At 42.7% G+C, this 144,179-nt stretch overlaps 6 protein-coding genes and 1 pseudogene across 9 annotated transcripts; all 7 read right to left on the bottom strand.

The window, feature by feature from the left end:
- Positions 1-1,416: 1,416 nt before the first annotated feature.
- On the bottom strand, positions 1,417-11,949 carry LOC115140245 (bone morphogenetic protein 10-like; annotated as a pseudogene).
- Positions 11,950-16,933: 4,984 nt separating this feature from the next.
- LOC115140244 (rho GTPase-activating protein 25-like) lies at positions 16,934-33,755 on the bottom strand. 2 transcript variants are annotated; one of them, XM_029678485.2, is made up of 12 exons: positions 33,306-33,754; positions 27,157-27,256; positions 26,303-26,505; positions 25,998-26,085; positions 25,667-25,780; positions 24,985-25,192; positions 24,282-24,414; positions 23,641-23,714; positions 23,279-23,400; positions 19,421-19,578; positions 18,588-19,162; positions 16,934-18,305 (listed from the first exon to the last, which is right to left on the bottom strand). In XM_029678485.2, exons 3-12 carry the CDS (start codon positions 26,486-26,488, stop codon positions 18,107-18,109), a joined length of 1,857 nt encoding a protein of 618 aa, XP_029534345.2. In that variant the 5' UTR covers positions 26,489-26,505; positions 27,157-27,256; positions 33,306-33,754; the 3' UTR covers positions 16,934-18,106. The 2 variants fall into 2 exon arrangements, with proteins under 2 accessions (XP_029534345.2, XP_029534344.2); XM_029678484.2 differs by lacking the exon at positions 27,157-27,256 and having other exon boundaries at positions 33,306-33,755.
- An 89-nt stretch (positions 33,756-33,844) lies between these two features.
- Positions 33,845-70,383, bottom strand: LOC115140243 (phosphatidate cytidylyltransferase 2-like). 2 transcript variants are annotated; one of them, XM_029678483.2, is made up of 13 exons: positions 70,038-70,372; positions 64,820-64,956; positions 64,266-64,362; positions 63,567-63,664; positions 62,995-63,134; positions 60,213-60,271; positions 59,215-59,297; positions 56,971-57,058; positions 56,769-56,837; positions 56,516-56,668; positions 40,040-40,159; positions 39,754-39,857; positions 33,845-39,363 (listed from the first exon to the last, which is right to left on the bottom strand). In XM_029678483.2, exons 1-13 carry the CDS (start codon positions 70,098-70,100, stop codon positions 39,240-39,242), a joined length of 1,335 nt encoding a protein of 444 aa, XP_029534343.1. In that variant the 5' UTR covers positions 70,101-70,372; the 3' UTR covers positions 33,845-39,239. The 2 variants fall into 2 exon arrangements, with proteins under 2 accessions (XP_029534343.1, XP_064882829.1); XM_065026757.1 differs by lacking the exons at positions 33,845-39,363; positions 39,754-39,857; positions 40,040-40,159 and adding an exon at positions 50,243-50,788 and having other exon boundaries at positions 70,038-70,383.
- Positions 70,384-77,300: 6,917 nt separating this feature from the next.
- neff1 (neuronal intermediate filament family member 1) lies at positions 77,301-84,087 on the bottom strand. Its single transcript, XM_029678482.2, has 4 exons — positions 83,245-84,087; positions 80,782-81,105; positions 80,405-80,529; positions 77,301-79,985 (listed from the first exon to the last, which is right to left on the bottom strand). The coding sequence occupies exons 1-4, from the start codon at positions 83,986-83,988 to the stop codon at positions 79,601-79,603; spliced, it is 1,578 nt and encodes a 525-aa protein (XP_029534342.1). The 5' UTR covers positions 83,989-84,087; the 3' UTR covers positions 77,301-79,600.
- Positions 84,088-90,456: 6,369 nt separating this feature from the next.
- On the bottom strand, positions 90,457-111,278 carry mxd1 (MAX dimerization protein 1). Its single transcript, XM_029678480.2, has 6 exons — positions 107,393-111,278; positions 106,547-106,646; positions 100,116-100,145; positions 95,962-96,076; positions 94,249-94,408; positions 90,457-93,988 (listed from the first exon to the last, which is right to left on the bottom strand). The coding sequence occupies exons 1-6, from the start codon at positions 107,457-107,459 to the stop codon at positions 93,789-93,791; spliced, it is 672 nt and encodes a 223-aa protein (XP_029534340.1). The 5' UTR covers positions 107,460-111,278; the 3' UTR covers positions 90,457-93,788.
- Positions 111,279-111,379: 101 nt separating this feature from the next.
- On the bottom strand, positions 111,380-117,178 carry snrnp27 (small nuclear ribonucleoprotein 27 (U4/U6.U5)). The gene is made up of 6 exons (XM_029678479.2): positions 117,018-117,178; positions 114,109-114,232; positions 113,563-113,678; positions 112,720-112,799; positions 112,192-112,256; positions 111,380-111,736 (listed from the first exon to the last, which is right to left on the bottom strand). Exons 1-6 carry the CDS (start codon positions 117,052-117,054, stop codon positions 111,682-111,684), a joined length of 477 nt encoding a protein of 158 aa, XP_029534339.1. The 5' UTR covers positions 117,055-117,178; the 3' UTR covers positions 111,380-111,681.
- Positions 117,179-117,628: 450 nt separating this feature from the next.
- add2 (adducin 2 (beta)) lies at positions 117,629-142,744 on the bottom strand. Of its 2 annotated transcripts, XM_029678475.2 has the most exons (15): positions 142,366-142,743; positions 133,611-133,822; positions 131,089-131,236; positions 130,694-130,845; positions 130,204-130,284; positions 129,148-129,297; positions 128,495-128,638; positions 126,818-126,916; positions 126,223-126,399; positions 125,636-125,881; positions 123,372-123,485; positions 123,143-123,229; positions 120,364-120,490; positions 119,523-119,606; positions 117,629-118,784 (listed from the first exon to the last, which is right to left on the bottom strand). In XM_029678475.2, exons 2-15 carry the CDS (start codon positions 133,773-133,775, stop codon positions 118,519-118,521), a joined length of 2,040 nt encoding a protein of 679 aa, XP_029534335.1. In that variant the 5' UTR covers positions 133,776-133,822; positions 142,366-142,743; the 3' UTR covers positions 117,629-118,518. The 2 variants fall into 2 exon arrangements, with proteins under 2 accessions (XP_029534335.1, XP_029534338.1); XM_029678478.2 differs by lacking the exon at positions 119,523-119,606 and having other exon boundaries at positions 142,366-142,744.
- Positions 142,745-144,179: the final 1,435 nt, after the last annotated feature.

Here is a 144,179-nt window from a genome sequence, read left to right as displayed (position 1 = left end):
ACTGACAGAGTAGACATACAATTACAGACTGAAGTTTAGGTCTATATGATGTCTTGTTGTCCAGCTGCAGTGCAGGATGAGGGGGATCGGGGTAAGGAGCTGGGTTGCTATTGAGATATGGGCCTGAGGGATCCAGAGGGAGGGATGGGATGGGAGCTGTCCCACATCAGAGAAAAGGCAGGGCAGGATGACAAATCAAAACACATTTTCTAGCTTAGACAAACTAGTTTATTACTTAAACATAACAATTGCACAATTATGCCTAAGTGTGTTTCACATCCAGAAAAAAACTTGTTTTCATAAATCTGGCACATGAACCCTTACACAAAGAGTAAGAATCTATTTTTTATGATAGTCAATTGATAGGTCATACACTGCATGTTTTGAGAATCGTGTCATTCTGTAGCACGAGCAGTAGCCATAGAAACCATATTCATGAGATATTGTCAGCACAACCATTAAAGACTACCTATTTCAACATGCTTCCTAGACTTGGGCATTAGTTGACAGTGGCCAGACTCCTCTTTTCAGTGGTTTCTGTAAATATTAAATTAGTGAGCTCCTACACCGAGGCTTGCATGCTAGCATGTTGACATCCAGTCGTCCAGTAATTGGTTTGGGTCCTTGCCCTCTTGTCTGCAGCCATATATAGACGGCCTCTGCTTTCATCTAACACGAGACAACAGAGGTCACTGATCTCATAGTTTCCTATTTTCTTCTTGCCAAAATATCGCAATGCACTTGTCATTAGTATGGTGATTTTAAAGAGCTGTGTCTGCGGTTGTGAATAACTCAGACATGTAGTTCTATGGTGTAGGACCCTTCAAGAAAAGTGTGTCGATGTTACTTAACTTTTCATATTTTGCAGTTAATGAGCTTTTTATGCACGTATTTGATAGGTGGAGGCATGTTTTGTCAAGTGTTATGTGTATTGTTGAACTAATCCTTTCATTAATATTACATTTTGTGTAAGGGCTCTGTTCTATGGAAGCCCATTTCCACAAACAAAGAAGAAAATCTGACTACGAGTTATGAGATAATAAGTCAGAAAATATGAGATGGTGAGTTATTATTATGAGATAGCAAGTCATAAATGTGTTGTGTGTGTCTATGTGTGTGTGTGTGCTTGTGCGTATGTGTGTGTTTGCATGTCTATGTGAGAGAGCGAGCGAGAGTTTGTGTTGATATTGTTCCATTTTAATGCATTGGAGAGTTTTGTTGATGTGAGTTGGTGCCTGTTTGATGACGTCTGGTTGACATCTGATTTCATTCATTCAATTCAATCCATTAAAGGGGCAATCTGTGATTGGTACATCCATTTTTTGACTTTTCTATAAATTATTAATATATAGTTGTTGATTCTTGAAGAATGTAACTTAGAAAAGCCTCATGAGCAACAGTCTTACCCCATCACAACTCCATTGTTTGTAGACAATGTAATTATAAACAAACACTGCATAGCTTCAAAACACAGTTAAAACTATCTTTACACAACATTTTGGAGCACATTATTTTTTATTTACATCCACTATGTGTGTTGGTACATGAAAATGATATTACATGATAATAACATGCCTTGACACCGCTGCTGCTGTTGATACAAGTCCATCAGGAAGAGCATTGGAAGCAGAGGAACCATGTTAATAGTTAATTATCTCTCCGTTTTTTGAAGCGTACAAAAAAGCTTTGAAGGACAGGTTTTCCATCCAGAGCAGCTGTCTGCATCTGCAGTTTGTCATAGCGAGCGACAGGCAGACCATCCATTGTGTTCATTAGCTGGGCTTCCAGTCAGTTTCCCATGGTTCTGTGTTAGTGTGACATGTGTAAACTATGGTCTGTGAGCTGATACTGTGGTATGCAACTGTCCCAACCTCAGAGTTCTGCTTCCTAGTCCTGAAAGACCCCTTTCTAAAGTGTTGCATTATGTTCATAGTTGTCAGGCCAAGGGAGAAATGGATTATGATTCCTGATGAAGATGTTATGATCATTTATATTCAATAGTATTTTTTAAACTATTCATTGTATGAAAATATAATTATTTATGCACGCTAAGACTGCAGTTTTGCTGCTTCAGTATTTTACAATAGGATTCACAAAGCAACCAGAACAACAGGTAACAAAATATCTATAAATTAAGGCTGTTTTCTACAATATGGTCAGAGTATGTGCTGTATGTTCACCCTCTGTATGCATATCCATGTTATACAATTTTACATAAATAAATTCATCAATAAATAGGCTTTCACATTATCAAGCAGCAGAGAACTGTATTACATTTGTATTAGAAGAACACAGAACAACAAGAGAGGACCCCACACAAGGACTCCTTAAAACTCACAGAGGAGGGGAGGAGACACGAGGTGCCACCCCCCTCCTCTCATTCTCAGCCTGTTCATGATAACAGGCCAAATGCAGGTAAATCTTTTCCTTAGACGTGAAGGATGGCAGGGCCGGGGGGAGAGGGATGGGGGTAGTAGAGGTGAAGGGACAGAGAGGGTTTTCAGGGTGGTGATGGTGGGGGCACATGGGGGTACATGTAGGACAGTGAGTTATGCTACACTCTTAGAAAAAAATATGCTATCTAGAACCTAGAAGGGTTCTTCAGCTGTCCCAATAGGAGGACCCTTTAAATAACCTATTTGGTTCCAGATAGAATCCTTTCGGGTTCCATGTAAAAACCCTTTCCACAGAAGGTTCTACATGGAACCCAAAAGGGTTCTACTTGGAACCAAAAAGAGTTCTACCTGAACCAAAAGGGTACTCCTATGGGGACAGCCGAGGAACCCTTTCGGAACCCTTTTTCTAAGAGTATAAGTAGAGTCTGTTTCTATTAACGTTAGTAGAACAAAAATAGGACAGCACTCTGGTGAATAAACTTAAATTAAAATGTTTACTGCATCACAAATGTTTGTTGTCGTGACACTGATTGCCATTGCCTCCTATGCACGATGAAGAAAGGCTCATACCCGAAAAGTTTGTGTAGCAATAAAAATATGTTCATTTAAGTTTATTCATTGGAGTGCTGTCCTATTGTTTTGTACATACAGTACAATGGCTCAACACCCGGTCTAAGTTTATACAAGTGGAGTCAAGCATGCTGTTTATCTTTTCATGTTTCTATTAGTAACCATGGAATGTTGACAGACCCCCCCCCCCAGTTGTGAGTGGCGGAGCACGTTTCTCAATGCCAACACCTCCTTTTCGGTGCAGAGTAGTGGGAGAGAATGGCTCACATGTCATGTTACTAACTCTCTGAGGACAATGTGGGAAGGTGGGTGAGATAACCCAGTCCACCCTAACCTCTGACCTCAGCCCAAGTGCCAGGGGGAGGTGGTGGGGGTGAGGATGAGGGCAGGCCCCTAGCAGAAGTCCAGTCAGGTTTTTGCTTCCTCTTGGGAAGCCTGTTGCTGTTACTGTTAGAGAGACAGGTAAATGACGTGTGGATTAGTTTTAGCGTCTAGGGGGAGAACAGAGATAAGTGTCAGAGGAGGAGAGCTGACGCTCCCTCCCACATTTTCTTGAAATTCAAAATATAAATTTACAATGTACAAAGTGTAGGATTTTAGATGAATCATAGTTGCAGATACAACATAGTCCAGTTCTCCTTTGTCAAGGCTCAACTAAACTATTCTCTTCCTTTTTGTTTCTCTTCTCAACTGTTCTCAATGGTGATACCAGATTCAATTCAGGGTCTGTGTATTCTAATGCCACCATTTTGTTCTTAGTTTTTGCTTTGTTCCATCCAAACCCTGTCATTTCTCTTCACCACTGTCTCTCTCCATGTCCATATGACTAGCAGGGTGTGTAGACTAGCTATCTGCAGCCACACTCTGCCACTACCATGCCCTCGAACTTATACTTGTACGTGACCACTCCTGTGTCATCCAGGTAAAGCAGGGAGATCGGATCCAGCTTGGTGGGCACACAGCAGGCTCGCACCACCCTCTGCGGGATCTTCATGCTCACCAGTGTCTGGACGATGGCGTGCTTGGTGGGCGTCACGTGCTCGGTCAGTGGATATGTGCAGATGCCGGCGCTAGGATCCAGCTGTCCCAGCCGATGTCGTCAAACTCCACATAGAGGGACTGTTTCATGCACTGGTTGCCCTTGGCGTTGCGGCGGATCCTAGAGGCTGTGTCATAGATTAGGTGAGAGGGCATCTTCCTGGCCCTCAACCTGGCTCAGCTCCCCCCATAGCCCATTCAGCCCCAGCTCCAAGTCACCCTGAAGCACTGCCTCCGAAGTCTTGTGTCCAATCATCTCGTTCAGCTCCTGCTTGTCGTCACGGTGATCACCGCTCTGGTCATTGGAGAAGACGATCATCAGGGGTTTGTGTTTGTCCTGTGGGCTGGTGTCTATTTCCATGTCTTCCCTAAATGTCCTCCTCCCCTCTTCCTCTCCTTCTCCCTCGCCCTCTGCCAGTGCCTGCCCTCCATTCCCCTCAGAGGCCAGGCTTGCTATGTGCACCTCCAGCCTGTGGGTTGTGCCGTACTCTGACTTGCACCAGCGTTGGACAGCATCGGTCAGGTCAAAGGCCTCCCAGCCGTTATCAGTACCATAGACCTGCCGTGATGCCAGCTCCACTAACTGCTCCCGTCCTCCACCTCCTCCTCCTTTCTCAGTGTCCTCCCCTGTTCTGTTGTCCTCCCCTGTTCTGTTGTCCTCCCCTGTTCTGTTGTCCTCCTCTGTTCTGTTGTCCTCCCCTGTTCTGTTGTCCTCCCCTGTTCTGTTGTCCTCCCCTGTTCTGTTGTCCTCCCCTGTTCTGTTGTCCTCCCCTGTCCTCCCCTGTTCTGTTGTCCTCCCCTGTTCTGTTGTCCTCCCCTGTTCTGTTGTCCTCCCCTGTTGTGTTGTCCTCCCCTGTTCTGTTGTCCTCCCCTGTTCTGTTGTCCTCCCCTGTTGTTGTCCTCCCCTGTTCTGTTGTCCTCCCCTGTTCTGTTGTCCTCCCCTGTTCTGTTGTCCTCCCCTGTTCCTCCCCTGTTCTGTCCCCTGTCCCTCCCTGTTCTGTTCCTCCCCTGTTGTCCTCCCCTGTTCTGTTGTCCTCCCCTGTTCTGTTGTCCTCCCCTGTTCTGTTGTCCTCCCCTGTTCTGTTGTCCTCCCCCTGTTCTGTTGTCCTCCCCTGTTGTCCTCCCCTGTTCTGTTGTCCTCCCCTGTTCTGTTGTCCTCCCTGTTCTGTTGTCCTCCCCTGTTCTGTTGTCCTCCCCTGTTCTGTTGTCCTCCCCTGTTCTGTTGTCCTCCCCTGTCCTGTTGTCCTCCCTGTTCTGTTCTGTCCTCCCCTGTTCTGTTGTCCTCCCCTGTTCTGTTGTCCTCCCCTGTTCTGTTGTCCTCCCCTGTTGTGTTGTCCTCCCCTGTTCTGTTGTCCTCCCCTGTTCCGTTGTCCTCCTCTGTTCTGTTGTCCTCCCCTGTTCTGTTGTCCTCCCCTGTTCTGTTGTCCTCCCCTGTTCTGTTGTCCTCCCCTGTTCTGTTGTCCTCCCCTGTTCTGTTCCGTTCTGTCCTCCCCTGTTCTGTTGTCCTCCCCTGTTCCGTTGTCCTCCCCTGTTCCGTTGTCCTCCCCTGTTCTGTTGTCCTCCCCTGTTCCGTTGTCCTCCCCTGTTCCGTTGTCCTCCCCTGTTCCGTTGTCCTCCCCTGTTCCGTTGTCCTCCCCTGTTCTGTTGTCCTCCCCTGTTCTGTCGTCCTCCCCTGTTCCGTTGTCCTCCCCTGTTCCGTTGTCCTCCCCTGTTCCGTTGTCCTCCCCTGTTCCATTCTGCTGCTCCAGCTCATAGATGGTCACCTTACGGTTGACCCCGGCGTAGAGGTTGCGGTCGGTCTGAACCAGGGTGTAGAGACGCAGCTCTGCGGCGGTGATGCGCTCATGTTGGGGGAAGGGTACGTTGAAGAGCAGAGGGTGTCGTCTCACCCCTCCACTACCCAGACTGCAGGGAGGTGAGTCTGCAGGAGAGGAATACACAGAGACAAAGGCTGTTCATCAGTAGTTCTCCTTGTTGACGCTTTGAATAGACCACCATTGTACTACACTTCATGCTGTACTGTAACTGTAACATCCCATTCAACATTGAACTAGATCAAGTTGAATGAATATGTACAGTTGAAGTCGGAAGTTTGCATACACCTAGGTTACACTTGTTTTTCAACCACTCCACAAATGTCTTGTTAACAAACTATAGTTTTGGCAAGTCGGTTAGGACATCTACTTTGTGCATGACACAAGTAATTTTCCCAACAATTGTTTACAGACAGATTATTTCACTTATAATTCACTGTATCACAATTCCAGTGGGTCAGAAGTTTACATACACTAAGTTGACTGTGCCTTTAAACAGCTTGGAAAATTCCAGAAAATTATGTCATGGCTTTAAATCAAATCAAATCAAATGTATTTGTCACATACACATGGTTAACAGATGTTAATGCGAATGTAGCGAAATGCTTGTGCTTCTAGGTCCGACAATGCAGTAATAACCAATGAGTAATCTAACCTAACAATTCCAAAACTACTACCTTATACACACAAGTGTAAAGGGATAAAGAATATGTACATAAAGATATATGAATGAGTGATGGTACAGAACGGCATAGGCAAGATGCAGTAGATGGTATCGAGTACAGTATATACATATGAGATGAGTAATGTAGGGTATGTAAACAAAGTGGCATAGTTTAAAGTGGCCTGTGATACATGTATTACATAAAGATGCAGTAGATGATATAGAGTACAGTATATACATATGAGATGAGTAATGTAGGGTATGTAAACATTATATTAAGTAGCATTGTTTAAAGTGGCTAGTGATATATTTGACATCAATTTCCATCCATTCCCATTATTAAAGTGGCTGGAGTTGAGTCAGTGTGTTGGCAGCAGCCACTCAATGTTAGTGGTGGCTGTTTAGAAGTCTGATGGCCTTGAGATAGAAGCTGTTTTTCAGTCTCTCGGTCCCTGCTTTGATGCACCTGTACTGACCTCGCCTTCTGGATGATAGCGGGGTGAACAGGCAGTGGCTCGGGTGGTTGATGTCCTTGATGATCTTTATGGCCTTCCTGTGACATCGGGTGGTGTAGGTGTCCTGGAGGGCAGGAAGTTTGCCCCCGGTGATGCGTTATGCAGACCTCACTACCCTCTGGAGAGCCTTACAGTTGTGGGCGGAGCAGTTGCCGTACCAGGCGGTGATACAGCCCGACAGGATGCTCTCGATTGTGCATCTGTAGAAGTTTGTGAGTGCTTTTGGTGACATGCCAAACTTCTTCAGCGTCCTGAGGTTGAAGAGGCGCTGCTGCGCCTTCTTCACGACGCTGTCTGTGTGGGTGGACCAATTCAGTTTGTCCGTGATGTGTATGCCGGGGAACTTAAGACTTTACTACCCTCTCCACTACTTTCCCATCGATGTGGATAGGGGGGTGCTCCCTCTGCTGTTTCCTAAAGTCCAGAATCATCTCCTTTGTTTTGTTGACATTGAGTGTGAGGTTATTTTCCTGACACCACACTCCGAGGGCCATCACGTCCTCCCTGTAGGCCGTCTCGTCGTTGTTGGTAATCAAGCCTACCACTGTAGTGTCGTCCGCAAACTTGATGATTGAGTTGGAGGCCTGCATGGCCATGCAGTCTTGGGTGAACAGGGAGTACAGGAGAGGGCTCAGAACGCACCCTTGTGGGGCCCCAGTGTTGAGGATCAGCGGGGTGGAGATGTTGTTACCTACCCTCACCACCTGGGGTCGGCCTGTCAGGAAGTCCAGTACCCAGTTGCACAGGGCGGGGTCGAGACCCAGGGTCTCGAGCTTGATGACGAGTTTGGAGGGTACTATGGTGTTAAATGCTGAGCTGTAGTCGATGAACAGCATTCTCACATAGGTATTCCTCTTGTCCAGCTGGGTTAGGGCAGTGTGCAGTGTGGTTGAGATTGCGTCGTCTGTGGACCTATTTGGGCGGTAAGCAAATTGGAGGTGGGTCTAGGGTGTCAGGTAGGGTGGAGGTGATATGGTCCTTGACTAGTCTCTCAAAGCACTTCATGATGACGGAAGTGAGTGCTACGGGGCGGGGCGGTAGTCGTTTAGCTCAGTTACCTTAGCTTTCTTCGGAACAGGGACAATGGTGGCCCTCTTGAAGCATGTGGGAACAGCAGACTGGGATAAGGATTGATTGAATATGTCCGTAAACACACCAGCCAGCTGGTCTGCGCATGCTCTGAGGATGCGGCTGGGGATGCCGTCTGGGCCTGCAGCCTTGCGAGGGTTAACACGTTTAAATGTTTTACTCACGTCGGCTGCAGTGAAGGAGAGTCCACAGGTTTTGGTTGCGGGCCATGTCAGTGGCACTATATTGTCCTCAAAGCGGGCAAAAAAGTTATTTAGTCTGCCTGGGAGCAAGACATCCTAGTCCGTGACGGGGCTGGTTTTCTTTTTGTAACCCGTGATTGACTGTAGACCCTGCCACATACCTCTTGTGTCTGAGCTGTTGAATTGTGACTCTACTTTGTCTCTATACTGACGCTTAGCTTGTTTGATTGCCTTGTGGAGGGAATAGCTACACTGTTTGTATTCGGTTTCCGGTCACCTTGCCCTGGTTAAAAGCAGTGGTTTGTGCTTTCAGTTTCACGCGAATGCTGCCATCAATCCACGGTTTCTGGTTTGGGAATGTTTTAATCGTTGCTATGGGAACGACATCCTCAATGCACTTTCTAATGAACTCGCTTACCGAATCAGCGTATTCGTCAATGTTGTTGTTGGAAGCAATGCGGAACATATCCCAGTCCACGTGATGGAAGCAGTCTTGGAGCGTCGAATTAGATTGGTCGGACCAGCGTTGAACAGACCTGAGCGCGGGAGCTTCTTGTTTTAGTTTCTGTCTGTAGGCAGGGAGCAACAAAATGGAGTCGTGGTCAGCATTTTCGAAAGGAGGGCGGGGGGGCATTATATGCGTCGTGGAAGTTAGAATAGCAATGATCCAAGGTTTTACCAGCCCTGGTTGCGCAATCGATATGCTGATACAATTTAGGGAGTCTTGTTTTCAGATTAGCCTTGTTAAAATCCCCAGCTACAATAAATGCAGCCTCAGGATATGTGGTTTCCAGGTTGCAAAGAGTCAAATAAAGTTTGTTCAGGGCCATCGATGTGTCTGCTTGGGGGGGAATATGATTATGTGATTATAATCAAAGAGAATTCCCTTCGTAGATAATGCGGTCGACATTTGATTGTGAGGAATTCTAAGTCAGGTGAACAGGACTTGAGTTCTTGTATGTTGTTGTGATCACACCACGTCTCGTTAATCATCGTCTCGTTAATCGTAAGGCATACGCCCCCACCCCTCATCTTGTTTCTGTCGGCGCGATGCGTGAAGAAACCAGCTGGCTTTACCGATTCCGTTAGCGTCTCTCATGTGAGCCATGTTTCCGTGAAGCAAAGAACGTTACAGTCTCTGATGTCTCTCTGGAATGCTACCCTTGCTCGGGTTTCATCAACCTTGTTGTCAAGAGACAGGACATTGGCGAGTAGTATGCTAGGGAGTGGTGCCCGATGTGCCCGTCTCCGTAGCCTGACCAGAAGACTGCTTAGTTTGCCTCTTTTACGACTTTGTTGTTTTGGGTCGCAGGCTGGGATCCATTCCGTGGTCCTGGGTGGCCAAAGTCATATTCCTGGTCATACTGATGGTGAGTTGACGTTGCTCTTACATTCATTAGTTCTTCCCGACTGTATGTAATGAAACCTAAGATTACCTGGGGTACCAATGTAAGAAATAACATGTAAAAAAAAAAAAAAATACTGCATAGTTTCCTAGGAACGCGAAGCGAGGCGGCCATCTCTGTCGGCGCCGGAAGTCTTTAGGAGCTTCTGATAGGCTAATTGACATAATTTGAGTCAATTGGAGGTGTACCTGTGGATGTTTTTCAAGGCCTACCTTCAAACTCAGTGCCTCTTTGCTTGACATCATGGGAAAATCAAAAGAATTCAGCCAAGACCTCAGAAAGAAAATTGTGGACCTCCACAAGTCTGGTTCATCCTTGGGAGCAATTTCCAAATGCATGAAGGTACCACGTTCATCTGTGCAAACAATAGTACGCAAGTATAAACACCATGGGACCACGCAGCCGTCATACAGCTCAGGAAGGAGATGCATTCTGTCTCCTAGATATGAACGTACTTTGGTGCGAAAGTGCGAATCAATCCACCAGAACAACAGCAAAGGACCTTGTGAAGATGCTGGAGGAAACAGGTACAAAAGTATCTATATCCACAGTAAAACGAGTCCTATATCGACATAACCTGAAAGGCCGCTCAGCAAGGAAGAAGCCACTGCTCCAAAACCATCATAAACAAAGCCAGACTATGGTTTGCAACTGCACATGGGGACAAAGATCGCATGTTTTGGAGAAATGTCCTCTGGTCTGATGAATCAAAAATAAAACTGTTTGGCCATGATGACTGTCGTTATGTTTGGAGGAAAAAGGGGGAGGCTTGCAAGCCGAAGAACACCATCCCAACCGTGAAGCACAGGGGTGGCAGCATCGTGTTGTGGGGGTGCTTTGCTGCAAGAGGGACTGGTGAACTTCACAAAATAGATGGCATCATGATGCAGTAAAATTATGTGGATATATTGAAGCAACATCTCAAGACATCAGGAAGTTAAAGCTTGGTCGCAAATGGGTCTTGCAAATGAACAATGACCCCAAGCATACTTCCAAAGTTGTGGCAAAATGGCTTAAGGACAACAAGGTCAAGGTATTGGAGTCGCCATCACAAAGCCCTGACCTCAATCCTATAGAAAATTGGTGGGCAGAACTGAAAAAGCGTGTGGGAGCAAGGAGGCCTACAAACCTGACTCAGTTACACCAGCTCTGTCAGGAGGAATGGGCCAAAATGCACCCAAATTATTGTTGGAAGCTTGTGGAAGGCTACCCGAAACGTTTGACCCAAGTTAAACAATTTACAGGCAATACTACCAAATACTAATTGAGTGTATGTAAACTTCTGACCCACTGGGAATGTGATGAAATAAATAAAAGCTGAAATCATCATTCTCTCTACTATTATTCTGAGATTTCACATTCTTAAAATAAAGTGGTTATCCCTAAAACAGCGAATTTTTACTAAGATTAAATGTCAGGAATTGTGAAAAACAGAGTTTAAATGTATTTGGCTAAGGTGTATGTGAACTTCTGACTTCAACTGTAATTGTATTTTTTTAAATAAATTATGAGAAATTCACCTTAACATTTTTGGGATATTCTCAACCAAATAATTAAAAAACACTCAAATATTTAAGGTGCTACAGTATTTGTAAAAATAAATCAAATGTATTACAAATCTTATTGAAAATGTTTATCCTTCATTGTTTTTACTCTATGCATGCATGTGTTGACCTAATACAGGTTAATTTGGATACGTAATACATTTTTGATGAACAGTTGTGATAATAATACTTTCATTATAAAGGGATAAAGGGCTTACAGCACAATAATTATTTTTTACTTCAAATGAAAGAGAAGAACACCATCTAGCATAATTTGAACAGTACAGGATATGGATACCCAATACAGTACAGCGGTCCTCTACCTTCATTCTTGAAGCTGCGGATGATGTTGGCGGTGGGCATGGCGGTGCGGTCATTGGCGAAGCGGTTGTACAACTCCATCATGTACTCAGGAGGCTCCACACGGGCACTGCCAGGCGGCTGGGCAGGAGGGCCCAGGCTAGACAGGTTGAAGGTCCGGAGAAACTGGCCTCTCAGATTCACCAGCAGGCTCTGCATGTCCACATCATTGTCCTGCTCCAACAGAGATGGGTCTATGACTCCCCTGTGGCTGTCCCTCAGCCCAGGAGCAGGGTGATGCCTCTCTGGGGCAAGGGAGATGGGGCTGCCTTGCCCAGACAGGGGCCACATCAGGAGCAGCAAGAAGAGCAGGGGGAAGAGGATCCGGTGATAAAGGTAGCTTCCAACCTGGGGAGCCCAGTTTCCGCCATGGAGAGGAGTGGTACTGTTGTTGTGTCCACAGGGACGATCCAAGGTTGTTTGCAATTGAACAGAATTAGATCTATCACACGTGTTAATCCAATGGTCCACATTCAGCTTGATGAAGGGTGAGAAACAGCAACCGTGTTTTTCTCTTGCTGATCCGGGTGGTTGTCGGTTTTCTGGTGACTTAAAATGTGCTGTTGAACCTTGGAGCTGATCCGTGTGGAGGTCTGTGTTCTGTCGCGCTCTCTGTGTGTTCCTCTCTCTGTGTGTTTCTCTCTCTGTGTGTGGCTTGGAACCCAGATAAACTGCTTTTATTCTAGATCTCACACCCTTTATCCTCATGCACACCTTTTGATGTTGTTTACCAAAGAGGCATCTCTTTAGTTTTTTTCTCCCAGTATATCCCTCTGTTCTCTCTCCCCCCTCTCTCTCTCTCTCTCTCTCGCTCGCTCTCTCTATCCCTTTCTCTTTATCCCTCTCTCTCTCTCTCTCTCTCTCTCTCTCTCTCTCTCTCTCCTCTCGCTTTCTTTCTGTCCCTTATCTATGATATGGTAAGCATTTTGTGTGTGTTATCTCACTACTTCCTTAATGACGATTTTGTAAACATTAGCCCCTTCCTTGTGAAAGCAATATTTTTTGGGGTCAGCAGGGATGATATTGTTTATGTGTTTATTTGTTTTGTAAATTGTGGATCTGCAGACACAGGACTTTGCTCCATTGACCAGTTCTTGTTTACAAATCCGTAAAGGGTTTGTTGATGTTTATGAATGCGACAGGATATGTCGCAACCTTCCCAATTGAATGTAATTTGAATGAGGTGTGAGATGTAATGGGTACGGATAACAGATTTGTTGGACATCAGTAAATCTGCATAAAACAAACAGATTAAGATCAGTTGATGAGAACAGCACAACACATAATCCTGTATTTCATTTTCATTTTATGACAGAAGTTGTATTATTTCATAAATCAGTTGTAATACTTAAAAATGGAATCCTAAAAAACATTTATTTTATTTTGAGAAAAAAGTAAAATGAGAGAGGAATATGTTGAGTTTATTAACAAAATGCTATATCCACCAATTTTTCACATTTATGTTTTTCATCAGAAATTATTGCTAATTGGTACCTTCATGTGTGTAAAATATTACTGGTCTCAGATTTTTTATTAATAGATTTCAGATGTATTTGAAGTTCTTTTTGTTTTTGTTTTGCGAAACGATATGTATCCTCTGTTTAGCTATAATGGAATGTTCATATCCTGTATATTTGACGGTGATATGTGATTGTCTCACCTAGATATCTTAAGTCACTGTAAATCGCTCTGATAAGAGCATCTGCTAAATGACTAAAATGTAAATGTTTTACATACAGAGCTCATATTACTGTATGAATTATAACTAAAAAAAAATATTGATGTTACAAATGTATCATTTTGTGACTTATTTCTCTGAGTGAGGCAGATATGCACTGAGTGTACAAAACATTAAGAACACCTGCTCTTTCCATGACATACAGTGCATTTGGAAAGTATTCAGACCCCTTGACTTTTTCCACATTTTGCTACATTACAGCTTTATTCCAAAATTGATTCAATGATTTTTTCCCCTGATCAATACCCCATGATGACGAAGCAAAAAATGGTTTTTGAAAATGTATTAAAAATAAAAAACAGAAATACCTTATTTACATAAGTATTCACACCCTTTGTTATGAGACTCGAAATTGAGCTCAGGTGCATCCGTTTTCCATTGATCATCCTTGAAATTATTCTACACCTTGATTTGAATCCACTTGTGGCAAATTCAATTAATGGTACATTATTTGGAAAGGCACACCTGTCTGTATAAGGTCCCACAGCGGACAGTGCATGTCAGAGCAAAAACCAAGTCATGAAGTCGAAGGAGTTGTCTGTAGAGCTCAGAGACAGGATAATGTCGAGGCACAGATCTGAGGAAGGGTACCAAAAAAGGGCTGCAGGATTGAAGGTCCCCAAGAACACAGTGGCCTCCATCATTCTTAAATGGAAGAAGTTAGGAACCACCAAGACTCTTCCGAGAGCTGGCCACCCGGCCAAACTGAGCAATCGGGGGAGAAGGGCCTTGGTCAGAGAGATGACCAAGAACCAGATGGTCACACAGACAGAGCTCTAGAGTTCCTCTGTGGAGATGGGAGAACCTTCCAGAAGGACAACCGTCTCTGCAGCACTCCACCAATCAGGCCTTTATGGTAGAGTGGCCAGACGGAAGTCACTCCTCAAGTTGTAGAAACATCTCAAGGATGATCAATGGAAACAAGATGCACCTGATCTCAATTTCGAGTCTCATAGCAAAGGGGCTGAATACTTATGTAGATAAGGTATTTCTGTTTTTTCTTTGTCATTATGGGGTATTATGTGTAGATTGGTGAGGGAAAAAAGTATTTAATCCATTTTAGAACAAGGCTGTAACGTAACAAAATGTGGAAAAATTCAAGGGGTCTGAATACTCCCCGAAGGCACTGTAGTCTGACCAGGTGAATCTGGGTGAAAGATATGATCCCTTATTGATGTCACCTTTTAAATCCACTTCATTCAGTGTAGATGAAGGGGAGGAGACAGGTTAAAGAAGGATTTTTAAGCCTTGAGACAATTGAGACATGGATTGTGTAGGTGTGCCGTTCAGAGGGTGAATGGGCAAGACAAAAGATTTAAGTTCCTTTGAGGAGGTATGGTAGTACGTGCCAGCTGCACTTGTTTAAGTGTGTCAAGAACTGCAACGCTGCTGGGGTTTTCACGCTCAATAGTTTCTCATGTGTATCAAGAATGGTCCACCACCCAAAGGACATCAAGCCAACTTGAAACAACTGTGGGAAGCATTGGAGTCAACATGGCCCAGCATCCCTGTGGAATGCTTTCAACACTTTGTAGAGTCCATGCCCTGACGAATTGAGGCTGTTATGAGGGCAAAACGGGGTGCAAATCAATATTAGGAAAGAGTTACTAATGAGTGTATAGCATTTTGCAAAGAAACATGATTATTTGTCTATGTGAAATGAAACCATCAAGTGATAGATTTTATACAAATAAGTCCGTAATTGAACAACCCCATGCCATGATCAGATAGTGAAAAAACACACAGATCTATTTCATAATTCCTTTAACCAATAACAGCTAATTTACCAACATTTCAGAAAATTGACATATAGCGTTGTTGTTTCCCCGTCTGTTGTGGAAACAGAGTAGACTACACAACAAAACACAACTTTCCCGTAATCCACTCATTACCTAATTGAGTTTGGAAGTTTGCAACACTTAATGTAAGTACACTTCCTCTTTTAGTAGGCTAACATGTTGCAGAAGTCACAGCAGTTTTGGAAATGGGTTATCTCTGTCTGGATGTCTGATTAAGAGGCCTCACTGCCTATTAAATGCACAGCAGGCAGGACTTACAATTACTTCCAATGTGCCCTGTGCTGTTCCCTCACACGTCCCTCAGTTCAGTGGTTCTGAGGTCCTGAGTTTAGCTTTAGTCCAGATTCCACAGCCCAGAGTGGAGTGCAGGAGAGAGAGGGCTTTGCATGGGCAGACTGGTCTCCAAGCATTCCACTGTGATTGGGGAGACAGCATGGAGTCAAAGGTCAAACTAGAACTGCAACCTGGATGACTCAAGTTAGAACACTTCCCCACTGACCAGTGACCCGATGAGTAATCTACACTGAGTGCCCACTGTCTCTACCTCTCAATCAATCAATCAATCAATCAATGAAATGTATTTATAAAGCCCTTTTTACCTTCTCTCTCCGTCGATGACTGATTCCAAACACTGTGATTCCAAACACTCAATACCTCATCACAACACTTCGTCTTCTCAGATTTGCCTAAAAGCTAGACTGTGAGATTAATTTATGCCACCATTAGCTGCAGATCCTAAATTTAGACGTATCATTTAACTACACTTTCAAAATCTGTATGGATGCTACTGCTTGGTTCAACCACAATTCAGGGGTCCTCATTCCTGAGCTTCTGACTATGACCTGCAAAGATACACTCTTGATAGTGAGGAGGGGAGAACATGGGAAGGAACAGGCTCTTCCATCCCCTGTTACTCATCCTCCAGGGTGACAGTTGACAGTGTGCTTATCTCCCCTGCAGTCCATTTCTGCAGTCCCTTCTCCCTTCCTTCCCCTGTTACTCATCCTCCAGGGTGACAGTTGACAGTGTGCTTATCTCCCCTGCAGTCCATTTCTGCAGTCCCTTCTCCCTTCCTTCCCCTGTTACTCATCCTCCAGGGTGACAGTTGACAGTGTGCTTATCTCCCCTGCAGTCCATTTCTGCAGTCCCTTCTCCCTTCCTTCCCCTGTTACTCATCCTCCAGGGTGACAGTTGACAGTGTGCTTATCTCCCCTGCAGACCATTTATGCAGTCCCTTCTCCCTTCCTTCTCCTGTTACTCATCCTCCAGGGTGACAGTTGACAGTGTGCGTATCTCCCCTGCAGTCCATTTATGCAGTCCCTTCTCCCTTCCTTCTCCTGTTACTCATCCTCCAGGGTGACAGTTGACAGTGTGCTTATCTCCCCTGCAGTCCATTTATGCAGTCCCTTCTCCCTTCCTTCTCCTGTCATTGCTGAAGAATGCTTGATAACACCCCTGCCCCATTCTCTCTCTTTCGCTCTATCAGGGCACGAACAAACGTGCTCCCACACACACAAATGAACAAACAAATGTGCACACACACATATGCACACACTTCCCAGCAGCCATTTCTCCCCTGGCCTTACACACATGTTATCTACACTGACACACTATCTTTCCTCTGACCCCGTCAGTGTGAGTGACGACATTCACTTTGCCCCTCATTCATCCTTTCTATCTCTCTCTCTCTAGCACTCACTCTATGAAACATGATTATTATAGTAACACTTATTGTATTGCCAATCCCTCTTAAAAGGTTATAGTTCAACCCTGTAAGTCACAATAATGACAAACGGTGCAGATTATTGATCAGCCAAGTTGACTTATTCTGTTCCTCCTTTATTAATGTCTGGTCAAACAAAATATGAACAGGATTCAAACCTTAACAATTGAGCCTACATGCACAGCGTTCACCGTGAATATGACCTCCGCGAATGTAGGTAAAATTCATTTATTTAAAAACTGCAAAGTTGGCTTCCAGCGCGCTGTGCTGGGAATTGAATCCTGGCCGAAATACTTATACAGACCATTATAGTCCAATTGTCCTAGACATTCTCTTAACCTGGACATTATGCGCAACCTGCTATTTCATGTACATGCTCTAATCATCTGAGAATATAAATGTAACGGAGCCAGCATGGTCAACAACTATCAGCACTGTATAGGCTACTGCACATCACATCCATAATACATAATCAGCTACACCGAGCAAAGGCCATTCATATACAGTCACAGTATTCCTTATTTTGTGTTTATAAAATGTGAAGTGTAGTCAACACAATGGCTGGTTTGACTAAAGAGTTTACCCATGGGTTTTCTCAACAAACCAACTTACAACCTACAGATATAGGATCTTAATTTGATCACCCTGTTCTTGCAGGACAGTTCATGCACAGCAGGAAATGCAAACGTATAGTGTATTCAAGGTTTAAAAAGGCTTCTAAAGTTTGTAACGTGTACTTGAAAATGTCAGACTTAACTTGCCCTAACAAAAAATGTATCACCCCCTACAAAAATGTCCATTAATTGTAATCCACACAATAATTCACATTTCCTGTTAATGCAGGATTATTTTCCCACTGCAGGAATATTGTCAAATTAAGATCCTGCATCTGTAGCAACATGTTCCAGGTCCCAGCCAGAGTTACAGCTCTGGCCAAGACATTGACTCTCTACCTCTCGTAGAACAGCAGGTGGCCTATAGTCAGCATGAGGCTGTGATGTCCACTGTGATGGGCTTTCTTCTCTATGTTGGAGATCTCTATATTGAGGGATCTCTATGTTATGTTACAGTCTAGAGATATCTATGTTAAATATCTATATACTTTATTGTGGGATCTCTTTGATAACTTAAGGCTATAGGCAGTTCTATGTTCTAGGTAGGCTTCATGGTTCCCTGGTGGGGAGCTATTTGATCTAGGTTGGACCTGTGGTTTTAGGTTGGCCCCTTCATGGTTCTAGGTTGGCCCCTTCGTGCTTCTAAGTTGGCCCTCATGGTTCTAAGTTGGCCCTTGTGGTTCTCTGCTGAATCTCTTGGTCCAGCTCCTGGTTACGTCTCTGGGCCTCGTCTCGGCTGTGTTCCGCGTTCCTCAGCCGGATCTCCAGAGCGGACACACAGCGTTTCTCTGCGTCCAGGGCTGACTGCAGTTCTGCTACTGTGGCACTCAGCTCTTTGTTCCTCTGCTGCAGGCTGCATGAGAGGGGAGAGATATTATTTATGAATGCAGAGTATGTATTGGTCAGTGTGTGTGTGTGTGTGTGTGTGTGTGTGTGTGTGTGCGTGCGTGCGTGCGTGCGTGCGTGCGTGCGTGTGCGTGCATTTATGTAATAATCTTACTAGTGTTTACATTTTGTCCTTTCCAATAAGATAGTGTCTGCGTCTCAAATAGCACCCAATTCCCTACAGTACATCATGTAAGGCATAGGGTGCCATTTAGGATGCAGACAGTATTCTTACCCCCATTATACAGACCTAGTACTGAGGTGCTCTGAGTTTCCCTGGCTGTCCTCTTGCTGGTCAGCCTTGCTGTCTGGTTGGAGGGCTGAAGATGGAACCACAGCTGTACTGGCCTCTGTCTTCTTCTCAGGGGTCGTGGACAGAGACTTTTGCTGGGGGTCATTGCTGGGTTTGGAAGAGATGGCTGTGATGTCATCATAGGTGACTGTGATGTCACTTCCTCTCCTGGCTGTCCCTCTGTCCTCCCAGTCCTTTTGGGCGCCTCCGAACAGAGACGTCTTCTGCAGGTCCAGGATCTTAAAGATGTCCTCTGAGAGAGTCTTCTCTCCATTCTCCTCGCTGCTCTCCTGGATGCGGCTCCAGCGGTTCATGGCCTCCAGCTTGCGGGCCCTCCCGCTCCCAGGGACAGGGCAGTTCAATGTAGGCATGGTCTGGGTGCGTTTGCGGGGGCTTCCAGACAAGGGGTCCAAGTCTGAGGATGAGAAAGGGTAGTGGGGCTGCTGGGGGATGGAGATGGTAACTGGCTCGGCCCCCAGGGTGTCTGTGTCTTCCTCCTCCTCCTCTGGAGACTCTGACTGAAAGCCCTCACACTGCAGGGACATAGAGGATGTGGAATATAGTATAGACCACAAAACTAGAATGAGAGAATATATTTATATTGTTTAGCTTTATGCAATGCTTACTGGTATAATGTATCATACTATATTACTCACATTACCACATTCACAGTATGAAACAATAGGAGAGCTTCTTTAAGGTTATATCCTAAATTGTGCCCTATTCCCTTTATAGTGCACTACTTTCGATTAGGTCCATATGGGCTATGTTTGAAAATGTTATGTTGTTACCTCAGCAGACTCCCAGCCCACAAAGCTGCGTGGAGCACTGTTCTTCTTGCTCTCACTCTTCTTGCTGGGGGGTGAAGGAGCCACGTCTTTAGACGGAGGAAACAGAGCCTCATGCTGTCTGATCATCACTGTCATCAACTTCTGGATCTGAGGAGTCCCTGGAGGAGACAGACAAGTATACAGTCTGTTAACACACAAACACTTCTGAAAGGTAAATCCAAATCAAATCTAATTTTATTTGTCACATACACATGGTTAGCAGATGTTAATGCGAGTGTAGCGAAATGCTTGTGCTTCTAGTTCCGACAATGCAGTAATAACCAACAAGTAATCTAACTAACAATTGCAAAACTACTGTCTTATACACAGTGTAAGGGGATAAAGAATATGTACATAAAGATATATGAATGAGTGATGGTACAGAGCAGCATAGGCAAGATACAGTAGATGGTATCGAGTACAGTATATACATATGAGATGAGTATGTAAACAAAGTGGCATAGTTAAAGTGGCTAGTGATACATGTATTACATAAGGATGCAGTAGATGATATAGAGTACAGTATATACGTATACATATGAGATGAATAATGTAGGGTATGTAACATTATATTAGTTAGCATTGTTTAAAGTGGCTAGTGATATATTTTACATCATTTCCCATCAATTCCCATTATTAAAGTGGCTGGAGTTGAGTCAGTGTCAGTGTGTTGGCAGCAGCCACTCAATGTTAGTGGTGGCTGTTTAACAGTCTGATGGCCTTGAGATAGAAGCTGTTTTTCAGTCTCTCGGTCCCAGCTTTGATGCACCTGTACTGACCTCGCCTTCTGGATGATAGCGGGGTGAACAGGCAGTGGCTCGGGTGGTTGTTGTCCTTGATGATCTTTATGGCCTTCCTGTAACATCGGGTGGTGTAGGTGTCCTGGAGGGCAGGTAGTTTGCCCCCGGTGATGCGTTGTGCAGACCTCACTACCCTCTGGAGAGCCTTACGGTTGTGGGCGGAGCAGTTGCCGTACCAGGCGGTGATACAGCCCGCCAGGATGCTCTTGATTGTGCATCTGTAGAAGTTTGTGAGTGCTTTTGGTGACAAGCCGAATTTCTTCAGCCTCCTGAGGTTGAAGAGGCGCTGCTGCGCCTTCTTCACGATGCTGTCTGTGTGAGTGGACCAATTCAGTTTGTCTGTGATGTGTATGCCGAGGAACTTAAAACTTACTACCCTCTCCACTACTGTTCCATCGATGTGGATAGGGGTGTTCCCTCTGCTGTTTCCTGAAGTCCACAATCATCTCCTTAGTTTTGTTGACGTTGAGTGTGAGGTTATTTTCCTGACACCACACTCCGAGGGCCCTCACCTCCTCCCTGTAGGCCGTCTCGTCGTTGTTGGTAATCAAGCCTACCACTGTTGTGTCGTCCGCAAACTTGATGATTGAGTTGGAGGCGTGCGTGGCCACGCAGTCGTGGGTGAACAGGGAGTACAGGAGAGGGCTCAGAACGCACCCTTGTGGGGCCCCAGTGTTGAGGATCAGCGGGGTGGAGATGTTGTTGCCTACCCTCACCACCTGGGGCGGCCCGTCAGGAAGTCCAGTACCCAGTTGTACAGGGCGGGTCGAGACCCAGGGTCTCGAGCTTGATGACGAGCTTGGAGGGCACTATGGTGTTAAATGCCGAGCTGTAGTTGATGAACAGCATTCTCACATAGGTATTCCTCTTGTCCAGATGGGTTAGGGCAGTGTGCAGTGTGGTTGAGATTGCATCGTCTGTGGACCTATTTGGGCGGTAAGCAAATTGGAGTGGGTCTAGGGTGTCAGGTAGGGTGGAGGTGATATGGTCCTTGACTAGTCTCTCAAAGCACTTCATGATGACGGAAGTGAGTGCTACGGGGCGGTAGTCGTTTAGCTCAGTTACCTTAGCTTTCTTGGGAACAGGAACAATGGTGGCCCTCTTGAAGCATGTGGGAACAGCAGACTGGTATAGGGATTGATTGTCCGTAAACACACTGGCCAGCTGGTCTGCGCATGCTCTGAGGGCGCGGCTGGGGATGCCGTCTGGGCCTGCAGCCTTGCGAGGGTTAACACGTTTAAATGTCTTACTCACCTCGGCTGCAGTGAAGGAGAGTCCGCATGTTTTCAATTGCAGGCCGTGTGTATGGTCAAAAAACTGCAGTGGTATTGTCCTCAAAGCGGGCAAAAAGTTATTTAGTCTGCCTGGGAGCAAGACATCCTGGTCCGTGACTGGGCTGGTTTTCTTCTTGTAGTCCGTAATTGACTGTAGACCCTGCCACATACCTCTTGTGTCTGAGCCGTTGAATTGAGATTCTACTTTGTCTCTATACTGACGCTTAGCTTGTTTGATAGCCTTGCGGAGGGAAAAGCTGCACTGTTTGTATTCGGTCATGTTTCCAGTCACCTTGCCCTGATTAAAAGCAGTGGTTCGCGCTTTCAGTTTCACGCGAATGCTGCCATCAATCCACGGTTTCTGGTTAGGGAATGTTTTAATCGTTGCTATGGGAACGACATCTTCAACGCACGTTCTAATGAACTCGCACACCGAATCAGCGTATTCGTCAATGTTGTTATCTGACGCAATACGAAACATGTCCCAGTCCACGTGATGGAAGCAGTCTTGGAGTGTGGAATCAGCTTGGTCGGACCAGCGTTGGACAGACCTCAGCGTGGGAGCTTCTTGTTTTAGTTTCTGTCTGTAGGCAGGGATCAACAAAATGGAGTCGTGGTCAGCTTTTCCGAAAGGAGGGCGGGGCAGGGCCTTATATGCGTCGCGGAAGTTAGAGTAACAATGATCCAAGGTTTTTCCACCCCTGGTTGCGCAATCGATATGCTGATAAAATTGAGGGAGTCTTGTTTTCAGATTAGCCTTGTTAAAATCCCCAGCTACAATGAATGCAGCCTCCGGATAAATGGATTCCAGTTTGCAAAGAGTCAAATAAAGTTCGTTCAGAGCCATCGATGTGTCTGCTTGGGGGGGAATATATACGGCTGTGATTATAATCGAAGAGAATTCTCTTGGTAGATAATGCGGTCGACATTTGATTGTGAGGAATTCTAAATCAGGTGAACAGAAGGATTTGAGTTCCTGTATGTTTCTTTGATCACACCATGTCTCGTTAGCCATATTCCATACGCCCCCGCCCCTCTTCTTACCAGAAAGATGTTTGTTTCTGTCGGCGCGATGCGTGGAGAAACCCGCTGGCTGCACCGCCTCCGATAGCGTCTCTCCAGTGAGCCATGTTTCCGTGAAGCAAAGAACGTTACAGTCTCTGATGTCCCTCTGGAATGCTACCCTTGCTACCCTTGCTCGGATTTCATCAACCTTGTTGTCAAGAGACTGGACATTGGCGAGAAGAATGCTAGGGAGTGGTGCACGGGAGTGGTGCACGATGTGCCCGTCTCCGTAGTCTGACCAGAAGACCGCCTCGTTTCCCTCTTTTACTGAGTCGTTTTTTGGGTCGCCGCATGGGATCCATTCCGTTGTCCTGGTTGAAAGGCAGAACACAGGATCCGCGTCGCGAAAATCATATTCTTGGTCGTACTGATGGTGAGTTGACGCTGATCTTATATTCAGTAGTAAACATATAGTGAGGATAAAGAAACCATTTGTTGATATAAAATCAAATCAGGTTGTATTTGACACATGAGCCGAATACAACAGGTGTAAACCTTAGCGTGAAATGCTTACTTACAAGCCCTTAATCAAACAGTGCATCATGATTTGTATTTATTGTAGGTCAGTAAGGTCAGTTGGTCATGGCATCAAGCCGCAGCAGTATGTGATAAATAAAAGTAGAATAGAATACTACCCTGTTACAGTATGCACTAAGAGGATGCTGACAGTCTGGTCTCACCCGTCATCATAGTGATGGGGTCCTCGATCTGGGGCTTGAGCAGATTGATCCCAATGACCGTGGCCAGGTTTTCAACACTCATCTTGTTCACCTTGGAGTTTTGCTGCACCTCAAATAAGAACCTGCAAAGAGAGGTTATGCAGCAAAGTCAGTCACACCAAAAATATGTACTAATCAAACAACAAATGCTGTATGAGCAAGCTATAGATTAAATATTACAGTGTAGTTATCAAATTGCTTTTCAAATGTTTTGCAAGGAGCTTCAAACTACAGGTTCTTGAATTGAAGTTCAATCAATTACCCCCTGATCCCCCTTATCCCCCTGATCCCCCTGATCTTTGGTTGTGTGACTGTAAGCTCACCTGCACATGTAGCTGAGGAGGTTATAGTTGGGTCTAGGAAGGAGGGTGATCTGCTTCTCCAGTCTTTCACGACCCTGAGCAAAGAGAGAGTTAGTAAGGCAAAACATTGATTCAGTTGGCCTACATAGGCTGTGTTTAAACAGGCAGCCCAATTCTGATATATTCTTCACAAATTGGTCTTTTGACCAATCAGATGAGCTCTGAAAAAGATGTGACCTGAAAAGATATGGTGTGATTGGTCAAAATACCAATTATTGGAAAAAAAGATATGAATTGGGCTGTCTGTCTAAACGCAGCCATATAGTAATTGTGGCACAGTTGACAGAAATAGAGCTAAATTACAAATTTTACCGAAAAACTTTTTTTTAATGAATATTTGGCTAAGGTCTTCGTTGAAAGGAAATCAAAACACTCTGATTCAGTACATACTCATTTTAGAACACTTGACAGAAATAGAGCTAAATGACAAATTGTAGCCAAGAGAAAATGTTTATTTATAAGAATAATGGCTAAAGAATTAGTTTGTATTTATTCCTTTACAAGTTGATAGAAACGGTCCTAAATCACAAATTGTAGTGCAAAGGGTTTATTTATGACAACATTTGCCTAAGGTCTTCATTTAAGTAAATATGAGTTCCTACTGCAGCACCGTTGGGGTCCAGCATGGGGCTGCAGTCTAGGAAGTCTTGGTACTGTGTCCAAGGAACCACTGGCTCAGGCAGATCCCTTAGGTACAACTTCAACAACGATGCTACTGTGTGGACATCTGTGTCACTGCAGGGCACAAATCAGTCAAACAGTGCATCCTGTACACAGGCTATACAAGCGCAGCCACACACACTACCGCACATACACATGCACACACACACACACACACACACACACACACACACACACACACACACACACACACACACACACACACACACACACACACACACACACACACACACACAAACATACAGTCGTGCTGAGTGTATTGCTATTTTGTGTTGAATCCAGCTACAAAACAGTTTGTCCCCGTTTTCATTCATTTTGTCAATAGAGAGTTAAGCGTGAGCAGAAGGTTCTTATAAGACTGTTCACTGTGATGTTGACTAACGTTGCACTCCTCTTCTCTGTCAAGTTGGACAGGATGTGGTGTAAGCCACAGAGCACCGAGAGCAGAAGAAGTGTATCAGGCTTCTCTGCACTATCATGCTGACTGCATCTCTCTCATGTGTCTATGCAACCTTTAGAGACAGTACCCCATCTGCAATGATAATTGGTTCATTTGAGTTTGTATAAAAAGGGTGTAATAGTTATCTGTTTGTATGTTGGGGCCCTAGCTCTGAGCCATCTCACCTTGGGAAGGAAGGTCTCTCTCCGGCGTTGAAAGCGTCCCTGAACTGTTTGACGGTGTTGTCTTGTCCCGGTAGTCTAAAGATGCCCTCCTCACTCAGTCCATGTTCTCTGATGAATTCAGCACACTTCTGCACCAGGACGGGCACCATGTGGGAGCCAAACCGCTGCTCATAGGTCACAGTATCACCCAGGCTCTTGCCAAATATCGCTGATGGGGTAAGAGAGCAGTTAGAGTAAGTCACACATTTTTTGTGCTTGAAATACTATCAACTTTTATGATGCTGATAAAGATAGCACCTCTATCTAACTGCCTATTCGCATTCTCTCAATCTGGAGAATCAAAAACACAGTTTCTCAAGTTGTGGGTCGAGGCTCGAGACCCACTGGTCTGGTGGGTAGCGGTGGCAGGCTCCTCATGCTTTGCGACCACGTAGGCTTACTGACCCGTGGCTAGAAACATTTGTATGGTTTATGTCATGGGCCCGAAGGCAACTCCAAAAAAGAGTTCTCGAACCAAAAGTCAAGGAAATAAGTTCAGATGTTACACTAGAGCCCTGCATTTTTCCTGATCATGTGATCCAACCAGGAAAAATATATCCTAGCTATACGTTGTTTTTCCTGGTCAAGTACCTTGATCAGGGAAATCTCATGTCTCTAAATATGTTCAGCAAGCTATCTGTACCTCCACTAGAGGGTGCTCCAACCACCCTGCGCAGCGTGCGGACCCACTCATCCATCTCACTGTGGGAGTTGGCCATGAGAATGTAGGGGCACCGCTCCCGATCACCACTGCTGCCTGGAATTCACAGAGATACAGAGAGGGAATGACCCTCCAACACACTGGGATACATCATACATAGATGGGTCTTTAGAGAGAGAGAGAGTGAGAGATGGTGAGACAGAGGGACAGAGAGAGGGTGAAAGAGAGATAGAGAGATCAAGGGGAAAAGGGAAAGAGAGAGAGAGAGAGAGAGAGACAGAGCGAAAGAGACCAGAGACAGTCTTCTGCTTACGCGGCATGATCTCAAACAGGAATTTCCCTGGGTCTTCTTGGTTCAGTGGGAGCTCATTTACTTTGCTGAACCTCAGTTGGATCACTCCCTAGGGACAGAGGGGCAGACAGGCACTGACATCTTAGTAAATAACACATATATGCTACAGGAAACACAGGAAATTACTTCAATAAAGATGGAAACATGCTAACTGAATATTGACAGCAGTAGTGTTGTTTGGATGCTTAAAGGTCCCTGAGTTTTTCCTAACGATATGACCTGTTCAGGAAACGCCATTAATGGATAGCTAGTGCCCCCTCTCTCACCTGGACACTCCCCTCCTTTTCGTCTTTATGGTAGGTCAGTGTGCTCCCTCTCAGGACAAAGTAACGCAGCTGCCAGTTCTTCACGATGGACCTCTGTTTCCTCAGCCAGCCGGCCTTCAGTGGCCTCTCCATGGAGGTGGTGGTGGAGCCGGGCGAGCCTGACCCAGGGCTGCCCTCTCCAGGCATCACACTCTTAGACCGCGCTGCAGCAGAGTGGGAACAAACACACATTCTTAAGAGACTCTTTACTAAACACAGGCAGGATGTCAACAAGGCTCTCAACATCCGTCAAGTCAGGTCTTCCTCTTTTATTGATTTGAATATGCATCAATCTGACATTTGCAGTAGATAGAAGTCAGTGTGTGTGGTTGTGTGCAGGGCTGCAGGCTGACAAGTGTATTTTTGTCCTCCTTGTGTGTGGTGGCCTGGCAGGATACAGCTGCCTCAATCTGACCTGCTATTGTAAATTATAGCTGTGATTGTTCAGTGGATGGAAAGTAGCAAACAACAAATACCCTGGGCCTTCAACAGTAAAGTGTACTAGAGGAAAGAGCAAATCAGGAACAATAATACAGTATGGTCTCAACTTAGCCTGGTCTCATAGACTAGACTCATTTTGTATGATATGTTATGTTTGGTATGGTTACATAGCACAGATGGTTACTGAAGGAGGGTGGTTGGTCAGGGTGGATGGGTAGGCGTATAACCTGAACATCTGGCAAACCAAAAGTTGCTAACGTTAGCCTGCTAGCTTTTGCAAATTCGTAACATATATTATATATAAAATAATATGAATTGTAATTCATAACACATCATACGAAATGGGTGATGAACATCCACAAATGAATACATACCATATGAAACAAGGTTGAGTCATTTGTCCATGTTTGGGTTTCTTTACCCTTTACTAAAAGGCCATCCATTGCTCAGCAACATCCTGAGTGTCTTAGTCGTCTGTGTTTGATATCAGAGGAGAACATGAGAGAGAGAAAAATAATCGTATGAAGAAAGGATGGAAATGGAGGTAAAGTTGCAGGCTACGTGTCACACCAATAACGTTTGCCTGCCAGAGTGCTTTGCGAACCGAGTGCAAACTGATTTTATATTTAAAATCCCACGACAAAATGTCAGCAAACTGCTGAAAGATCAGCAGATGAACTGGAGATCCACATTCAGTGGGATGTGTGACTCAAAGTCAGTGGGGAATCTTGAGGAACTTCTTTTAAAATGTTTATTTTTATTTTTATGTATGCTCTTTTGATTTCATTGCTTCCGTTTGTGTTGGAAAGCTAAGAGTTAATACTGAAGAGAAAAGAATATCTAATCAGGAATTTTCTTTGGTGGCCTCTGGGGAGAAAAATCTCGCTAGTTCAGTCAGCCACTGGCTAGGCTTTCAGAAGCTGGAGAGAAGGACTCTGCCATTCAATTGTATTAGACAGTGGAATGAACCAATCACATTTAGACTGGGAAAGGGTGGTGTCGTTTAAAATAAAAAAGGCCTTCTGGAAGGCCTAGACATGTCACTATTGACTGGGAGCCAATAGTGAGCAGTAGCCTAGTTTTCCCATGCTTTTGTTTGACAATGGGGTGGCTGTAGCAGGTGTTATCGAGGAGGATGTCTTGGCTAATATGTTGGCATTGCCCTTATCAAGGCTAACTTTCTATGAGAAGTTAAATGTTGTGCAGAGGGTGTGGCCAACACCAGCACTGCCCTGATTGGTACAATGTGGAAAGAGCTTTGAAAGGCATTTTCAAGCTAACAATTATGAGCGCTATCCATGGATGACCCGGTGTGAGTAAACCAGGAAACTGTTCTGCTGGGATTGTCTACTCTTCAGAACCTACAAAACGTCAACCTGGGCCAGTACTGGTTTCAAAGACCTACCCAATTTTACGAAGTCAACTCTGCACCACCAAGACTCAACTTCACACCTGCAAGCTACGGTGAGTTCAAAAACATTTGGGGGCACAAGTGTAGACATTCAGCTTAACAAACAGCTGCGTAGAGACTCTTTCTCACAACGATGAAGTCAGGCCGAACAGGGAGATTCTGGCCAAAGTAGGCTACGTGGCACAGGATGGAGAGAGAAAGCGACGGACGGAGTGACACAGACGGTGGCACCATAGGTTTCCGGAGAGATTAGACTGATTGCAATCGAGAGCTACTGCATCATCACTGGATTGGAGAAACACTTCGAAGGCCCCTACCTAGAAGTCAGACCCTTTGGTCAAAAGGCTCTGGATGAACCTTGGCTCTCACACAGGGATGTATGAGACACAACACCCTCTGGAACGATGGACACAGACCTTTGAGGAACTTGTCAACTAGACAGAGGACCTCCTAGACCCAATAGACCCATTGAACCAGAAATAAATGTTCAAATTCTCCATCAAGCCCAGCTGTTTTACGTCAAGTTGAATAATGTTAAATGAGTGAGACTTGATTGAACTGTGCAGCACTCACAGGATTATGAAGTTCCAAATGATCTCAATGACGTTCTGAAGAAAAAGTGAATGTTGAACCCTAGTTAAATAAAGGTAAAATATTTTTTTTTAAACCCTAGATACCAAGGATGCATCCCAAATGGCACCCTATTCCCTATGGGGCACTACTTTTCACCAGAGCCCTATGGGCCCTGGTCAAAAGTAACACACTGAATAGGGTAACAACTTTAGCAGTTCAAATGACAGAACACACTTGCCCCAGTCAGCTGTGTAACTGTACATTTCAATTATGTGTATATATTTCGTATGCCTAGCTATGGAATGCCATTGACTTTCATAGTGTACTGGTGTAAGGAAAAATACAGTAGTGATGTAGAGAAGTACAACAGGCCTTCTCACATGGTTTCTCTCTTTCTCTCTCACACACATACACACACACACTAGTAGTGTGCAGGTCAGCTGTTTGTTCACCCACACCCGCCCGCAATTGCTGATAACCCATCTGCAAACGCCCCACTATATGTGATAAAGTGAAAATCTGAGGCCCACACCTGATCCTAACCCGCTAACATAGAAACTGTTCTGTAGGTCACAGTCAGAGACGGCAGAAACATTTCTGGACAGGGGGTCCAGATTCTTTGTTGTTGCCTGATTTAGATGTGTTTCTGCTTATCATTTCCAACATTTTGTTAGGCTATTTGTTAGTCAACTTGTCTATAATTAGATACATGCAGCTTCTCTTCTGTCATACAGTATGTTTCCCTATTAGCCTGAATAAACACTTGCTCACCAGAATAACGTCATAAATCGGTAGAATAAATTATTCAATATACTAGTTGACATCGGTAACAAAGGTCTTTAGGGAGAAAATGCTAAAAAATCTGAAAATAATTTCTGTGCAAGATTTCCAAATGACATCAGTTTGACCAGTTGTAAGGAAATAGAAAGCTGTGAAAATTGTGAAAAAGCTGTCTCATTTGTGTACCGCCTCATAATCATCACATACAGACTCTTTTACCATTTCACCAAATAGTTCCCAAATATTACTTTTATGGCCTCTGTGGATCGATATGAACTTTTTCTGCCCGTTGGAATGTAGTCTATTTGACGTGTGTACAGCTTAGGCTTATAGTTTATAGCTATGCCAGATAGCCTAAAATAATGAAAGAAAAACCTCAATGTAGTCTATAGATATAAATTGCACAAGAATGATACATTTATGGATTTTTAAGTTGTAGTTTTCTCTTTATTCAACCCGCCACCCACCCACCCTTCATCACACAATATTTCATGACCCTAAACCTGCCCACCCCGTAGATATAACCGTGGGGATGGCAGGTTATGAGTCAACCCACGCATCACTAACATATACACACACTAATGAATATATGAAATAAAATAAAATATCTATGTCCATATTGTCCATTAATTTATATTGAATAGACCATATGGATAAAGAGAAAATAGCCTAATTAATGAAAAAGGGATCTAATCAACAATGACATAATAGACCATTAACTCTGCAGCTCTTCCAACTATTGACTTTTTTCACAACTGCCACCACAAAGACATATGACATAGTAAAATAAATAAACGGGTGTCAAAATATAAAGGATATTTCATGCTGAAACCCAACGGAAATACCAAAGGTATTCACTAAGTTGATGGGTTATATTTAGGATCATGTTTTACAGCTTTGTCATTCATTAAAAAAATATTTAAATCATTTTATTTTGTTAATTTACAAATTTGACATGTTATGACAATTCCATAAAATCCTATATTGGTAAACTTCCAAAGTTACTGGTAATATACCCTTCCTTTGCAAGCCTACTCACAGCTACTGTTCTGGCATTTCATCAGCTTCCTGCTGAAAGCACCACAGAGCACAGAGGAAATCAAAAACGCCTTACTGCCACTGGAGTAGCAGAAACCCCCACAGCTCTGACGAAATTAGCTCTCTCTGCCTTATGGAAAAATGTGTAGAATTGCATGAGATTAGCTATAAAACTACACATTCCTCTCTGCCCCATGGCAAAATGTGTAACAGCAACATTTTCTTTCAGCCTCATGGAAAAATGTGTACAATAGCATGTGAATAGCTATAAAACTGCTAAATGTTTCTCTTTGGCCCATGGCAAAATATGTAGAATTGCAGGAAATGATCTGCTAATAATGTAATAACTTTATCATTTATAATGTAATACATTGCCAATAATGTAATAAATATGCGGAATGCATAACGCCTCACACAGAAAGCGCCGCAGGTCCTAATTCAGGCACTTGTCATCTCCCGTCTGGCCTACTTCAACTTGCTGTTGGCTGGGCTTATCCAGAATGCTACAGCCCGCCTAGTGTTCAACCTTCCCAAGTTCTCTCATGTCACCCCGCTCCTCCACACACTCCACTGGCTTCCAGTTGAAGCTCCCATCCTCTACAAGACCATGGTGCTTATCTACGGAACAGCAAGAGGAACTGCCCCTCCTTACCTTCAGGCTATGCTCAATCCCTACACCCCAACCTGAGCACTCTGTTCTTCCTCTGGTCTCTTGGGCCTCCCACCCCAGCACCAGCTCAGCTCAGTTCAAGCTCTTCTCTGTCCTGGCACCCCAATGGTGTAACCAGCTTCCCCCTAAAGCTAGGACAGCAGAGTCCTTGCCCATCCTCCGAAAACATCTGAAACCCTACCTCTTCAAAAGTTTCTTAAATAATCCCACAGCACCCCCAATCGCACCCCCCACCCCACACACAGTTGTGAATTTAAAAAATAAATAATATTACATTACAAAGTGGATAAAACAAAACAAGTTAATCAACAGTGTAATAATTTAAACCACTAATAACCATTCATTAATGGGATGCATATTAAGTGTTACACACTTGAACACTTTTAATTTGCATCCATTGCCACAACAGACTTGCAAAGGGTGTTACTATTGCACTTCCATTCAAACATCCAGTGTCATTAGAGAGAAAATACAACAATCATCCATTTGAAGACACACCTTGCAGTCATGTGTAGCCAAATTCTAATGATCACAAAAATATTCAAGAGTTTCAATCCTCCTTATCTCCGGGTTGACCAGGCTACTTTGACTTACAGAGTGGAGATCGAACCAGACTCATGTCAGACAGACAGACAGGCAGGCAGACTCACCGATTCACTCACTCACAGACTGATTGACTGATTCACTCACTCACTCACTCACTCACTCACTCACTCACCCACACTTAACCCATAGATGTGGTAAACAGGTCAATCGAACTCGACCAAAACAATGGATTTGCCAAGGAAACGCATGGGGGAAAGGTCCGTGGGGGATATATCCAGTCTCCTCATTGCCTCCCAGCCAAATTGGCCAACATTTAGGCTGTTTATATGTGTATTTCACACTATGTTGAGGTAAAAATCAGTGTCTAATGCTTATATGGATGTCAACACCAGCACATGTTTATGTCATCGTTACCAATCAATTGCATTGACCACCACCGATTTCTGTATGCTAGCTATGCTAACCAGCTTATACAAACAGGGGTTAGCATTAGGCAGTCACTGCTTCTAAACCTGAAAAGGGACAAGTTCTACATGTTATAAAGTGAAAACAGCCAAATATATCCAAATCAGACTTAAGTAACCACATTGTGGGCCTGTTACGATGCATAAATCATGACGGATTTGACGGATATCTATTTTGTTAAATCCGATTTGTTGAGTACATGAAGCATTTTAATTAATACAAAGTTGCCTTCATGGCTCCATTTTGACATATGTTCTATAGATATGACAACATGTTGGGATTATCTGTAGTATCTAAGTGTGTTGGAATTCAAATGAGAAAAAGATGAGTATGGCCCCTCCAACATTAGTCCACTGGTTTAATGAACTGTCCAGTTATAGTCCCTTATTAATATCAAATAAGGATTCAGGAATGTGGTATGGTGTGTAGTCAATTACTGAAGCATGACACTTGATATGCATTAAAAAAAGACAGTGAATTTAGTTACTGTATTTTTTTTATAGGATACTGTTTTAACCCACTTCATAATATCATAATTTACTCAATAAATGATTGCCAATTTATTACATTATGCTTATTATATGATGCTGAGGTGCACCCAGTATAGCATACTAAAACTGTAAATACAAGTATCCAAGTATTTTCACTGACTCATGTTGATGACAACTACAATATTCCACTGATAGTTATAGCATGAATTAATTAGCATGGTTATGTACTGTACTTCTGTATTCACATGGACTCATGCACTGTTATAGGTGCACCGCCCCACCTGTAATCAGGTGTACGATCCTGCTGGAAGCCAAGGCCGTGGACCACAAACACTGCTAAACACACTAATTATAACCAAGTCTGAGAATAACATTGCCACAGTCAACCTCATGTTACACCCACAGGTCCAGTCTCTTTACCTAGAGGCCTGTTACACACACATTTGTACACTAGTGTACAATGCAACTGATCATAGAACAAACCTACTTACACAAATGCAATGACACCTAAGAATAGCTTTATGTTCAGTTTAACAACCAGTAACTTACCTATTTTGGCGGTTTCAGCTTTGAGGGTGCTGAAGTCCCAGTTCCGAGGTAGCTTGAGAGACATTCTCCCTCCTTCATAGGAAAGGTCAGTGTCTCACTTCACAACACAAATGCACACACGTACTCACATACACACAGCACACACACATCCATTAAGGGTTTTGTTGTAAATCTCCTGTCTGCCAGTCACACTAAAACTGTTCTGTATCTGACTTCCTACTTCCTGTATAGATATTCATCTTTTTTTTTTTCAAAACGTTAAAACATATTGTTGCTTGTCCCTTTCTACTTCTCTGTAGATACATGTTCTGCTATTCTAATGGTCCACTGTATGTTCTCCTATCTCCATGTAGGTAATAGCATTAGGTGCTCCATGATGGAAGGTTTCAAATGACCTAAAATTCAAAAGTGTCACTAAACCATTGGTCTCCTTGCCTTCTCTCTCAGGGGAAGTGGGTTCGTTTCATGGTTGCAGTCTCTTCAAACTGTGGCAATGATGCTTACAGGCAACATACAGCCAATGAGTTCACAGACACACATTTACCTTCTTCCTTTTATTGTCATCAAACATATGAACAAGATATTTACTGAAAGACCAAGCACATTTTCTGACATTATCAAAAATGTTTCCTAAAACAAATACAATTTAACACAAATCATTGCACAATATACAATAATAAACAGAAATCATAAAATATCAATATATATCAGAGCAAAAGCAAACCAGCCAGAGTAGACCCAGAGGAGAAGCGTATGCTTGAACAGCCAAACATAGCAGATATCCATACATTCCATAATGTCCTGGATAACTTGATAAGATTCCTAACGTATTAAAATAGAGCTGTGTAATAGGACATTTCACAGGGGTAGCCTATTCTGCAGAAAATATGTCTGCTCAATATTATGATTAACCTATTGGTGAGGGAAATTCTCATTTCTGTAAGAGCAAATTGCTAAGGAGGAATAATGATCCCCATTTCCCCCATAAGAAGTTTCAAGTTAACCTTCGGAGATGGAATGTTATCGAACAGCAGTGACGCAGAAGGTATAATCTTGCTGCTTTTACATGTAAGTGCAATACTGGCAGAGGCTCAATTTAATAGACCAAGGAGGATAACACAAAAATGATCTATTTGAAACTTTAGCACACTCAAGTGGCAGCTATCCATAATACTGACATGGAACTGGCACAATACTGTTATTACCGCCAATGAAGTCCAAGGAAAATGTACCACCATTCTCACTGGTTGGTTTCCAATATTCCACTTGTTGGCTTCTGACAACTTCTATCAATGCCTCTATCATCTACACAGCATGATACATTACAATAGGTTCCCTCTCTTGAATGCAGCACAAAGTTACCACAGATAGTTTCCATAGACCGACATCAGCCAATATCTTCAGAACTAGCTAATGCACCTGATACCACAGCAATAAGAGATAAAATAGTGACAAACACATTAAATATGTCCTATATTGCCTGAATATTTCTCTGAACTTTAGCTAAGTAAATCTGTGAGTTATGTCATGTAAAAACTGAAGGATATATAGATAATATAATTTCCAAAACAGCAAGATTAGTATGATATAATAATATAAGATTGAAAATCAAAGGTACGTTTAATACCAGTAGAGTATACAAGTCAACATAGTAATACAAATAAGCAAGGTAAGTTAAAGACTGACAGGATCTCAAATAATTATCACAAAAAAATATATAGGAAAAATGTGCTTATGGAAGTAGGCATTTCAAAGAGTAGAGCTGCATGGTTTTTGGACTGTATAGAGGTTTCACTCTATTATGTGGCCTTCCATATTAGGGTCATGTCTAGACAAGATACAGCTTTTGTCCCAAATGGTTTTTGTTGTTGTTGCTAATCGTAACCCTACACTTTTCCTAACCTTAACCTGCTAAATGATTTATCCTAATCTGCTGGGTAAATTCTTCTAACCTGCTACGAGGTCAATTTGGACAAAAGCTGTATTCCATCTTGACAAAACCCCATCTTAGTGGAGCTACATGACATGGATGGTGAGGATGTGAAGCACAGAGAGATGATGATAGTGGAGGTGCAGACAGTGCAGATCACCCAATCCCAAACATACCTCTATGGCTTTTTAGTGAACAGATTTCATATGAACTCTCCTCACTGTAAGTATTAGACCCTGCATGGACATTTCATATCCTACATATTGCTTTGTCTTTTACTGTTACAGAATAGAATCACAGAATATATGTGTTAGCGATGATACTTAATCCTACATTAAAAATGTTATTGGCAGAAACTGAGGTATCTTTTCATTATTGGGGTGGCAGGTAGCCTAGTGGTTAGAGCGTTGGACTTGTAACCAAAAGGTTGCAAGATCAAATCCCTGAGCTGACAAGTTAAAAATATGTCGTTCTGCCCCTGGACAAGGCAGTTAACCCACTGTTCCTAGGCTGTCATTGAAAATAAGAATTTGTTCTTAACTGACTTGCCTGGCAAAATACAAATCTGTGTAGCTAATTATTGTTCAAGATCCAGTTGCATGAACCTTTGATTTCAAGCATTTCACTACACCTGCAAAAACATCTGCTAAATATGTGTATGCAAACAATAACATTTGATTTGGATTGATTAAGTAAGACATAGGCTACTCCAACAATCTAATTTCAATAATGTACCACGTTGAACATTTATCCGTCTATGAATGGCAGTGGATTCTTTACATACACAATTTGATCCCAATCTGGAGTTACAGTAGACGTATGGCATCAATGGATGATTGAGGTGATCGATTGTAAAGTAAATCAGTATTGGGTCGTACTATATGTGATTAGGCAGAGTGAAAGAGGTAACAGTTTGTAAAATATTTCAGATTTGGGCCCTATGTGATCAGGCAGAGTGCTGAGATCATCTGTATGTGGGTCAGTCACAGTTTACCACAGGCCCATCTCTTTAATTAAACACATCAATCCCTCAAATTTCCCTAAGTCATATACAGATGACCCTCTGGAGCCACATTCATAAAGCACCTAAGAGTAGGAGTGCTGATCCAGGATCAGCTCCTCCCTGTCCATATAATGTATATCCACTATGCTCTTAAAGGCTAAACTGATCCTAGATCACTTATACTCTGAGGCCCTGGTTTCCCCAATGTCATATCCTTACACTCAGATTGGTCTATAGATTGGTCCCTGTAAATGAACATGACAAAACTGAGATCAACCAAGGACAAGAGTTTAACCGTTTATGTTGGATGTGACCACAAATTGAAAGTCACTTGGTGGTGATCTCACAATGGCAACAAGAGGAAAAACATCAACAGCATTAAAAGTAGCTTAACAAAATCTGTGAGATTGTCAGTGATTTTGGTATTGTGTATTACTACTGGCTTATTATGAGCCGTCCTCCCCTCAGCAGCCTCCCGTTACTGATTGTTCGCAACCCACAGGGATGTGTAACGACGGCAACTATCTGTGAGCGTGGCTGCATCCTAAATGGCACCCTATTCCCTTTATAGTGCACTACTTTTGACCAGGGCACATAGTGCTCTAGTCTCAAGTAATACACTACACTGAGTATACCAAACATTAGGAACACCTTCCTAATATTGAGTCGTATCCTTCACTACAGTCCCATAGCTTTGGACACTGAACAGACAGCATGATCCCTTCACCCCACCATCCTGGTGTTTTCTATGCAACACTCGAACAGTTGAACAAATCTGCCTCTTAGGAGCCGTTTACAAACATATATTATACCAGCAGGGCAGGTAACAAAATAGATAACGCCTGGTGGCCATTTGTAACTATCTATTCATCCATTACAATAGCTGATGTAAACAACATGGATGGTGTCCCATCTCACATTCCTATGAGAACCTCAACAGTGGCAGTCAGAGCCAGAAATAAAGAGGGCATATAGTGTATAGCATTTATAGAGATCTATATATAAACACTGTACCAGTCAAAGTTTGGACACACCTACTCATTCCAGGGTTTTTCTTAATTTTTTGGGATGAGTTGGACCACAGTGTGAAGGAAAAGCAGCCAACAAGTGCTCAGCATGTGGGAACTCCTTCAAGACTTTTGGAAAAGCATTCCTCATGAAGCTGGTTGAGAGAATGCCAAGAGTGTGCAAAGCTGTCAAGGCAAACGGTGGCTACTTTGAAGAATTTGCTTAACAATTTTGGGTTACTACATGTTTCCATATGTGTTATTTCATAGTTTTGATGTCCTCACTATTATTCTACAATCTAGAAAATAGGAAAATTAAGGAAAAATCCTTGAATGAGTAAGTGTGTCCAAACTTTTGACTGGTACTGTATATAAAACTCTGGTGGCTGTCATCCAGCGTGAACTGAAAGGACCCTTCACACATCGTCATCTCTGATAACGGAACTTGATTGGAAAATAAATAACCACAGCTGAAACCCTGATGTCCAACTCCCACACCAAAAGGAGATCACAATAGTTTTACATTAAGTTTAACATTAAGGCAGACCATTATGTAGTAGAATATTACATGGCAATGAAATATATTGTCAAATACATTCCTATACTATTCCTTTTGTCATTTTACATGTTCAAACATGTATTCTATTGCTCCTAGGGAATGTTTTACCCTTAACCTCCATTTTGTAGCAATAATGATAGTCAATAATCCTGTCAAATCCAGTGGTGTTTTGCTCCCAATTTAGACAGTCCACTTCCTAGAACGGTGTGGCTGGGTGTGAATGAAGCTACAGGTGAAGCATGTGTCTACAACGGCACTCTGTTCCCTACATCAGGGTTCCCCAACTGGAGGCTCGCTAGCTGAATTTGTCCCATGGGCAAAACATTTTTTGGGGGGGCATATGACTTAAAACACCAGCAAATCAGTGATTTTAATTTTGGAAATATATGTGATCTTATACAAATGTAAGCAAGGTTTTAAATGATTATGTTTTAGTCAAATATGATATCTGCTTGGGCTTCTTGCGGTCAAATGGCAGTCTACAGATGATTTGTAATTATCTTCCGGTCCCCTGACCAGCCGCGCCTGAATCTTATTGATGATGCCTGGGTACATAGGGCTCTGGTCAGAAGTAGTGCACGATGTAGGAAATAGGGTACCATTTGGGACGCACTCCATGGTAACAGAGACAGAAACACACCGATATGCAGCATGACGTGCCAATAGCAGAGTGAACCTCTACCGGGTAAAATTCACATTGACTATACAAAACAGGGATACAATGGAAGATTTCAATGTAAAAACTCAACCACACATATTATGTAATAGGTGGGGCGGCAGGGTAGTCTAGTGGTTAGAGCATTGGACTAGTAACCAAAAGGTTGCAAGATCAAATCCCCGAGCTGACAAGGTAAAAATCTGTCATTCTGCCCCTGAACAAGGCAGTTAACCCACTGTTCCTAGGCCATCATTGAAAATAAGAATTTGTTCTTAACTGACTTGCCTCGTTAAATAAAAGGTAAAATAAAAAATTATAAATACAAACAATTATTACGATGAATGAAGCAAATAAAATTGTGGCAGATGAAGAGGACGATACAGTGTGACTATTTTGAGCAGTGCATTAAAACACAAATAAAATATATGTACCATAAAATATTCACACACATGTATACCTGACCTCATTGTGGTACACAGATCAAGTGGCATCACTGTGTTGTAGATACTATAGCTGACAAATTTACTCACAAATACAACCTGAAACACTGACAAAGGAAAACAGTTTAGGACACACTTTCTTTCATACTATATACACTCCCTCCCTCTGTCACACAGAAAATTGAATAACCCAAAGAATTGAGTTACTTTCTCAGATGTGTTCTTGCTCATACGAGCACCACACTTCTTCTTCCACACCTCCAGGGCTTTCTGGTGCCAGGCGCTGCCCTCCTCTCTGTGTGCCCAGTAGGGTGACCTTGGGCTGGCCGTGGGAGCCCTAGGCTACATCCTCCAGCAGACCCCTCTCTATCAAGTGGCTCTTTAAGGAGTTGAAGATGTTGAGCTGCTGGTCCAAGCGCAGGGCTAAAAGCTGCTGAACCACCTTGGCAGGGTTAGGGCCCCTGGAGAGAGATTACACAATGGATTACAGATATACATACAGGGTGACATTTTGACAGCACAAATACGCCGTTAGTCAATTTGCTTGAGGCTGTACCTCATGTCTTCATGCAATAGGTAGAACATTGCTGCCGTTTGAGCCCATGGGACAGAGAAGATTACTAACTGAGTCGCTCTGGATAAGATTGTCTGCTAAATGACTAGAATAACATTAAAAAAGTTAAATGAATCACATACTGTAAAAGCCTTCTCAAGAATCACTTCCTCTTTAGCAATGCATTATTTTCATCAATCAACACACTGTCAGCCAAAAGCAGTTAAGACTGGCTCCTCTCTCTCTATGCACCACTGGCTACTCTCTTTATAAACAACGGGGTGTTCTAGAACGTTACCTGATGAAGCTGGCGATGTAGACATTGACGAACGTGGCCATGAGGTACTGGCAGTCGAAGCGGTCCATGATGCCACCGTGACCGGGGATGGTGTTGGCAAAGTCCTGGAACAACAACAACAATAGAAATCTTGTGTTTCTCTCCATGGGCTGATATTTCTGTTCCACGGGACTGCCGTGCAGCTTTGAGGGAACATTGATCAGGAGCACTGCCAACTGAGAGGCCTCTCAATTCTAGTGAGTCCACCAGGTCCAGTGACAACAGAGTCTCTTCTCCTCATACCCACCTTGATCTTAAAGGCCCTCTTGAAGCCGCTGGCAAAGAAGCCTCCGAAGGGTCCCATGAGGGAGGCAAAGGCAGAGAGGGAGATGCTGTGAATCTGGAATGGGTAGAGGCGCACTGTGGGCTGGAGAGAGAGAGGACAAGAGGGAGAGAGAGAAGGGGAAGAGGGAGAGAGAGACGATGACTACAGTCTCACATACGGTCATACAGTTTCTTAACAAAGAGGAGAAACAATGACAAAAGGATTTAGGATATCAAAGCAGACTTCCAGACATAGACCAGCCAGGTCAGAAACAGAGACCAGCCAGCCAGCGGTCAGAAACAGACCAGCCAGCCAGATATCAGAAACAGAGACCAGCCAGCCAGCCAGAGATCAGAAACAGAGACCAGCCAGCCAGCCAGAGATCAGAAACAGGGAAAGATGAACGGAGCAAAGTACAGAGTGATCCTTGATGAAAAGTGCTCAGGACCTCAGACTGGGGCGAAGGTTCATCTTCCAACAGGACAACGACCCTAAGCACACAGCCATGACAACTCAGGAGTGACTTCGGGACAAATCTCGGAATGTCCTTGAGTGGCCAAGCCAGAGCCCGGACTTGAACCCGATCGTGCTGAGGAGTATTTCCGTCTGTAATAAAGCCATTTTGTGGGGGAAAACTCCTGTTGATTGGCTGGGCCTGGCTCCCCAGTGGGTGCACCCCTGCCCAGTCATGTGAAATCCATCAATTGGGCCTAATTAATATATTTCAATTGACTGATTTCCTTATATAAACCGTAACTCAGTCAAATCTTAAATTTTAGCATGTTGTGTTTTTATATTTTTGTGTGAGTGACACCCCATATCACTATGGAAACAAAACAAAACACTTGACTTTTGATATGAAAAGCTGCTGAAATGGTTTAAAAAAAAACTGATTTTTTTGGATTGTCTGCGTTTTGAAAATGCTGATTTCTGAAAGCTAATGCGACCCATGTAATAACATAATAAAAATGTCATTTTGACTGCACTGGACCTTTAAAGCATCCTGTAAGAGTCTGCTGACTTCCACAGGCTTCAAGCTTCCTTTTAAGAGGCATTTTCTCAGCTATCTGCAATACAGGTATGATTGAAGAATGAAGCAGGTGTTAAACATGGGCTTTGCTACACAGAAAGCAGCAGATGACTACTCCCGTGTCAACACTGATTAAATCAGTAGACCTAGAACAATATCTTTGAAAATACCATAAGTATCATTAGCTTTTAAAACAATTCGATTTGTTTTCTTTGATCCTATTTCAGACCAGAGTGAGGCTCTCTCCACTAGCCTATCTATTGTTCCTGCACTGAGGAGGATTCACCATCTTCATCAAATGTTTTCAGAATGTATCTGCAGTACAGTATGCAAATTAGGAAGGCAAATGAACAGCAATCTTATCGATGCGATTTGGTAGGTACTGACAAGTCACTCACTGTAACGCCACTGTCTGGCGAGTCCTGATGGACTTCATATCAAAAATATTAAAACGAGATCTTTAGTTTACTTGTCCCAATGCGATTCATGGACGAATAACTAAGCTGTATGATTAATGAATGGCAAAGGAACACAGGAGATTTACTTTTTTCAGTCAGTTCAACACCTTTTATAAACAAGCTTGCCATTCGTCAATCAAAGCACAGTAAATAGCCATTGCGCCACCACTCTGTGGCTGCATATGAAACACACCAGAGTCCAACGTTAACTATTTTTCCTCACTGGCCCGGTCGGGTCTACTGGGCCGAAAATCATTTCTACTGGCCCGGACATGAGTAGTTCTTAAATGCATTGGAGTCAGGCAGGGCCTAAAGGTTGGCATGCTTTCTCTGTATATTCAGCTATTTGTATTTGAGCAATATGATTGGCCGTTCATCCAAGCACCCCCATGCTCCAGCGAGTCACAACTTCTCGAGCAGTACATGAGTTGATGCCTTCGCATGTGACGACCCTCCCACTCTGTCTGCCGAATTCGTTCTCTTTGCTCTCGTTTTCCTTAATAGGATGTCGGTGGGCGGAGCTGGGGAGGTCATCAGTGAAATTGGACACCCGAGCCCGGGTGTGCCCCAGGATAAATTCACCTTTCCCCCATTCAAGGAGAAGACTCTCTCCATGCAGACACACTGTTGGATTTTGGTTGTGGCAGTTTTGTTTGTTTGCTTTGGCACCTTTCAACACCCCTCCTAATCACATCTACGCACGCAACCACTCACACTACTGACTACATATACCATTGTTAATTGTATATATTACTTCCGTTAATAAATATATTTTTGTTATTCCTTGATCTCCATGTTGTATCCCATGTAGTTACGGGCTTCAAGCCGGTACGTGACAAGTGGGGGCTCGTCCTGGACCATAAGGTTGGTTCCTAGAGATTTTGGTAGATATTATTTTGTTTCATTATGATGGGTTAATGCTTATTGGAATGCGCTTTAGTTGGTATTCACGGCATATTCTTAAAAGTGTTTTGTATAGTGCCTTAGATACGTATCAGTGATTTTGGTTGTTTGGTGATGTCATCAATGTTTTGCCTGTATTCCAGTAGGACTGATACTAGTGTCGTTAGGCTAACTGGTATGAGTATTGTTTTGGAGAAAATGTGGAATTATTGTTTGATAACCTCTGTAGGTAGGTGCTTTGTTTGCATCAGTTACAGCTTTTTTTGAGTTGTAATGAACAGCTGTTGAAGATTGTTGATCATTACCAGGATGAAATGAATGAACGTCCCAAAAATTCTGTTAGGTTGATATTGGAGGCCAATCTGATGGAGAGTGGTATACTAGAAGTTACCACTGGGGCAACCTCTGCCGAGGACTCGCCACCTCACCAGACGTCTCCCCGTTTTGCTACAATGGCCGTTCCGTCTGTTAGCCCTAGTAGTCTTTATTTTGAACAACAGAATGAACTGCTTCTGTTACAACTAGAGCATGATCGTTTTAAACTGGAGCATGTTATCATTTATCAGCTGATTAATGAGCCAACCAGGGTCTGTCCTTCTACCCAAACCATCATTGACCTTGTGTTGGTGTTGGATAGATCAAGGATATCAAACAGTAGGGTTGTGAACTATGGGCTCAGTCTGATCTTTGCAGTGTGAAAATCATCATTCCATTATTTTCTGTAGTAGGAAGGTTCAGAAAACAGTTTGTCATAAATTAATAAAAATTAGGGCTATGAATAATTATAGTGCATATATTTTTGTTAATTGTTTGAGCAAATTGGACTAGTCTGCTGTATTGAAATGCAATGAGGTGGAGAATGCCTGGGGCCATTTTAAATCATTGTTTTTACATGCTAGATAAGCAGGCTCCAGTAAAAAAAAAGGTTACAATTGAGGAAAGAACTGAACCATGGATAAATGATAACATTTTAAAGGCAATTAAGCGTAGAAATGAACACTTTCTGGAGTTTAGAAATTCCAGGGCAGAAGATATACTTATAGACTATAAGAAATTAAGTCAACAGGATGATACAGAAGGCCAAGAAAGAATATTCTATGACAAAATAGTTGAAAATAGGAACAATCCGAGTAAATTATGGAAGTGTCTGAAGCTGTTAGGTTATAGTAACAGATTAAAGACCAAAGCTCTCAATCTTAGCTTGGACGTTGGAGGAAAGGTTACATCAGACAAGACCATGGTTGCAGACAGTCTGAATAGCTATTTTACAACTATAGCTAATACATCAGTTAGCAAGTTACCTAGTCAAATCAGGTTGTTATGGGGAGAGTCATGTACAGCAGTTTTACTCACAGCAGGGGATTCAAGTAGATGATTTTTCATTTGAAAAGGTGTCTGAGTCAACTGTGCTAGAGGCAGAAAGAACTTGACCATTCCAAAGCAACTGGCCTTGACAACATTCCTGACAGATTTCTAAAGGATGCCCCTGTGTAACTCACATTGTGAATCTATTGAACTAGGGTATCCAGTGAACTAAAACTTGCAAGGGTCATTCCTTTATACAAAAAAGGAAATAATGTCTCAATCCTGTGTGCTTTATCGAAGGTCATGGAAAAGATTATGTTCAATCAGATTGACAGTTATATTTCCTTGCATAACCTATTCTATGAGCTCCAATCTGGATTCAGGAAATCCCATTCCACTGACACCTGCCTACTATATCTGACTGACCACATAAGGAATGAAGTAGACGGGGGAACATTTTGCGGTATGGTTATGTTAGATCTCCAAAAGGCGTTCGATACAGTGGATCATGAGATTCTGTTAATCAAACTAAGAGCCATGGGCTTTAACAATTTAACAGTAAAATGGGTCAAAACTGCGTGGTACCCCAAGGGAGTGTGCTGGGTCCACTTTTATTTCTATTGTATATAAATGATCTGAAATCTGCCTGTACATGTGACCTTTTCCTATATGCAGATGATTCTGCACTGTTGGTTTCCAATAAAGACAAACATATGGTTGAGAAAGCCCTCAGTGCTGAACTTCTGAATGTCAGTAAATGGATATATGACAATAAGCTGTCCCTTCACCTTGGAAAACAGAGTCCATATTGTTTGGGTCCAAAGTGAAACTGAGGAAATCCCCAGATTTTAAGGTGGTAGTAGGTGACATAGTAGTCGCAGCAAAATACTCTGTTAAGTATCTTGAATGTGTGCTAGATAACCATCTGACAGGGGAGAGCATGGCACACAATGCTATTGACAAAGTTAACCATAGAATTAGGTTCCTGGCTAGACCTCCAAATATCTGGATAAGAATGCAATGGGGACATTGTTCAGTGCCACTTTGACTATGCATGCTCTTCCTGGTACAATAGTGCCCCCAAGATATAAAAAAAAATTAAATTGCAGACATCTCAGAACAAATTAGTCAGGATTATTCTTAAACTTCCACCTCTTACGCATCTTGACTCTTCCCACTTTGAAAGCCTTAGATGGCTTAAAGTGGAGGAGAGAGTTTTACTCTGTCATGTGCATAAGATTGTCCACAGTAAGACTGTCTCTGAAGCTGCGGTTTTGACTCACGAAAGTGTCTTTGCAGAGCCCCGTATTCGGAGTGAGTGGGGGCGTTCGGAGAGATTTGGGCCTCGCCGGGCAGAGTTTCATTCAACTAGGGTTGAGCCTGTCTCCCGTGGTAAAGCGGACATCGGTCAAGAGTGTCATTACTGTCAGAGTTCAGGTCATTGGAAAAACTAAATGTCCTGTTCTCAGGGCTAAGGGTAAATTCAGTACTCACACTTACATTAAACCTAAAGCCTACGGCATTAGCAGCGCCTGTCCCATATCAGTTCACTCCTGTCCCTCGGTCTCATGCCCAGGGGCATGTGAAAGTCCATATTGACCCAGATTATTTACCTTTCATTACGGAGGGTTTTGTGTCAATGTTAGGAAGTAACAACCTATTGCCAGTGAAGATCCTGAGAGACAGGTGCCTCTGAGTCGTTTGTGTTAGAGTCGGTGTTACCCTTCTCTGCTGAGACTGATTTTGGGGAATAGTGTTTTAATTAGGGGAATAGGTTTGAATACTCTGTCAGTTCCATTGCATAAACTGATGTTGGATTCTGAACTGGTGAAAGGTGAGGTTGTTGTAGGGGTGCGTCCTTCGTTTCCTATTGAGGATATCGAAGTTATCCTTGGGAATAACTTGGCTGGTGAGCGTGTATTGGCTGTCGTGTCCATTTCTAGCGGTTTACGCTAAGCCATCATTTGTAGGGATACCCGACGAGAGCGCGCAGAGTTTCCCCAGAGGTGTTCTCTGCGTGTACGGTGACGCATTCCATGAGCCGTGGCGACCTGTTCACTGCGCCGGCTAACGATGATGGCCCAAAGAAATCTACTTTTCCCTGTTATCCCGTTATCTGTGCCCCGCTCCGATCTATTCAAGGAGCAATGGGCTGACCCCACATTAGAAGACTTGCATGACCAAATTGTGCCCGTGGAACAGTTGGGAGATGTTGCGCATGGCTATTTTCTCCAGGATGATGTCCTGTTGAGAAAGTCAGTGTCTCATGGTAGTTGTTTTGCGGGGAAGGCTATTAGTCAGGTTTTTGTGCCAGATAAGCATTGTGAGTTGGTGCTGAAAACTTTCCACAACGATGTTGCTGGACATCTGGGCGAGAGGTCGACCGATTATGATTTTTCAACGCCGATACCAATACCGATTATTGGAGGACCAAAAAAAAAAAAACCCGATACCGATTAATCGGCCGATTTTTTACCTTTATTTGTAATAATGACAATTACAATACTAAATGAACACTTATTTTAACTTAATATAATACATCGATAAAATCAATTTAGCCTCAAATAAATAATGAAACATGTTTAATTTGGTTTAAATAATGCAAGTGTTGGAGAAGAAAGTAAAAGTGCAATATGTGCCATGCAAGAAAGCGAACGTTTAAGTTCCTTGCTCAGAACATGAGAACATATGAAAGCTGGTTGTTCCTTTTAACATGAGTCTTCAATATTCCCAGGTAAGAAGATTTAGGTTGTAGTTATTATAGGAATTATAGGACTATTTCTCTCTATACGATTTGTATTTCATATACCTTTGACTATTGGATGTTCTTATAGGCACTTTAGTATTGCCAGTGTAACAGTATAGCTTCCGTCCCTCTCCTCGCTCCTACCTGGGCTCGAACCAGGAACACATCGACAACAGCCACCCCCAGAGCAGCGTTACCCATGCAGAACAAGGGGAACAACAATCACTCAGAGCGAGTGATGTTTGAAACACTATTAGCGCGCACCCCGCTAACTAGCTAGCCATTTCACATCGGTTACACCAGCCTAATGGGAGTTGATAGGCTTGAAGTCATAAACAGCGCAATGCTTGAAGCACAGCTAAGAGCTGCTGGCAAAACGCAAGAAAGTGCTGTTTGAATGAATGCTTACAAGCCTGCTGATGCCTACCATCGCTCAGTCAGACTGCTCTATCAAATCATAGACTTAATTATAACATAATAACACACAGAAATACGAGCCTTCGGTCATTAATATGGTCGAATCCAGAAACTATCATCGCGAAAACAAAACGTTTATTCTTTCAGTGAAATATGGAACCGTTCCGTATTTTATCTAACGGGTGGCATCCATAAGTCTAAATATTGCTGTTACATTGCACAACCTTCAATGTTGTGTCATAATTACGTAAAATTCTGGCAAATTAGTTCGCAACGAGCCAGGCGGCCCAAACTGTTGCATATACCCTGAATCTGCGTGCAATGAACGTAAGAGAAGTGACACAATTCTCCTGGTTAATATTGCCTGTTAACCTGGATTTCTTTTAGCTAAATATGCAGGTTTAAAAATATATACTTCTGTGTATTGATTTTAAGAAAGGCATGGATGTTTATGGTTAGGTACACGTTGGAGCAACGGCAGTCCTTTTTCGCCAATGTGCACCGCATTGATTATATGCAAAGCAGGACACACTAGATAAACTAGTAATATCATCAACCATGTGTAGTTAACTAGTGATTATGATTGATTGATTGTTTTTTATAAGATAAGTTTAATGCTAGCTAGCACCTTATCTTGGCTTCTTACTGCATTCGCGTAACAGGCAGGCTCCTCGTAAGGCAGGTGGTTAGAGCGTTGGACTAGTTAACTGTAAGGTTGCAAGATTGAATCCCTGAGCTGACAAGGTAAAAAAAATCTGTCGTTCTGCCCCTGCACAAGGCAGTTGTTGAACAAGGCACTGTACCTAGGCCGTCATTGAAAATAAGAATGTGTTCTTAACGGACTTGCCTAGTTAAATAAAGGTGTAAAATAAATAAATAATAAATCAAATTTAAAAAAATATATATATATATATTTTTTAAATCGGCCAAATCGGCATCAAAAAATACCGATTTCCGATTGTTATGAAAACTTGAAATCGGCCCTAATTAAATCGGCCATTCCGATTAATCGGTCGACCTCTAATCTGGGCATGAGGTAAACCTACAATCGCATAATTAGAAATTTATTTTGGCCTAGGTTAAAGAGGGATGTTTCTGAGTTCATCAAAACCTGACACACCTGTCAATTAACTGATAAACCTAATCAAGCTATTAAGCCGGTACCACTGTTTCCTACTCCCGTACTCAGCCAACCTTTTGAGTATCTGATTATTGACTGTGTTGGTCCTCTGCCTCGCTCTAAGAGGCACGGTTCACTGTGATATCAGACCACTAGGTTTCCTGCTGCCTATCCTCTCAGGTCTATCACGACTAAGTCTGTGCTAAAAGCTTTCACACCGTGTCTCATTGTTTGGAATCCCTAAGGTCATTCAGAGTGACCAAGGGTCTAATCTCACCTTCTTGACGGCCACGTGTCCTAACCAGAGGATAATGAGATGGTGTTTATTTTTTACAAGCATTCCATCTCGATGTGCGGCACATCAGGGGGACAGATAATGTCGTTGCTGATGTGCTCTCTCGTGTGCCCTGTTCCTGAATGTCCATTTGACTGACCACTGTTTATTTTGTGTTTGGTATTGTCCTGCTCTGTCGCTCCTGTCTGTTCTCGTTTTCTTCCTTCCTCTTAAAGGTTGCTGAGGTCTGGGGAGGACGAGGTTGGCTGGGGCAGTGGGGTAACAGTGGGTTGGCTGGGGCAGTGGGATAACAGTGGGTTGTGTGGGGGGGCAGTGGGTTGGCTGGGGCAGTGGGGTAACAGTGGGTTGTGGGGTGAGGTGGGTTGGCTGGGGCAGTGGGGTAACAGTGGGTTGTGGGGTGAGGTGGGTTGGGTTGGCTGGGGCAGTTGGATAACAGTGGGTTGTGGGGGGGGCAGTGGGTTGGCTGGGGCAGTGGGGTAACAGTGGGTTGTGGGGTGAGGTGGGTTGGCTGGGGCAGTGGGGTAACAGTGGGTTGTGGGGGGGGGTCAGTGGGTTGGCTGGGGCAGTGGGGTAACCAGGGCAGGATTTAGTTGTTTATGTATGATTGGTGTGGTGTTCCAGTGTCCTTGTTGGTCCCCGGTTTTATGGGGGGGACCTGTCTGCCGAATTCTCTCTATTTGCTATTGTTTTCCTTACTAGGATGTCGGTGGGCGGAGTTGGAAGGGTCGTCAGCGAAATGGGACACATGGGCCTGGGTGTGTCCCGGGATAAATTCACCTTTCCCCATTCATGGAGGAGACACTCTCCATGCAGACACACTGTTGGATTTTGGTTGTGGCATTTTTGTGGCCGTTTCATTTGTTTGCTTTAGCACCTTTCAACACCCCTCATTATCACATCTATGCATGCAACCACTTACACTACATACACCATTGTTAATTGTATATAGATTACTTCAGTTAATAAATATATTTTTGATATTCCTTGATCTCTACGTTGTCTCCCTTTTTGTTACGGGCTCACAGAACAAACAAGCTGTTCAGAGCAAAAAGAAGAGCCCATCAATTTACTCAGCGAGTTTATTTGTTTAAAGAAAGTGATTTACGAAAGTAAACCTTCAATAAGGAACATATTAGGCAATACGCTGTTGTTGTTGGCTTAAGGACATTAAAGTCAAGGTTTTTGAGTGGCCATCACAACGCCCTGACCTCAATCCTATAGAGAATCTGTGGGCAGAACTGAAAAAGCATGTGCTAGCAAGGAGGCCTACAAACCTGACTGTTACATCAGCTCTGTCAGGAGGAATGGGCCAAAATTCACCCAACTTACAGTGGGAAGCTTGTGGAAGGCTACCTGAAACGTTTGACCCAAGTTAAACAATTTAAAGGCAATCTCACTACCAAATACTAATTGAGTGTATGTAAACTTCTGACCCACTGGGAATGTGATGAAAGAAATAAAAGGTGAAATAAATCATTCCCTCTACTATTATTCTGACATGTCACATTCTTAAAATAAAGTGGTGATCCTAACTGACCTAAGACAGGGAATTTTTACTAGGATTAAATGGTCAGGAATTGTGAAAAACAGAGTTTAAATATATTTGGCTATGGTGTATGTAAACTGTGTATATATATACACACACACACTGCTCAAAAAAATAAAGGGAACACTAAAATAACACATCCTAGATCTGAATGAATGAAATATTCTTATTAAATACTTTTTTCTTTACATAGTTGAATGTGCTGACAACAAAATCACACAAAAATGATCAATGGAAATCAAATTTATCAACCCATGGAGGTCTGGATTTGGAGTCACACTCAAAATTAAAGTGGAAAACCACACTACAGGCTGATCCAACGTTGATGTAATGTCCTTAAAACAAGTCAAAATGAGGCTCAGTAGTGTGTGTGGCCTCCACGTGCCTGTATTTATTTATTTATTTTATTTCACCTTTATTTAACCAGGTAGGCAAGTTGAGAACAAGTTCTCATTTACAATTGCGACCTGGCCAAGATAAAGCAAAGCAGTTCGACAGATACAACGACACAGAGTTACACATGGAGTAAAACAAACATACAGTCAATAATACAGTATAAACAAGTCTATATACAATGTGAGCAAATGAGGTGAGAAGGGAGGTAAAGGCAAAAAGGCCATGGTGGCAAAGTAAATACAATATAGCAAGTAAAACACTGGAATGGTAGTTTTGCAATGGAAGAATGTGCAAAGTAGAAATAAAAATAATGGGTGCAAAGGAGCAAAATAAATAAATTAATTAAATACAGTTGGGAAAGAGGTAGTTGTTTGGGCTAAATTATAGGTGGGCTATGTACAGGTGCAGTAATCTGTGAGCTGCTCTGACAGTTGGTGCTTAAAGCTAGTGAGGGAGATAAGTGTTTCCAGTTTCAGAGATTTTTGTAGTTTGTTCCAGTCATTGGCAGCAGAGAACTGGAAGGAGAGAAAGAAAGAAGAAAGAAAGAATTGGTTTTGGGGGTGACTAGAGAGATATACCTGCTGGAGCGTGTGCTACAGGTGGGAGATGCTATGGTGACCAGCGAGCTGAGATAAGGGGGGACTTTACCTAGCAGGGTCTTGTAGATGACATGGAGCCAGTGGGTTTGTCGACGAGTATGAAGCGAGGGCCAGCCAACGAGAGCGTACAGGTCGCAATGGTGGGTAGTATATGGGGCTTTGGTGACAAAACGGATTGCACTGTGATAGACTGCATCCAATTTGTTGAGTAGGGTATTGGAGGCTATTTTGTAAATGACATCGCCAAAGTCGAGGATTGGTAGGATGGTCAGTTTTACAAGGGTATGTTTGGCAGCATGAGTGAAGGATGCTTTGTTGCGAAATAGGAAGCCAATTCTAGATTTAACTTTGGATTGGAGATGTTTGATATGGGTCTGGAAGGAGAGTTTACAGTCTAACCAGACACCTAAGTATTTGTAGTTGTCCACGTATTCTAAGTCAGAGCCGTCCAGAGTAGTGATGTTGGACAGGCGGGAAGGTGCAGGTAGCGATCGGTTGAAAAGCATGCATTTAGTTTTACTTGTATTTAAGAGCAATTGGAGGCCACGGAAGGAGAGTTGTATGGCATTGAAGCTTGCCTGGAGGGTTGTTAACAGTGTCCAAAGAAGGGCCAGAAGTATATAGAATGGTGTCGTCTGCGTAGAGGTGGATCAGAGACTCACCAGCAGCAAGAGCGACCTCATTGATGTATACAGAGAAGAGAGTCGGTCCAAGAATTGAACCCTGTGGCACCCCCATAGAGACTGCCAGAGGTCCGGACAGCAGACCCTCCGATTTGACACACTGAACTCTATCAGAGAAGTAGTTGGTGAACCAGGCGAGGCAATCATTTGAGAAACCAAGGCTGTCGAGTCTGCCGATGAGAATGTGGTGATTGACAGAGTCGAAAGCCTTGGCCATATCAATGAATACGGCTGCACAGTAATGTTTCTTATCGATGGCGGTTAAGATATCGTTTAGGACCTTGAGCGTGGTTGAGGTGCAGCCATGACCAGCTCTGAAACCAGATTGCATAGCAGAGAAGGTATGGTGAGATTCTAAATGGTCGGTAATCTGTTTGTTGACTTGGCTTTCGAAGACCTTAGAAAGGCATGGTAGGATAGATATAGGTCTGTAGCAGTTTGGGTCAAGAGTGTCCCCCCCTTTGAAGAGGGGGATGACCGCAGCTGCTTTCCAATCTTTAGGAATCTCAGACGACACGAAAGAGAGGTTGAACAGGCTAGTAATAGGGGTGGCAACAATTTCGGCAGATAATTTTAGAAAGAAAAGGTCCAGATTGTCTAGCCCGGCTGATTTGTAGGGGTCCAGATTTTGCAGCTCTTTCAGAACATCAGCTGAACGGATTTGGGAGAAGGAGAAATGGGGAAGGCTTGGGCGAGTTGCTGTTGGGGGTGCAGTGCCGTTGACCGGGGTAGGAGTAGCCAGGTGGAAAGCATGGCCAGCCGTAGAAAAATGCTAATCGAAATTCTCAATTATGGTGGATTTATCAGTGGTGACAGTGTTTCCTATCTTCAGTGCAGTGGGCAGCTGGGAGGAGGTGTTCTTATTCTCCATGGACTTTACAGTGTCCCAGAACTTTTTTGAGTTAGTGTTGCAGGAAGCAAATTTCTGCTTGAAAAAGCTAGCCTTGGCTTTTCTAACTGCCTGTGTATAATGGTTTCAGCTGCATATCACTGGGGCTTTTCGATGCTAATGCAGAACGCCATAGGATGTTTTTGTGTTGGTTAAGGGCAGTCAGGTCTGGGGAGAACCAAGGGCTATATCTGTTCCTGGTTCTAAATTTCTTGAATGGGGCATGTTTATTTAAGATGGTTAGGAAGGCATTTAAAAAAATATCCAGGCATCCTCTACTGACGGGATGAGATCAATATCCTTCCAGGATACCCCGGCCAGGTCGATTAGAAAGGCCTGCTCGCTGAAGTGTTTCAGGGAGCGTTTTACAGTGATGAGTGGAGGTCGTTTGACCGCTGACCCATTACAGATGCAGGCAATGAGGCAGTGATCGCTGAGATCTTGGTTGAAGACAGCAGAGGTGTATTTAGAGGGGAAGCTGGTTAGGATGATATCTATGAGGGTGCCCGTGTTTAAGGCTTTGGGGAGATACCTGGTAGGTCCATTGATAATTTGTGTGAGATTGAGGGCATCAAGTTTAGATTGTAGGATGGCTGGGGTGTTAAGCATGTTCCAGTTTAGGTCGCCTAGCAGCACGAGCTCTGAAGATAGATGGGGGCAATCAGTTCACATATGGTGTCCAGAGCACAGCTGGGGGCAGAGGGTGGTCTATAGCAGGCGGCAACGGTGAGAGACTTGTTTTTAGAGAGGTGGATTTTTAAAAGTAGAAGTTCAAATTGTTTGGGTACAGACCTGGATAGTAGGACAGAACTCTGCAGGCTATCTTTGCAGTAGATTGCAACACCGCCCCCTTTGGCAGTTATATTTTGTCTGAAAATGTTGTAGTTTGGAATTCAAATTTCAGAATTTTTGGTGGTCTTCCTAAGCCAGGATTCAGACACAGCTAGAACATCCGGGTTGGCAGAGTGTGCTAAAGCAGTGAATAGAACAAATTTAGGGAGGAGGCTTCTAATGTTAACATGCATGAAACCAAGGCTATTACGGTTACAGAAGTCGTCAAAAGAGAGCGCCTGGGGAATAGGAGTGGAGCTAGGCACTGCAGGGCCTGGATTCACCTCTACATCGCCAGAGGAAGGAGTAGAATAAGGGTGCGGCTAAAAGCAATAAGAATTGGTCGTCTAGAACGTCTGGAACAGAGAGTAAAAGGAGGTTTCTGGGGGCGATAAAATAGCATCAAGGTATAATGTACAGACAAAGGTATGGTAGGATGTGAATACAGTGGAGGTAAACCTAGGTATTGAGTGATGATGAGAGAGAGATATTGTCTCTAGAAACATCATTGAAACCAGGAGATGTCATTGCATGTGTGGGTGGTGGAACTAATAGGTTGGATAAGGTATAGTGAGCAGGACTAGAGGCTCTACAGTGAAATAAGCCAATAAACACTAACCAGAACAGCAATGGACAAGACATATTGACATTAAGGAGAGGCATGCTTAGTCGAGTGATCAAAAGGGTCCAGTGAGTGGAGAGGTTGGTTGGGGGTCACGGCGATTTAGACAGCTAGCAAGGCCATCGGTAGCTTCTGGCTAGCTTCTGGCTAGCTTCTTGTAGGATTACAGATTTGAGGTAAATAATACTTTTTTATAAATCTAAATTGGTGAGGCGGGTTGCAGGAGAGTGTTTTGAAGATGAGTTGATGGAAAATAAAAATAAAATGTATGTGAAAAAAGTTGTAAATATATATATATATATATATACGGGACACGACAAGACGAGGACAAAAGACGTCTGAACTGCTATGCCATCTTGGTTAAATGACCTCCCTACAACGCCTGGGCATGCTCCTGATGAGGTGGCGGATGGTCTCCTGAGGGATCTCCTCCCAGACCTGGACTAAAGCATCCGCCAACTCCTGGACAGTCTGTGGTGCAACGTGGCATTGGTGGATGGAGCGAGACATGATGTCTCAGATGTGCTCAATTGGATTCAGGTCTGGGGAACGGGCGGGCCAGTCGATTGTATCAATGCCTTCCTCTTGCAGGAACTGCTGACACACTCCAGCCACATGAGGTCTAGCATTGTCTTGCATTAGGAGGAACCCAGGGCCAACCGCACCTGCATATGGTCTCACAAGGGGTCTGAGGATCTCATCTCGGTACCTAATGGCAGTCAGGCTACCTCTGGCGAGCACATGGAGGGCTGTGCGGCCCCCCAAAGGCAAATGAAAAATTTCATGCACGGTGTTGGGCTGTAAGCACAACCCCCACCTGTGGACGTCGGATCCTCATACCACCCTCATGGAGTCTGTTTCTGACCGTTTGAGCAGACACATGCACATTTGTGGCCTGCTGGAGGTCCTTTTGCAGGGCTCTGGCAGTGCTCCTCCTGCTCCTCCTTGCACAAAGGCGGAGGTAGCGGTCCTGCTGCTGGGTTGTTGCCCTCCTACGGCCTCCTCCACGTCTCCTGATGTACTGGCCTGTCTCCTGGTAGTGCCTCCATGCTCTGGACACTACGCTGACAGACACAGCAAACCTTCTTGCCACAGCTCGCATTGATGTTCCATCCTGGATGAGCTGCACTACCTGAGCCACTTGTGTGGGTTGTAGACTCAGTCTCATGCTACCACTAGAGTGAAAGCACCGCCAGCATTCAAAAGTGACCAAAACATCAGCCAGGAAGCATAGGAACTGAGAAATGGTCTGTGGTCCCCACCCCTTTATTGGGGGTGTCTTGCTAATTGCCTATAATTTCCACCTGTTGTCTATTCCATTTGCACAACAGCATGTGAAATGTATTGTCAATCAGTGTTGCTTCCTAAGAGGACAGTTTGATTCCACAGAAGTGTGATTGACTTGGAGTTACATTGTGTTGTTTAAGTGTTCCCTTTATTTTTTTGAGCATTTTTACCCCCTTTCCCCCAATTTCGTGATATCCAATTATGATCTTGTCTCATCTCTGCAACTCCCCAACGGGCACGGGAGAGGCGAAGGTCTTATCATGCGTCTTCCAAAACATGACCCGCCAAACCGCGCCTCTTAACCCAGAAGCCAGCCGCATCAATGTATCAGAGGAAACCCCGTTCAACTGACGACCGCAGTCAGCCTGCAGGCCACAAGGAGTCGCTAGATCACGATGAGCCAAGTAAAGGCCCCCGGTCAAACCCTCCCCTAACCCGGACAATGCAGGGCCAATTGTGCGACGCCCTATTGGACTCCCGGTCACGGCCGGATGTGACACAACCAGTGTCTGTAGTGACACCTCAAGCACTGCGATGCTGCGCCACTTTGGTAGGCCCGGCAGACTTTTTTTCTAACTAGAGAATTGAACATTTGCGTAGTTAATTTAAGTGGAAAATTACCGACAGCCGGCGCTAGTGGAAAATACTGTCAAAGACCAGAAACAGAGCCCCGCCAGCCAGCCAGCCAGAGATCAGAAACAGAGCCCCGCCAGCCAGCCAGCCAGCCAGAGATCAGAAACAGAGCCCAGCCAGAGATCAGAGACCCGCCAGCAATAAGAAACAGACCCGCCAGCTAGTCAGAAAGACAGATCAGAAACCTGCCAGCGATCAATCAGAGTACTGCCAGCGATCAATCAGAAACAGACCCGCCAGCTAGTCAGAAAGACAGATCAGAAACCTGCCAGCGATCAATCAGAGTACTGCCAGCGATCAATCAGAAACAGACCAGCCAGCTAGTCAGAAAGACAGATCAGAAACCTGCCAGCGATCAATCAGAGTACTGCCAGCGATCAATCAGAAACAGACCCGCCAGCTAGTCAGAAAGACAGATCAGAAACCTGCCAGCGATCAATCAGAGTACTGCCAGCGATCAATCAGAAACAGACCCGCCAGCTAGTCAGAAAGACAGTTCAGAAACCTGCCAGCGATCAATCAGAGTACTGCCAGCGATCAATCAGAAACAGATCCGCCAGCTAGTCAGAAAGACAGATCAGAAACAGACCCGCCAGCCAGCCAGATCAGAAACAGACCCGCCAGCCCGCCAGAAAGACAGATCAGAAACAGAGACCAGCCAGCCACACAATCAAACAGAGGGGACAGATCCGACTCACCCATCCAGTGAGGGACTCGAGGGTGGCCGGCAGGGCATAGTCCTGTAGCTGGAACAGATCAGAGGGCACACAGTCCACCTCAAAACTGTTATGGTCGCTGTTGAACTCCACTGGACACACAAAGAAGCTGTAGCCTGCCATCACATAGGACAACTGGAGAGAGAGAGAGAGGGACAGAAGCAGAGAATAAAATAATAGGACTTGTGGGGAATTTGAAAGGAAACTTTTGCAGTTAGCTATGGTCGTGTCTTACCAGGATCCCAAACACAACAGTAGAAAAGAATCCGCCGATGAAGCCTTCCCAGGTCTTCTTAGGAGACAGCTGTAGAGTACACAATCAGGACGTTGACACAGTACAGGGTGTTACCAATGGTATCCTTTGTACCAAATATCAAATGAACGATCCAAACTTCAGAAAATGCTACATACAGTAGTGGTGTAACAGTCTTGCTAACCTTAATGAGTGGAGTACGTCCAAAGAAGAAGCCAAACATGTAGGCCATGATGTCATTGCAGATCACACAGGAGATGGGCACGATGAACCTAGACGAGAAGGAGAGAGGTACTGGTATCAACACCTGGGGTGTATTCAGTGGGGTGTATAAAGCATTACATTTACATTTAAGTCATTTAGCAGACGCTCTTATCCAGAGCGACTTACAAATTGGTGCATTCACCTTATGACATCCAGTGGAACAGTAGTGCATCTAAATATTTTAAGGGGGGGGGGTTAGAGGGATTACTTTATCCTATCCTAGGTATTCCTTAAAGAGGTGGGGTTTCAGGTGTCTCCGGCATTAGCATGAGAAGAACTTACCAGTCCAAAACGATGTCCTCTCCGTTCAAAAAAATATTCCTCCATTTGGGAATCGCTAAATGAATCGTCCTCAATCAATTTCTTCTAAAACTGTGTGTACATCTGTATATCTAGACTTAGATTTACCTGACTTAGTCGCCATACTGATTGATATACAAACAGCTGAAAATGCGCTTTAACAAAACAACGCTGTGCGTGACATGCGTGGCTCCTTTGGGTATGAATCGTCAATGGCGAATGACCCTCTTTACGCCGGAGTTTACTACATGGGTTGGTCTTCCAACACATAAACATTACATATTGCCGTTTACCTCAGCTCATAGGCTATCTACCCAGCTAGATTTCAAGACGATCAGTGGTCATTGGGTTAAAATACAGTCAATCAACGAAACAGCAGGCAAATCATTGGTGCACAATGATGTCATTACTTGTCAAATCGGTTTCTTTCAGTCAATACGTCCTGCGAAATGACCCATCAGGTTTGCTTGTGTTACAAACAAACCAGTTGATTGCAATGAAACCAAACATGACTGGAAAAGTCACGTTTTGTGTGTGTATTTACCTCGAATGTGTCGTCGAAAATGGAACGAGACGGAATTCACGACACAAGCGGATCACAAAATGTTGTGTTAGGCTATAAAAATGGATTTTATCAAACAAAAGACCATTCATTGTGTAACATGGGCATTGGGATTGCAAACAGAGGAAGATCGTCAAAGGTAAACAATTTATTTTATTGCAGTTTGTGATTATGTTACGCCTGTCCTGGTTGAAATAGTTTTTTTTTTAATGGGGCTCTATCCTCAGATAATCGCATTGTATTCTTTCGCAGTAAATCCTTTTTTAAATCTGACAATGCAGTTGGATTAGCAAGATTCTAGGCTTTCGATACATGTGAGACACTTGTATTTTCATTCATGTTTAATATGACTATTTATGTAGCGATCACCGTATGTTGTCCAATTTCATCCCGCTCTACCTACCGGGTTCGGTGCGCAGAGGTTAAACAGATAGATTTTTTATGTTTTTTTTTTAAATTATGCAATTAGATTTCCGTGGGGCTGTGGAAATTGACTCAAGAGGGCGTAAAATGTCAAATACACAGCATTTCAAACAGTCAGCAATAATATAATGAATTCAGAGTTCGTGAAATTATACCGAGGCTGAATATAAACCTTCCACAACCTGCTTTCTTTGCTATTCACACGAATCTGGCTTTCAAGTCGGCCTATAAAAATGCCCTTTTTGCTACAAATTTAACCAGAACCATGCATAATACACATTCACTATTGACAAACCTCTTATAGCATTATTGAAAATGAACACAGGCCTCTTAAACAATCTCTCAAGCACCACGTGCTAGTGAGTAGCCAGCTATGTTTTTATATTTGAAGTTTAGCCAACTTGGATCTGCTAGCTAACATGGTAGAACAGACATATGTATTTACTCTGAAGAGACAGAGCAGGTCTCTTCAACATAGTACATTTCTACCTGAACGTTCTGAAATGTTGTTGACTCCTGAATAAGCTTCAGATGTAGACCACCCTAATGCACTTGTCATTTGCATCACATGGTTGTAGGACAAGTCGTAATTACATCAGAAAGACTTTTCAACCTGCAATAAGTCCTCCCATTGTACAGCATGGAGACACTGGGCTAAGTGAAGACACTCCCATGCACTAACTTGACAGAATACATCCACTGGGTGTATCCCAAATTACACCTTATTCCCTATATAGTATACTACGTTGACCATGGTCCACAGGGCACTAAAAGTAGTGCACTATATAGGGAATAGAGTGCCATTTAGGTCACACCCAATGTCTGACTGAATTTGCCCTCTTATTGAATTTGAGTGAGTGACAGAGAGACATTTCTTACCAGATCATTCCCTCAAACAGGTTGTGGATGATGAGGTGGGACTGGGTCACTACGATCAGCAGAGTTACATGAGTCCAGCCAAACTGACAGGAAGGAAGGAAATTCATTTTCAGAAAGCTTAATTGTCCCAACATTTTTAATAAGTGATAAAGGAACATAGCTACCCCAAAGTGGCCAGAACACTGCAATATATTGAAGTAATAAGACCCGAGGAGGTTTGGTATATGGCCAATATACCACAACTAAGGACTGTTCTCAGGCACAACGCAACGCGGAGTGCCTGGATACAGCCCTTAGAGATGGAATATTGGACATATACCACAAACTCTCGAGGTGCCTTATTGCTATTATAAACTGGTTACCAACGTAAATAGAACAGTAATTTCTTGCCATACCCGTGGTATAGTCTGATATAAAATGGCTTTTAGCATTCAGGGCTCGACCCAACCCAGTTTATAATTACTCATAGCACACTTTGTTTGTAATTTAGCATTAATGCTGTAAATGGCATTTTGCACAGAACAATCCTTACTGATAACAGGGCAATGATGACCAAGTTCTCTTTGCAACAACACAAACATATCCTTGAGGAGTGCTGAGACCTCAGCCCAGTCAGTGTGACATTTTGTCCACAACACTGAGTAGATGAGTTTTACTGCAGTATGCGGTGCTCTCAGTGATATGTTACTGCAGTGTGTGTTTCCTAGCAGCGCTCAGCAATGTCACTGGCCTACATGGTCAATCCAGAGCCCAAAACAGAGCCACAGACGGTCAGTGTCGGTGTCTGTGTTTGACAAAGGCTGCAGCAGCAGATCGGAATAGGGGCCTCATCTATATCCTGGAAAGGACCCAGATCACTGCTGGTGGGATTCCATGTTTCTGGGCCAGGCCCCTTCAATAATGAAGTAGCAGCCCAGAGGGTTCATAATACAGTACATACACACACTATGCTACCCAACACATGCATGCATGCATGCACGCACCACACACACACACACCATATAGAACTGCAGACGATAGTGTTTCTTCACCAGGCTCAGCACGAACATGCAGAAACCTGCACAACACAGAACAGAGGAAACAAGTCAACAAAGAGTAAATCAATTTAAATTCAATCTCTTTTTCACAGCACCCCATATGATTTGAATGAAACCTTCCATACATATCTTCCCATTGTATAAGTGGTCAGAAAGTGACATTTTGGACCTGATTGCCAAAACACTACAGAGTTAAAAGGTGCTGAAAGTTGACCCATTTTGCATACCCCACCATACCAAGACACATCCATGTCTTCTGGAAAAGATAAACGGTTGAGATTGATATAATTTAAAATCTTACAAACAGGGTTGTCAAACTATTTTCTAATTTCTGGGGAAAAAATATTTTAACAAAAAGTATATAATTTAATGTTGATTATCTAATATTTATAATTTTCACATTTTGTAGCTTAGACCTTATTTGACATAATCTAAGGTTTTAGTGTTGTGCCCACCATCAGTTGAGACAACATGCTCTTGAATACAGGGGTGGGTGTCATGTTTTGGCTGATAAAATTTCAAATGTATTCCCATTTTAACTTTCAAACGATACCACAAAGATGGGTTGAGGTCCACACATCAGATAAATGTTAACTTGGATGGAAATATCGGTTGTTTTCAATAATACAGTCAATCCTATTAAAATCATAGAAATATAAATAATAGAATAGACATGACCATTTAAGTTGACATTCGACGTTGGGTGGACCGGCGGTCATCTTTGTGGTAGTAATTAAAAGTTCAAATTTCAATGGTGTACCAGCTAAATTGCAGTGGTCGACAGGTCAAGGTCCATTCTAAGAATTATATTTATATAATTGAAATGACACCCACCCTGTATTCAAGAGCATGTTGTGTCTCAACCGATGGCAGGGAAAATATAAAAACCTCAGATGATGCAAAATAGGGTCTATGCTATAACATACTGTATGAGAATATGAAAACAATCTGAGGTCATACGTTTTTAAATAATTTACCCTACATTTTTTAAATTACAATTATTAAAAATATATATTTTCTTTCAAGAAATAATCAAATAGTTTGATATCATTTTTAAGCTTAGTGTTGTCAAACGCAACCATTTATCTTTTCCAGTGATGAAGACATAGATGTCTCATTGAATGGTATGCAAAATGGGTGAACTTTGAGCACCGTCTATCTCCTGAATGTTTTGGCATTCAGGTCCAAACGGTCACTTTCTGACCACTTATTCCATGGGCAAACATGAATGAAAGGTTTAGTTTAAATCAAAAGGGATGCTGTTTAAAAGTGATTGAATTCAAATGGATTCACACCAAAGCATTTTTGGGTCAGACAGGTTTTAGAAGCTATTATTGTCATTCTTTGTTTTAAAACTGAGGACCAGCAACTGCATCATTGTAGTCATCCAAGCCATGTTCAATCAAACTCAATCACAATCTCTAGTGACATAAATTATGATTTGGTTTTGGGTTCAGAGGTTAAAAGCCTGCTAAAGTCAGTAACAGATAAAAACACAATCACATGAATGCGCTGCATGTAAGTCTTGATTTCTTACACTTCCAATAATTATATCAATCCCCAAGGCTGTATCAAAGCAGAGTAAGAAGACGCCCTTGTGAGTAAGATGCTTTTATCGGATCTAACAAATTAGATAAAGCAGTCAGGTCAATAATTCAGTTAGGACAATTTGGACACCAGAATATTTCTACATCCATCCAATCCACATCAATTTGTTACACATGCTTCATCAGAGCACAACAATGCTAGCCTGGTACCAGATCAGTTTGTGCCGTCTTGCCAACTTCTATGGTCATTGTAGTCACTGTATTATACTTCTGCTAAACTGTTTATCCTATTCTACTGAGTCATTTACTTTATGTTCGTAAACTTACCTTTCATTATTTCCTATTGTTGTTGCATTGTCAAGAAGGAACCTGCAAGTGAGCATTTTGTTGGACAGTGTATACCATATGTGCATCCCGCATATATGACGAAGAAAACTTTAAACTTGGCCTGATGAACAGATCTGGAACCAGGCTAGAACAAAGCACACAGTGTTCTGATTTATCTTTATATAACTACTTATAGATTCTGTGAAACTCCGCTCCTTCTACATTATCTGTCATTGGAGACACGACCCCATTACCTTAAAAGAGATGGCCCTATTACCTTAAAAGAGATGGCCCTATTACCTTAAAAGCCTTTCCCTGCCAACACTTCTCCAGTAAACAACCCAGCCCTGTTTTGAAATGTACCCTAAGGGAGGTATGAACGAAGGAGGGATAGATGGGTATTAACTTTCCTCTTTACCTTGAGCCACAAAGTCGAGGTATGATCATACAGTCACACAGAAACAGCAGACGTTTAGCGAGTGCTACCTTCACCACATCCTGCTGCCATGAACTGCCACTGCTGCACTGGTTGACTGAAAGAGGGAGGGTGTGGCACAGTGGGGTTTCCTTCTGAAGCTTTTATAATTTAAAAAAACTTGTACCAAACCCTTTGTCAGGTAAAAACTGATTAAAAATGAAGAAGCTCCAACTAAAACACTAAACGTTCAAAAGAGGACTCCCCTCCCTCCCTCCCTCACTCACTCTCCCTGGCTCTGTCTCACTCTCAATACTCTAAAATTGCTTCTTTATCACCAATAGGAAAAAGCACTAGATCGGTTTCCATCTGTCCTTGCCAGGTCAGTGATCATGAAGGAAAAGACATGAAAAAAGGAAGTTAGTCAGAACTTTTGAGACAGCCTGCATCTCACCTGTGAGGTACAGAGCGAAGGAGATGAGGCGGTGGTATTTGCTGAGGATGCGCAGCGGCTCCTCCCTCTGCACCAGATTAAAGAAGTAGTCTGTCACCGTCTCTCCGTAGAAGAAGTAGTTTACACAGAGCAGGAAGTACCTGACAGCGGGAGGAGAGGAGGGGAGGGAGAGGAGGAAGATGAAGGGAGGAAGAGGGGAGCAAGGGGTGAGGTCAGAACTGTTATAACAGACTGAACATTCACTAGGCAACCTTTTCTGGAAAACCTGGAGCAATGGTGAACTTTTGGAGATGCAATGTTCAAGTTATGAAGAAATGTACAAGTTATGATGTTTTATAATAACGAAATAGTTTTTACACCAGAGCTAACATACTACAAATAGCATCACCACTACATGTAACATGATATAGTTTCTCTCTGCTAACTGGGTAAACATCACCATACCAACAAACCTCAGGAAGTCTGCAATGAAATAAAACATGCAACTCATTATCTCGGGTCAACAAACAGTTAGTTGCAGTATAACATTAAACACAGACATAAAATTGTGTGTGTGCGCACGCGCATCTCACCAACTCAACGTTCTGAACCAGGGCAGGTGGTAGGAGTGGTACACACTGTAACCGATGTGGATGATCTCCTGGAAGCATTTGATCTGCACACACAGCACCTGTAAAGAAAGATGTTCCATTATTACTTTGAACAGGTCTGTAATAAATGACTGAGGTTTGCCATTGACTGTCTGGGTTTTGGTATCAACTACATGGTATTCCCCTACCACACTTCACATTTGATATCACCCTGACAACAGTATCTGGATGATTCCTTGTTGCTCATCTCCATCTCATTTAATCAGACATTTTGGTTCAATGTTCTTGTGTTGTGACTCTATAAAGAGTTTGTGTGTTCTCTGTTCACTTCCTGCAGCAAGCTTTCTCCCTCCCAGCAGGTAGTAAAGCAGAGAAAAGTCTGTTATTTCCACTGAGTTACACTCTGAGCCTAAATCCATTAAGGACACAGACAGACAGCCGGCCCCAATTCAATCCCTTACCCTCTCTTTCGTCCTAACCTTTTGTTTCTGCAGATCTGTAAGGTATGTACGCAATATGGTGGAAGCTCCATCACTGGACTGCGTATACCTATCCTGAGACTGCAGATCTGGCAAAAGAGGAGTTCGGACCAAGGGGGACGGGTAGGGAGCGATTTGGGATCGGCTAACAAACTGACTGACAGACAGAAGGCTTATGGAAAGGAGGATGAGGATCACTCACAATCAGCATGAGCACCATGGGGCCCAGATAGATGATGATGAAGAAGAAGGAGATCATGGCCAGAGTCAGGATCCCTCGCACCCACCAGTTCTTCCATCTGAGAACACACACACAGTTAATCCCCATATACAGTGTGTAATGAAAAGGTGAACAATAAGCATCCATATCAGTTGTCTCTGTGCCCAGTTGTCTGTGTGCTGGGCAATACATTCCTGAAGAATGTCAATATAGGCCTACACAGATCAATAGTTATATTGAGCATAGCAGATGGTATTTCATTAGCATTCAATAATCCCCATGTCTGAATAACAGGATGTTGTTAGGATGGAGGACCAAACCAAAGATAGTAAATAAAAAAATCTAGATGTTGGTTGTGTCCCAAATGGCACTCTATTCCCTATAGGCCTAGTGGCACTACTTTTGACCAGAGACTTATGGGACGCAGATATTACGTTTTGTAAATGGGTGATATTTCCCTTGTTCCAAACCGGAGGTTGTGATTACCATAGGAAAATAGTCAATGAAAAAATAATATATATGTTGGAAGTGTTTACCGTGAGGACAGTCCAGATAGGGCTTTATTGAGAACCTCAGGGGTGTCATCAGCAGGGACAGGCACCTCCGGGAGCCCTGTATCAGGCTTGGTCTCGCTTTCAGACACCCCCTCTGCTTTCCCCTCATTCTCAGATCCCTACAGAGAGAGAAAGAGAGAGCGGGGAGAGAGAGAGAGGGGGGAGATAGAGAGACAGACACAGGTATAGATAGAGTTAGTCATACAATGTAAACAAACACAGCTAGCCTCCTATGAGGAATGCTCCCCCACTTCCTTTCCGGGTCTATTTTATGTCAGTGAACAACATTTTGAGAGCAAGCTTGTAGTGCTTTTCCGCTTTGGCGTTAGGATAGTCTGTCTGATAAATATACGGCTGATGGTGACAGAGTAATCAACATATTTCATGGTGTCTGCCCCCTTGATACTGTCTGAAAGCGGATGACCCTCTGCTTTCCAAGGTAACAAAATGTGTCATTAGACATTGCAGACTGCTGTGATGTCATCGTGGTCTCTCCCCCCTAGCGCTACCAAAATTGCACTGTTGTGTCACCTAACCTCCTATTAACACAACAGATAGCTGTTAGCCTACACTCTGCCTGTCTTGGTTGTCAACACACACACTGTGTACACACATATAGCAGTAGGCCTAGCTATCAAGCTGATGGAACCCCCAGGCTTGCTGGTTCCCATTTCCTATCAGGCAGGATGCCCTGGATAAAAATAGCCCCTCCTTCCACACTCCTGTTACTGAAGAGACCCCTTTCATGTTCCGTGGGAGGCAAGGAGCAGCACTACACTACCCACACCTCGTTTGGTTTTTGTCTCTGGTCACATTATCAGAATCAAGAGATTCATTCAACCATGTTAAATAAGTAATGTAGGCCTATGCAATTTCCTTCTACCTTATCACCTACGCTACCACAATAATAGACATGCACATGCAGTCATACATACTATACACAACAAACCAGGGTCAGTGCTATCCTTGGGATGTCCCTAACCTTACCCCATTGAAATGTAAAAGGTTAGGGTAGGGGTTAACATCCAACAAACATGACCAACAAACATGCCATTTCCTCTGGGTATAAATAGGCTGGATCTATTTTCCAGTGTCCTTAGGCTGTGACAATTTGACTGATATAACCATTCTTCAAACTTTCTGAGAGCAAACCGAGTCAACTTTGGCTCAAATGATTTCAACTCAAAAACATTTTGTAGGCACAAGACAGAGACACTAAGTTATCCATGGAGAATTGATGATGCACCTGCAGGCAGGGTCCTTCTACAGTGATGTCTGACAGAATCAAACCACAGAGCGCCACGGCCCTATACCACCAGCACAACACAGCTGCATGATGAAACCTGCCTAACCGAACGTAGCAGGAGTAGACAGACGCCAGAGCGGAGTCGTCAACCAGAAACATCCGCTTTCTGCCAACGTCGCTAAGGGGGGCACCAGGCTGGCAATCACTGATCAAAAACCAAGACGCAAGGCCTACATTCTGAGGCGGGAATGCAAGTCAAAGTGGACTTGGAGGGGGGAACACAGCATGTCTTTTAATAAGGACCCTGAAACAAGTAAAGCCCCACAGTGGAGCCTGTGTGATGGATGAGGAGAGAAAATGCAACACAACAAAGCAGCTGGACACTTTTAATTAGAGCTCATAAAATACTTTAAAATGTAGGGCTGCACAGACCGGTTTGTGTTTTTACTTTACCTTTTATAGTGGTATTTAAATGTTTGGTTTGTTAAATGTGATACGTCGTGTGTAACGTCAATTTTTATAGTTTACTCCGCTAAGTGAGTCATCTCTCTTCGCGCTCCCTCTCCATGCTGCTTTCCACACAGACCTATCCCCGAACCTGGCACTCAAAGACAGCATTTATTGTTGCCCGCCACGAGACACTTGCGTTCAGTCTTCATGGTTAACGCTGCACATGAAACAATGTTGACGACTACGATGCGGTTTTCACTTTGCTTCTGTAACAGTATTGCTTCCGTCCCTCTCCTCGCCCCTACCTGGGCTCGGACCCTCTGCACACACCAATTGACACCCTCGAAGCATTGTTACCTATCGCTCCACAAATGTCGCGGCCCATGCAGAGCAATATAAATAACTACTTCAAGATCTCAGAGCCAGTGATGTCACCGGTTGAAACACTATTCGCGCGCACCCCATTAACTAGCTAGCCATTTGACACGGGTTACACTTCTGAATATAAATACACTAGTGTTCTATAATTACACTATTAGTTTGTTTATTTTCTCAGCAAGTTCTGGCTAAGTTGTGTTAACCGCTAACGCCAAATCGCTAGTTAGCTGGCTCCACTGGAACAAAAGGAGCGACCCACAGGAGCAACCAGGGTCAAGCGCTCTGCTCAAGGGCATGTCGACAGATCTCCCACCAAGTCAAATCAGGGTCCCCGACCAGCGACCTATCGGCCCAAGCTCCCAGCCATCCACGATCAGCCACAGTTCCCTGAGAACTACCGCCCCCTCAATTTAAAAAAATAAAATATTATTATTTTTAAAACTCCCTCCTAACTCTTCTCAAACATCTCATTCCAAAATCATGGGCATTAATATGGAGTTGGTTCTACCTTTGCTGCTATAACAGCCTCCACTCTTCTGGGAAGGCTTTCCACTAGATGTTGGAACATTGCTGCAGGGACTTACTTCCATTCAGCCACAAGAGCATTAGTGAGGTTGGGCGATTAGGCCTGGCTCGCAGTCGGCATTCCAATTCATCCCAAAGGTGTTCGATGGGGTTGAGGTCAGGGCTCTCTGTGCAGGCCAGTAAAGTTCTTCCACACCGATAGACAAAGCATTTCTGTATGAACCTCGCTTTGTGCACGGAGACATTGTCATGCTGAAAAAGGAAAGGGCCTTCCCCAAAATGTTGCCACAAAGTTGGAAGCACAGGATCGTCTTAAGACATCATTGTATGCTGTAGGACTAAGATTCCCCTTCACTGGAACTAAGGGGCCTAGCCCGAATCATGAAAAACACCCCAGACCATTATTCCTCATCCACCAAACTTTACAATTGGCACTATGCAGTCGGGCAAGTAGCGTTCTCCTGGCATCCACCAAACCCAGATTTGTCCGTCGGACTGCCAGATAGTCAGGCGTGATTAATCGATCCTGAGAACGTGTTTCCACTGCTCCAGATTCCAATGACAGCAAGCTTTACACCACTCCAACCAAAGCTTGGCATTGTGCATGGTGATATTAGGCTTGTGTGCAACTACTAGGCCATGGAAACCCATTCCATTAAGCTCCTGACGAACAGTTCTTGAGTGGACGTTGCTTTCAGCTGCAGTTTGTAAATCGGTAGTGAGTGTTGCAACCGAGGACAGACTATTTTTACGTGCTACAGCACTTAGCAGTCCCATTCTGTGAGCTTGTGTGGCCTACCACTTCGAGGCTGAGCCGTTGTTGCTCCTAGACGTTTCCACTTCACAATAACAGCACTTACAGTTGACAGGGGCAGGGCAGAAATTTGACAAACTGACATGTTGGAAAGGTGGCATCCTATGACGGCGCCACATTGAAAGTCACTGAGCTCTTCAGTAAGGCCATTCTACTGCCAATGTTTGTCTATGGAGATTGCATAACTGTGTGTTTGATTTTATTCACCTGTCAGCAACAGGTGTGGCGGAAATAGCTGAATCCACAAATTTGAACGGATGGCTACATTATATATATAAATAGATAGATGTGTACCCTCTCCCTTGTTATTGCTAGCTTCAACTGATTCAAACCCATCCTGTGCCCAGTCAAACCCATTCTTCTCCCTTAACCAATTACCTGACTCCTTCTGAAAATATTCAACTTTTCCAAGACAAACTCTATTTTTAGCCTCCTTAAAGAGACATGCTTAGCTCTGTAGTCCCTCCCCTCCATTTCAAACACCACTGCCATCCCGCATGAATATGTTAGCTACATGAAGTAGCTAAGTGAAAACATTTAATGTAGCCAAAGATTATAGGGTCCCCTATGAAACACTGACCAAGACTTTGGTTCCTACCCTGTCACAATAACTCCTCCCTGGAATTTTAATTTGTTGTCATATCAAACAGCACTGTTTTCAAAGTGCCCACTATTATCTTCTAACTATAGAATTAGAATAATCATACGTTTTTCAATGATTCCAACAGTTTAAACTAAATCGCAATTCAAATCGTAGTTAATATTTAATATTTGGTTAAAAACAAGGCCAATATGTTTTGCCAATATCGTGCAACCCTACGTGGCAGTGTGGAAATTATCTCAAAAGAGTGCAGGAAATGCAGAAATTTATCAAAATGCAGAAAATTATTTTGGTTTGAAGTTTAATTGAACATTATAAAACAATCAGGATGGAGAGAGACCTGTTAAAATAACTTAGAATGTATGTGTTGCCACCCACTACTCAAAGCAAATATATCACTTTTATTATCCAAAACATAAAATACCATAATTTGAAAAATACTGTGACATATTTTGACCATATTGCCCATCCCTAATTTAAATGTAAAGTAACTCGGTTTTTTATTCGAAACAGCCCACAGCTGGCATCATACATACTAACTATAAATTTAGGCAGTGATGGTGATCTGTCTGTATTTGTATGTGGGTTGTCCTTCTTGCAGAGTTGATTGGCCATGGCCATTTCAATTCATCCTACCTCATGAGTTGAAATCCAACTCATACGTTTGAAAACTAGCCAGAGTTTATGACTAATACATGATTAAGTTAATTGAATAGAAACATCTAATTAAAAAGTGTGTTGCCCTGGCCACACAGTAAATGCACAACGCCAATTTTCAGTTCAGTTGACTGGGGAGTAGGCAGAGAGGAATAGCTATACTTCTTGTTACTTTCAATGACAAGCTAGAGACAAACGTTAGATATAGATAGCTAGTTAACCACCAATGGTATCTTGTAAATGTGTGCCATTCATGCCAGAGCTAATGTTAGCAGCAAGTCAGTATACAATTTGTTAGCGTGCTAGCTATGTTTTGCTAGCAAGCAAACTAGCGCAAATTAAATTGTAAACGTTCGACGTGGCTAGCTAACTATCCTGTCTTGTACGCTATTACAGCTAAATAATACTTATTATCCTAGTCACAATCATAATTTGTGGCATGATGTCCCATCTAGTGGGCCTTGGCTAGCTAACGGGTTTGTTCCAAATGGCAGTCCATAACCACTCCGTAGTACCGTAAGCTAGCTACCTTGTCTTCGGATTGTTGATATAGGTCGTTTTCAGTCGTTCCGCGGTGCCGTAGCTCTGTCATTTCTGCAACTCGTGTCCCAGCTACTACAGAGGGTGAGTGTATGTGACACAGGGTTGTTACAGTTTACCAGCTAGCTTGCTAAACAACAAAATACGATTGTTTCGTTCGACATAAATTATTCTTGTTAACCCCAGATGATTCACGTCCCTCTCACTGGGTTTCCACTAGATATTACACCCACAAAGTCTAAATGATTATGTCTATATCGTAAAAATGTATGAAAACAAAAATGTGCAGTTTGGTCTTAGTCCAAGGTTAGGTTTAGGCATACTGTTAGCAGTGTGTTTAGGTTTAAAATACAAATTTAAGAAGAGCAATTGAGCACCCGATTACTCATCCTGCTGCCCACAGACATGGAATCACTGGTCACTTTAATGTTTACATACTGCTTTACTCATTTCATATGTATATACTGTATTCTACCATATTTGAGAAAATGCCTCTCCTACATTATTTGACTTTTATATTTGTGACTTGTTGGATAATACTGCACTGTTGGAGCTAGGAACATAAGCATTTAGCATTTCGCTATACCCGCAATAAAGTCCGCTAAATATGTGTATTTGGCCAATACAATTTGATTTGATTTTGAGAAATGGGCGGGGGTTATGACTTTGTGGCTGTTGTAACTAGTGACGACCCTCGGTGTTGAATCGCGACGTTATTTATGGTCTGAATTGCATTCTGTATCTCAACGTTTTGTAACGTTGGCTTACAATGGGTACCAAACACTCTTGAAAATCAATTTTCTCTAGTCTAGACATATCAAAAGTTAATGCGTTCCATAGTGGTAACTACTGGTTGTGTTTTTTTGGGTTGTGGATTTCATTATATATATCTCTCTCTCTCTATATATATATATATATATATATATATATATATATATATTATATTAGTACCAGTCAAAAGTTTGGACACCTACTCATTCAAGGGTTTTTCTTTATTTTACTATTTTCTACATTGTTCTATGAAATAACACATGGAATAATGTAGTAACCAAAAAGGTGTTAAATCAAAATATAACCACCCTTTGCCTTTGACAGCTTTCAACACGCTTCGCATTCTCTCAACCAGCTTCATGAGGCAGTCACCTGGAATGCATTTCAATTAACAGGTGTGCCTTGTTCAAAGTTCATTTGTGGAATTTCTTTCCTTCTTAATTTGTTTGTGCCAATCAGTTGTGTTGTGACAAGGTTGGGGTGGTATACAAAAGATAGCCCTATTTGGTCAAATACCAAGTCCCTATTATTGCAAGAACAGCTCAAATAAGCAAAGAGAAATGACAGTCCATCATTACTTTAAGATATGAAGGTCAGTCAATATTGAACATTTCAATAATTTTCTTCTTCAAGTGCAGTCACAAAAAACATCAGGCGCTATGATTACAACTGGCTCTCATGAGGACTGCCACAGGAAAGGAAGACCCAGAGTTACCTCTGCTGCAGAGGAGAAGTTCATTAGAGTTACCAGCCCAAATAAATACATCACAGAGTTCAAGTAACAGACATCTCAACATCAAATGTTCAGAGGAGACTGCGTGAATCAGGCCTTCGTGTTCAGTTTTCTGCACAGAAATCACTACTAAGACACCAATAAGAAGAAGAGACTTGCTTGGGCCAAGGAACACAGGCAATGGACATCTGATGAGTCCAAGTCCAAATTTGAGTTGGTGAACAGTATGTGTTGTTCCCACCGTGAAGCATGGAGGAGGAGTGATGGTGCTGGGGTGCTTTGCTGATGACACGGTCAGTGTCTGTACACCTATGTAGATATTCCCCAAAAATCTGCCATTTCCAGCTACAATAGTCATTAACAATGTCGGATGTTATTAATGGACAAAAAGTCTTCAGAAACACCATTTCTATGTAGAAATATTCAGTATGTGTTGTTCCCACCAAAAAGGAGTCTGCCATTTGTACCAGTAGATATTCAAAAGTGCATTAACAATGTCTACACTGTATTTCTGATCAATTTGATGTTATTAATGGACAAAAAGTGCTTTTCCTTCAGAAACCAGGACATTTCTAATGCGTCTCCTTCCTGAGCGGTATGATGGCTGCGTGGTTCCATGGTGTTTATACTTGCGTACTATTGTTTGTACAGATGAACATGGTACCTTCAGGCATTTGGAAATTGCTCCCAAGGATGAACCAGACTTGTGGAGGTCTACAATTTCCTTTCTGTGGTATTGGCTGATTTCTTTTCATTTTCCCATGATGTCAAGCAAAGAGGCACTGAGTTTGAAGGTAGGCCTTGAAATACATCCATAGGTACACATTCAGTTGACTCAAATCATGTCAATTAGCCTATCAGAAGCTTCTAAAGCCATGACATCATTTTATGGATTTTTCCAAGCTGTTTAAAGGCACAGTCAACTTAGTGAATGTAAACTTCTGACCCACTAGAATTGTGATACAGTGAACTATAAGTGAAATCATCTGTCTGTAAACAATTGTTGGAAAAATGACTTATGTCATGCACAAAGTAGATATCCTAACCAACTTGCCAAAACTATAGTTTGTCAATAAGACATTTGTGGAGTGGTTGAAAAACGAGTTTTAATGACTCCAACCTACGTAAGTGTAATAAAACTTCAGACTTAAACTGTAGGTAGATTAACAAAACAAATAAATTGATGATGGTGAGAAGCCAGCTTCAGAGAGTTCCTTCACGACGGATTGTGCCCTCTCATGGCGGAGACTGGTGCGCTAGATGATCGATGCCAGACGATGCAGTTGGCTTGCTGATATCTCACCCTTATGGTACTTGAAGTGGGCTAAAACGAATGTGAAGTTGAAATGTTTTTGATTTGCAATTGACAGTTTTGACCCCAAGTGGCAGCAAAGGCTGACAAATGTATTGAATGAGGACTGTTTGAGATGCTTTGTGCAGCATGCATGCGTGTGTGTGTAGCAGTGTGCGTGCATTTGTGTGTGTGCCTCTCTCTCCCCAGCAGCACAGAGATGTGGTTCATCCCAGTGGCGTGACAGGGGTATGGAGAAGTGTAACTACTTAATGACCTTCTGCAGAGTCGGAGTGAAGGGAAGGCAGCATTGCAGACAAAACACAAAAGCCAAGTTGTTATGCTTCTCAGGGCGTTTCCCCTCTTTTCTCCTCTGAATATTACATTTTTCATAAGAGAGTACTAAAGGGTCATCAATAGTGGTTTAAAAAATTGTAAGGTAGGCTACGAATGAACTACAATTTCTAATTAAACACCAGTGCTTATGTTAAATAGGCCTACTGTGAAGTGGTTTTTAAAATTCTTTATCAGTTCTTTAAATTACTTCCTTTGATTCTTGCATAATTCCATTGAGAGCCCTCTCACCACAGTAGCCCATGCTGGAGCACAGCACATAGATTTATGACCCATCAAAACCCCTGTAGTGCTGGAAGAGATAAATCAATCAATGGAAATTAATGCATGCAGCACTTCCGTCAATCACTCCCTCGAGGTGATCTATAAGCTGCATATCCATTCTCTGTCTACTTTACGATCATTGTGATTCCACATTCCCTGACCGTATCACATCCACAGCGTATTGAGGGTGCTGCACATACTGTATCTTGTTATTGGGTGAATGTATCTAAGACATATATTAGGGAGAGAGTTGTAAAGATCCATACATTTCTCGGTTCATTAACTGTTGAATAACCTTTGTCCTAAAAATGATAACTGTTTGTTTGCTGTATTATTATTTTTTAAACACAAAGCAATCTAATAACCAATTTCACATAGTTACATTTTATCCTTGTACTGCAGTGTTGTGTCTGTGATCTGTGGTGTGGCGGTACTTCACCAGGTTCCTGCACCCGACTTTGCACAGTCCTGCTATATTGCATATGCATGAGGCAGGGTGCCCCCCTGCCCCGCTCAGTGGTGTGGTATCTTGCTGTACTGTATATCAGAGTGGCAGAATTTGGCTGGGGCTCCTCGGGGCTCTGGGACATCTGCAATGCAGAAGTCTATTTATAGCGGTGGAGAAAGGATGCCAGAGAAATAGAGAGAGAGAGAGGGAGGTGAGAGAGAGAGGGAGGTGAAAGAGAGAGAGAGAGAGAGGGAGGTGAAAGAGAGAGAGAGAGAGAGGTGAAAGAGAGAGAGAGAGAGAGAGAGAGAGAGAGAGCGAGGTGAAAGAGAGAGCGAGAGAGAGCGAGGTGAAAGAGAGAGAGCGAGAGAGGGAGGGAGGTGAAAGAGAGCGAGAGAGAGAGGTGAAAGAGAGAGAGAGGGAGGTGAAAGAGAGAGAGAGAAACAGACAGAGAGTGAGAGAAAGGCTGAGAAGAGGGTGTGAAAGGGGAGCTGCTGAATGGTGGATGAGTGAAAACTCTTCTTGTACAGAAAAAGCAGGCTGAGACAGATTTAGAGAAAGGGGAGAGATAGTGAGTATCAATGACACAAAGAATAATTGAGTAATTGTACCCTCAATTTGACAATTTCCTTTTTTTCTTAATCAGCAATATGTTGCTATTGACAACTGAATAAATCCCTTGGACCCTTTGAGAAGCCAAAACACAGCACTGATCATTGGATAAAACTGCCGTGAGGCCCAGACTGAAAGACTGATAACTTGGTAACTTTGCCTAGATTACAATCAGCTTCCTCTGCCACATGTGCTAATGAATTACGTAATACTTATCCTTATCACAAAGGAATCTTTTCTCTGATTATCAAGATGTCTGGGTAAACTCATTATCTTAATATAATGTATACATACATAACAGTAATAGTAGGCTATGTTATATAATTAGGTTCCTGACCCTTTCCCAAAGTCTCAGTTGACCGTACTGGAGATAAAGGGATAAGCAGTGGCAAGGTCATTTCTAGTGGAAATGTCATTATTTGGCCATCAACATGGATAGGAGGTGGTTGCTGATTACTGAGGCCAAGATTTCCGACCTTATCGCAGCAGGTCTCGGGAGTGCACTGAGAAAAAGATGCAGTTCAATTATGTCTGCATCTCCAGAACAACAAATCTGCCGAAGTCATATCTCCCCACATCGTGCGGAACCGCAATGCCGCCAAACAAATCAAGGACGGCTCCACCACGGCACAGCCACACACCGCAGAAAGGGATTGATCACATTCCTCTCTTTTCAATAAATCTGTCTAAGTACTATGCTCTGTCTTGCTGTGTTTGTGTGTGTGTGTCTTCTTCCATTGCAATCCTCCTGCAGAGTGATACATCCCTGGACCTTTCTCATTCACCCCACCTGGCCCTGCCAACCCATAACTCTCCATGGCACACAGATGACAGTGAATCAGCCATAATGTGCCTTGGCTTGTATACCGACACAAAGGTTGAGATTCACATGGCCACACATGCACTGTATACACACACACAGAGAAGTTTTGAAGTAAATTAGACCTTGGTATCATATGAACCACCGGGTGGGGTGAATGAGAAAGGTCCAGGGATGTATCACTCTGCAGGAGGATTGCAATGGAAGAAGACACACACACACAAACACAGCAAGACAGAGCATAGTACTTAGACAGATTTATTGAAAAGAGAGGAATGTGATCAATCCCTTTCTGCGGTGTGTGGCTGTGCCGTGGTGGAGCCGTCCTTGATTTGTTTGGCGGCATTGCGGTTCCGCACGATGTGGGGAGATATGACGTCGGCAGATTTGTTGTTCTGGAGAAGCAGACTTAATTGAACAGCATCTTTCCTCTTGCAGGTTTTGTCTTGTTTTCTGTGTTTCATTGATTTGTCCTTCGTGCTGATGATGACCTTTTGTCAATGCACTGATACCTTTTTGTCCACACAGTATTACTGAGTGGCTGTGCAGATAGTAAAGATCCCCACTCTAAGATAAGGTGCTTGCTTCTGACAGCAGTGCTGGTGGCCACTGTGCTACTGTCATCCATCTTACCTTCTCCTTCTCTCATCCTTTACCTTTGAAGCAGGCAGGAGAGAGAGGGAGCTGATATGGGGAGATATAGCCTGCAATCCAAATGCCACCCTATTCCATGTGGGCCCTGGTCAAAATTAGTGTACTAAATAGGGAATAGGGTGTAATTTGGCACGCAACCCTCCAACTCATCTAGAGGCCTAACTGACTTCATACATCACTTTCAGTCTGGTGGAGCAGTTCGTAAAACTTTCCTCCAACTAACTACACAAAAGTAAAGCATAATGTCTACTTCACATGATCATAATCTCTCAGTGAGTGATGGGACATAACTTTGATGTGTTATTATGTGGTATAGTCATTGCCGGTTGGCTAACCCAAATTGTTATGTCATATCAAATATATGATAATTTATGGTTTATTATAGGTTTGCCTATTCCTCTCAGGTCAGTGAGTTATTGAAGAATGGCATTAGTTGGTAATGGCATGACTGACAATAATATCTGCTATGTCATGCTAATGGATCAACATAGTCTGATGGGCAGACAGTTTGAATAAAGTCCATTTATTGATGTGTTCCCTTCGTGGACTATTATTCATCTCTTTGACCATGTCCATTAGTGTAGTAATGATTTGATATCACAGTTTGTTTTTCTATTTCAATCTAGACACCTTAGTTGCTACATCCATTCTTTTTACTTTAAATGAATGATTCTTGAAGAATATAACTTATAAATGCCTCATGAGCTTATTAGTTTCACTGTCATACCCACCAGACCCCAAAATATAAACTTGTTTTATTCCAAAGTTTGTAATCAAAGTAAATGTAAACACACACTATATAACCACAAAACATGGTTAAAACTATAATGTTGATATCATTTACATTTACATTTAAGTGTTCCATATCATGACGGTCAGTCCTTGTATCCATAGCTCTGTATATGAATTTGAAAGGGATTATATTTCTCTAGGCCCATCCCTCAGCATTTTTACTAAAACTGAGGCGGGTGATCACTTTGTTAGTGTTCCAATTAAGTATTCTATCTTTAACATTTGTATTGTGTACTGTATGCATTTTCAATACAAAATGCTTCAAATATTATAGCATTGTTTTTTGGTTTGTCCTTCTCGCTCTAAACCTGCGCCCAGTCATAAAATGTAGCTTATGTCGAATGGTTTTGATGATATTATTGAAGACACTGCCGATGTTTGTAAGTGTTTGGTTAATAAATGGCTTTATTTGGCTTTGGGAGGAATACCACTGCATGAGATAGCAGCACATACAGTCACAGTAGTATAGCAGAATGAACGCTCAACGCTCCTGAACCACCTCGGAAACATGGGAAATGCAAGTGAAAACTATTTTTATTGTTTTGATCATGGTTAAGGCAATTTCTTTTTTTTTTTACAGTCAACAAGCGAAATCTATCCCATGCCCAGTTTTAATGCTCCAAGAATCAGGCCATGCAGTCAATGCTTGTTGATTGATTCATTTCTCAAAGAAAGGAAAAAAAGAGTGAAATCTGGAACAGTTAAGGAAGGCCTTCCACAGTGTGCGGCAGTCTCAAAAAAGAACATTTAACATTCTGTCAAGCTATACATTTGTCCACGGTAAGTGTACACAAATGTTGGAGAGGACAGGTCATTTTACTGCTGTATAGGATTCTAAAGTACATTGGCCGAATTCTTACAAAAAAATCCCTGTGCTCTCCATCCATTTGTATTTTTCCATTTATTATTCTTTCCCTGAACACACTTCCTGCAACACTATTCATTTAATTGCTGTACACCATACATGTCTCTGTCTTTAACATTTACACCTATTCTTTAAGCCTTACATATCAACCCACACAGTCACTGTACCCTGACCCACAGATAGTCCTGATATGGATAGCTTGGCACCAGTCATATCAGAGCTAACTTACAATATGCTATTATGGTCCCTCTCCTGCAGCTTGGGATGTCTGCCTGGGGTATGCATACTGTTGCTGTCCATCTCAGACTGCAGTGGTGGTGGTGGTAGGGGGTATATTGTGATAATAGCCCTTATCTGTGGCTCTGCATCATGTGACCAATCATGACTCCAGTGGCGTCTTGACCGGCTGCCAACTGGTCCTGCAGTCAGAGTGGAGGGCTGTCTGTCACTCACTGTCACCCCCAGCTGTCCTGTTAGAGCAGCCACAGGCCTCTTCACTGTCTGGAACAGAGCACACTGCTAAAAGGACCCACGGGCTGTGTCTCAAATGGCATCCTATTCCCTATGTAATGCATTACTTTTGGCCAGCGCCGTATAGGCCATGATCAAAAGTAGTGCACAATATAGGGAATAAGGTGCCATTTGGGATGCAAACAACACACACTCCCCCAGTAAACAAACAAGACTCTGTGGGAAAGGAAGGGCCTAGGAAATACATTTACCTCAGGTTTGGAGTGAGTTATCTTACTTGGAGGGCAGGGCAGGGCATATCCATTCAGTGACAAATGAATCAATCAAGAGGGGGTATTTCTACATCAAATATAAGGGTATAATGTGATAAATAGTAGCATTTTAAAACTCAACATTTTTCATTCCTGAAAGGTGCCCTTCTGAAAACAGAAGAATCACTGCACAATGCACTTATCGCCTACCTTTGAAAATAGAAACCTCCCAAATAAAAGTTATGATGTTGTCATTTCGCAGAGCTCTGACCGTCGCAGTGACAGAGAGGGGGGGAAGGTGAATGGTGAAATGTTTAGTTTTCTGGCGATGAAAAGAAAGTGGGTCAATGGACTGAACATTCTATATATTTCACATGTGAATGAAAAAAAGAGGAGTGAGGAGCATTCAGTGTGCCAGTTTGTGTCTGCAGCTCAAAATACATTATTGCACCTACGGGAATTATCAGGATTTCTGTGTCCCCAATATTATACACTAACATTCATGAAAAGGTTTGCAAAGCATTTTCTACAATGAATTTCTCTAGACATTTGCAACTTTTCTTTGTCGAAATCAAAAGCACCTTTAAAAGTTGGACTGGTAAAAGTTGATCAAGTTTTATGCTCCAGACCTCTGTGCATATAGTAGTCTGTGTGTTACTACCAGGATCCTATTAATACTTTCAAGATTACCACGGCTCTTCACCACATTTCATATCATTAATGGCACATAAAGACAGGACGTTACAGGGCAATATTATTCCTGACCTCTTAATATGACATCATACTTGCTTTAAGGCATTCTCTTACTGACTGACTGACTGGCTTACTACCATAATGTTGAGCACCTTCTCTCTGCTCTCTGTTCTGTGATAACCATCATCTATGGTGTAAAACTGTGTCATAGGATCCCGAGCACCCTATTCAGGAAATCTAGCTACAGGTTTATATTCTGTCAGGGTAATACACCAACAGTATGTTCCTCTCTGTGATGTGTCTTTCTGTTTTCCACCACACAGCTGATTGTTGAGACCCAGAGAAACAGAGGAGAAGGTACGTGTGTGTGTGAGGCATCTGGCGTGGGTACGGTAAGTGTGTCTGTGTGTTTGTGTGTTTGTGTGTGTGTCCTTGTGAAACAGAGATGAGGTGACGGCGAAGGGATAAGATCCATATGAGTGAATGAGTGGACTGTAGTAGTGCGAAAGGCATTGATGATCGATGACACAAGCAGTTTAGCTCTTGGTGCTCTTGCTGGGAGCACTTCCCTTCTCTCCCTTCTTCTCATCCTTCTCATCCTTGCCATTTTTCTCATCTGTCTTCTTCTGATCTTCCTCCTCCTCTTCCTCCTCTTCCTCCTCATCACCGTTTCCATTCTCCTCTGCATTCTCATCTCCCTCCTCTCCTTCCTCTCCTTCTTCCTCATTCTCCTCTTCCTCCTTCTCTTCCTCATCCTCCTCCTCCTCTGGTTCCTCAGGCTTGGCTCCCCTCATCCTGTAGGGGGCAGAGGAACCCAGGGCGTAGGAGCGGCCGGACGAATAGGAGAAGCCAGAGTAGCCTGACTGCAGGATATTTCCGCCCACTGTACTCAGACGGCACTCTTCACCTTCCAGCAGCTTCCTGAAGAGGGGATGGAGATGGAGACATAGAGAGGTTGAGGAAGAGAGAGGCAGTTTACACGTGTCAAATTCCACTGGTGTGCTGAATAAGTATTCACATTTTTTTAAAGGGGGAAAAGATGTTCATAAATCTTTCCAAGACACACTGTGGTGCATCAACATTGTGATGACTGCTGAGCTGACTGAACTACTGACTAAATCAGAGAAAGAGGGAGTCAGCTTACAAATGTACCAAACGCCGACCATTCATAATTGTCAAAGCAGTCATGTGAATGTTGTCAGTCACTCTGCTGACTTGGAATTCAAATGTGAAAAAGGTGTTTAGTATACAGGAAAGGCACTGTGGTTTGGATCAATGATATGCTGCTGATTTAACATTATCAGACATAACTCTTAGACTCAGATCAAGTGATGACTGACCTGTAAGCAGCGATCTCAATGTCCAGGGCCATTTTGACGTTCAACAGGTCCTGGTACTCACGCAAATGACGGGACATCTCACCCTTGGTGCTGCGGAGGGCAGACTCAAGCTGCTGGATGGTCTCCTGCAGGCAGATTAACATCTGGATGTATTACTAATGATAAAGACCTCACTATTCTACCTCACAATGTGCATGACCTAATACCTTTTTACATGTGTTGTGCTACAGTCTAATTACAATCCCATCACACATACCATCTGTGATATGCAACTGTTACTTAGGAGGACATGATTCTATAGAATCCACAGGGTAAAGCCTGTACTGTAGCAATTACTGTGGTATACAAAAATATTCACCCTGTCCTACTCCACGTACCTGCATCTCTCCCATCTCGTTGCTGTGGCGGTCTTCCATCTCAGCCATCTGCCTCTCCAGGGCCTCATTGTGGCCCCTGAGGGCCTCGATCTCCAGGGTACGGGCCTGCACCTGCCTGCGGTACTCATTTAGCTCCTCCCTGCTATGCTTAACTTGATCCTGGTTGCGGGCGGCCGCCTCATTCACACTGGCAAACTTGGAGCGGTACCACTCCTCCGCCTGGTTCTGGTTCTTGGCTGACAGGACCTCGTACTGGGCACGGATGTCCTTCAGGGCCACGGCCAGGTCGGGTTTACCCTCCCTCATATCCATCTCCACTGACACCTGGGACCAGGTAGGGACAGAGGGGTAAGTTAATTAAAGGGTTGGGAATGATTACCAGGTGTTAGCACGGGGGAAAATAATGCTTCACTGGCTGAATAGATACATCTCTAAGTTGCAGTGGAGATTTGAATATGAGAATGTTTGCTTTATTATTCGTTATTATATTAGTATTTTCGCAAAAATCCAAATGAAAATGTGAAATATCATAGTAAATCAAAACCAAAATAGTTGCAACATCCAGTTTTTCTAAAAATAACCAAAATATAGGTAAAGTTTTGATAATCACTATTGAAAATGTGAAATCTTTGTCAAACAACATAGACCATTATGTGCTTGCAGTAAACACCTGGGAGCTGTGAGCCTTGTGCTAATGTAGCTTTTACAGTCACGTTTACCCTTACCTTCCTACCTATCTACCTGTTCATATTACCTCACCTACCTTGTACCACTGCACATTGACTTGGTATCAGTACTCTCCTTGTATATAGCCTTGTTACTGTTCTTTTATTGTGTCACTATTTCCTTTTTTATTTTATTTTTTACTTGCTAAACTTTTCTTCCTTTTTAACTCTGCATTGCTGGGAAATGGCTCATAAGGAAGCATTTCACAGTAAAATCTACACCTGTTGTATTCAGCACATGTGACAAATAAAATTTGATTTGAATTGATTATCTATCCAGTGAAGTAGAATGGCGAGGGCTGATGTATCGAGCACTGAGTCAGGGCTCTGTGCACCACTATGGTGGTGCTGTCAATCGTTTATCACTTACATGGCAATTATACTGTATGTCCTGCATGGCAGAAGAAAAGCCCCATAGAGGAAACAAACAATTAATGCTCTTTCCAATGATGAAGATTCTATGCTGCATTGATTGACATGAAATTGTACATCATACTTTTTTTTTGGTTTTAAGTCTTTAGAGTATTATCACCTTATCCAATGATGCATCCAAAATGCCACTGGCTTCTGGGACACTGTATAAAGCTACAATAATGCTGTTTAACTGTGACCTTGATTAATGATTATATTATTCCAATTAATCTTGTGTGGGACAACATGAATCAACACCATGTTGACAACATCTATGCTATGTGGCAGTAGTAACCTATATAAAAAAAGTAATTTCTCCCAATCCTGTCAAATGAATTGACAAAGTGTGCTAGTTGATCAACATGAGATTGTCTAGGTAAAATGCAACAAGGGCATGCACTGATCTATCTGTATTGAGTTTTCTGATGTTCTGAATTGACCCTGCCCTATCCCGTATCCCCCTGCGTGATGGGACGACCACACCTAGATATTGCGCTACTATTTCTCTGCATCATCAGTGCCAGCGCCAGCACTGCTATCAACCCCAATGCTCCCCCTCTCTCCCTCCCCCTCTCTCCCTCTCTCCCTTTCCCTCTCTCTTTTTTTAGCACACTCTCTGGCGCTTGACACTGTATATCACTTTCTCACTATGCAGACTCAATTTTCAGTAGCCTTATAAACCATTTCAATTATATTTTATAGTTACAAAACTTCCCTCATAGTTTCTATAGTTAGTGTCCTATGCCAGCGCCGGGTTTGGGGCACTGCAGATTAATTGTCAGACAGGGAAGGGAGTACTGCATGGTGCTGTTTTACACAGAACCGCACTGCCGTACATTTTACTGCCACTAATCGCAGTGCGCAATGTTCACTGGCTTCAGCACCAAGGACAGAGCATGTGCTGTGACTGAACAAAGGCTGCGTTTACGCAGGCAGCCCAATTCTGAAAATGTTTTCCCCAGTAATTGGTCTTTTGACCAATCACATCGGATATTTTCACATCAGAGCTTTTTCAGAGCTGATCTGATTGTTCAAAAAGGCTAATTAGAGAAACAATTGTCAGAATTGTGTTTCCAGTGTAAATGCAGCCTTATTTGACTTAGTGAATGTGGATCCATAGTGTGAATGGTAAGATATGATAACACGCTATGAACATTATTAGGTATTTGGCACTGGCTATCACCATGTCACATAAAAGTTATCAGCAATTCATAGGCTACATAGCCTAACTTTTCCCTTGGTGTATATTTGGTGTGATATGTGCGGAGATGGGGAGATGTGGGTGACATCTGATGGGGGGTCATGAGGGGTGATGTAATGTCCCCACCTGTGTGGCTTGCAGGGAAGCCTGCAGCTCCTGCAGCTCCTCCTCGTGCACTTTCCTGAGGAAGGCGATCTCATCCAACAGCGACTCGACTTTCTTCTCCAGCTCGAGCCGGGACATCGTGGCATCATCCACGTCCTTGCGGTAGCTTATCAGGGTGCCCTCCGCCTCCTCGCGGAGCCTCGTCTCCTCGTCCAGCTTCTGCTTAACGCGGTCCAGCGTCTCGTTCATCTGCACGCAGTCCAGGTGCATCTGGCTCTTCTCGTGCGTCAGTTCCTCGACACGCGCCCTCAGCTCGCGGATCTCTTGCTCGTACAGGTCGTGCAGTCGGGAGGGCTCAGTGTGGCGCTGGCGCAGCATGGTCACCTCGGCTTCCAGCACCTTGTTCTGCTGTTCCAGGTTGTGGACCTTCTCGATGAAGGAGACGAAGCGGTCGTTCAGGCCCTGGAGCTGCTCCTTCTCGTTGGTGCGGATGATTTTCATCTCGTTGGTGACGGCCGTGGACTGGTTCAGGTCCATAGAGTCGGACATGGAGGAGTGGAAGTTGCGCCCGGCGCCCACCTTGCGGTAGCCGGAGGATGTGAGCATGGATGGGGAGCCATAGTTGCGGTTTGCGCTGCTGGAGCGGAATCCGCTGGACAGGCGAGAGGGGCTGCTGCCTACGGTCATGCGGCCGGAGTTCCGGGGCGCATCCCCGAAGATCTTCCGATAGGAACTGCTGGAGTAGACGTCGCCGGAGTAGCTCATGTTTGCAGTTGGAGAAGTGGAATGCTAGTTATACCTTTGTTGCTTGCGAAGTCCTTTTGTGCGATTGTGTGTGGAGTGTGGGTGGGAGAGAGAAAGAGAGACGCAATTCATGTCTGGCCAAGACAGGTGCTTTTATAGTGATGGAGCTCCAGCATCATTTGACGCACCAGCGGCAGTAGAGACAGGGAAACCTGCAAGCTCCTGCAAAAAGAGATATTCTCCTTGCCTTGTATTTTGGCAACTCATTCTTTTCTTGAAAAAAATGTAATCCGCGCTGTACAGATAAGACAGTATAGACGTATGGTCAAGGAAAGCACATCAAACTACGACTTATATAGGGGACGGATAAACTGTAAATAATAATGAGGTCAATAAATAAGAATACTAACAACAATAGTAGGCCTACTAATATCCTAATGATAATAATGATATATAGTGATATAAGTAAAACACGACTTCACTCTTATATGCTGGTATTGAGGCCAACATGGCACAGAATTTGCCTAATTAACACATCCTAGTCAATTTTGTATATCGTTTTGTGAAACTAGTTACATGTGCAGGTTATCCCATCCCACTAAACAATGTCATTGCAGTTTTGCACTGCGGTTGCAACAGTTCAGGCAGCATGGGATCGGTGCATGTGAAGTGTGGGCCAAGAGTCCGGAGTGAGGGTGTCTAAACAAGATTGCTGTATTGCAGCTTGGAGCCATGCACCCCTCACGCCCAACCACCGCAGTGTCTGAGTACAGGCGGGATGAGGCACAGAGACACAAAGGGCAATTTGCATGACCCCACATGCGCACGTCTCAAATCAAATCAGTGCATGTCGCTTACTAGCCTAACACCTATACACAAGTTTAAGCCTTCATTGAAAACATAAGCCTGTGAAATAGGCCCAGCATATATTTTTCAGCGTCCCAGACCGCTTTGGGGTGATGATTCAGCATATTAGAGAACGTTATTGGTGGTGCTGCGCTGTCTTCTCCTCTCGCCTCGCGCAGCTGGAGCTGGCCTTGGTCCTGATCCAGGACACCGACCACGCCCCTATGGAGGACACCCACGCGCGCTCCTGCGCCCAGAGCTGTCAGGGGACTGCAGCTTTTCTACGGTTCGATCAGCACTTCTAAACACCAGTGTAGATGTAGATCAGAACAAGCATCGTAATGCTCTGTACACAGGCGCAGTCTAGCCTATAATTGTAATTTGATCAGGCACCAAGCCTTGCAGTCGTATTTTTGCCTACTCGAGGAATTGTCTCATCATGATTTGCGACCATTTGGACTCGTGTACAGCCGTGGTAGGCAAATGCACATTACAAGCTCACCTTTGAAAACAGCTATAGCTATATTACCCCATATAGTAAACATTCAACACATGTTGAATATGCATTCACAATCACTTTTGCATTTGAAAGTATTCAGGAATATATTTACATTTCACACGTTCTAAACTAGTTGTTTAGTCAATTTGACTGTTGATGGGTCCCTTGCCCTTGAAGATTCATGAGATATTGATCTAGTCCTACATGCTTTTCTAAGATTGCAGCAGATAGTAATTTGGGGTATGTCTGACCAAGGGCATGTCATGATGGTCAAGGTATTCCCTAATCACATTTTATCCATGTCACTGAGGCTTTACATATGTTTCAAGTTTTATTGTCACATGCACAGGATACAGCAGGTGTAAACAGTGGCAACCTGTCATTCAAGGCAGGTGGGGCAGGCTTGCCTGTCTTGCCAGTTATTTTGGCATTAATACGTGTCACATCAGTTTGCAAACAATGTAAATAAAATATATATCATTAAGTTAATAAAGCTGCATACAAATATGGTCTCTTTTTTGTTTTCTTGAGTAAGGCAGCTCCAACATGCAGGTGTTTTAGCCTAGCTCAGTGCTTTCTGTGTTGGTGGTGGGGCAAGGCAGCAGAAAATACGGAGCTTTGCGTTGTGATTGGCTCAGTGTTCTGTCACTCATGGGGACATTATGTCACCGCCAAGTCTAAGGGTAGAGCTAGATAATTCTAGCCACTTGGGTGCGGCCCTAGAGTTACACTAGAAGTGCCCAGCCAAGAAGGCTCAAGGTCATTGGCCACAGATAAAATGACGTCAAATCACATTTTATGTACAGTAGCTATGACTGGACTGATCATGTCAGCATCATACTTTCAAAATCTTAGCTAGCAGTGATCATCATGAATCAAGTCGACAATCTACTGGCAAATATTTTTTTATCCTTGTCATAGGAAGAGAAATAATGAATAGAAATTAAAGGTAAAATGTATCGATGCTCATCGGCCATTGGACATAAACATTACACAACAAGTTGGAAATCACAAATTCAACAATAAGTGGTTTGGGAAATACGTTTTGAACGGTCATCAAACTCGGAATTGTAAATCCGGCCTCTTTCTAGAACTAGATCAATGACATCATCTTGATTCAACCTAGTTTTTTGTGAGTTCTCAGTTGTTTTGAAAGCACCATAAATACAGAGAATGCCAGACTTTGATGACACAATTTGCCTACGAAGGACCGCCGTGCCACCTTCCTGTTCAAGTGAGCACAGCACAACAAGGTGAGTCCAAAAATGATTTGTGTGCCGCTGCATAAACGATGTAACATGCCAGAGAGACATGTATACTATAACTAAGAAAGTAATACCAAGTGTATGTTGTGTAGTAAGATGTTAGTAGCCCATGTGCCTCACCCTGATAATTTGGTATATTTACCCCTCTTAATTTCGCCTACAGTTCTAACTTGGTGGTGCACATGTAGCCTATGACCTGTTTTAGAGAAATGTAATCATAGAATATTGTAAGAGCTTTCATTGTCTGCTTATATGCCCCATTTATGTATACTACAGTTCTGACTTGGTGTACAGGGAGAACACTGTAAGAATGGCCCATGTTCTGAATTCTGTCGCTGTACATTTTAAAAGTGCTAAACAAATAGTTATATTGACCACGTCCACCCTAGCTCGCTCATTAATGTCTTAATCAAATTTACGGATTGTCTCTTATCCGCTTCCGTCCCCTTATGCCATAGTTTGTACATCTCAATTGTCATTAGAAACCACATTTGTTTAAGCAAGTCAGCCATATCAGGTATGTTTTTTTAAAAGGCAGTAAATGAGGCTGAATGAACTGTTTCGCTGCCAGACAAGGCTCCGCTGATAGCCAGGTGTAGCAGTGGTAATGTGTTGGGACTCTGCTGTTGGGACACCTTTATGTAGGCCCTAACAGTTTGGGCACCGTTTCTCACCGTTAAAGTGCAATTACTGTATTGTTTAGCGTTGTGTTGTGTAGTGTAGTGGCTTTGCTGGCATGCATCCCACATTAATTAAAAATTTTAAAAAATTCCCTCCCAAGATTTATTTACATGCTAAAATCGCCACTGGGTGTAAAACAGCACAGTGAAACGCTTAACATGCAAGCCACAAATGGAACCACAAATTCAAATTGCACCAGCAAATCACGGTTATTATCTGAACAGAAAATAAAATACCATTGAAAAAAGTGACAAATATTTACACTATAGATGCTTTGTTTACCGTGATGTAATGCATTAATGGTAAAGTAAGTTAATGCCATTAATTTACCAGATTCCCATTTTAACCACAAGGGGGCAGAACATGCTCAGTAATGTTCAACATCTCCACTTTTCCTTGAGAGATACAGGCCAAGTAAACAATGTGCTAACCTTCTCATCTCTAGTTCTACACTGATCCAAAACCATCAGCAACCAGACAGACTTTCTTTTCTGAGATCTTCATGAGAAAACCACATTGTCTTTTGCATAATCATAGCCTACACCTCCTCTATCCAAAACACCTCATCATTAGTGTGTGAGACATACACACAACCCACAAACCCTGCAGCACTTCACCTGCTGGCTCAGGCCAGCCATATCCAGCAGCTCCAACAGCAGGCAGAAACAAAAGCCCCATTGAGACCCGAGAGACAGGAGATGCCTGGGTGTGAAGCAGGACAATTACAGGTATAGGTGTCACCTCTTTCTAGGCCAACGCTGGTATCATACGGCCTCCTTTTCCCCTTCTCCAGTTCAGCAAGTTGCTGAACCTCTAAATGGAACTTTGTTGTACTGAAAGAGAGATACTGAAAACAACTCACTGCTGTGAATGTGGAGGGTTTTTCCTTTCTTCATTAGATCTATTGAGAAATGACATTCTTGATTCACATACATTCACTTTGCTGTCTGCATCAGTTAATTTTCTGTTGGGATAAATGCCTTCTTTGTATGAAAAGCTGTACTACTTTGAGAGAAATTTCCTTTGAATGCTGCACTACTGATCTATGTCTATAGGATACCATGCTTAGGCTCTTACTCAAAGGGCTTGTTTGAAACATCCCTATCCCAGGTGCTTTGATTTGCCAGGTGCATATGTTGCAGTAGCTATACCCAGACCAACTGTCTGTTGCTGGCCAGTATCCATTCTCTTCATATTTTTTTCTTCCTGTGTCCCTCTGGTCCCTTGAGACCCTCCTCCTCCTCATGCAAACTATCAGCTCCATCTGTCAACAAGCCCACTCATAATACGGCCACTAACTTTGGTCCATTTTGTCTCAGTTGGGGGATGGGATGATCAGTCACGTCCCATCTCTCTTAACAGTTCCATTATACAGTATTCTACTACACGTAATCACTATGAGACAGTATTCTACTACACGTAATCACTATGAGACAGTATTCTACTACACGTAATCACTATGAGACAGTATTCTACTACACGTAATCACTATGAGACAGTATTCTACTACATGTAATCACTATGAGACAGTATTCTACTACACGTAATCACTATGAGACAGTATTCTGTATTTGGTGCTGTAAATTAGGCAATTTATCTTACAGAGAGAATACTTAGAACACAGCTTCAGTTAGTGTTTCATATGCCCGTTTTTATGTTTTAATAAGAGCGTGACTGTTGTGAATGTGAGTCTCTAAACATTTAGGTAGAATATCAACAGCAAGCATGTGCAGTGGTCAATGATTTGAACACTCTATATATGTTTTCTCCTATGCACAAGCCACCTTCCTTTCTAGCCTGAGCGCCAACCCTCTTAGTGGCTGTCCTGGTGAGTCCATGCCCATAAATGTTGTGTACTCAATGTTTATTTCCCAAGGGCATGGTGTGTGTTGTAATTGTTTCAATGTGTCATTCAAGCAGAGGTGTGTGTGTGTGTGTGTGTGTCTGTGTGTGCTGCCTGCATGTCATGGCTGTGTGCGTGGTCAGTGTGGTGGTAAAGGTTGTGGTAAATTGGGTCTGCAGGGTTGAAATAAACTGATAGATTTGCCTAATTTGACATTAACGGGGAGAGAGATGGGTCTCTGAACCCACTGACGGAATGTAAACACGACACACAAACACATTATGGCATAGATGCACACATGAAAAATAGACTTAATTGATAAAGCCCCCCCTTTGTACACTTGTCAAGTAGATAGTCGCAAGTAGACAGTAGCAATGACAAAGACAGTACTATATCAGGTAGAGAAGGGTTGTGGGAAAGGATTTAGGGACAGCACTGCAATGCAAAACATTTAAGCCCCATGTGATGTCACTGATGGCATTCAGACTGTCCATTGATGTATTTTGCGTTGAGTCTGTGTTATGTTCAAGGTTTTCCTTGACAGTTGTTGCTCCCCTACCCCATCTACTACCACCACCTGGGAGGGTAGACAGACTCACTCACATTACCTCTTTAAGAATATATCTTGAGGAAAGTGCTGGGGGATCCAACAGGTGAGGTCAAAATACTTTAAAAAGTCAATGCCTCTTCTGCCCTGCTGGAGTCTATAAAAACACTAGTTCAGAACAGAATACGGCTTCAGATTTCCTTTGGCCAGTAGGCTAGAAGCACATAGCATCTCATACAGACTGATCTGGACATATTATTCCAGTCTGAATTAGATACTGGAAGAATACCTCATCTCAGTCACCAGGGAAGGGTCAGAAGCCTGCTGGAATCCTTTCATCAAGTGTTAGACAGCAACCCACACCGCACTCTCCTCTATCTCTGTCCCTCTGCGGGCAACCAGACAAGGACGGACTGTCACAAAGGTGCCAAGATAATGAAATTGTATTTCTGTGTTATTCGGAACTGTATGTTTTCTGTTTATTCTGCTTGTCAGAGAGCTAGCTTTGATTACCTCCCAAGATGGTAGCTTTGTTTTCCCATCTGGCATTCCTCCACATTGACAAGGTCTCCAAGCAAAGCTGAAGATCCCCTATATCGTCAATTTGGATTTTTACTACTATAGTATATAGGGATGTTCTGCATTAGATTGACATTACGGTCGTTTAGCAAACACCCTTTCCAGAGCAACTTCCAGTCAGTGCATTCAATTAAGGTAAGCAAGACAGCCACATATCAGCATAAGCAGAAATAAATACATATTTCAAATAATCAGAATGAGCCATGAACACAAAGACAAGGAAAGTGGCTAGGTAAACAAGGCTTTCAAATGGTTTTATTCCTTTTATATCACTGGCAAATAGAAATGACTGCACCACACTTCCCAAAGATTGTTTTCACAATGTTTAAAATCCCTAATTCTAAAAAATGTGTGCAGAAAATGTCCACCTTTTTATAGTTTGACATAAACCCTTCCTTCAAAAGGCAGTCTGTTCTGATGTGTGTATGACAACGTGTGTATGTCTGTGTGTGTGTGTGTGTGTGAGAGGGAGAGCAACACCTGAGACAGTTACAATGAAAATAATGACCTTTTGTGATTACATGTCTACACCTATATTATATATGAACGTGTATAATATATACTTTACTATGGTTCTCTCACATCTGTCTGTTTTAAGGCTTAAGCCACTTCGTACGAACGTAACCCAAATATACACAACAAAACAAAAAAGAGAATTCCCAGGATGATATCCTATATAGCTTACACTGGACTACACAGAAGCCAACTGCATTGATCTCTTGTTCTTTTTTAAGAATCTACACCTGCTCTTAAGGCAGAGGCTGAAGCACTGAGGGTGTTAAGAGTGTTATACAGGGAGGGAGGACAGCTGCAGCTATACTACACAGCCCAGTCTGCTCCCTCAGGCTCCCTCTGCACCATGGTGGCTGGTCCACAGCATGTGGAGGACGGGGGGAACCACCATAGAAATGAATCAGGATCTCTTCTCTATGGAAGTCACATTCACACACAGGTAGGAGTGGAAATCGTATAAAACAGGCCATGGACAGGGAGAGAGGGAAGGAGAGGAGTGTGTGGCTCCCCAATAACAAACAATGCTTAGCTTTAATAATACATTAGGTTTTCTTTGAAAAGCGATACTCTTTTTCACCTTTTTAATAGTAAACCAATAAAAACATCCATACAAATGCGACAGTGTTTTCCCATTAAAACAACCCTCCCAAACCATTATATTTTCTCTCTGAAGACAGTGACAAGACATACATACACCTGCCCCATAGCACCAGTCTGAGTCGTGTACTCAATTCACAACATTCCCCTTCTAGCATAGCTACATGGTTCTCTTTTTGGATAGGGTTTTAAAATGGCATAGAAGTGCAGCATTCCACACAAATAGACTAAACAATCATACTCCTATTTTTGAAGGATTTTTTTGGTGTGTACCAACCGTCTTCCCGTTCTAACGAGATTCTGCAGTGACACAGTTTGAGGTTCCTTTGGCATTGTGCTGCAACAGTGCAGGGGGAGATATATTATAGGCTAGTCGACTACATTCAAATGCTGCTGCAAACCTCCCCATCTTATCCCCTGGTTACTGAACCCACCAATTCCTCCTCTTTCTACAATGTGTTATAATCTCTTGGGTGGAGAAGCCATTTTGTTTAAGGCCCCCAGGCACAAAGGGAGAAAGCCCACTAACTTCCCACCATCCCAGCAATGCCAAAGCACAAACACACACGCCAGCTCCTCTTTTCAATGTAATACATTTTTATATTAATCTATATTTTTTTTGCATTATTTACCTGTTGACAAAGAGGATAGATTTGAAATAGATAAATATAATCAACCACAAATAAAACAATTTCAATTCTAGGAGCACCGTGCCAATTTTGAAAGGACACAAAAGCCTATAGGTACAAATGACAGATCTAAAAAGCTCTGGATCGACTATGCGGTGCAAACCAACTATACATTGAAACCCTCACAACAAAAACTAGTAAAGCGACAAGCAATTAAATAGATATATCTATATATTTACATCTAATATAAATACCTTTTTTTTGATAAACAGATCTTTCTGCGTAAACTATTTACATAAACATAACATTTTGCATAAACAATATCTAAGTATATAGACAAGGCAGAGGAGAGTATCTTTAGTGTACAGTAGCCTTTCTTCTCTTTTCTTTCCAGAGGTGAACAAACTCACAAGACATTGATCTTGCTTGTACTGTGCTCTGACCCAAAGGCAAAGCAAGTCAGCACATCTGTTGTGTTCTGCTTGTGGGTAACCTGAAGCAGATAGCTAGAACCTTCCTGGCTTTAAAAACTGAAAACACTCCCTCATAAATATGGATGAAGGTAATGCTCCATCTGGCCTACTTTCTCTCGAACATGGAATGTGCTTTAATCCCTCCACTGGTCTACTTTCAACAATTACCGGTAACTTACTGTCTGTCTGTATAACTTCAACACATATTCAAGTGACTACCACTGGCTACAGGACATGACTAGCAGAAACACAGACCATCACATTAAAAGATGAGTTCGACGCCACCGCCATCAGCGAGAGGAAGATAAAAGATACCCCATAACAATCTCATGCTGTGCATTCTTCATAACAAGTTTTTGTCCTCAATTTATTTTTCCTCATAAAAATTCAGAATGGCAGGTGAGGATTTGAAAGTACAGGGTATGCCAAAATAAAAACTAAAATGTAATAGCCCCCCATTATAAGAGCCAAAAACATGGAGGTATCTATCCAACCGCTAAGCCAGGTAGAGGAGAGAGGGATGGATGTATTGCTGCCGATCGCAACAATGAAGTGGTTGTGGAACATGGATGACATCAAATCACACCCGTGCTTAGTGTTGTAGAACTCCCAGTGAGGACTTTACATGTAGACAGTGCAGGTAGACAATTATTTACCATAAAGACTTTCTAATAGACTACACCTGATAACATTACTACAATAGCTGCAATGTCTTTTAAGGAGACATACAGTATATTGATTACAATGACCACAGCTCTTTGACCCAGACAATCCCTTCCTATACTGTCTCTAAGTGCTAAATACCATCCATGCGCCGATTGTTTGTACCACCACCTATAGATATGGGCGAGATGGGAGCTAGAGCTGGGGGTCGAAGGGAGGGGGGGCAGTGAGGTGTAGGTGTAGTGTTGTAATAACATTCTCTAGCTGAAGTCTTTCGTTCTCAGACGCTGGGAGCTGGAAGGGGGAAACAGCATGGATACGTGAAAACAGTCAAGTCACCTCTCTGCTCTTACACTGAAACTGACAGCAGAGCAGGTAGGGACGGAGGTGGTGGACACAGAAAGGGGTGGACGGAGGGGTGTCTTCCAAATACTACTCATCTTATTGAGCCAGAGGCTCTGAATGGGCAGATCTTCCATTTTGGTTGGCCGATGGACGGTTGAAATGAGTTGATGGGTGTCTCAGGTGTTGGAGGTCTGAGGGGGAAAGAGAGGTGGAATACAGCTGGAGGAGAGGGCTTTGTCAGAAGGCCAGTCCTGCTGGAGGTGAGGTCTGATTGGCAGAGAATGGTTGGTGACGATAGAGGGACGCCGTTGCACATGGGCCAGAGGTTGAGGGCTGTGCTCTTATAGGCTACAGCCCAAATGCTTGGCGTTCTCCTGAGTTTTCTGGTTCTGCAGGCGCAGGCTGGCGCTTGAGTAGCCCTCATCACTGCAGCTGCTGCGCAGGCTTCCCCTCTCGTCAGAGTCACTCACACTGCTGGTGCTCCACTCCAGATCCCCCAGCAGGTAGTCAGTCCCCTCCACGTCCACATCCAGCTCCTCCTCTGTTACACACACTACAGATTAATACTATCACCCTAAAACACACGGCAGCTACAATGTCATCTCTACTGTGCCCACAACAGAACTACCTTGGATTACCAATGTGGGATGCACCATATTTCTCATATGTAACATTTATTTAAACTAGGCAAGTCAGTTAAGAACACATTCTTATTTACAATGATGGCCTACATCACTGAACAGTGTCTTTATCTATACATTGGTGAACATAACAGCCATGGCCATCAACGTGTGTGCTCACCCTGGTCTGCATCTGGATTGTCGGAGGAGACGGTGGATCCTGTGCTGTCCATACGTGTTCTCTCCACCCCTAGCTGCTCCAGACGTCGTTGGAGGTGCCTCTGCTCCCTCTGCAGCTGGTCTAAGGTATGCTGGGCTCTCCGCTCGCTCTCCTCCAACCTCTACAGCAGACACACACATACAGTCAGACAACATCCTCACTTTGTGTGTGCGTGCGTTGTGGCAGCTACTTTAAAACATGCTATCTCCTCTTGCCCTCCTGCAACCTCTGACCTCAGTACTGTATGTAACAGTGATACAGTAAAGTAACTGTCCAGTGAAAATCTAACTTTTAAACGTTCATATTCTGTTAACTCAAATAAATGTTGACTCATCCATTCCAACAGAAAAGCTGCTTTTTAACAAACTAATGCTGAGTGATTAGTGCTTCTTGGTCTGTTCGGTTTCGGTTCAATTATGAAAGGGATAACGAACCCAGTGGTTTGTGTCGTCCGTTTCGGGAAAGTACCTGTGTAATTGAGCACCCACCTCACTCAGGTGCTTCGCTATACCACATTTGACATTGTCCGTAAGCTTGAACTCATTTGCACACACAAAAAATCATACAATGATGGAAAGACCTGTGTGTTGTCCTTGTTAATGCAGACAGAAAAAAGCTCCAACTTCTTAATCAGCCTCAATTTTGTCCCGCACATTGAATATAGTTGCAGAGTCCCTGTAATCCTAGATTCAGATCATTTAGGCGAGAAAAAACATCACCCAGATAGGCCAGTCGTGTGAGAAACTCGTCATCATGCAAGCAGTCAGACAAGTGACAATTATGGTCAGTAAAGGAAACTTTAAGCTTGTCTCTCAATAAAAAAAAGTGTCAATACTTTCCCCTTTGATAACCAGCGCACTTCTGTATGTTGTAAAAGTGTTACATGGTCGCTGCCCATATCATTGCATAGTGCAGAAAATACACAAGTTCAGGGGCCTTGCTTTAACGAAGTTAACCATTTTTACTGTAGTGTCCGAAACGTCTTTCAAGCTGTCAGGCATTCCCTTGGCAGCAAGAGCCTTTCGTGGATACTGCAGTGTACCCAAGTGGTGTCGGGAGCAACTGCTTGCACGCACGTTACCACTCCACTATGTATCCCTGTCATGGCTTTTGCGCCATCAGTACAGATACCAACATGAGCAGCAGCTACGTTTGGCTACATACGGACCGTTAGTGGAATTCCCGCGAGAGTAACGGTTAATCTGATTGGATGTTAATTATTTGACTAGGCTACCTGTATTTGACATTGTGTTGTTATTTCTCTGAACACTAGATGGTTTAATTTTATTATTGGCAGTGAAATGAGACTACTCAGGCGAGAAAAAAAATCAAATGTTAAAAAAAAATCCCTGCTCTATACAGGGTAGGTAACCCTGGTCCTTGAGTGATGCAGGGTTTACTTTTTAACAAGTTGCCACTTCACTCCACCTTAATCACCTAACCAACTGAGCTGTGTACTCTACAACAAACCTAGCTGTACACCAGTCACTCACCAGAGTTAATGCTATACTCATTACCCTCTAGCTAGCCAGGCTAACTGTTGCTGTAACCATGCAAAGGGGTTAGTTGAGGCAGAAACAGACAAGCCCCCTCTTCTGACCTCTACAATGGTCAATCAAATTGCCCTCTTGAATCAGAAACCACTTGGAACTGATTACTTCCCGGCACACACACCCCGATATGTTTCTTGGCTCTCATCAACAGGCTGAGGGTGGTATGCCTGTTGGAGTCTGGTCCCAATGGAACGAGGGATTTCAATCGCTCTAAACACAGCCGTAGGTGTGCTCTTCTGCAGAGAGAGAGAGAGAGAGAGAGAAAGGAGAAGCATAATTAAATCAGTTCCCTTAAACCCTCTCAGCAGTCATTGTTCACCTCATACGGAGTCAGCTCTCGCTCCCTGTAGCTCTTCTGCAGAGAGAGAGAGAGAGAAAGGAGAAGCATAATTAAATCAGTTCCCTTAAACCCTCTCAGCAGTCATTGTTCACCTCATACGGAGTCAGCTCTCGCTCCCTGTAGCTCTTCTGCAGAGAGAGAGAGAGAGAGAGAGAGAAAGGAGAAGCATAATTAAATCAGTTCCCTTAAACCCTCTCAGCAGTCATTGTTCACCTCATACGGAGTCAGCTCTCGCTCCCTGTAGCTCTTCTGCAGAGAGAGAGAGAGAAAGGAGAAGCATAATTAAATCAGTTCCCTTAAACCCTCTCAGCAGTCATTGTTCACCTCTTCTGGAGTCAGCTCTCGCTCCCTGTATCTTCTGCAGTAATTTCACCGCTGACCTATGATCACTTTCATCGGGCTTGTGCCTGTCTAGGGCCTGCACCTTCTCATGACTCTAGAAATCAAATGGACTGCATCAAACAGTCTTCCAGAAATGTTTCATCTGTTCTGGTAAGGGAATGAGTGCGAGTAGGCCTAAACAACACTTGTTGAAGACATGTAGGTCCATTTTGAAGAGGAATGTATTTGATTATTTTCAAACATGGTAAACCAAGTCACATGTACAGTGGAATCATCTTCTATACAGATGTCCAATCTTAATTTGAACCCTTTCGTTGCGGGAGAATTTTAATATCAGAATAAATATTTAGAATCGCCACCAGGGGGCAGCCAGAAGCGGTGTTTGTATACAGTGTAGTACCATACCTACAGTATACCTTATGTAGGCTAATTGAGGACTACAGCGCATCTCGTGTGAGTTCTTATGTGGGTTATAATAAACTAACATTTGTAGGGGGTAGATGTATTTTTCATTAGGGAAACATTTTTTATAGATAAATTGTTTTATTATATATGTTGAAGGCAAGCAATAAGCAGAATACATGTTTGGTTATATCAGTGCCTATGTGGTCCAGCGGGTCACAGCCACTTAATCCGGCACACATATTGCCAGAGACGGCATGGGTTCGAATCTGGCCCACTGCCCTTTGACTCATGAACAAATGTCTATTTTTGCTGCATTAATTATCTGTGGTTACAAGGTTAAAACAGAAACAACTAAAAATGGGTTAACAGTTTAGGCAGTCATTCCGAGTGATTAAGGTTAGGGGTGGGCTATGGTTTGGGAAAGGCTTAAAACAAAATCATTCAAAACAACATGCCTATGTATCATCAGTATTCATAGAGGATGCACAAATATCATACCCCCAAGACATGTATAATATTTGTGCGTCCTAACTCTCATTAAAAGTGACAATCTGCACTTCGACGTCAAAGTCCCTGTCTCATTTCAAATCCTAAGTGCTGCAATACAGAGCGAAAACAAACAAAGTCACTGTCTCAACAATTTTGGAGCTCATTGTATGTCTAGTTTAAACAAAATATTTTAAATTATGCTAATTAGACTTCCGCGGGGGCGCGCGGACATCGACTCTGGGGGGGTAAATTGCATTTATTTCAATGTTTTCAAGAAGTAAAACGAAGTCTGAATATACACATCAGAGAAAAGTGTCTCAGCTCAACGAAATCGTCTTTGGATAGGCTCAAATGCATAAACATCTTGACAGCTTTACAAAATGAATATATTAAAGCCACACAATACAGGCTTCCAATCCACACTAAAGACCATCAAAATGATACATAGTCTAACTATAAAACATGGGAGAGCATCCACACTGGAGGAAAGTTTATCGCTCTACAGTAGGACTACATCTGTCAATCAACTGATGAGCTTCTCAACTCAGCCAGTGAAACAAACAGTAGCCCATTATAGGTTTTCACACCTTGTATTATATGACAATGGATAGGCTAATGGGTAGCCTACAGAATGTAGCCTGTTGGAATATAATCAAATGGCCTATTGCAAGTTGCAACCATCAATGGCACTAGATTAAAATCGACAGCTAATTCAACCACAATGCTGATCTCAATTACAACCACTTTTGGTAACCTCATTGCCACTCCCTAAAAGATGTTGGGGTTACCTCGTCCTGCTTGTGCAGCGTACATGAGTCGGTCATGGCCACGTGATGAGGTAGCCCCGCCTATGAACTTCAAAACCAGTGTTTCACCATCTGGTTGGTGTTGTCATCAGAACAGCGTAGCCCTGTTTGAACAGACTAAGGGCGATTGACAATTATTCCGTTCAATAGAACAACTAATTTCCTTGTTTACCACAGCAAATCTAGTGTGGCAATTTACCTGACACTTTGTATGAATGGAAACTAATGTTGAGTGTAGCCTACTGTTATGTCATTTGTTTCCCATTTATGTTATCTGAAACTTTCTGGTATGGTCATTTCTTATCAAGATCAGGGGTAAAATATCCCTTGACTGTCCACATTTGAAATGTGTAACTTAATCAAGTCAATCAGGGGAATTGCGTTATTTGTGCCAGAAGTGCATGGGCCGGAATGGAACCCACAGCAACACGGTAGGCCTATACGTGAAGGCAGCGGCCCTAACCGCTACACCAACCCAGATTCAACTCTATTTTGACAGTTCATTCATAACCTTAGGAAACACTTGACACTTGTATGTTGTAGCCTAGCGGCGACCTTGTGTTATTAAGCTATACAAAAAGACAGTTGTTGATATGTATGGCTGAATTTCAGATACTTGTTTGTACATTTGAATGTTGCAGTATTAGGGCCTAGTGTTTGAGCGAGCGAGAGAGAGAATATTATTTTGATAGCAAACCTCAATGACTCGACTGCCCCCGCATGGAGAGAGAGAACTGCTCATTTTCAGGGATTCATAAGGCTCATTTGAATTTCCTGATGCAGAAGGAAAATTCTCAGCGATCAAATTAAGATCCGACATCTGTAGTTCCATGTACATTTGAACAACATTGTTACTAAACATAGAGGAGAGGTGATCACTAGATTTACATTAAGCTGTTCTGTATCCCTTTATTTATCCCCTTTATCTCCTCTCCTCACTTCCCCCTCTCTCTGTGCAGCTAAAGATGACCACAAGATCCTGCTACACAACACACATAAAACACCTCCAACTGGAGGCTGCTACATGCACACACAGGCAGGCGGGAGGAGGTACAACCAATTTTGTGTGTGTGTGTGTGTGTGTGTATGCTTGCGTACACCCCAAAGGCCACGTGTGCATGAGTGGGGTGAAATTGCACAAATGTGGGCTAGTTGAGAACATTTGAAATGTTATTGGAAGCTCAAGGCTAGGTGTATGGAGAATATTTGGTACTGGGAGTACTCCAGAGGGATATGTGATCATAGTATGTGTTTATCAATTTCAACTGCAGCATGAATGAGTAATAACTATTCTAATGCTCCTGGGTGAGAGAGCGACACAGAGCCACTGTGGAAAACACACACACCCCCTCTCGCTCTCCAATAAACACACAGGAGACAAACAAATACACAACGGAGTGGAACACATCCAGGTGATGTTCCTCAGCTGGCCCGAGGCTTAGCTTAGTATGAACTAGTCCAAAGGGCAGAACACTGGGATGCCATAACGTGACAGAGTCAGGTTACACAGTGGCCAGCTCCACCAGGCAGGCAGGCTAAGCTGCTATGGGACTCACTGTAACAGAGGACTTGGACTGAGACAGGGTGGTAGGCATTTTAAGTGGGTTCATACGAGCACACACACACACACACGCACGCACACACACAGAAGTTGACAGAGGGAATGAGTCTCACTGTTCTCTCCTCCGGCAGTGTGTTAGTGGGCCAAAGAGAGACCAGGCACAGCCAGGGAGAGGCCAAAGAGAGACCAGTGGTCCCTTGTAGGATAAGCAGTAGGGTTATCATTCTGCACTGTTCATTTCCCGGTAATAACTCTCTGGTGCTCCTAACTATCCATGTGGGAATGAGGAGAGAGACGGAGAGACAGAGAACTTTATGTGGGATTCGACCTACCTGTTCTTCTCCATCTCGTTGTGTATGGATCTGTAAACAGACAAGAGTGACAGAGATTAGAAACTATCCGTACAAATTGTCGCCAAGTAAATTCAGTGTGCTTCAGTAAAGTGCTTTAAACCTTCCTCTCCTCTCTGTTTGCCACCACTGCAGTCAGCCATGGAGTTGTTACAGCGAGAGAGAGGCTTGTGTTCGGCCCAGTCTCTGCCCATTTCCCAGCAGCTCTCTGAAGGAACTCAGTAGCATGGACCCCCTTCCACCACCTGCTGCAGCAGCCTGGAGGACTTTAAGGAGGAAGCCTCCCCATGTCGCTAGCAGATTTCCATCCATCCTCCTCTCTCAGGTCACCCAACCTTGTGAACCCCGCTCTCACAAGGTTTGGCCCACAAGTTAGCAGAGGTCAGCACTCTGGTCTGGATGAGGGGATTGTGGAACATAGGGGAGCCACAAGGCTCCAGGCTGTGAAACGTCTCTGTGAACAGTTACGTCTCTTTCCACACCCTAAGAACGGAGTAATGGTTGATATAATGACCTGCACAAGATCCAACAAGAACAAGTGCCTGTCGTATCCAAGGCCCCCTGCCCTCCTTAGAACAGCCCATGCAGTGTCTCACCAGCACATCCCATGCTGCTACAGAAGTCTCTGTGCAGCTTGTAGGCAGAAAGCCTTCACCCTGCCAACTAGTCCTTGGTCCCTTCATGCTCACTCAGGTTTTTGATCAGAGTCTTTGGGGGAGCTTCAACATGATCAGCGTGTGCCAGAGAATTGAATCAGCCAAGTTGTTAGTGAGCAGGACCTTTCCCCTGAAATACATCAGTGGCAACAACACCACCATTTAGACAACTTAGCCATAATCTTGTCCACCAACCCCTCCCAATTTCTCTCCTGAAATTCTGAGGTCCCCAAGAACACCCCTATGAGCTTCCTCCCTACCCAACTGTAGCTCCCCAGGAAGAGTATGAAATCAGAGTATGCATCAAAGCTGGGACCGAGAGATAGAAGCTGTTTTTCAATCTCAAGGCCATCAGACTGTTAAATAGCCATCACTAGCCGGCTACCACCTGGTTACTCGACCCTGCACCTTAGAGGCTGCTGCCCTATATACATAAAATCACTGGTCACTTTAATGTTTCCATACTGCCTTACTCATTTCATTTCATATGTATATACTGTATTCTATTCTACTGTATTTTAAATCAATGCCACTCCAACATTGCTCGTCCTAATATTTATATATTTCTTAACTCCATTATTTTACTTTAGATTTGTGTGTATTGTAGTGAAGTGTTAGATATTACTGCACTGTTGGAGCTAGGAACATAAGCATTTCGCTACACCCGCTACATCTGCTAAATATGTGTATGTGACCAATAAAATGTGATTCTCTGGCCCATCTCCCCATAAATCAGACCCTCACTCTTCTCCCAGTTCACCTTAGCTGATACCGCCCCCTCACAGAGCAAACGAAAGAGACGGTGAGAGAACGAGAGAAAGCGATGGTCATATAGATAGAGAGATGATTTAAAGGCCTCCTGCATTGCAGTGTACTGCACCGTTCACCAACAACCTAAGGTCCTACCAGCTCTACCAACAAGGGCACACAGACACACAGATTTCACTCTTCAGGCTCCACACAGTGCCAGGAAGCCAGTCAAGTGTCTTTTTCTGAAATAATCTGCAGAGCAGGGTTGAGGTCAATTCGGAATTCCTGAATTGAAAACAATGAATTTGAATTGACCACACCCCACATCAAGCAGAATTTGAATAGAAAAAAATAACAATTCAACCGAGACATGAAACATGAGTCTCATTAATTTGACAAATATTTTATTAAATTTTTCTTTGTCATGAGATGTTAGATTGTTCCCTTCCATACTGTAGTGTTTGATCTTATCAATTCTTGTTATATATATATATATATATATATAATATATATATATATTTTAATCTTTAAGGGAATTATAAATTATTAAAGACAACTCTAAACATGATCCTATAATATTTCCAGACCACTGAAATTATTTAAACGATTTTTTAGGAGAATCCGTTTTCAACCTTATGCTAAATGCTACATGGTATTGGTAACCATACATGCCAAAATAACATGTTCTATGATGATGTTTAGAATCATTCATTCATTCAGATTTAATTTAAATTATACTTCCTTTATTTTAAATTCAATTCAGATTCTGCTTCCTGTTAGTCTGTTAGCTGCAGAAAATAAAAACTTGTCCTGTCATGCTTATCAGTTTATAGGTTAATTTGTATAATTATGTGGAATGAAATTGGTGTCAGAATTTAACAAATCGTATCAGTCACCAGAAATGCAGGTTTTAACTAATTAAACAACAAAGAATATGATCTACATGATCAGTCTCTATGTGTAAAATAAAAAGTGGTTCATGTGAACCTGACTCACAGCTAAAAAATGTAAGGAAAGCAATCCAATGTTATTTGTTGCCTAGACAATACACTAAGATTGCAGTTAGCCATGACAGCCTTCACAATAGAATGCTTGTGACCACACACAAATATTACACTTGGGAAAAAAACATCTTATAGTAGAAATTGTTTCATTCTAACAGACATACAGTGGGGCAAAAAAGTATTTAGTCAGCCACCAATTGTGCAAGTTCTCCCACTTAAAAAGATGAGAGAGTAATTTTCATCATAGGTACACTTCAACTATGAAATACAAAATGAGAAAAAAAATCCAGAAAATCACATTGTAGGATTTTTAATGAATTTATTAGCAAATTATGGTGGAAAATTTGTATTTGGTCAATAACAAAAGTTTATCTCAATACTTTGTTATATACCCTTTGTTGGCAATGACAGAGGTCAAACGTTTTCTGTAAGTCTTCACAAGGTTTTCACACACTGTTGCTGGTATTTTGGCCCATTCCTCCATGCAGATCTCCTCTAGAGCAGTGATGTTTTGGGGCTGTTGCTGGGCAACACGGACTTTCAACTCCCTCCAAAGATTTTCTATGGGGTTGAGATCTGAAGACTGGCTAGGCCACTCCAGGACCTTGAAATGCTTCTTACGAAGCCACTCCTTCGTTGCCCGGGCGGTGTGTTTGGGATCATTGTCATGCTGAAAGACCCAGCCACGTTTCATCTTCAATGCCCTTGCTGATGGAAGGAGGTTTTCACTCAAAATCTCACGATACATGGCCCCATTAATTCTTTCCTTTACACGGATCAGTCGTCCTGGTCCCTTTGCAGAAAAACAGCCCCAAAGCATGGTGTTTCCACCCCCATGCTTCACAGTAGGTATGGTGTTCTTTGGATGCAACTCAGCATTCTTTGTCCTCCAAACACGACGAGTTGAGTTTTTACCAAAAAGTTCTATTTTGGTTTCATCTGACCATATGACATTCTCCCAATCTTCTTCTGGATCATCCAAATGCTCTCTAGCAAACTTCAGACGGGCCTGGACATGTACTGGCTTAAGCAGGGGGACACGTCTGGCACTGCAGGATTTGAGTTCCTGGCGGCGTAGTGTGTTACTGATGGTAGGCTTTGTTACTTTGGTCCCAGCTCTCTGCAGGTCATTCACTAGGTCCCCATGTGTGGTTCTGGGATTTTTGCTCGCCGTTCTTGTGATCATTTTGACCCCACGGGGTGAGATCTTGCGTGGAGCCCCAGATCGAGGGAGATTATCAGTGGTCTTGTATGTCTTTCATTTCCTAATAATTGCTCCCACAGTTGATTTCTTCAAACAAGCTGATTCAGTCTTCCCAGCCTGGTGCAGGTCTACAATTTTGTTTCTGGTGTCCTTTGGCAGCTCTTTGGTCTTGGCCATAGCGGGGTTTGGAGTGTGACTGTTTGAGGTTGTGGACAGGTGTCTTTTATACTGATAACAAGTTCAAACAGGTGCCATTAACACAGGTAATGAGTGGAGGACAGAGGAGCATCTTAAAGAAGAAGTTACAGATCTGTGAGAGACAGAAATCTTGCTTGTTTGTAGGTGATCAAATACTTATTTTCCACCATAATTTGCAAATAAATTCATTAACAATCCTACAATGTGATTTTCTGGATTTTTTTCTAATTTTGTCTGTCATAGTTGAAGTGTACCTATGATGAAAATTACAGGCCTCTCATCTTTTTAAGTGGGAGAACTTGCACAATTGGTGGCTGACTAAAGACTTTTTTGCCCCACTGTATGTACTGGTGGCTCTGTCAGCCCAAGCTGGACAACTAAGCGACCCATCAGTCCAAACCAAATATTGTAATAACAGCAGGTTCCTATTACAATGAACTGAGGCTTAGGTATAAATAGACCAGTACAACCCCTCCTTTATCCCCGTTTAGATTTAATGTCTAGTTATCTACACTTACTGCCTCGCCCGACCACACAGACAGACACCTTAACACATATAGGCCTAGGTAAGACCACTGTAGGAGGCTGTTTTCACAACTAGGTGTCTACAGTGCCTTGCAAAAGTATTCACCCCCTTGGCATTTTTCCTATTTTGTTGCCTTAAAATTTAAATATATTTTTTTATGGGTTTGTATCATTTGATTTACACAACATGCCTACCACTTTGAAGATGCTAAATCTTTTTTTAATTGTGAAGCAAACAATAAATATGACTAAAAAACAGAACTTGAGTGTGCAAAACTACTCACTCCCTCAAAGTCAATACTTTGTAGAGACACCTTTTGCAGCAATTACAGCTGCAAGTCTCTTTGTATGTCTCTATAAGCTTGGCACATCTAGCCACTGGGATTTATGCCCATTCTTCAAGGTACAACTGCTCCAGCTCCTTCAAGTTGGATGGGTTCCTGCTGGTGTACAGCAATCTATAAGTCATACCACAGCTTTTCAATTGGACTTAGGTCTGGGCTTTGACTAGGCCATTCCAAGACATTTAGATGTTTCCCCTTAAACCACTCGAGTGTTGCTTTAGCAGTATGCTTAGGGTCATTGTCCTGCTGGAAAGTGAACCTCTGTTCTAGTCTCAAATCTCTGGAAGACTGAAACAGGTTTCCCTCAAGAATTTCTCTGTATTTAGCGCCATCCATCATTCCTTCAATTCTGACCAGTTTCCCAGTCCCTGCCGATGAAAAACATCCCCACAGCATGATGCTGCCACCACCATGCTTCCCTGTGGGGATGCTATTCTCGGGGTGATGAGAGGTGTTGGGTTTGCGCTGGACATAGCGTTGTCCTTGATGGCTAAAAAGCAACATTTTAGTTTCATCTGACCAGAGTACCTTCTTCCATATGTTTGGGGAGTCTCCAACATGCCTTTTGGTGAACACCAAACGTGTTTGCTTATTTTCTTTTTTAAAGCAAATGGCTTTTTTTCTGGCCACTCTTCCATAAACCCCAGCTCTGTGTAGTGTACGGCTTAAAGTGGACCTATGGACAGATACTCCAATCTCAGCTGTGGAGCTTTTCAGCTCCTTCAGGGTTATCTTTGGTCTCTTTGTTGCCTCTCTGATTAATGCCCTCCTTGCCTGGTCTGTGAGTTTTAGCGGGCGGCCCTCTTTTGGCAGGTTTGTGGTGGTGCCATATTCTTTCCATTTTTTAATAATGGATTTAATGGTGCTCCGTGGGATGTTCAAAGTTTCTGATATTTTTCTATAACCCAACCCTGATCTGTACTTCTCCATAACTTTGTCCCTGACCTGTTTGGAGAGCTCCTTGGTCTTCATGGTGCTGCTTGCTTGGTAGCGCCTCTTGCTTAGTGGTGTTGCAGTCTCTGGGGCCTTTCAAAACAGGTGTAAATATACTGAGATCATGTGACAGATTATATGACACTTAGATTGCACACAGGTGGACTTTATTTCCTTAATTATGTGACTTCTGAAGGTAATTGGTTGCACCAGATCTTATTTAGGGGCTTCACAGCAAAGGGGGTGAATACATATGCACATACCACTGTTCTGTTGAACTTTTTCTTTTCAACAAGTTATTTCTTTTTACATTTCACTTCACCAATTTGGACAATTTTGTGTATGTCCATTACATGAAATCCAAATCCATTTAAAGTACAGGTTGTAATGGAACAAAATAGGAAAAATGCCGAAGGGGGTGAATACTTTTGCAAGGCACTGTAGGTAAGCTGGATAACATCAGAAAGACAGACAGACAATTGGCCAGGCAGGGTGAGGGTGTCCTGTCTTTCCAGGAGGGATGCCCGTCAGGGTGAACTGCCTGACTGCTGCGGTTTATCCTTGGACACCTTGATCGACCTCAAAAGGCTTGGATTCCCCACTATTGTATGTAGTTACTTGCTAAATTCTGTCTGAATCTGATTAATATTTTTCCCATCTGGGTCACTGTTGGGGCTAAAACTGGACAACGCAAAGGTCTTGTTCTCTGAAAAACTGATCTTGCAGTTATAGGGTATTCCCTTGAGGGGGTTTACTCTACACAAGGACGTATAGACAGAACTAGCTCAAATGACTATACCTGCTACTGGAGTTCTTCTTGCTTTTATTTTTCCGTTTCAAGCTGTCCTTCTCTTTGCTGCTGGTGAAAGGTAACATGGAGGCATAGCCATGTTCAGCTTCTGGAAATAAATTAGCAGGATATAAATCAATCCATCACTGTAATTCACAACACAGTGCAATGAATGCATTCAATGCAACCATAGACATTCCAATGAAAACTGAGAGCCATAAATGTGAGATGAGGGAATACTGTATTTTTTAGCTAGGTAAGAAGTGAACTATTATTTGTATCACGTTTGTAGTTATATAGCTTGAGTATTAACATACAATCTCGATTTATGATAATTTCCCCCCTTTTCAGCCAATGATGTCATCTGAACTGGTGTAAACCCTGCTGGCTCCCCAGCCTAACCACAAAAGAGAGAAGGGAGAGGTGGGAAATCGTCTGGACAGAACATCAAGATCAAATCCATTGGCGCAAGCATGAACCTTTCCCGTTTTGAATGTGACAAATATATTTTTCGATCAAACATGGTCATTTCTGCATGTCAGTAAAATTGCAACATTATACTTCAAAGTGTTTGTAATAGAAAATATCCCCTGCATGGTCGACTGTTTTTGCTGCTGTGCATTTGTTGTTGCTGTGAGCATATTGCTGCCAGCTGGCCCCCTTATTCGATGTACAATGCAATTATTAATTAATGTTTTTAAAATCTGGTCTACATCAATAATCAATCATTTATAATGAACCTGATAAATGGATTATGACAGGTGCACTCCCCAGCAATTCAAATGAGGCAGGGTAGCTCACTAATGATATAAAAACAATATGATACACAAAATGCTAAATATGTTAACACTGTACCTCTTTCTCTGCGATCAAGGTATTCTGCTGCTTCGATCAACATCTGCACCATTTCGATCGCCGCCATTTTCAACAATAACACTAATAAAATGACAATCAGATTCAGAATTTGGATAGCTAGCTACTCAACTGCTTCTGACTGTGGCTAGTCAGGGTACTTCACTTTCGGTAATGAAAATAAGCAAAGATGGATGCAAATTCTCGACAACAGAAGTCAGTTATCGGTGTGTGTGATACTGCTCTTGATAACTTAATTATTGACTAAATACTTTGTCAAATTCGCTTGGCCGATGCTGGCTCGTGGTTACAATCGCTGTTACGGGTGCAAGCAAGCTAAATGCTAGCTAGCTACAATGTTTGTGGAATCCCTAACACAAATATTTCAGGCAGAAAGCCTTGTTCTTGAAAAAGTAAAAATGACAATCCGCAGATGGCTCTCAAAAGCAAATGACGTTATAATTTATTAGCCGAACAGAAAATGTACAGCAGCTCAAGCTGGAAAGAAAAACTAACGTCTAACCGGTTAACAAATTAACTTCATACAGTCTGCCTTAAATATCAAAATTAGGTACGCTTGTGATAACGCTTGTAATATATTTAAAACATTCATGTGAGATCTATTCGAAATTTTGAACCAGCGAATATAGTTAGCTATCCAACGTCAAAATAGTCTCGTCAAATTCAAATACTGTAACTAACAAGCGCCTAGTTATGCTGGCCGATCACGTGTGGGTCGTCTCGAGCTGCAAAGGCTGACACGAAACATTTTATTTAAAAAAATACTAGGTCAAAAGAGAAGCTAAATAAACTGCTACCTTGCAACAGTGTTTATATGAACGACAGCAGTTTTGCTGGTAAACTACTGTGTTTGCCAGAGAGCTTATGGGTGCGTTCGTAAATTGACTCTGGAGTGACCGAGTGCGCTCTGGGCGTTCGTAAATTCAGAGCGTTACGCTCTCGGAGCGCACACTGGACGCTCTGGCCGAGGTGTAAGGGTTGTTCCAAGCATTCTGACCTCAACGGCAGTCAAGAACACAAGCTAACGTTGGCTAGCTTCTTCCAGACAGAAATTGAGAGAACACCTCTGACCATTTTACTCGGCCTAGCAGAGCTGGTTAAGCTGTTTTCATGTTATCCATTCTGTTGGTGACTAACTGAGATGGGGGCAACAATTTAATTACGCTTTTTCCCCTTACGTTTACTGGCACTGGACATTCGTTTAATCCATCCGTTATTCTGCACTCAGACGAGCGTTCTCTGAAATCGGAGTGAATTTACGAACGCGCCCTATGTGAGCTGTGATGCGATTGGGTATCCTAAATAGTAACACCAACAGGGCTGTCATGTGCAACTGGTTAACATTTTCGCGCCATCATATCATTGTTACAGGAAAAGAGCCACAGTGGAGTCTTGTTTCTCTACTGTTGTTGGCACCAAGTAAGTGTTTTGGCGTGATTGTTCTCACCGAGTCTAATCGCGATTCGTCAACAACTCGCACGGGGCGACATGCTGCTTTCGCTGTACACTGGTGATTGGTTTTTCAGTGTTGTTTGCTTTATTTCGCGTTCAGTGGTTTGCAGAATTCACATGCTGCGCCACTATTGGGGCACTTGGTTTTGCAAGTCCCCCAATAGTGAGTGGCGATTTTTATTAAGGACCAATGGAGTGGTCTAAATTGTATAACACTCCGCCTGACTGGTTTGCATGAACCAGTGCCCCTAACTTTACATTGGTATTTTCTACCTTTAACTATGCAAGTCAGTTAGAGAACAAATTCTTATTTTCAATGGCGGCCTAGGAACAGTGGGTTAAATGCCGTGTTCAGATTTTTTACCCAGTCAGCTCTGGGATTCGATCTCGTAACCTTCCAGTCACTAGTCCAACGCTCTACCCACTAGGCTACCAGCCGCCCCTCTGGTCTGTATAGTGACAAGGAACTGTTTTTCTTACAAGGTAATGCAGAAGCAAGTTTTGCTGCAGAAGTCATTAAGCATTTTTTTTAAAACCATAACTATTAAAAAAAAATGTGAATTCTAGAAACCATGACAAGAGAGAACAGTCCTCAAATTCCCGTTCGGGTAAATTTACTTCAAAAGACCCATAACCACTTGGAATCTCCAAATATGCTTGAAAACCACATAGTAGGTTGTTGATTGAAAGCAGGTTAGGAAATTGACATACTATGAGGGCAAGAGCCAGCGTTGAATTGTATGTGGTGGCAAAATATATTTTATGCGTGCTTGACTGCGCCATAGTTCGATTACACTTTGGGAAGATTCAGTTGTGATGTTCAGTTAGAATTTGATCAAAATGCCCAGAATTGCATCCATTTAATTGGAATGCAATTAAGTGCGACTGTACTATACTGAACAAAAATATAAACGCAACAATTTCTAAGATTTCGCTGAGTTACAGTTCAAGGAAATCAGTCAATTTAAATGAATTCATTAGGCCCTAGTCTATGGATTTCACGACTAGGCAGGGGTGCAGCCATAGGTGGGCATATCAGCCAATCAGAATTAGTTTTTCCCCACAAAAGGGCTTTATTACCGACAGAAATACTTAGAGGGCCTCCTGAATGTTGCTGTGGTCTAAGGCACTGCATCGCAATGCTTGAAGCATCACTGCATACCCGCGTTCGATCCCGGACTGTGACCAGGAGTCCCATAGAGTGGTGCACAATTGGTCCAACGTCGTCCGGGATAGGGGAGGGATTTACTTGGCCGGGCGCCTGCAGGCTGACTTGGTTGTCAGTTGAACTGTGTTTTCTCCGACACATTGGTACAGGCAGGTGTTAAGGAACGCAGTTTGGCGGGTCACGTTTTGGAGGACGCATAATTCAACCGTCGCCTCTCCCAAGCCCGTTGGGGAGTTGCAGCGATCAGACAAGATTGTAATTAGGAAAAAGGGGGTAAAATATATATAATATTCCTCCGCACCTAGACGATCCCACAGGTGAAAAAGCCTGGAGGTGGTCCTGGGCTTGCGTGGTTACACGGAGGTGGCTTATGGTAGAGAACATTCAATGCTCTGGCAACAGCTCTGGTGGACATTCCTGCAGTCAGCATGCCAATTGCACAATCCATCAGACATCTGTGGCAAAACTGAACATTTTAGAGTGGCATTTTTATTTATTTATTTATTTATTGTCCCCAGAATAAGCTTTGTGTACCTATGGAACATTTATGGGATCTTTCATGTCACCTCATGAAACATGGGACCAGCACTATATGTTGCTTTTTAATTTTTGTTCAGTGTAGTATGCAAAAAAAGACTACGGCTTGAGCACGCCTAAACCATCATTTCGCAAAATGGTATGCAGCATCATCTGGATGTGTGGAACAAAAGTTTAACATTCACTTTCTACCATTTCTGTCAAGACGTCTACACATACAATGATGCATACGTTCAATAAATCCAACCTATGAACCACACAGAACAATGGTGCAAGGCAAACACAGCGTTCCATTGGAAATGAATGTACTTCTGGTGTAGCAAAACACAATGACGCTGTAGGTGTGATCAAGGGGGAGGCAAGACAGAACACGAACGTCAGCTGTGAGCAGTACATCACGTAGGGAACCGAACAGAAAATATAGCTCAACGAAATGAAAAGGGAACAGTATGCAACTAATTAATACATCCGTTTGGTGACGACAAATGGTGGAGATTCAACAAGTAGAATTGTTGGGAAACTAATAGAAATGACAGCAGACGTTCTGTGGTCAAAGGCGATAGGAAGGCTAACCGCTGATTTCAACCATTTGTCCTTAAAACCATATACAGAAGATGACATGAGAAATGAGCCTAGAAAGGGAATTTGAACACAACTGAAGAGGGGTTTGTGCTCAAATCCCACCCATTAAAATACTTGCCTTCAAAAATATTCTCATACCTTTCAGCAATCAATTAACTATCCCACTTAGAGCTTTACATTTCAATAATTTGGCAATTTACATCAATCGTAAAAATGAGAATGGGCCATGATCTGAATTAACGTTTTTAATCTGACCCAAAAACACCTTAATTAAAATGCACCCTGAAAAGCATATCGACCCAGGCATGTTGTCAGCAAGACTAAAATAAGCTAAACATATTACAGAAACATTTAATTATATTCAGTTGCATGGGTCTTCGCATAACTTAAATGCAGTGCAGGGTGTCAAAATGAAAAAAAAATACATAATACAAAAAGATAAACTTCTATCACCAAAACACAGTCTAGAGACGACAAGGCTAAAATAGTATATTTTAGGGAACATCAATGAGTATGTTCTGTTTATCCTACTTCAAGCAATGAAATCCAGAGGTCTGTTGAATCCACCTTTTCTGTTCATGTACTGCCTGAAAAAAAAAGAAATAATACAAAACTGTTACCATTACATCATCATCTACCAATAGGAGAGCCAAAATGTCTGCATAGAAACACCTGCAGAGGTGATTGGCAGCAATGAGCAGTCACTGTTCAGACTGCTCAATATCAGCCTGGACCTTGTGCCTTGCAGTTGGAATTGTTGATTTATAAACAAATGAAGCTAGTTGGTGCATAAATCAACAAGATACGCTACTTAATAACAGGTGACCTGAATGTGATGGAAAATAAATAATATCCTAACAAGAAGGACTAGATATTAGTAGTCCCACACATTGATATATTATATACTAAATGCAGTCTATATTACAGCATTTTCACAACTACACGTGAGCAGCTCCACCCAATTTTGTCATTTAAATGTTATTTGTGAAATAAAAAGCCACATAAGACAACTCTTGGGGTTAATGATAATGAATCAACAGACCTGTATTTCCTCTTCTGAGACACATTGATAGCATGCGCATTGACTGCTCCATTGGTCTTCTTCCCCTGTTGGCAATGACAACTACATTAATACATCACACATCCAGAAACATGAGGTTGTTCACCCTTCGTTCACCTGTGGCAATAAACAATTAAGTTGTATCAAATCAAAACATCTTCCTGCAATAAAAAAAACTGCCAGACAAATGGAGACCTAATTGAACTCCTTTGAAAAGAATCACACCCATTTCAGATGATCTTAGTCTTACAACAAACTGTTTACCAAAAGTGGATTGTGTCAAGTTCTTAGAAATCACTATTATGATTGTTAGATCTTTAATTCTTGTTGGTGAAGGGCACCGTACAATCAGTTAGTTTTAGAAAACTGTGCCCCCTTGTGGTGAGTTGGACAATTTCAGCAATTATTCTGCAGACTCCAGATTAAATAAAAGCATCTAATATCTACAGATATCTTTGGCAAGCCTAAACAGGAACCTCTAGATTTGAGACGAGTTGAAAGAATCCTTACCTTTGTGGTGTCAAAGTTGCCAAATCCCATAATCTTCATCATCTCAATCTCCTCTTCGGTCTTGCCCTGCATGTCTTCCTCTATAAACAATACACACTTTTAGACACTGACATGCAACAGTAGTATTTCTCCATATTCTCACAGAAGGGGTGCATCCCAATTAGCACACGCAATATTGAGATTTTTGGCTCCAAACGCCATGTCTTTGTGAGACGCCGAGTAGGTGAACGAATGATCTCTGCATGTGTGGTTCCCACCATGAAGGAGGTAGTGTGATGGTGCTTTGCTGGTGACACTGATTTTATTTAGAATTCAAGGCACACTTAACCAGCATGGCTACCACAGCATTCTGCAGCGATACACCATCCCATCTGTTTTGAGCTTAGTGGGAATATCAATTGTTTTTCAACAGGATAATGACACAAAACAAAAGCAGCCAACAAGTGGTCAGCATATATGGGAACTCCTTCAAGACGGTTGGAAAAGCACTCCAGTTTAAGCTGGTTGAGAGAACGCCAAGAGTGTGCAAAGCTGTCATCAAGGCAAAGGGTGGTTACTTAGAAGAATCTAAAATCTATTTTTATTTTTATTTGTTATATTATTTTATAACACTTTTTTGGTTACTACATGATTCCATGTGTGTTGTTTCATAGTTTTGATGTCTTCACTACTATTCTACAATGTAGAAAACAGTAAAAATAAAGAAACACCTTGAATGAATAGGTGCCCAAAAGTTTGACTGGTACTGTATATATACACACAGGGCTCTGGTCAAAAGTACTGCACCATGTAGAGAATCAAGTGTCATTTGAGACACATACAAGATCATAGCAGATAAACCACCTGAGATCTGATGCTCCTTTATTGGCTTATCCTTGGAATCTTTTTTATCTTCATCATCACGCCTGTCCTTCTGCCTGGAGGGGGAGCTGGAAGAAGAGCGCAGCCGGCGAGGAGACCTAAAGACAAGAGACAGAGATAGCTGGTGGACGGGTTATCTAGGCAGAGGTCCCATTCTATATCCTTCTTGAAGTGCGCATAAATCATTTTCCCTTATGGACTGGTTTAACAAATATGGTGGAAACTGGAAACACTCCCCCCACCCCAATCCAATGCTTGTAAATTCTTGAGGATGAGGAAGTGCACATTTGGGGAGAAGGGTGTGGAATCGGAATACAGCCCTGATGATACTTTTGCAGTACAGAAATAGTCAAACTTCCCCCTAAGAGCACAAAGTATCACAGTCTCTTTAGCCAGATATATTTATGTCAATGGGAGTGTAGACCGAGGTTACACCACATAGGCCCAGAGAAGTAACAATGACCCTGTGTGAGTCCACTGTCAACCCCCTTTTAGTTGAGATGACTCACTGGGTGTCTCTTCTCTCACCTTGAGCGCCGCCTTCGGGCTGGAGAGCGCGAGCGGCTCCTTCGCCTTTCCCGAGAACGGGAGCGTTCCCTCTCCCTGCGCTTTCGTTCGCGGTCCCTTGAACCCGAGCGAGAGCGTCGTCTCTCTGCAGACGAGGAACAAACAGACCAAGACATTACTTAATATGGCGGAGGACCAAGAACAGCATCCATGTTATGAATCCTTACATGAATAGAATTTTGTTTCGTGAATGTTTTCAATAGCCTTTCGTACTACCTCGAAGTGAAGATGTTGCTAAAGTGTTGAATAATTTGTCTTTATATGCAGGGTGTCATTCCTCCAAAATACAAAAGTACATATATATTTTTTAGCACGTTATATACCGCCAGACTAGCTCTGGTCCAGGTGCATGCAACAGAGGCACACGCAGGTTGTAGTGCAGATCCAACGCATGCACGTGGACCAGAGCTAGTCTGGTCGTTTCTGTATTGTTTTAAATGACAACCTGTGCATACAGAGAAAGTATCTAACACTCTAGCAACATCTACACATTGGTGAGTTACAAAAGTATATTAAAATTACTCTAAATACATTTTTGGGGGAAACTGAAAGAGTCAAAGGAATATTCCACAGAGTAGAGGCAACTTGTAGTTGTCGTGTGATGGACCAGAGAAAGACGCACTAGCTATGTTCATAGCATAGCATGTTCATAGCCCAGTCATAGTAGACCAGCAGAGGCTGCTGAGGGAGGACAGCTTATAATAATGGCTGGAACAGAGTAGTATCAAGCACATCTGATGTTTGATACCATTCCAACCATTATGATGAGCAGTCTTCCCCTCAGCAATCTCCACTGACTATAGGGACATCAAACGTTCAGCCTGCAGCACAGACCCTTTGGACGATCTAGTCTAGAGCGCCTGGTTAAATTGTGATTAGGAGCATTTTTTTACATCTCTAAATGGTTAAACTACTGAGAAATATAAAGTATGTGATTATTGAAACAAATCTGTGTGTTTAACTTACTATCACGATAAATTAAGCTATACATTAATAAGATATGGGGGGAAAAATGATATGTTACTTTCCATATTGTGGACAGTATTTGTTAATACATTACACAAGCTGACGTTTTGATAGCATCAGGTCATCAAATTTTTACCTCAAGTGCTTAAAACAGATCAATATATTTGGTTTTGTAATGTTTATTTTGTCATATACACTGGGGTTTGCAGGATTTCGTTTTTTATATTTTTAAATGGCACTGATACGCACACCAATTGATTTCAACGTGATAACCGATGAGTCACGACAAAATAGTGTTGCGTTTCTTTCTGTTCTGGTGACCCCAAAATGTAACATTCAAAATGCAGGTTGTCCTCTAACCAGTGATGTAAAAAATATCTCCAGTTTCCATGAGGTTTTTCAGTTGTGGTAGTCAATAGAAGGGGTAACCCAGACATCACAGGGGCTATAAAGATGAAGCATTCATTTAGAACGTTCTCAACACCAAACGAGAGTTGAAGTCCGGTCACGGGTAGTGGAGAGGATGAACTAGGTGAAACTGGGCAAACATTCTGCTAATTATCTCATCGATGAAACATCTCAATACATTATGTTCCCAAAACTACAATCTGTTACAAACACAGTGCACTAAGTTTAAGACTTAGTGTTTGAAAGAGTGCAAGGTCAAATGGAGGTTGTGCACACACACTTCCCAGAGGAGGCGTTCCCTAAAGGAAATATATGCTACAATAGGATCTCCCTAGCTCCTGTTTGGCTTTACCCAGATGCTTGCTTGTTTTGCCCACTATGCCTAATTTTAACTAATTAACTATATTGGGTTAGACAGTATCTTCTTGCCAGGGGAGTTTTGTTAAGAACCCAGATGCTTGCTCTAACGTTAACATGCATTGTTTGCGGTAGTTTTGGAAACATAAGTAACAAATCAGTTGTAATTTTCTCAAAACAAAAAAAGGTTAAATTACTATACACATTTAAAGATGCGCCATGCTCCTCCATTTCCTGGTAGCTAAAATGTGTTTATGTGACAAAACAAGCAAGTATAGCATAGAGAATCATTGTACAATCTAAACCAGTGATAAACATTTTCCATAAGCAGAAATATTGTATTTTCAGCTGGTTTACGAAACCGAAAGTAAAACACACAAAAACGAAACTTGGGCACGGGAAGCATAGAAAGAGAGCACATAAAACAGATCTACCGCGTCTTAGACTTGCTTTCAATGAGAATGACAGCTCTATAATTCGGTCGTGTTGCCCAAAAAGTTACATACTGCAGCTTTAAATGGCTTTAGGGTTTACACGCTGCATGTGTCTAATTCCCCCTACAGTTGACCAATCACAGATAAAGGGGCGTAGACTTCGGGCAAAATAAAAATAGCTGAAAAGAATGCAAAGACCAAAACGTCACAAAGCATAATATATGCATTAACTCATTACGATGGGAATTATGTGGACAGCTTTACAGCCTTGTTTATTGTTTATTAAGTGTATATTTTTGCATTTGTTAAATTAACGTTATTTTTATGTGACAAGAAAGTTGGAGGCTTTATGTTTCTAAAAACGTATAGTAATCGAGAATCCATTCACTTTTAGTTGCCGTATTTGTCTACCAAAGCCAGAAGGTCCTTTGACTATAGTCCGGAGTAACGCTGTTTGGCTCCTTTACTCCATTATGGGCGAGCGTGTACACAATTAAAAGTTAACCAGATTACTGTAGTTTAACTACAATGTTTAGGGCTACACGTACATGTTAGTTGCGAGACCGAAATAGTGGTTATTGTTATCGTCAACTTGCTAGCTGGAATACATATGGACCGGTTTGTAAATAACGTATGATGCTACTGTAGCTAACTTTAGCAAATTACTATTATTGTCATCGTTGGTTATTCATTGCTAATACAAACCTCGTTTTGGTGGGGATCGGCTTCTACTTCTGCCCATTTTTAGGGCCTTAAGTTCTTCAAACAATAAGCAAAGTGAAACCGTCGACAATTTAACAGATTTCTGCCGTTTGATTTCAGTAACTCATTGCTGTTCTCTCCGCAGATGAAAAAGACAGGAAACCGGAAGCCCTTAACATAGAAAGATATATTTACTGACCCCTAGTGGGCTGGAATGGATATGAATAGCGTTACCTGTTGATTTCGTAAATTCATGGATGAATCTCAATTTCATCCTCCTCGTGTCCTCTCATCGCCTCCTTCTCAAAATCCATCGGATGATAAAGCCAGAGGTCCCGCTGCTCTGACCATCTTCTCCAATGGGTTTTGAGCAATAGGCGAGAAGAGAGAATAGGACTGGAGAGTATACAATACAATTTTTCCCCATGTCTTTATAAACAAAAACATATCTAACCAAGATGCATTAAAAAATAATATATATTATATATATGTCGGCAAACATTAAGAATATTATTTTCCCTAAGTATCAGAACCAGAACTGGACTTTACTGTACCTGACACTCATATGATCAAGTAAAGGTTAACTAACAAATAACAGATCAAACCAAACTGGATTGAAATCAACTTAATATTTAATGACTGGTACATTTTCACCTTGGAACTTTTCACTTTACATTTTAATATGAAATAATACATTAAAAAAAATATATCACACATCAGCATTTAGATAACAGCTACTGATCATAAAAATAATTACACCTGTAAAGACGTATTTTGTACACATATTTCAAATACAATTTTGGGGATAAGTGGAATGTTTAGTGCCTTTTAGTTGGGCTTCAGTTTGCAACATCAAGCAACAAGTTTATTCCATGATGCGTATATCATATCCTTGCTTGGTATTAGTGGCATTTATAGCTTTCAGTATAATGTTGGGAATTAAATTGTTTAAGTATTTATTATTATTTTTCTGCTGTCTATGACTTGAATAGTTTGTTTAAATGGAACAAGACTTCTGCCAAAAAGAGCACATTTTTATACCTGCATAATTCTACATATACTGCACCCGTGCTCGCATTAATGTACATACCTGTGACCTTCACCTGACTATTAAAAACAAATAAATATGACAAGACCACTATGACGATGCTTCAATGCAACATTGGTTAATATGCATACGTGTCGTAAGGGGTGCATAATTCAGTTGGAGTGCTGTTGATTCTATTTCCTTTTGCATTGTTATGGATTGTTTCATGATCATTTATGAGTTGGAGAGAAACAATATTGCAAAAAAACACAGAATTAGAATTACTTCTAAATCCTATGCGCAAAAACAAGTAATGTTTTAACAAATTGTTTGATAGTATAGATAGAAGCGTTTGGGCACAAAGACGTGATGAGAGGGACTGAACCATACATTTAGGAAATGTGAGTGAGTGTGTTTGCCTCTGTGTATGTGGCTAGAAATGGAGTGGTTTGTGTCAGAAGCATTTTACATGTCCCCTCAAGTTTCAGCTTTCTCTTTCTGCTCTTTCTTCTTGCTCTTCTTTAGAAATGAGGGGGCCTTGAACTTCTTTTTCTTCTTAGAGGGGGACTTGGAGGGGGATCCCTCGGGGGTGTTGCTGGGCAGTTTAGCGGGTGGCACAGCTGGGGGTGTAGAAGTGTCATTGGTAGACAAAGCCTTCATCCCTTTCTCCAGCTCCTCCGTGGTCTGCTTCTCCTCCTCTCCTTTCCCGTTCTGCACTGCCGTGGAGGCTGTCTTAGTCTCATCTTGTTGGATAATTGGCGTAAAAAAAAAAAGAAAAAAAAGAAATGCAATCAGATTAAATGGCTTTGTTTGTGTTATCTGCATGGAACAGTACACAGCAGCCATGTCATGTCATTGCAGTTGTGTCCAACAATGCTTGGCTATTGAGAGTGCAACAACTTCTTACAGTTTGTTTCTCAGTACTTAGTATTGAAACAATATCTCAGTACCAGAGGGGAGCCCTATGAGTCAGTGTAGATAGAGGAACATAGACAAACACGAACACAGAGACCGAATGAGAAGGGGTACATACAGTAGGTGTGGAGACAGATGGCCGTCACAAGACAGCGCTGAAATGTGGCACATTTACAAAAACAACAACAACAACCACCACCAAACCTCACATCATCAGAACTGAAATCCCATGTTACTCAGACATTGAAATTCTTATACAATATTGTTCTAATTGAGATCCATGCACATCCCTCCATGCATTGATATCAATGTATGTTTAATGCAAAAGTCCAAGTTACACATCTCAATTTAGGATTTAAATATTTTAGATCACCTATACTGTTTCCCACATTCAGTGACTGTCAGCGCAAGAGGCATTGTCAATGAGCAGTTGAAGAGGCACATAGTGGAGGCAACAGTACAGGGTCACGCATATTGTCATGTAGGAATTTGAGCAGTCCTTCTCTCCTGTATGCAAAGCAAGCAGAGAGAGCTGAGTGTGTTCAGCACTCCCTGCCGAGTCTCACCTGAGGGAGGAGGATTGTAGGGGTGAGAGTTGTTGGTGGGGGAGGTAGCTGGGGGAGAGTCCTTCTCGTTCTCCACCTCATCCCCTACTCATGCACAGACAGACAGACAGACAGACAGACAGACAGACAGACAGACAGACAGACAGACAGACAGACAGACAGACAGACAGACAGACAGACAGACAGACAGACAGACAGACAGACAGACAGACAGACAGACAGACAGACAGACAGACAGACAGACAGACAGACAGACAGACAGACAGACACACACACACACACACACACACACACACACACACACACACACACACACACACACACACACACACAGGACAACATAGAGAGACAGCCAGTGTAGGGTGAGGAGTACATAGAGCTAATTCTAGTTAGCAATGTGCAAGAGTTGTGAGGCAGAGTTAGGAATGAATTAGTAATAGGTGAAAGAAAGACACATTAACTGTACAGTCTGAGGTTACAGTGCTGTAAGTATAGCGAGCAAGAGAGATAGGAGCAGGTGTAAGTAATTAAGGCAACATTTGGAGAGAGGGATAGTGTAAGCCACATACAAAGTGTAAGTGAGGGATAGCTTTTGGTACAGATGTAGGATCTTAATTTGATCACTCTTTTGTTGCTGAGAATTTTCCTGCACCGTGAGCTTGTGAGCTTCGTGATTTACATAAATTCACTGAAAACCCACACTAACACAGTTACATTAACAGTATTGCACATTTCATGTAGCTTACTTTTAGCCAGGTAATAACCTAACCACTGATTAGCAACTATTATGCTGTCACAATATAGTTCAAATTAAGATCTCTATCTGTAGCAGTGCACTTACCATCTGTGTGACCTTCTGCTTTCCTCTGCACCTCCTTGCGGTACTCCTCCAGCTCCTTGTCTGTCAGCTGGTTAAATGGGTTGGGGGTCTCCGGCTCAAGTTTTGCAAGTTCTGCCGGGTCTGGAGACTAGGATGAAAAGGAAAAGGAAAGGATATTATCATTTTTGTGGTTTTGTTAATCATTGTCGACCCAAGGGGTTTCCCCATCTCATTTCAGTTTTGACACCCAAATAATGACTACCCAGAAAAGATGTAGGTTGCTAAGTCTTCCAAGTCTTCTTTGTGTTTGCTCCCAAGAGAGCTCATTGGTTTAATTGTCTTCATGGTTCATGTCTTCTCAGACCATCTTATTTATTTGCTTACCTTGTGGACTGAGAGCACACAGTTTTACATGTGCAGTTTTTTCTGTACCTGAGGAAGAGTAGCAGGGTGGAAGGTGAGGGGTTGAATGAATTAATTAATGAATGATACAATGAGAAGCAGGGAAGTGGGATGAATAGTGGGGATGGTTAGGCGGCCAAAGCAGCTTCTGCAGCTGGGATAGGAATTCGATTTAACCAGGACAACAGGTTAAACACCACATCTCTTGCGACAAGACCACAGCGCCTCAGTTTTTATTACATTTTGTTATAATATTTAATTTGAATGGGTTTGGAAGCAAATGTAAACAACCACACACATACAGTTGAATTCGGAAGTTCACATACACCTTAGCCAAATACATTTAAACTCCGTTTTTCACAATTCCTGACATTTAATCCTCGTAAAAATTGTCTTGGGTCAGTTAGGATCACCACTTTATTTTAAAAATGTGAAATGTCAGAAAAATAGTAGAGATAATTATTCATTTCAGCTTTTAATTATTTCATCACATTCCCAGTGGGTCAGAAGTTTACATACACTCAATTAGTATTTGGGAGCATTGCCTTTCAATTGTTTAACTTGGGTCAAACGTTTCGGGTAGCCTTCTACAAGCTTCCCACAATATGTTGGGTGAGTTTTGGCAATTCCTCCTGACAGAGCTGGTGTAACTGAGTCAGGTTTGTAGGCCTCCTTGCTCCCACACGCTTTTTCAGTTCTGCCCACACATTTTCTATAGGGTTGAGGTCAGGGCTTTGTGATGGCCACTCCAATATCTTGACTTTGTTGTCCTTAAGCCATTTTGTAACAACTTTGGAAGTATGCTTGGGGTCATTGTTAATTTGGAAGACCCATTTGCGACCAAGCTTTAACTTCCTGACTGATGTCTTGAGACCTCCAGGTATTCCTCTTTACCTAGGATAGCCCTCTCACCCCCTCCCCTGAAAAGATTTAGATGCACTACTGTTCCACTGGAGGTGACTGCACCAATTTGTAAGTCGCTCTGGATAAGAGCGTCTGCTAAATGACTTAAATGTAAATGTAATGTTGTTTCAATATATCCACATCATTTTCCTGCCTCATGAGGCCATCTATTTTGTGAAGTGCACCAGTCCCTCCTGCAGCAAAGCACCCCCACAACATGATGCTGCCACCCCTTTGCTTCACGGTTGGGATGGTGTTCTTCGGCTTGCAAGCCTCCCCTTTTTCCTCCAAACATAACGATGGTCATTATGGCCAAACAATTCTATTTTTGCTTCATCAGACCAGAGGACATTTCTCCAAAAAGTATGATCTTTGTCCCCATGTGCAGTTGAAAACTGTAGTCTGGCTTTACTATGGCGGTTTTGGAGCAGTGGCTTCTTCCTTGCTGAGCGGCCTTTCAGGTTATGTCGATATAGGACTCGTTTTACTGTGGATATAGATACTTTTGTACCTGTTTCCTCCAGCATCTTCACAAGGTCCTTTGCTGTTGTTCTAGGATTGATTTTCACTTTTCGCACCAAAGTACATTCATCTCTAGGAGACAGAAAGCGTCTCCTTCCTGAGCGGTATGATGGCTACATGGTTCCATAGTGTTTATACTTACATACGATTGTTTGTACAGATGAACGTGGTACCTTCAGGCGTTTGGAAATTGCTCCCAAGGATGAACCAGACTTGTGGAGTTCTACAGTTTTTTTTCTGGGGTCTTGGCTGATTTCTTTTGATTTTCCCATTATGTCAAGCAAAGAGGCACTGAGTTTGAAGGTAGTCCTTGAAATACATCCACAGGTACACATCCAATTGACTCAAATTATGTAAATCAGAATCTTCTAAAGCGATGATATAATTTTCTGGAATTTTCCAAGCTGTTTAAAGGCACAGTCAATTTAGTGTATATAAACATCTGACCCACTGGAATTATGATACAGTGGATTAAAAGTGAAATGATCTGTCTGTAAACAATTGTTGGAAAAATTACTTGTGTCATGCACAAAGTAGATGTCCTAACCGAGTACCCAAAACTTTAGTTTGTTGACAATACATTTGCGGAGTGGTTGAAAAATGAGTTTTAATGACTCCAACCTAAGTGTATGTAAACTTACGACTTCAACTGTACATCTACACATATACAGTACATACTGTACATATACACACAGCAACAGCACAGCCTCCATAGAATTCATAACATAACAATAATAATAATAATAATAATGTAGAGCTCTCTTTACTTGCACACAATATACTGTAGCTTGGTTGCCGGGCCCTGCCCCCAAGGGTCCACCACCCTGAAGGCCCCAACCCAACATAGGGCCTCAGTTTAACGTGAAAGACAGAAATACCGTACATCAAATCAAAACGGAAAAAACAAGCATTTACACATTCACCTGCACTAGCCATTAGCCACAGCACTGTAGGCCTAGTACTTGATCCTTACCGGTGGACTATCATCCGTTATGACACCGGCTAGTACTTGGGACTGGGGTCCTGCTGTTTTCATGTCCTGCCGGTTCTGCTGCCTGATCTGGAGATAAACAACAACATCAACAAACAACAACATCAACAACAACCCAAAAGGCTGAAAACCCAAAACCAAACCATGCGATCCCTGTGGTATATCCATACTGTGACATCGTGGCTTACTGAGAGCATTAGGGCAGAAGTACCTTATTTCGTGTTTCCAGCACCTCTTGAGGGTTGGTAAAAAGAGGAACAAACTGATTTGAGTTCTCAATCTTGATGGCTCCACTACCTTGTTGCATCTCCTCTGTCTTCAGCCACTAAGGAAGGGGAGATGACAGTGTTACAGGTCAGGAGTTCTGCAGCATTACCCATCCCATAAACATCCCATAAACATTCCACAAACATCCCATAAACATCCCATAAACATCCCATAAACATACCATAAACATCCGATAAACATACCATAAACATCCCATAAACATACCATAAACATCCCATAAACATCCCATAAACATACCATAAACATACCATAAACATCCCATAAACATACCATAAACATCCCATAAACATCCCATAAACATCCCATAAACATACCATAAACATCCCATAAACATACTATGAACATTGCTTCAAATGCTTTTCCTCCATCAACACATTTGTGCTTTCAATTACAAAAACAAATGGACATTTCTCTTAAAGTTTCTCTTATATGAGAGAGAGAGAATGGCATTTGGCTGGGCAATGTGTCTTTCTTGAAGGACATCCTCCTGATTTTCTATTGTATATAAACAACCTTTGCTGTTTGATTCTGCATTCATTTTTTAATAAAATCATAGCCATCTTTTTAAACCACTATTTTAATACAGTGTTGTTGTTGTCATTTTTTATGCAGTGTTATTATTATCACACGTGTTCTCAGACAGATGGACGGAAACATCACTAGCGTGCCTTTCCTTTCCACCACCAGAGGGCAGACTCAGCACTGCAGTAATCAACACCAGCACTGGGCTTTCCCCTGCAATGCAGAGGACAAGAGAAAGAGAGAGTGGGAGGTACAGGGGAGGAGAGAGAGAAAGGGGGAGAGCTAGTCTTCTCATAGAGTATGCAGGCCATGGAAGAACTGGGACATTTTAAGCTTCCAGGAATTGTTTACAGATCCTTGCAACATGGGCCCATGTATTATCAAGCTGATAAATGAGGCGATGGCAGTGGATGAATGGCACGACAACAGGCCTCAGGATCTAGTCACGGTATCTCTGTGCATTCAAATTGCCATCGATAAAATGCAATTGCATTCATTGTCCGTAGCTTAGGCCTGCCCATACCCTAACCCCACCACCACCATCGGGTACTCTGTTCACAACATTGACATCAGCAAACCCTTCACCCACACGACACCATACATGCTGTCTGCCATCTGGCTGGTGCAGTTGAAACCGGGATTAATCTGTGAAGAGTACACTTCTCCAGCCTGCCAGTGGCCATCGAAGGTGAGGATTTGCACACTGAAATCGGTTACGACACCGAACTACAGTCAGGTCAAGACCCTAGTGAGGACGATGAGCACATGCAGATGCGCTTCCCTGAGACGGTTTGGTTGTGCAAACCCACAGTTTCATCAGCTGTCTAGGTGATTGGTCTGAGACGATCCCGCAGGTGAAGAAGCTGGAATCGGAGGTCCTGGGCTGGCGTGGTTACATGTTGTCTGCGGTTGCGAGGGTGGTTGGATGAACTGCCAAATTCTCTAAAACGACATTGGAGGCGACTTATGATGGAGAAATTAACGTTAAATTCTCTGGCAAAAGCTCTGGTGGGCCTTCCTGCAGTCAGCATGCCAATTGCACGCTCCCTCAAAATTTGAGACATCTGTGGCATTTTGTTGTGTTACAAAACAAAACATTTTAGAGTGGCCTTTTATTGTCCCTAGCACAAGTTGCACCTGTGTAATGATCATGCTGTTTAATCAGCTTCTTGATATGCCACACCTGTCAGGGGGATGGATTATCTTGGCAAAGAAGAAATGCTCACTAAGAGGGACGTAAACTAATTTGTGTACAAAATAAGCTTTTTGTGTGTATGGAAAATGTCTGGGATCTTTCATTTTATTCATACATGTTGTGTTTAAATTTTTGTTCAGTGTAGTATCCATTACCAGTTAGCATAAATGTTGGAATGAACATTGATTTGACAACAGAGATTGAGAATGGGCACAAAGGAGGTAGTGGTACTAGTCTATGTACTACCTTCTAGGCTCCTCCCCAGTCCCCCTCTGAAACTAAGTAAGAAAGAAAGTCTTGTCCGAGCTAGACCGGCCCATAGGGCAGTAGCCTATCTTCTGTTTCTGTATTGAGAGGCAGCTTGATGTGCAAGTACACCCCTGGACAGGCCGCTAGTCCCCCACTCTACTAAGGCCCTCTTTATTGTGATGTGCTGATGTCCGGGGCTGGCCTAGTGCTCAGGTACTTACTGTGGTGTGCTGGTGTCCGGGGCTGGCTTGGTCCTGGTTTACCCTCAGGTAGGAGTTGGGGGTGTTGAGCCAGCGTGTCTTTGCCTGCTGCTGCCGCTGGGCGTAGGGGTGCTGGCGGGGTAACGGGTGCACCCCCTCCTCCTCAAACTGGAAGGAGTGGACCGTGGCGGGTACCTCCACCTCCCTCCGTGTCCGAGAGCGCTCCAGCAGCACGGGGAAGCGGTAGGCGTAGCCGGTACGGTAACCCTGGAGGGTGGGGAGCGGGAGGTTTATGTGTAATGTCCCCTGTCATGTCCAGTACTGTGTGTCTGACTGATGTATTGTCAATGTCCAATACTGATGTATTGTCAATGTCCACATCCTGAAGTTTAAAGTACGTTAGACCTGTGTCTGGACCACTGTTATTTTCTGCATTTTCTAAGTACTGTTTATGGTGGATGTTAATTCATTAAGGTAGGGGGTGAGAATATCTATTTTAGTGCACGTCCTAAAGAACATTATACCTGCCCTATTCATAATGACTGTCCCCATTACACTACTTTGAGAATGCTTGCAGCATTGTACATTGTTCTGTGTTGTGATCTCACCAGGTTGTCCAGGGTCCTCATGAGAGCCTCAAACTCGTGCTCCCCGAGTCGACTCTTGGTCAGGGGGCCGAAAGTAGACCCGGCCCAGCCCACGGTGCCTGCAGCGATGGGTTTGTGGATGGAGCGGTCCAGCATGATCAGGTTCTGCTCCCCTCCAGCGCTGCACAATGCTGACACCTGTCAGCACATCACAAGATTGCAGCAGTGTGTTATGCCTTGGGTTTGACACGCGGTACAGTTACAGTACTGCACATACGACAGTCAAAGTACAAGGGTACTAAGGCAAGGACAAGCATTCAGGCGTGAAACTGCCAAAGCTGTTCATGCAAATGCTATAACTCTGTCTCTTATAGATACACACAAAGTCAACGAGCTAACAATTCTGGCAGTTCTCCCTCCTTCCCTCCTCCCTCCCTCCCTCCCTCCCTCCCTCCCCTCGCTCTTTAGCTCTCTTTGTTTCTCTCTCTTGTGCACACACAGTCACTGAGCTATGAGTCTGGGAGTTCTCTCACTCAATGGGGCAGTCAGAGTTGTGCCCCAAGCCTTTGGCAGGATGGAGCAGGCTGGATGGATGTCAGTATGTGAGTCTCTGTACCTGGATCTGACAGGCAGCCTGGATGTGGTAGATGGTGTAGAAAGCCTCTTCCACTGACTCCCCCAGGGCCACGATACCATGGTTTCGAAGCACCAGCACCTAGGAATAAAGATAGACAACAGCAAGTGAAAAAACACTTACAGTGCAACCCTCTAGTAACCTCAGAGTACATACAGTCAAGGTCAAAAGTTTTGAGAATGACACAAATATTAATTTTCACAAAGTCTGCTGCCTCAGTTTGTATGATGGCAATTTGCATATACTCCAGAATGTTATGAAGAGTCATCAGATGAATTGCAATTAATTGTCAACCATGGTTATCTGCAAGGAAACACGTGCCGTCATCATTGCTTTGCACAAAAAGGGTTTTACAGGCAAGGATATTGCTGCCAGTAAGATTGCACCTAAATCAACCATTTATCGGATCAGCAAGAACTTCAAGGAGAGCGGTTCAATTGTCGTGAAGAAGGCTTCAGGGCGCCCAAGAAAGTCCAGCAAGCACCAGGACCGTCTCCTAAAGTTGATTCAGCTGCGGGATCGGGGCACCACCAGTACAGAGCATGCTCAGGAATGGCAGCAGGCAAGTGTGAGTGCATCTGCACACACAGTGAGGCAAAGACTTTTGGAGGATGGCCTGGTGTCAAGAAGGGCAGCAAACACTTCTCTCCAGGAAAAACATCAGGGACGGACTGATATTCTGCAAAAGGTACAGGGATTGGACAGCTGAGGACTGGGGTAAAGTCATTTTCTCTGATGAATCTCCTTTCCGATTGTTTGGGGCACCCGGAAAAAAGCTTGTCCGGAGAAGACAAGGTGAGCGCTACCATCAGTCCTGTGTCATGCCAACAGTAAAGCATCCTGAGACCATTCATGTGTGGGGTTGCTTCTCAGCCAATTGAGTGGGCTCACTCACAATTTTGCCTAAGAATACAGCCATGAATAAAGAATGGTACCAACACATCCTCCGAGAGTAACTTCTCCCAACGATCCAGGAAGAGTTTGGTGACAAACAATGCCTTTTCCAGCATGATGGAGCACCTTGCCATAAGTAATTGGCCTGGGGAACAAAACATCAATATTTTGGGTCCATAGCCAGGAAACTCCCCAGACCTTAATCCCATTGAGAACTTGTGGTCAATCCTCAAGAGGCGGGTGGACAAACAAAAACCCACAAATTCTGACAAACTCCAAGCATTGATTATGCAAGAATGGGCTGCCATCAGTCAGGATGTGGCCCAGAAGTTAATTGACAGCATGCCAGGGCAGATAGCAGAGGTCTTGAAAAAGAAGGGTCAACACTGCAAATATTGACTCTTTGCATCAACTTCATGTAATTGTCAATAAAAGCCTTTGGCACTAAGTGTCTTATGAAATGCTTGTAATTATAATTCAGTATTCCATAGTAACATCTGACAAAAATATCTAAAGACACTGAAGCAGCAAACTTTGTGGAAATTAATATTTGTGTCATTCTCAAAACTTTTGGCCACGACTGTACACTGTTATTTTTCTTCGACCCTGTCATCACAATTCTTATGTTTTCACAAAAAATATAGTAAATTGAGCTTGTGTTTTCCCTATTATTGGAGATATTTGTCTCAAGAAGCAAATGAGCAGTATCATAACTAAATCACAAGCATGTCACATTAACCCCTTGTTCTGCTGTAATGTCCTCACCTTACAGGTGGGCCCCAGGCTCTTCTGGAGCCCCACTCTGTCCTCCTCGTCCTCCATCAGCCTGTTGTAGTCGTAGTACGCTACCTCACCCACCAGCAAAGCCTCATGGGACAGCGGCAGGAGGCCACACTTCATGGCTGACACCTGCACATACAGACAACTAACTGTAAGTCACATTCTGTTGGATTTAGCAGGGTTTTTCAAGTTTTGTCATCGGCGCCTAATCTTATATTGTTATCTAATAAATTGTTATATTATACCTATTATTATTGTACCTTTTAGTCGTTTATCCAGAGCGACTTACAGTAGTGAGTGGATACATTTTTCGTACTTGTCCCCCGTGGAAATCGAACCCACAACCCTTGTGTTGCAAGCTCCATGCTCTACCTACTGAGCCACACCTCCAAATCTCAAGTGCAGGAGTACTACTACTGTGTGAGTCCTAGGACTCCACTCCATTAGAAAAAAACATTCTAAACTAATTACAAATGTGCAACAATGATTGTTGTGAGTGTGCCATGTTTGTCACTCTGTCTGTGTGCCCTGTCCCTCTGGCAGTGCCCCAGCCCCGTGTGTGTGTGTGTGTGTGTGTGTGTGTGTGTGTGTGTGTGTGTGTGTGTGTGTGTGTGTGTGTGTGTGTGTGTGTGACTCACAGCGGTAGTGGCGGGGGTGTGGAGGTGCAGCAGACAGCGTACGTCTGGCCGGGTGGAGTAAATGGCTGAGTGAAGGCTGAAGGAACCCAGGTCTACCCCCAGGGGGGTGCTGCCCCTCTCCACCACCTCCCCCAGGATGTTCACCTTCACCTGGGAGGAGACAACAACGCATCAACACCACCAGCAGCAGCACTGAGATCAGTTCTATTTGGCTTTTACACTAGTTTGGATACTTAGTTGTTCCTGACAAAACTGGCACCTGTATATATTTATGTAATGCCTATTACAGTGCATATTACCATTTTTATTATAATGCAAAGCAAACCAAAAAAAGTTGCTTGATGAAGACATTCTGTGACTAAGGTGAGCAAAAGCATTATTTAATAAGTTGACTGAATAATTAGTACTTATCTATGTCAACCAGAAACAAATCAGCTTATGTTGTATCATACAATATCAAATATGGTTCAGGGTTAACAAGCAGCACACTTATCACAGAATATTTGTTTTCCGATGAAGTGGACATCATTAGTTTCCTTTGTGACTGTGGAGCATCGTTAGCACAGTTAGAACAACGAGACAGATATTTCACCAGTGGTATAAATGTGAAGCATCCAGTTGGTTTTTCCACTCACCACCAAATAGGGTTATGAGAGGAAGCCCAGTGGCCGGCAGTGGGAGAAGATGGAGCGAGACAGATTTTGGCAGACATTCTGCTAATTTTCTCATTGAAGAAACATTTGATCTCCATACAATTTCCTGTTTCCAAAACTATCTGTAACAGAGTGGACTGTGTTTTGTAGACTTTACCCTTTGCCAAAGCTTCAAAAAATTGCATTGTTTACAAGGAGTGCAAGGGCAAATTGAGTTATTGCACACACACACTTCACAGAGTAGGTGTTCCCTAATGGAAATATGCAAATAAATGCTTGAAAGCTCCGCCCACCTCCTTGCGTGTTCTGCCCACTATGATTAATTTGCTCCCATTGGAAACGACAGACTCTGGTCTGTCTTGGGTTAGTTATAAAAAATCTTTGACATTAGTAGTGAACTCACCAAGCTAGAGGCAGTGACCTCACCGTAGGCCAAGCCATTGGGCAGAACCAGGAAGTGCTCCTGTTCCTTACTGACACGCAGCTGACAGGAGACAACACACACACAACTATGTCAGATATCAAACTTTACAAACAGAGAGAGGGATAGAGATAAGGAAGGGATGGGTAGAAAAACAAACAGAGAGAGAATGAGGCCAAATGTAAAAATAGAAAGCACAAAGAGAGAGAGAAAGTTAAGTAGTAACAAAAAAGCTGTGATGTTGTCCTTTCAAAATGAGTTCCATAAGTGCATAGTCAAGTATCTGCTTCAAATTTTCAATACCTGCATACAATTTTACCCTCATGGACGTTGTAATGGTAATTATGTTACTAAAACCATTCTCTTTTGATAGTAGTGCTTTTTTGCATTGTCAAAATAGGGTTCTAAAAGAACAATGCAAAATAATGAAAGAAAGACCACAAGAGTGTGTCAGCCAGGCAGGTCCACTCACGGTGAGGCAGGTGTGGCTGAGCTGGGCCCAGCCGTAGAGGTCCAGAAGACGGTGGACACTGGCCAGTTTACAACGCATCAGCCTCTCTCCCTTCACCATGCTTCCGGGCTCCGAGCCATGCAGGTCATTGATGGGCGTCACCATCATCATGCCTACACAGGGAAAGATTGAAAGTAGAGAGGAGTCAATAGCAGATCAGAGAAAATGATCTTGTGTGTTTGTTAATCTTTTGGTCAGGTGATTTACTTGTCTGTGTCTTGGTGTTAGACGTGTATTTGACGTGTATTTGAACCTGTACATCCATGAATATGTTTGTTTATGCGTGTGTGTTTATTTCTGAGTGTGTGTGTGTGTGTATGTGCGTCCGCATGTGTGTGTGTGTACCTACACATTACCTGTACTGGAGGGGGAGGTGGATAAGGCGGCAGGGGAGCCTTGAGAGGCCATGTAGTCAGCTATCTGCCTCAGAGCCCAGAGGTTGGAGCTGCTGCCTCCCTTCTTCATCTGTTCCTGGATCAGAACATCCAGCTCCTCCCGGAAAGACTATATATATATATATACAGTGGGGGAAAAAAGTATTTAGTCAGCCACCAACCAGTTCTCCCACTTAAAAAGATGAGAGAGGCCTGTAATTTTCATCATAGGTACACTTCAACTATGACAGACAAAGAAAAAAGAGAAAAGAGAAAGAGAAAAGCAAATCCAGAAAATCACATTGTAGGATTTTTAATGAATTTATTTGCAAATTGTGGTGGAAAATAAGTATTTGGTCACCTACAAACAAGCAAGATTTCTGGCTCTCACAGACCTGTAACTTCTTCTTTAAGAGGCTCCTCTGTCCTCCACTCGTTACCTGTATTAATGGCACCTGTTTGAACTTGTTATCAGTATAAAAGACCCCTGTCCACAACCCCAAACAGTCACACTCCAAACTCCACTATGGCCAAGACCAAATAGCTGTCAAAGGACACCAGAAACAAAATTGTAGACCTGCACCAGGCTGGGATACTGAATCTGCAATAGGTAAGCAGCTTGGTTTGAAGAAACCAACGGTGGGAGCAATTATTAGGAAATTGAAGACATACAAGACCACTGATAATCTCCCTCGATCTGGGGCTCCATGCAAGATCTCACCCCATGGGGTTAAAATGATCACAAGAACGGTGAGCAAAAATCCCAGAACCACACGGGGGGACCTAGTGAATGACTTACTTGCAGAGAGCTGGGACCAAAGTAACAAAGCCTACCATCAGTAACTCACTACGCCACCAGGGACTCAAATCCTGCAGTGCCAGACATGTCCTCCCTGCTTAAGCCAGTACATGTCCAGGCCCGTCTGAAGTTTGCTAGAGAGCATTTGGATGATCCAGAAGAAGATTGGGAGAATGTCATATGGTCAGATGAAACCAAAATAGAACTTTTTGGTAAAAACTCAACTCGTCGTGTTTGGAGGACAAAGAATGCTGAGTTGCATCCAAAGAACACCATACCTACTGTGAAGCATGGGGGTGGAAACATCATGCTTTGGGGATGTTTTTCTGCAAAGGGACCAGGACGACTGATCCGTGTAAAGGACAGAATGAATGGGGCCATGTATCGTGAGATTTTGAGTGAAAACCTCCTTCCATCAGCAAGGGCATTGAAGATGAAACGTGGCTGGGTCTTTCAGCATGACAATGATCCCAAACACACCGCCCGGGCAACGAAGGAGTGGCTTCGTAAGAAGCATTTCAAGGTCCTGGAGTGGCCTAGCCAGTCTCCAGATCTCAAACCCATAGAACATCTTTGGAGGGAGTCCGTGTTGCCCAGCAACAGCCCCAAAACATCACTGCTTTAGAGGAGATCTGCATGGAGGAATGGGCCAAAATACCAGCAACAGTGTGTGAAAACCTTGTGAAGACTTACAGAAAACATTTGACCTCTGTCATTGCCAACAAAGTATAACAAAGTATTGAGATAAGCTTTTGTCATTGACCAAATAGTTATTTTCCACCATAATTTGTAAATAAATTCATTAAAAATCCTACAGTGTGAGTGATTTTCTGGATTTTTTTCTCTCATTTTGTCTGTCATAGTTGAATTGTACCTATGATGAAAATTACAGGCCTCTCTCATCTTTTTAAGTGGGAGAACTTGCACAATTGGTGGCTGACTAAATACTTTTTTGCCCCACTGTGTATATATATATATATATATATATATACAAACACACACACACACGGACACACACACACACATGGACACACACGGACACACATACACCCAGCACACAGCATGCAGCATGCATACGCACGTACACACACAGGACAAGCTATTAACATGGTAGTTAAAATACACCCACAATTAGCCTGAGAGCTAAAACACTCAGAACGGTGCAAGCTAGTTGCTAGATTATTAGAAACTGGTGTGCTAGATAGGGTTGGAGTGAAAAGCTACAGGATGGTAGCTTTCCAGGAACAGGGTTGGAGAGCCCTAACATAGACTGACCAGGTGAATCCAGGTGAAAGCTATGATCCCTTATTGATGTCACTTATTAAATCCACTTCAATCAGTGTAGATGAAGGGGAGGAGACAGGTTAAAGAAGGATTGTTAAGCCTTGAGAAAAAATGTATTGTGTGTGTGTGCCATTCAGAGGTTGAATGGGCAAGACAAAAGATTTAAGTGTCTTCAACTGGTTATGGTAGTAAGTGCCAGGCACACCGGTTTGTGTCAAGAACTGCAACACTGCTGATACACACAGGTCCCTGTGTGTATCAAGAGGGTCTCTTTTAAGACTCTTGAAAAGTCTACCACACACATACAGTATGTGTATATGCACACACAGAGACACACAGACGTGTGTGCACACTCACACATAGACCCAAGCCAACTGGATGCACACACAAGAACATACACACACACGGCGAGTGTACTCACCGGGCTCTGCAGGAGGCTGGAGACCCGTTTCTTGTGTTGGGGCTCAGAGGAGTCGGGTGTGTAGTGTTGTGGAGACACCAGGGCCTCGGGGACCCTATCACTAGGGGCCCCATCAATGGGGCTCCACTGCACAGGCGTGCCCTTAGGGGTGGGCGAGGTGCTCATCTTCTACTGCTCACAGGGGGGTGCCACAGGACGATGAGTGGGAAGAGCTGGGGAGAGAGGAGAGGGAAAATAAAATGCATTGCCGTTTCAAAGAGATACATTTAGCATTTTGTGAAGAACTTAATTTAATGCAAAATGCAATGCACAATAAATACAGTGCATGCATATACTGTAAAACATTTTAGTTTAATGTTGTCTAACCTGCTGCAGTTACCAATCATTAGCCTTAAAGATGGAGTCTGCAGTAGGGTAAACAGCCTCACTGGCCGCCCCACCACGGTTGTCACTGATTTTGTTGCCGAGCTGAGGAGCGTCGGGCAGCATGGTAAAACAACATTGCTGTACATATTGTGCTCTTCTATCGTGCGTGCAATGATGAGGGGAAAAATGAGGGGAAAAAACTGTGTTCGTTGTTTGTTGTAATTTTGTTGTTTTAATATCACAAACTGATGGCTGTTTCACCATTAAGGATTCCAGCTTTAAACGTCAACATAGACACAAACACAGAAGCCTTCCTCCCAACCCACACTAGGGATGAGCTATTCCACAGAGTAAAGCCTGTGTGTGCCGTAGGCTAGCAAAACCAGTGGGGAGTGGAGAAATGCAGCATTAGCAGTAAGAGCTCAGACAGCAGCATTACAACGCCTGCCAGCAGGAAGTCAACTCAATCATAGATGACCAGTAATTGGAGAACCAGTAAAGAATTACCGGAGGTTTTCAAAAAGAGCCAACCAACCATCACCCAGTAAACACACACACTTACAGGCACGCACACACGCACACACACACACGCACGCACGCACGCACGCACGCACGCACGCACACACACACACACACACACACACACACACACACACACATTTCTGCTGAAAGCAGATTAGACCCTTAACACGCCACACCCTCTCTCCTGTGCTGACACAAATTCAAAACTGAACTGCTCAGATTAGCCACATATAGCTCACAACATCACATAACAATATCACGCCCTGGTAGTGTAAACATCTGAAGAACAGGCAAACATAGTGTCATGACATTGGCCTAGGGGGTAGGTTTATGACAGTCATAAATACCTTTTCCCCCCTTTTTCCTCTCTCTACTCTACTGAGGTTACATTTACATTTGCACCCTTGGTTAACATAGAGATTCTGGGAACATCAGTAGGTGGGGGGAAATGAACTATATTCTGGTAATCCGAACAATTGAACATATGCGGTGGTACTTAATGAATATGATGTCAGTTCGGTTGTCATCTGGGACATTCTCATCAATGATAAGATGACATAAACTCTACAGTGGAAAGTCTACACATCAGAGTTATCGGATTCACATGGAATTGTTGTTCAATTTAAATGTTTGAATATGAAATTATTTGTGATGGGATGAAATGTGATTTTAGCTTCTAAAATGTGAGATGTGGGTTTTCATAAGATAGGGCTGCTCACTCAGTGGCCCGCCCACGTGAAGAGACATAGCTTGTAAACTATGAAACACACCCCATTTCTCCCTTCCTATATAAAGCCTTGATGACAAATGTGAGGACGACGGTCCTATGTCAGAATGGTTCAGATAATAACTACAGAATGAAGCCAACATCAGCTTGAGCTTTGGTTGCGAATGGTATGAACTTTGAACTCTTATTCACTACAGAAGTGATACCTCCTAGCCATTAAGTTAGCAACAGCTGCTGCAAACGAGGGTTAGGAAGGAACAGACAGAGTATCCCGTCTATCACACAACGACGTTACTACAACTTATCCAATTGACCACCAGAGACATTCTTCAAAGGACAGAGGACTCGGTTTGGCAACATGGTCTTCCATCTACCACCAACCTTTTGAAGCGCAGCTCAGAGTAAATATTTATTGCATTTTCCTTTTCCAAATGGGTGGTTATTTAGAATGCATAAGATACTGTATTTACGATAGCACAGCTTCTCCCTGTGTCCCTCAGTCTTCCCGCTCTTTCACACAAACCCAGCCCTTTTCCTTTGTGTAACAAGCTGTCATATCTGTTCTGCCCGCTAGGGACGTTTTCCTTTATGACATAATTTGTAATCAAGTTATGATTTAAATATGTGTATGTGTAAATCTGTGTGATTAGTTAGGTATTTAGTAAATAAATAATTAAACCCAATTTTCTATTGCTGATTCAAATTGTTAGCCAGGGTTCGTGCATATAACCAAGAATTTACAACTTTCAGATGAGACTGAATTAAGGTGACGATTGATATTGACTGCTATTGATGTAAAATATTACTAGGTCTTTAAGAGTTTATTCGGAAGATAACAGCTCGATAAACATTCTTTCATGGTGCCCCGACTCTCTAGTTAATTACATTTACATGATTAGCTCAATCAGGTGATATTAATTACGGATAAATGATTTTATAGAATAGCATGTCATATCAATTAATCCGACATAGCCAAAGACACGACAATAGTGATGAAATATACAATTAGCCTACACCAACTACAGGGACATCAGTGATGGTACATGTATAGTTAACCAAACTAATGTAGGCTATGTTCGTTTACAAATTACAAAAATGTATATTTTGTTTGAACTATCCCTTTAAATATTAAATGGTGAATTTCAGAATGCACTTTGTGTTGGTATGGTTTCCTAAGGTCGTAAACAGTTTTTAACCATAATCTGTAAACATTCAAGTATCTAAATGCCCTCCTAACTCCTCCTCTAATGCATTCACTCTACTCCCAAACACTTACAACCAAGTCACTCCTACCTACCAGGCCTATACTTCTATGAACCACAGTGGAGGACAGATAATAATATGGATAAACTGCTGCCCACCTTTCACTGAAATTATTTTATTCTGTGGTGGTACAAACTGGAATCAGGTCCCTTCCTAGGGTCCTGCCTTTCTAGGGAGTTATTCCAAGCTGCTGTGCATCTACATCTGCATTGCTTGCTCTTTGGGGTTTTAGGACAGGTATCTGTATAAGCACTTTGTGACAACTGCTGATGTAAAAATGGCTTTATAAAATGAATGTGATTGATTGAAATTGTATTGAATGTGCCTTGGTAAACAGACACCAACAACACCAAGCTACTATTTTCTGGTTCTTACATTCACAATATCACAGCAAAAGCACAATTATGTGAACTGTATCACCACATTCAGGTGGATTTGTCACCTGTTTTAATGTAGGCTACTTATTTACTTACCTAAGCTTTACATCCATTCCTATTTCTGTCTTGATATAAACAGTCTCCATTCTGCTGCCTCTGCCCTGGTAGGTCCCAGTTCATGCTGGGATGTGGTTTGGAGTGTCTGCAAACCAAATGGCACCATATTTCCTATATAGTGCACTACACTTGACCAGGGCCCATAAGGCTATACTATATAGGGAAAAGGGTGTCATTTGGCACACAACCTGTGAGTGTGTCAAAACCTTCTGGTTCTTTGTGTGAGAGTCACTGCAAGTGGGCACAGCTGCTGAGAGGAGAGTAGCAGACAGAGAGCAGCTCACTCTCTCTCTCCAGGGAGGGCTATAATGACTAGGACGTCACATAGGTCGGGCTTTAGTAGTCTATACCCATTTCTACCTCCTTCTCCTTCCCCACTATTAGAGCACAACATTGCATTAGTGAAAACCAAGACCGTTCTCAGGGCAGGCCTGGTTGTAGCTAGATATGTTCAAGTCGCGTCCGAAACAATTTTAACATTTTAGCTAACCCTAACCTAATTCTCCTAACCTGCCACGTACATTTTCCTAGCCTGCTGCTTAAGTTTTCCTAACCTGCTATGAAAGTCTCTTCTGCTCGTCAAAACCGGTAGACCTACCCTGAGAGCAGTGAGAGTATCCACTAATTCGATTCTGCTACTAGAGCTGGGCAAGCCTCTTCACCTCAGCTCCAGGAAAACCCAGAGGAAAGAGAGGGGAGCTCTGACAGGCGAACCCTATGCCCTCAGTTCACTCACCTCCCATTGCTGCTGTTTATGATGAGCCTCTCTGCCAGTCCCATTTAGGAGCTGGACATGTGGAAACCACATTAAATGTCCATATGCATTACATGCATTTATCGATCCGAATAAATGCACAAATGTTCCTGGCATGGCAGCCGAGTCTTTCTCCTAACTGAGAGCAGGAGATGCAGTTAGAGGAACTAGGGGGTGAATATGAGTATAATGAGGGCTCCCACATGGCGCAGTGGTCTAAGGCACAGACCCTGGTTCGAATCCTGGCTGTATCACAGCCGGCCGTGATTGGGAGTCCCATAGGGTGGTGCACAATTGTCCAGCGTCGTTAGGGTTTGCCGGGGTAGGCTGTCATTGTAAATAAGAATTTGTTCTTAACTAACTTGCCTATTTAAATAAGGTTAAATAAAAAATAAACACAAGTAATCCCAAATTGATTTCTCTGGCCAGGCTTTCATTAGGTTAATGAGGGAAATTGCAGTTAATGGGCATAAACTAATTATGTGGAAAAAGTCAGCATCGATTCTGTCTTGCTTACCCATGTTAACCCACTTTTAACTCAGTTGTCACAACTAACTAATTTAAAATAAGCTATATTGGTGAATATTATCTTCGTCATTGGAAATTTAGATCTTAAACACCCTCTCATTTCGAGTTCTAAAAATAGCAGAAAACTCAGTCTTAATATCTTCCTGCATATTTATGGACATAATGAGATAATCTTTAATAAATGAATAGTCCAAATTGCATTATCAGATTTTTTAAATCAAAGTCCCTCTTGGGCAGTAATGGGAGGGCAGTTAACATTTGAAATGAACCCTTGTATAATATCAGCAGTCTCATCTTCTGTGCTCTGGTCCTCATGATTTATTCAGATCATTTAATAGCATGGGTGTGTTGTTAAAGGAACAGACGCACAGGAAAGACAAAGAGACACATTCATTTGTGATTGGACTGATAATACATTATGTAACATGATCGTGACCAGGTAAATGTTTTCATGTTCTGCTGTATAAGCTGCATTCAATAACCTTTCATTGGATAGAATCTGTCCAACCACCACCATTTAGACACACAAAACATGCCCCAGGATTAGAACAGGCCTATTCTGAAAGGATGCTATGGTTTTCATTTATAGTTATCGACAATGACGTCAATAAACTGAACATAATCAATTATGGGTGGGCAGACTTCTGATCCTTTGACTGTCATTCATTATCTAGGTGAGAACAACACATCGTATGAAGGAAGAAATGAATGAAATACGAAATTGTAATCTTCACAACAATAGAAACATCTATGAGAAATAGATAAGCAGCTTGAAAGTTCCACTGATTAACTGTGATCTTGAGAATGCATTTTCATCATGGCATTTTCTCTCCAGACAGCAATGTATCCCCTCTCCTCCCCTCCAGCATCCCTCTCACTTCCTCTTCAACCATTAGGTCTCTATACACTATTGATTTTTGACTAACTTCATACAGATCATGTTTATGATAAGTATCAGTATCTGGAACATAAAATATATACCACATCTTACCTTATGTGTAGTTTCTCTGTATGTACCTGTAAAATTGAACAGATTCCATCTAGTAGCTAAACGTTTCTGTTTTTATTGAATAACAAAAAATATATAATTCTGCCACTTATTTTCCTTCAAAATGTGTTTGCCTAATGATAGCCAGTATACACTTACGTGTATCTACAGTTGAAGTCTGAAGTTTGCATACACCTTAGCCAAATACATTTAAACTCTGTTTTTCACAATTCTTGACATTTAATCCTAGTAAAAATTCCCTGTCTTAGGTCAGGTAGGATCACCACTTTATTTTAAGAATGTGAAATGTCAGAATAATAGTAGAGAGAATGATTTATTTCACCTTTTATTTATTTCATCACATTCCCAGTGGGTCAGAAGTTTACATATACTCAATTGGTATTTGGTAGTATTGCCTTTAAATTGTTTAACTTAGGTCAAACGTTTCGGGTAGCCTTCCACAAGCTTCCCACAATAAATTGAGTAAATTTTGGCCCATTCCTCCTGTCAGAGCTGGTGTAACTGAGTCAGGTGTGTAGGCCTCCTTGCTCCCACACGCTTTTTCAGTTCTGCCCACACATTTTCTATAAGATTGAGGTCAGGGCTTTGTGATGGCCACTCCAATACCTTGACTTCATTGTCCTTAAGCCATTTTGCAACAACTTTGGAAGTATGCTTGGGGTCATTGTCCATTTGGAAGACCCATTTGTGACCAAGCTTTAACTTCCTGACTGATGTCTTGAGATGTTGCTTCAATATGTCCACATAATTTTCCTACCTCATGATGCCATCTATTTTGTGAAGTGCACCAGTCCCTCCTGCAGCAAAGCACCCCCACAACATGATGCTGCCACCCCCATACTTCACGTTTGGGATGGTGTTCTTTGGCTTGCAAGCCACAACCTTTTTCCTCCAAACATAACGATGGTCATTGTGGCCAAACAGTTCTATTTTTGCATCATCAGACCAGAGGGCATTTCCAAAAAGTACGATCTTTGTCCCTGTGCGCACTTGCAAACCGTAGTCTGGCTTTTTTTATGCCGGTTTTGGAGCAGTGGCTCTTCCTTGTTGAGAGGCCTTTTAGGTTATGTCGATATAGGACTCGTTTTACTGTGGATATAGATACTTTTCTACTGGTTTCCTCCAGCATCTTCACAAGGTCCTTTGCTGTTGTTCTGGGATTGATTTGCACTTTTCGCACCAAAGTACGTTCATCTCTAGGAGAAAGAAGGTGTCTCCTTCCTGAGCGGTATGACGGCTGTGTGGTCCCATGGTGTTTATACATGCATACTATTTTTTGTACAGATGAACGTGGTACCTTCAGGCGTTTGGAAATTGCTGAGGACTTGGCTGATTTCTTTTGATTTTCCCATGATGTCAAGCAAAGAGGCACTGAGTTTAACAATACATTCCTGGTACAGCTCCAATTGACTCAAATGATGTCAAATACTCAATTATCAGAAGCTTCTAAAGCCATGACATAATTTTCTGGAATTTTCCAAGCTGTTTAAAGGCACAGTCAACTTAGTGTATGTGAACTTCTGACCCACTGGAATTGTGATACCGTGAATTATAAGTCAAATAATCTGTCTGTAAACAATTGTTGGAAAAATGACTTGTGTCATGCGCAGTAGATTTCCTAACCGACTTGCTAAAACTATAGTTTGATAACAATACATTTTGGGAGTGGTTGAAAAACGAGTTTTAATGACTCCAACCTAAGTGTATGTTAACTTCCGACTTCAACAGTATATATTAAGAAACATCGTTTTTTTTCTGTCAGAAAATAGACATTTCCCTTAAAGGGGGCGTTTTCTCCCAAGTTACCTTAACGATGATGTGATTATAATAGCTGATTCAAGCAGTAGCTAATTATAAGATATACTTGATGAACAAACATGTATGAATCCACTTGACTAGGATGACTAAAGCTTCTGTTCAACACAATTTATCATCCATTCAAAACAATGCTTTTGGGGTGGTGAATTACGATTCAAATGTCTCCTGAAAAAAAATTAGGCCTAGCCTTCCTATTTTGTACAGTTCCTTCATGACAGAATCCCTCATGGTGCCGCCGCCCCATGGCTGCCTAGCAACCAGACGAGCAGCGCTGCAACATCAGCACCAAGGTAGCACCCACTGCGCGACTGGTTTTCAGCCCTGCCTGGCAGCTTGGTTGAAGATGACAAAGGTTAAGACAACGGTATTCTAATATCCCATGACTCTTTGCAACAATGGGACCAGCTATGCTCGTTAGCAATACCGCTGGTCCCAGATTTGTGACGGTCATCATTGTCTCAACCTGTAGAGTTTCGACCTAGCCTGGTAGGCAGATCTAAACGAATGGCTATGCACACGCAATATGCCAAGCTATAGAGCAGGAGCCTGTTATAGTGGTACCCAGACGGTACGTGTGAGGCGGAGGGGGCCACTTCTGTTCATCACGAATCCATTATAGCCTGCATAGACAAACCCCAATCTGCATAATAAAAAGCGAGTAACCAATCACCAAAAATAAAAATAAAGAATGCATCCATGCAAGGCGGTCCTTCTCATGATATAATCCAATTCATGTTATGCGATTTAACGTTTGAAAATAAGAGCACTGTGCCGCGCATATCAGCAAACACAAACAAAACCATGTAATTCGTATAGAGCCAAGAGAAACGTATTTCTTCCATCGAAATAAATACATATGATATAATTCTGATGAATAATGCCTATAAACCGTAAGACTGCCTCCATGTTTTCTGCCGCAAAACAGCTTGCTGGTGATGATTAATTAGCAGGCGAATAAAAATGTATAGGCCGCAAAGTTGTTAGGAAACGGTGAAGCAGCTACCTCCTAGAATTAGTTTATTATAGGGAATTATCAATGTTATTACTTTCCGGTTAGAAACTATTTTATTTTCTACATCTGATACTGGTCATTGTCAGATCAGTGTTCTGGCATGCATCACACTACTAGCAAAGGATCAATGGACTACATTTCAATGGTGTATCGCCTAATGGATGGTCACGAATATGTTGATAGCTTAAATGACAAAAAACGAAATTACATCAAAGTAAAAAAAACAAAAAAAACTTTGATGGCTGGTTCTGTCTGTTCTTACCTCAGTGCATTCTTTGCGGCTTTTCTTTTGTGGATGCGCGTCACACCCGCTGCCGTAGGACTTAAAAACCATACAATATATAATATATAATTAAAATGCAACGCTAATGTTTATAGCCCTAGGTTATTCCGTTATGTCTTCCTATACCGCGGCCGCTTGCTGTATATCCCCGCTGTTTTTCATCGTTGAGCGCGCCTGTACTATCCCATTGCCACGCCTGCCCACACTTCAACACCCTGACCTCTGCAAGGGTCTTCTGCACGATTCCGACACCACCTGCACTGCCCAAAATTCGACAGCAATTCATTTTTCTGTAAGATTTAAATGCACTTAGGCGCATTGTTTTCTTTGTGTGGTAATTTTCCACCTGGAATTGAATGCAAACGTAGTGCACAGCAGCATGGTGTTATTCTTTTATTTTTGTCCTATGACAACCTGGAATTGTAATATTGCAAAAACATTGAAGCTGTGACCACGAATTACAAACTGGCGCCACCTTGTGCTCAAAATAAGGACTCCAAGGAAACAAAATGCCCGGCCTGTGGGCTGGGGTCAATATTCAAGTATGATTAAATGTTAGTTAAATTACATTTAGAAGTGCATTTATTTTACATTGAGTGTTTGTTAGGTAAGTAATGGTATACATGTTTTGCATGGACCTACAGTGCATACAAGTATTCATACTCCTCGACTTACTCCACATTGTTACAGCCTGCATTCAAAATGTATTAATATATTCTCACTCATCTACACACAATACCCCATAATAACAATATGAAAACATGTTTAGAAATGTTTGCAGATGTATTTAAAATGAAATATAGAAATATATAATTTACATAAATATTCAAACCAGAGTCAATACTTTGTAGAAGCAACTTTATTAGTGATTACAGCTGTGAGTCTTTGTGTGTAAGTCTCCAAGAGGTTTGCACACCTGAATTGTACAACATTTTCCTGTTATTTACAAAATTCATGAAGCTCTCAAATTGGTTGATCTGTACTAGACAACCATTTTCAGTTCTTGCCATGGACTTCAGCAGATTTAAGTCAAAACAGTAATTCAGCCACTCAGGAGCATTCACTGTCTTCTTGGTAGAAAGGTGAATTAATCTCCAAGTGTCTGGTGGAAAGCACACTGAACCAGGTTTTCCTCTAGGATTTTGCATGTGCTTAGCTTAATTCTGTATCATTTTTAACCTGAAAAACTTTAGTCCTTAACTTTATCCATAACATGAGTCAGCCACTACTATGCTTGAAAATGGAGAGCGGTACTCAGTAATGTTTTGGATTTGCCCCAAACATAACACTTGTATTCATGACAAAAAGTTAATTGCTTTGCCAATTTTGCCTTATTGCAAACATGCATGTTTTAGAATATTTTATTCTGTACAGGTGTCCTTTTCACTTTGTCAATGATAGTACTGTGGAGTAACTACAATCTTGATCCATCCTCAGTTCTATCACTGCCACTAAACTGCTTTTTAAAGTTACCATTGGCCTTGGAGAAATCCCTGAGCGGTTTCCTTCCTCTCCAGCAACTAAGTTAGGAAGGACGCATGTATCTTTGTGGTGACTGGGTGTATTGATACACCATCCAAATGGGCAATTCATAACTTCACCATGCTCAAAGGGATATTCAGTGTCTGCTTTTTACCCATCTACCAATAGGTGCCCTTCTTTGCGAGGCATTGGAAAAAACCTCCCTGGTCTTTGTGGTTGAATCTGTGTTTGAAATTCACTGCTTGACTGAGGGACCTTAAATATAATTTTATGTGTGGGGTACAGAGATGAGGTAGTCATTCAAAAATCAT

This window comes from Oncorhynchus nerka, linkage group LG13 (assembly GCF_034236695.1).
Source record: "Oncorhynchus nerka isolate Pitt River linkage group LG13, Oner_Uvic_2.0, whole genome shotgun sequence".
NCBI classification, from domain to species: domain Eukaryota; kingdom Metazoa; phylum Chordata; class Actinopteri; order Salmoniformes; family Salmonidae; genus Oncorhynchus; species Oncorhynchus nerka.
Note: the sequence above shows the minus strand (reverse complement) of the source record. Positions and strands in the feature narration are given on the sequence as shown.

Bases quoted from the DNA above. Each gene is read 5' to 3' on its own strand.
- LOC115140244 (XM_029678484.2), bottom strand. From the start codon at position 33,369: ATGTCTCTCAAGCTACCTCGGAACTGGGACTTCAGCACCCTCAAAGCT. The intron at 23,715-24,281 runs GTAGGAACTCAT...CTCTTTGCTCAG, and splicing joins TGGACCCCAACGGTGCTGCA to GGTCGTGAAAGACTGGAGAA. The intron at 23,401-23,640 runs GTGAGCTTACAG...CTCTCTTTGCAG, and splicing joins CTCCTCAGCTACATGTGCAG to GTTCTTATTTGAGGTGCAGC.
- LOC115140243 (XM_029678483.2), bottom strand. From the start codon at position 70,100: ATGACAGAGCTACGGCACCGCGGAACGACTGAAAACGACCTATATCAA. The intron at 63,665-64,265 runs GTGAGTGATCCT...CTTTCTTTACAG, and splicing joins CCATGGTGCTCATGCTGATT to GTGCTGTGTGTGCAGATCAA. The intron at 39,364-39,753 runs GTAACGTTCTAG...ATCTCTCTCCAG, and splicing joins TACATCGCCAGCTTCATCAG to GGGCCCTAACCCTGCCAAGG.
- neff1 (XM_029678482.2), bottom strand. From the start codon at position 83,988: ATGAGCTACTCCGGCGACGTCTACTCCAGCAGTTCCTATCGGAAGATC. The intron at 81,106-83,244 runs GTGGGGACATTA...ACCTGGTCCCAG, and splicing joins CTTCCCTGCAAGCCACACAG to GTGTCAGTGGAGATGGATAT. The intron at 80,530-80,781 runs GTACGTGGAGTA...ATCTGCCTGCAG, and splicing joins ACGAGATGGGAGAGATGCAG to GAGACCATCCAGCAGCTTGA.
- mxd1 (XM_029678480.2), bottom strand. From the start codon at position 107,459: ATGGCGGCGATCGAAATGGTGCAGATGTTGATCGAAGCAGCAGAATAC. The intron at 96,077-100,115 runs GTAGGTCGAATC...CTCTCTCTGCAG, and splicing joins AACGAGATGGAGAAGAACAG to AAGAGCACACCTACGGCTGT. The intron at 94,409-95,961 runs GTGTGTGTGCCG...TGTCTGCTGTAG, and splicing joins GAGCCAAGAAACATATCGGG to AGGTTGGAGGAGAGCGAGCG.
- snrnp27 (XM_029678479.2), bottom strand. From the start codon at position 117,054: ATGGGCAGAAGTAGAAGCCGATCCCCACCAAAACGAG. The intron at 114,233-117,017 runs GTTTGTATTAGC...CCTCGTCTGCAG, and splicing joins CCGATCCCCACCAAAACGAG to AGAGACGACGCTCTCGCTCG. The intron at 112,800-113,562 runs GTGGTTTATCTG...TATTGTTTATAG, and splicing joins AAAGGAGCATCAGATCTCAG to AGGAAGACATGCAGGGCAAG.
- add2 (XM_029678475.2), bottom strand. From the start codon at position 133,775: ATGAGCACCTCGCCCACCCCTAAGGGCACGCCTGTGCAGTGGAGCCCC. The intron at 123,486-125,635 runs GTAAGTACCTGA...CCCCTTCCTTAG, and splicing joins CCGGACACCAGCACACCACA to TGGCTGAAGACAGAGGAGAT. The intron at 120,491-123,142 runs GTAAGGATCAAG...TTTTCATCCTAG, and splicing joins TAACGGATGATAGTCCACCG to TCTCCAGACCCGGCAGAACT.